The following is a 134,230-nucleotide window of genomic DNA, read 5'->3' on the forward strand; positions in this document are numbered from 1 at the left end:
TGGACGTCCATTCGTGTTCTATATTTTGACAATATACTACAGTCCTTCAATTAAAAAAGTTATTTTCAATTAAAAATCTCACAGTGAAAATCAGCCTTAGATGGACACTCTGATGAGGGAGAGGCAAGGATTTAAACCAAGGTCCTTATGACATTGAATCTCAGATCTATTCTCCTCTTCCATTCTCTGTGAATTGACGTGTTCCACATATGACTAGTTTGCCACTGCAAGTACTTAGTGCTTGTGTTGTGTTATCTCAGTAGACCTTTGTGATGTTTGACAGTTTTTCTTTTATTCCCTGGCGCTGGGGAGCAAGAAAGTTCTGTTGTTCTGTTACACGTCTGTTCTGTATCCCATATTTCTTGACGAGTCTGTACCTGGGCCATGGACTTTTCACATATGGCCTCCTTTTCCATTTGGGGGTTAGATCTGACCTTCTGGGCGTGTTCTCAGAAACAACTCTCTGTCACGGTCCTGCATCCACAAAGGGCTTTCAGTGCCCAGGGAAGTGTTCTTCCAGAGGAGTTCATCGGGGAGGGAATAAGAATGCTCAGTGGCATTAGGTGTGGGTGGTATGTTTCAGTACAGGCTACATGGGTAACTGCACGGAAAACAGAGGGCTTCAGGAGGTTGAGAGAAAGGAATCCATGGGTTCATGATTAGGAAATAGACATGGATAAGGAAATAAGAGCATGCCAGTATATCCCAGACACACTAGAGTAGCACTGGTGTATGAAATCTCTTACCTAGTCCCTGGCCCACTCTGTTGGTCACTAAATCTCAATTCTCCTAGCAAAGAGAGAAAGGGCTGGTATGGTGACATGTCCTCAAGCCCCGCAGTGAATCTGAGAGGTGCTGAGAGGAGGAACAAGAAGTTCTGATCTCAGAGATTCATGGCACCAGTAGCAAAGTTGATTAAAATATGAGAACTGCTATGGTGGCCTCCTAGGGTCATTTCACATTCCAGCTAGTATAACCTCCAGCCATCTGCTACATCCAGAGAAATTCACCTCCTCTGGATATACCATTTTCTACTCTTTAATTTGACCATCTTTGAGATCTAGGTCATTCCCACTTCACTGAGAAAACCTCCCTTATACCCATCCCCCTGTTTGTGCTAAGGTCTCTGGTATAAACAACTTGATGCTGTTGCAGTGGTCCCCAACCTTTTTGGCACCAGGGACCAGTTTCATGGAAGAAAATTTTTCCATGGACGGCAGGGAGGGGTTGGGGGGGTGGGGAATGGTTTCGGGGTGATTCAAGTGCATTACATTTATTGTGCACTTTATTTCTATTATTATTACACCAGCTCCACGTCAGATCATCAGGCATTAGATCCCAGGGGTTGGGGACCCCTGCTGTAGTGAACTCACCTTGTTTTGTCTATAATCTTTTTTTCCTTCTGGCTAAGTGGAGGGTTGCTTAGAAAAGGGAGTATTTGTTACATTTAAAAATATATTTATTTATTTAGGCTGCGCCAGGTCTTAGTTGCAGCACGTGGGATCTTTTAGTTGTGGCATGCGGGCTTCTTAGTTGCAACATGCATGCAGAATCTAGTTTCAGGAGCGCAAAGTCTTACCCACTGGACCACCAGGGAAGTCCCTTCTTAAATTTTTTTTTTTTTTTCGGTACGTGGGCCTCTCACTGCCGTGGCCTCTCCCGTTGCGGAGCACAGGCTCCGGACGCACAGGCTCAGCGGCCATGGCTCACGGGCCCAGCCACTCCGCGGCATGTGGGATCTTCCTGGACCGGGGCACGAACCCGTGTCCCCTGCATCGGCAGGCAGACTCTCCACCACTGCGCCACCAGGGAAGCCCCCTTCTTACATTTTTAAATAGAACTCTAGGCCAACCTTGTCCTAGTAAGCTAGGCAATTAGTGTGCTGTCCATAAAACTTGTTAAATTTGAGAATACCCTCTGGGTCACCTGTAGTTGGAACAGCCTAGAGCAATGTCCTAGGGCAGGCAGGGGAAAGGAATGGGTGGTGGAAGAGGGATTTGGAATGTTGCAGTAGGTGGAAAGTTTCAGATCTGTTCCTCTCCCTTCCGTTCCTGTCCCTATTATACACTTGCCTGAGTGCATAATAAAGTGGCTGGTAGGCTGACCTTAGCAGACAATGCCCCAGTCGCAGGGAGCTCAAGTGTTACCTAATCTCTAACAGAATTTGCTTCAAGAATCAGTGGAGGTAAAACGGAAAAGCTACTTGAGCTGGGTCTCCTGCTTTACACAGAAATTGGTAAATCCTTGGGAGGTGGTTTGAGGATGTTTACCTGTTGACTTAGACTTAACCTTGAAAAATACTTAAGCAGGGCAGTCTTTTCCCCATTCGTCTGGGTCCTGCAAGCTCCAACTGATCCTCCGAGGAATAAGGTCCAGTTTCACATAAGAAGCTTCTTCCATCTTCTTACTCTCCTTGAGACCTTCTTGAATCCTTGGCCTCTGTTGGGGACTTGATCTGATATGTAAGCTTTCCACACCCCCTACACTATGGTTTATATGTGGGGTGAAGATGCAGGGACTCGTGGTCAGCCTGAGAACTACCCACCCTGATCACACCCCTGGGGCTTCAGCCCAGGCTCTGATACCCATGGAAATGACCTGACTCTCCATCTTATATGTAATGCTTGTAGCTGGCAAGAGAATGCAGGTTGAAAATGCAGGTAGTATGGTTCTGTGGAGAATAGTCAGTCTCCCTTTCCAATGGTTTGTTGTTCCTCTGTCTAATGTAAGAGAGAATTAGATCATGTCCATAGTTCTTCCTGTTCTGTCTATCATTCTAAGATATATTGGTGCCTAGAACCAAGATGCAAGGGCAGAACATCTTCAGGGCTCCCAGGTGACTTCTGCTCTATTTGGGAAGTGACAGTGAGGCTTCCCTTCTTCCCTAAGCATCATCTTTCTTCCTGCAGCTTTAGCTCTCCAGTCTAAGGAATGTGAATTCTACAAAGATGGGAATTGTTGGAGTGAGATGACTTGCAAAATTGCCAATGGTATCTGTGTGTCTGTTAAAACCTTTTCTTGGCCAGTTCATGGTAAATGTGTTCGGTGATCAGGGGGATTCTGGTGTAGAGCTGTGGAGAATTCCCCTTTTCCTTCAGGGCTCAACACCTTTCTTTAAGACATGATATTTGGATACAGGGAGTCCACTGAGGTCAGGGGTTAAGGATCTGAGCCTTAGGATAGGGTCATCCTTTTGGGGACCCTAAAATTACATCAAGGGGAGCAGGGACCAAGTGGACCTGGGGCTATTCTCATCATTGTACCCATCCCTTCATGGGTCTCCCCAGCCACCATGATTTTCTGGGTCCAAAAACTCTTAGACCTTCGGGTACTTATGTGTGCTGTTTCCACACACTTCTTCCCAGTGGCCTCTGCTCTGTGTGTCTCGTGCCACTCAAACTTTCACCTTGAATTACAGTCATCAGCCCTGGAAATCTTCTCTGACCCTTTGTTCTATCCCAATGCCTCTCCTCTGTGTTCGCGTTGGCTCCCTGCCATGTCCACCTCACGATATTTCTCACCATGTATTCTACTTTCCTGTCACTTCCCCAGTCCTTGGTCCTAGCGCAGAGAGTGGGTGTTGCTCACCACTCTACCTCTAGTACTCTTCATAGATACTGGAACTCAGCAGGTTTTCAGCAAGTGCTTTGTGCCTCTCCGGCTTAGAGGGAGAAGCTGCTGTGTGCTCTCAACAACTAGAACCACAGCTCCCCCTGGTGGTGGCTATTCCCTAGTGTTAGCGAATCCTGGGAGAAGAGCCTCGGATAGGACTTTTGAGAGGGGGGTGGCAGGGCTGCCGTTATGGAGCCTGTAGGTTCTATAAATCTCTTTTTCCTTGAGATAGTCATGGCTCGCCACAGACCTGCCTTTTGGGAACAATTTGTTCTGCTTTTTTCTTTCTCAGGGAATGTTCTGATGAGAACAGAGACGCTGTGTTCAACTAATTGCCATAAGGAGGAGGTTTTTTTAGAGTACTGCTATTGACAACCTGCTGTGGATTAAGGGATTTCTGCAATTCCCTCCCAAAGCAATTTGCAATATAATAGTGTGCGGGGTGGGGGGGGGCAAATTGTCTTAGCCTTTCCCTCCTTTCCCCTCAGGCTTATCTCTGTGCTCTTCAGGATTCATATTTAACCCCCGTTAGATGTTCCTCATGTATCACTCTCTCTGGTACATTGACCTTGGGGAAGTCTCTTCTCCTGTCTTTGTCTAGTCTCATTGCCCACACAACTCATGCCTGTCTCCACAACTCCCACCCCCAATAAGCATGCACAGAGCTGCTTCTATTTTAGTAAATCCCTTTGTGATGCAGAAGGAAGATGATGGCACAGACAAGTGAATGAAGATGTTATAGACTTTGGGAGAGAAAAAGAACATTCAACCAAGGTGAAACCCATTTTGCTTTTTGGTTTTATTGAGATATAACTTGCATACCGTACAATTCACTCGTTTAAAAACTTACAATTCAGGACTTCGCTGGTGGTGCAGTGGTTAAGAATCCGCCTGCCAGTGCAGGGGATACAGGTTCGAGCCCTGGTCTGGGAAGATCCCACATGCCGCGGAGCAACTAAGCCCATGTGCCACAACTACTGAGCCTGCGCTCTAGAGCCCGCGAGCCACAACTACTGAGCCCGCGTGCCACAACTACTGAGCCCACGTGCCACAACTACTGAAGCCCGTGTGCCACAACTACTGAAGCCCGCGTGCCTAGAGCATGTGCTCCGCAACAAGAGGAGCCACTGCAATGAGAAGCCCGCGCACTGAAACGAAGAGTAGCCCCCGCTCTCTGCAACTGGGGAAAACCTGCACACAGCAACGGAGACCCAACACAGACAAAAATAAATAAATTTATGAAAAAAAATTTACAATTCAGTGGTTTTTGGTATATTCACAGAGTTATGCAACCATCATCATGTACCTGTTACCTCATATCCCACATCAACATACTCCAAATTGTCTTGACTACAGACCCCATGGAGGTAATATAATATGCGTTAAATAGATGTTTATCAGCACACTCCTTTCCTGTATAACTCTCTTCTAAGATTTCCAGCACAATCAATCCACCCGATTTCCAATTGTGCAATGTTGTTGTGGATTCTAAATTAAAATAAATATTCAAAACTTAAAAACAAAGAGCAATGGTGATGGAGAGGTTGAAGAAGAGAGAATGGAAGAGCTAAAAAAGAAGGAAGGTGAAAAGAAAGGAAGAGAGGAAAGAAATGTCTATCAGTTAAAAAAATGGGACTCTTCTCATGGTCAGTTGCCCCCCTCCCCTTCTTCAGCTTGTGATATATTTGCCCACCCCATCTGTGACACAATCTCCCTTCTGATTAATAAGACATGGACTAAAAGCCAGAATCAGTTCTGTTCATATTTAATAGAAAGAAACACCAGCAATAAAGACATAGACTGAATAAGCAGTGAGCATATCTTAAGGGAAACTCCTCATGCAGGGGAAATGATCATTCTGAAGGGAGTGAACAGAGATGAGATTCAATGAGGACGCAGTTTGTTTGGACACCTCATCCTCATCCTAAGGCATCCTCATCCTGAATGACTCAGAGGGGTCATTGCAGAAATCAAAGTGGTTCAGTGTATGCCCAGCGTGCTGAAAAAAACAGAACTTATTTCATAATTGGAGCAGTTTTTCTCACAGCTGGTCATCTCATCCACCGTGCAAGAGAAAATCAGACCCAAAGTGTCACAATGAGAGCCAGGCCATCAGCCATAGAAAACTATTGTAAGGTGGGCAACATCCAATCTCCCCTAGGATTGGACTTAAAGAAGGAATATTCTACAAAGGTTACATGCCCCATAAAAGGAGTCCGGCTTTAGGTCCTTAGGAAGTCACATCATTTGAAAGACCCAGTATCCAAGATACTGTCCTGTAAGAGAGACCCATCCTTGCTGGTGGAATAGATTGGCCTCTCCCTCAAAACCATTTGTATAACAAGCACTTTCTGGAAAGTGGGTTGACCACTGGATGAAGAGTGGTGAGCAACAAAGAATTTCTTTGTCTTTAGGATATTTCAGTATATTGGGGGAATTTTAGACTGTTAGGATACTGTGTATTTAATAACAGGGAAATTAGAAGAACTGAAGGTGAGCTTGGGCTCTTGGGAGACCCACGGTGAGACTGAACCCAGGATGGGGGAACAAATTCCCACTGAGGCAAAACTTCAACATTAGGTGCCAGATCAGGGTCACCCCATACCCAGGACTTAGTGCCTCACTTCCTCTTCTTTAAAAAGTTCCCAGTATATTCAGACACCATGCCATTATAAGAAACTGATTTGAGTACTGGGGAGAAAGTTGGATTCTCCCATCTCTAAAAATTAAGACCCCATACTCCATTTATGACACTCTCAAGACTAAACCATGGAAATAACCTAAGTGTGAACACACACACACACACACACACACACACACAATGGGATATTATTCAGACATAAACAACGAGGACATCCTGCCAATCTGTTGTGACAACATGGATGGATCTCCAGCGCATTATCCTAAGTGAAATAAGACAAAGACAAATGCTGTATGATCTCACTTATTTTGAAATCAAAATAAACAAACAAACTCATAGAAAAAGAGATCAGATTTGTGGTTACCAGAGGTGGGGGTGGGGGAGGGGATGGGATGAAGGTGGTCCAAGGTACAAACTTCCACTTATAAGTTAAATAATACTAGGGATGTAATGTACAACACGACAATTACAGTTAATGCTGTATGATATATAGGAAAGTTTTTGTTTAATGTTTTAATTAAGACTATTTTTTAAAAGCAGTTTTAGATTCACAGCAAAACTGAGGGAGGTTTAGAGGTTTCCTTTATACCTCCTACCACCAAAATGCACAGCCTCCCCCATCATCAATGTTCCCCACTAGAATGGTACATTTGTTACAGCTGGTGAACCTACACTGACACATCATAATCACCCAAAGACCAGAGTTTACAATATAGTTCACTCTTGGTGTTGCGTATTTTATGGGTTTAGACAAATGTATAATTATGTGTGTCTATCTTGTGAGAGATTTTTCACAGCAGTGTTGATCAAAGACATTCTCAGAATGTTCTCATGGATGGGCTGACAGTCTTTTTTTTTTTTTTTCAGCTCTTCTGATGCATTCTGTGCAGATAACTAGATAACTCACATAACAGAAATCAGACAGCCTACACTGGAACACACCACCCACACCTCATGTCCTGAAAGCACTCATTTTCCTTCACCAGATAAACAATTCTGAAAAATTAACCCCTTCCTGGGCTCTAAGAGTCCTCAACAGATGCCGAATAGCGAGTGAAGTGAGGCTATGAGGAGGTCCCAGATGGCTGCTTCTGAGAGCATTTACATCAGCTCAGAGGTTTAAAAGGCTAACAGGCATAGAGAAAGTAAAAATTAAAAGAGTCTTTTTGATCCCCAATTTTTTAGGGACAGGAAGCAGACTGAGACAGCTGGGAACATGGGCCTTTTGTTTTGGAGAAGGAAGGGTGATTCAGAGAACTGAGAGGGCAGAGCTAAGATCCACAGAGAATCACTCCCAGTTGCAGGACTGACTACACATGAGAGGCTGGACTTCAGAATTGTCATGGACCAGTGACTGCTACGTACCTCACATTATCTCCTTTTGAATGGAAGTGTTTATTACAGTTATTCTCTCTCTATCCTACACTTTTATGTTAAGTGTGTGGAGAGCAGATACTTGTCTCGTTAGTTTGCAAGACCCAAAGAAACACACCCGAGAAGCCTCGTCCACCCCAGGACCTGACTTAGATCACAAGATTCTGGATTTTAATTTGATATTGCAATGGAATGGGATTGAGGACCTAAGTAGACATTTCTCCAAAGAAGACATACAGATGGCCAACAGTACATGAAAATGTGCTTAATATCACTAATCATCAGGGAAATGCAAATCAAAACCACTGAGATATTACCTTATACCTGTTAGTATAGCTATTGTGAACAAAAGCGAAAGATAACAAGTGTTGGCGAGGATGTGAAGAAAAGGAACTCTGGTACATGTTGATGGGAATGTAAATTGGCACATCCACTATGGAAAGCAATATGGAGGTTCCGCAAAAGAATTAAAAATAGAACTATCACATGAGCCAGGAATCCCACTTCTTCAATGACATTTTAGGACAATAACTATAGCAGTAAGGTAATACCTTACCCTATCTCCTTATCTTCCTTTAAGCAAGTCTCTATACATCTCTTCCAGAAACAGGGTCAAAGTACTTCCCTCTTTGTTCAGTGGCTTCCTCAAATATCAGACATTCAGAACCATGGGAGCGAGGAATTAACTCTTTCTTGGCTTTATAAATTAGTCTTACTCTCTGATCTGGTGATGTCCTCAAATCTGGTGCTCGGTTTATTTGTTTGTTTGTTTAGAATAATAAAAGTAAAAAGAGCAGACTCAGAGTTTCTGACCATGCACTTGAGAGTCAGAAGGGTGAATCAGATGGGTGGCTAAAAGTGGCATAGGTTGGGCTTCCCTGGTGGCGCAGTGGTTGAGAGTCCGCCTGCCGATGCAGGGGACATGGGTTCATGCCCCGGTCCAGGAAGATTCCACATGCTGCGGAGCAGTTAGGCCCATGAGCCATGGCCGCTGAGCCTGTGCGTCTGGAGCCTGTGCTCAGCAACGGGAGAGGCCACAACAGTGAGAGGCCCGTGTACCGCAAAAAAAAAAAAGTGGCATAGGTTGAGGGGCAAAGCACCTTACCAACAGGACAACCAGACTTTCCCCTCAGTGTCATTTATTTATTTAATTCCCTTTCTCTGTTCTTCATTCTCTCTCCTTTATTTTTTTAATCTTCATTTGTCTCCCTGGCTCTCCCTCCCCAACTCTCTTATCTATTCTAAATAATTGTCTAAATGTGGAAATCCAGCACATCTGGAAGGGGAGGGGAGCTGGAAGCATATCTGATAAATCCTGCTAATGAACCTAGGAGAATTCTACATAGCACTGAAATAACTGATTAGCACACCCATTTAAAATCTATTATGCTTTTCTCCATCCACACTGTAAATGCAGTAAATATTTGGTAAAGGATGATGAGTCAGGGAATAGAATTGGAATCCTTATAGTATAGCAATTAATAATGCAGACTCTGTCTTCAAACATCAGAATTTAAATCCCAGTTATAGCACATATTAGCTCTATGAGCTTAGACAAAGTACTTTAAGTCTAGGCTTCCATTTTCTCATTTGTAAAATGGAATAATGACAGTATTTATCTCATTGAGCTGTGATGATTTTTTAAATGATGCAATACATGTAGAGTGTTTAGAAGAGTGTTTGACAATTAGCAATTGCTTAAAGAACATTTGTTATTCTTATTTGGGAAGGCAAATTACTTTTTATTTTCTACATGATTTAAAACACAATAAAAATTAATTATAAATCTATGTTATTGGACACACAATATATAAAGATGTAATTTGTGACTTTAGTAACATAAAGGGGTAAAACTGTATATGAGTACAGTTTTTGTATGCTAATGAAGTTAAGTTCATATCAATTCAAATTAAATAATTATAACTGTAGGATGTTAAATATAATTTCTATGGTAATCAAAGAAAATATCTGTAGAATATACAGAAAAGGAAATTTAAAAGAGAAAAGTGTTCACTACAAAAAAATCAAAGTAATGGAGGAAATGAGAGATAAAAAAAGCTATAAGACATACAAAAAACCAATATCAAAATGGCAGAGGTAGGCCCTTCCTTGTCAGTAATTACTTTAGATATAAATGGATTAAACCCTCTAATCAAAAGGCAGAGATTGGCAGAATGAATTTTAAAAAACCGTTATCCATCCATATGCTGTGTACAAGAGACTCACTTTATATTTAAAGACACAAACTCAAAGGATGAAAAAAGATATTCCATGCAAATTGTTGCCAAAGGAGACCTAGGGTGCCTATACCAATAACAAAATGACCTAAGTTACAAGAAATAAAGAATGACATTATATGTTGATAAAAGGGCCAATTCATTAAGAAGCTATAACAATTATAAACATATATGCACCAAACAACAGAAACCAAAATATATATAGCAAACTTTGACAGAATTGAAAGAAGAAATAGACATTCCACCTCAACACTTTACCTTCAATAATGGTAGAAAAACCATATAGAAGATCAATAAGGAATTAGAGGATTTAAGCAACACTATAAACCAATTAGATATAAATATAATTTATATTTATAATATAAATATAAATTACAAAATTATAAATATAAATTACAAAATTACAAAATTACAAAATTACAAAATTACAAAATTACAAAATTACAAAATATAAATATACAAAATGTATATGCCAACAGCAGGATATACATTCCTCTCAAGTGACATGGAATATTTTCCAAGATAGATCGTATGTTAGGCCCCCTTGGAAAGCCTACCTGTTTTGAGGACTTTCCAGGCCTAGAGTGTCAGGGGCCTGATGGGATTTAGGATCCTGGACATTTGAGAAGTAAAATGACTTGGAGACTTTTGCCAGGTCATGCTTTGCCCAGTATCCCTTCCTTCTTATCTAGTCCACTGTGGAAACAGCCCATGAGTTCCCCCGAATATAGTCTTGTCATTCATTAGAGTTTTTATTGTAATGCATTCAGTGCCCCCAGATGTCCCAGTGCAGCCTCCCCCACTTTCCCACTCCCTAGACTTGGAGTTTGGCCCCCAGCCAGAAAAGCAGAACCAGAAAACCAGGCCTGGTTGTGTAACTTGGGCCCAGACAGCATTTCAAAATTACACTGTATTTCTTTTTCATCCATAGTTTATTTCTCTTGGGCCTTTTGGCTCTCAGGAGGCAATGTGGGTGGTGGTTGAGAGTGAAAGTATTTCTGGATCTTGATTTTTTTTTAAAGAATGATGAGCAGAATGCAGTCAAGAGGAAGTCCCTGAAAATTAGCTGAATATCTCAGGTAAATCCTCTGATGCGATGGAATTGAATGGAACCTCATCCTTTACTGATAAGCTATTGCAGTAGCTTGTATTACAACAGAAGAACACGTTTTTCTCCCACTCGGTGATGTGTATATACTCCACACATCTTCTTGGGCAGCCCAGGATAGAATATCTGTAGATATATTCTGAAGAGGGTAGGAGAATAACCAAGGTCCAAGTTAGACTTGGGATGTGACAGGGAATGTTTTCAAGTGCGCAGTCTTTCCCTTCCCTCCTGTCCCCTTAGGCAAAGCCTGGACTTGAAGACCCTTCCACAAAAGGGGCAGTCTCTTTCCAGGGAAACTTGATTCTGCTCTCAACACCCACATACATTTACAACAAAGGAGCTGTAACAGACATGCTCTACTAGGGATTCAGTCACTGAATATCAGAAATGGAAAGGAATTTGGAGATCATCCGTTAAAACCCAATCATTGTACAGGTGAGAAACTGTAACTCAGTCAATTTCCCCTGCCTCCCCATTCTCCTGCCCTCATCTCACCTCCGGTGAAATGTTGAGAATATACTTCTTTGGTCTGGCATGCAAAATCAGGATATCTGGAGTGACAGGAACCTAAATTCTTTCTGCAGTTCTTGCCAACAAATTCGTCGCAGGAGGTGCAAGAAATAAATTTCATTGTAGAATCTGGACAATATGGGAGAACCATGGAATGAGAGCAAGGGATGCCAGGTAGTTAAGGGGAAGAGAGAAGGGCTGCTGCTGCTGGTGTTGGGACTGAGGCCAGAACCCTCGACTTTCCAGGCCTTCCTCCTCAGCCTCTGAGGATCCTCCATGCAGAGCCCGCGTCTACCAAGGAATCCATTTTAGGAGTCACGTGGTTACCAGGAAGCCCTCTCCCTTCTTTCTTTTCAGGCTCAGCCTGCAGCTGTGGTTTCCAAAGGGGCACTGAATGGGCATTTCATTGCCAGTAGGGCTGGGCAAGTTTAGCTGAGAGAGCAGACCCAGCATCTAATGGGGTAAAAGAAGGAGAAGGATCTCCATTCAGACACCTCTTACTAAGACCTGGGTCTTAGTTGATCGGTCTACCTTGCCCAGCTACAGATGCCCCAGTGATTCTTTATCATCCCTTCCCCTCACACCTTTCCTGGAGTTAGAGTTTGGAGAGCTACTGGACAGCAGCAACAGCAGGGTCTTCAGGAAGAGTTTTCATTATGGGGAAGGGAATTTACAGCAGCCAAGGGCTCAGGGGCCTGGCTCCAGCAAACACTGTCTCTGTAGCTCCTGTTCCTCCTGACAGTACTCCCTGACCCCATCACCCTGCCCCCTTTGCCTTACTGCCATTGTACTCACCCTCTGTGGAAGACCAGCACAGAACCACGAGGGCTCCAGGGAGCAGGAGGAACAGGAGCCAGTCCATATAAATTGAGGAAAGGACAACAAAGCAGCCAATCAAGCTCCAGGAAGGGCTCAGTAATGGTGCGCCAGACAGGGTGTGGAATGGAGATGAAGCTGTGGTTCCCTCTCTAGTCGCCTGTTCTGTGAGTTATGTCCTGGGCTGTAAAGGGTACAGTTCATGTCTGTACCGGGAGGCCCTGGCTGTAAGATTGTGGGTGTTCTGCTTCCTCTCCCCATTCCACAGCCAACGCAGGGCCTGACCAAGGAATTTACATAGGAAAGAGGTGACCTTACTCAAGATAGTAAAAACCTCATCCCAGAGAAGACAGAGGATCTAAGTAAAACAGAGATGGAAGCCACCTTCAGATTCCACATTTTCTCTGTTCAGCTTACTGTGTGTAATGCCACAAACTATCCCACTGAGCTCTGGTATTAGGCTTTGCTTCGCAGGCATAAAAGCGCATGGAACACTCACACGTTGTGTTGGATTCCTTGATTTAGCCAAACCACATAACACTGGGCTGGTAAAAGGAGCGACCATTCAGGTGAAGGTAAGGAACTGACTCACCTCAGAGTTTTGGAATGTCTTATAAGAATGGAGTTGGAGCCTACAAATTCAGTTATCACTAAAAAAACATGTCCAGCACAAGGAACCTAGGAAAGCCAATTTGATCAAAATCCTCTCTATGTCCCATTGTCTTTGAATGACCCAGCAAACATTTGTTTCCCAAACATTAACTCTTTTTATCCTCCTGTGAATTATCTTACTTCCCCTTGAAGCCTCAGACCCCCTACCTCCTTCTCCTTATTCCGGAATAGATGACAGATATACAGTTAGGTAGACAGATGGATAGATAGATAGAAAGATAGATAGAGAGATAGAAAGATAGATCAACTTGCCTTATTGTCTTTGGAAGTTTTCATACTTATGTGGATTCCCCATGTACACAGAATAAATTTTATTTTCTTCTGTTAGTCTGCCTTATGTAATTTTAATTGCCCACCAAAAGAACTAAGAGGAGAAAGACGGGAAATTTCCTCTCACCTACAAGACTAAAATCTATTCGGAAGAAGAATCGGTCACCATTAACTAGATTGAGAGAACAACGATTTTTGGAGGGGGGTACAGTGTGAGTAATTGTAGGACTTGGCTAAGCAGAATCAAGAAAAATCACGTTCTTTATTGAGGGGAAGGCACATGCAGAGTTCTAGAGATTGGAAGCTATGTCACAGATTGGTTCCTTTTCTTGTGATGTCTTTACCTGGTTTTGGTAGCAGAGTAATACTGGCTGCACAAAAGAGTTAGGAAAATTAACTTCTCTTCAATTTTCTGGAAGACTCTTCCTAGAATTGGTATTATTCCTTCCTGAAGTGTTTGATAGAGTTCACCCTGAAGCCATCTGGGTTTTCCTTATGAGAAGGTTTTTAACTACAAAGTCAATATTGTTAATAGATAAAAGTGTATTTCTTTTTTTGGCTATGCCCTGCAGCATGTGGGATCTTAGTTCCCCAACCAGGGATGGAGCCTGCGCCCCCTGCAGTCGAAGTGTGAAGTCGTAACCACTGGACTGCCAGGGAAGTCCCCAAAGTGTATTTATTTCTTCTTAAGTGTCCTTTGGTAGCTGGAGTCCTTAGGAAGTGCCCATGGTCTGACATAATAAGCACCATATGAGTGTGCTTACGTGAAGACTTAAGATAAAATTGTGGACAAAAAATGTTGCCTGCCATTCCAGTAAACAAAAAATGTTTGCCTGACATCAAGCCATCAGCCACTACAGCCACAGTGTACCCTGAAAGGAATTCAGGATGGGGAAAAACAGGGTACTGGCCCTAGATAGTTAAGATGCATATCTAAGGAATAATTTCAATGATCAGACTCTTCATCTTCCTATATATAGAAAAGCACTTAAATCATTCATCTGAGATGTCTGTTTTGTGTGATTATCAGTAATCTTTTGACGTTCAACTACATGTTCGTTTGTTTGTTTGTTTTTTCAGCAAAAACTCCCATATATCTTGGCTCCTCCCTTACCTCTTTGGAACAGTTCTTCAGAGCTAACTGAGAGGCTGTCTCCTGGGCTATACTCCTCAATAAGTTCTCCAAATAAAACATAACTTGCAACTTTTAGGTTGTGCGTTTTTCTTCAGTTGACAAAATGTTTGCAGTGTTTACAACAGATCAGGTGCTTAGAAAATTACAGTCATAATTGCTATCTTCTTAAGAGAAAAAGAACAGTCTTAGACTAAGACAAAAAAATTCTCTAGAATGGGGATCAAGATGGCAGAGTAGGAGGACACGGAGCTGACCTCCTTCCACAAACACATCAAAAATACATGTGGAACAATTCTCATGGAAATCAAACTGGAAACTGGCAGAACATCTCCTATACAACCAAAGCTGCAAGGAAGATCTCCACATAACTGGGTAGGATGGGGGTGGGGAGGGCGGGGAGGCATCAGGACAGGACCTCTGCCCCTGGGAGGAATCTATAAAGGAGAGAAGGTCCACACAGGCAGATCCTCGCCCTGTGGGGCCCCCTTGTCTGCTGGGAAATCCTCTGGGACAGATAGAGGGGCTCAAGGGACTGGATTCTGCTCGTGAGAATTGAGTGCATGCTGGCTTACTAGCCGTCAGGGCAGAGAGATGCAACCTAGCAGGACCCTATGGGGCCTTCCTGGGACAGGCCTTCCCCCATACCCTCTGCTTCAGTTCCTCTCTGAAGTACCTAGGTATTTGATGCACATTTCCTGGCTTGTTTTACAGATGTGAAACACCGCCCCTCCAAATGGAAGATGTTAACTATTGATGTTAACATGATACTTGATGACCATAAGCACATAGCCCCAGGCCTCCTGGAGCCTAAAGACTGATAATCTTAACCCCTGTGACACCACCCTGTTCCCTCATCATCAGCCAATCAGAGATTTGTTCACGAGCTGATCACCTGCCCTGTGACCACCACTCCCTCACCTGGCCTTTAAAAATGCTTTGCCAAAACCCTTCAGGGAGCTTGGGCTTTTTTTAGGGCATGAGCCACCTGTCTCCTTGCATGGCTTTGCAATAAACCTTTCTCTGCTCCATACTCAGTTTGTTTGGCCTCACTCTGCACCAGGAACAGGAACTTGCACTAACAGAGAGAAAGGCAGTGGCAGCCACCAGCTCCTTGCACTCCCAATCTAGAGCTCACACTGGGCATTCTGGGTGGTGCCACAAATTCATGCAACAGCTAAGTGCTGAGTCTCTGCAGACCGGCCCCAGGAGAGGACGGGATCTAGCTGCATGGAGACAGCCTGGAGGGCCTGGGATGTGGTCCCAGCCAAATCTTGGAGCCCACTGTCAGTGCGCACAATGGGGGCGGATCCCACCAAGCAGGACTTTGTTGGCAAGTGCATCAGGTGGCACCCCAGAAATGTACAGCAGCTGGTTGCTGAGTCTCGAGCGGACAGGCTCTGGACAGGAGGACACAAGGGTTCGTTTCCTGTGTTGATTAAAAAATAATGCACAACCTAAAAGTTGAGAGTTATGTTTTATTCGGAGGACACACTGAGGACGTCAAGCCCAGGAGGCAGCATTTCAAGTAAGCCTGAGAAAACTGATCCGAGGAGGCAAAGGGGGAGCAGGATATATAGGAGTTTGGCAACAAAGGGCAGGTAGTAGGAAAAAAAGATTATTGTTAGTAAAAGAAAACTAGATATCTCAGGTTAAGGAATTTAGTACTTTTCTATGGATGGGAAGATGCAGGAGTCTGGGCTCACTGAAATCATTCCTTTGATGTGTACCTCAGCTATCTGGGGCCAGTATCCTGTGCTTTCATATCCTGAGTTTCCTCAGGGCTCATCGTAGGGAGTGGCTGCAGTCTGATGGCAGGTATTCTTTCCTTCCTGAGTTCCCACCTGCAATCGCTGATGACTGTGACAACCTTTGTTTACTGATATGGAGAAATATTCCATTTCTCACCTGACAGGAGAACTCTGGCTCCGACCACACCACGCCACAGCTTGGAGCTGGATCTGGGGCGCACAGGTCCTGGGAGAGCCCTGGTACAGAGGCAGCCGAGGTCCCAGGCGGCAGCACAACCACCTTGATTGCTGCAGCCACCACGCCCTGGCTCCCAGCCCAGCCCACTCCACACCACAGTCTGGCACTAGGTCTGGGACTAACACAATGGAGAAAGGGATGAGACTGGGCTGCTTCTGGGCAGAACCACAGATGCATGCACAGGTGACACGTAGGTTTGCTGTAACCACACAGGCCTCACTTGCTTCAGTGGTCACCTCCTCTGGGTCAGGGCACATACTCCAGGGCAGCAGAACCTGACTGAACCCGATGCTCCTGGCTTTTACTCCAACAACTGGGGAGCAGACCCCATCCCTGTCTGGGCTGTGACAGCCATGAAGCAAGGAGGAGTCCCCACCCAACATCCAGTGCAGGCTCTGGACACCAATCACACCCCCTATCAAAGGGATAACAGCCAGCACACTCTGAGGAAAGACATGGCTGGCAACGATACCAAAACTAGCCTGCACAACAAAAATATTGGGCTCACACAGTCTACACGGGATGCTCCCACCTAAAACACTCTGTCAAGACCACATTAGATAACTGTTTCTCCTAAATTCATAGAGACAGAGATAGTTAAGTAAAATGAAATAACAGAGGAACTACTCCCAACTAAAGAACAAGAAAAATCCCCGATTTCTTACCAGTCTACTGGACCCTGAGTTCAAAAAGGAGGTAAGAAAAACTCCAAGATATTGATGCTAGACTGTTTTCTCCTTGAGGCTTCATTATACTCATTCTACAAGTTTGGAAATGGGGGCTAGAAAAGGTTAAGTAATTTGTCACAGTCAAAATGTTAGGGAGCAGGAGTGAGATTTCAACTTGGATCTGTCACCAAAGCCCATACAGCTTTTTTTGTTTTTTTAAATTTCAGCTTTATAAAGGTATAAGTGACAAATAGAGGGCTCAAATAAATAAAACCTGATGAAAGGGGAGAAATTGCAACAGATACCACAGAAAAACAAAGAATCATAAGAGACTGCTATGAACAATTATACACCAACAAATTGAACAACCTGGAAAAATATGGATAAATTCCTAAAAATAGACAATCTTTCAAGACTGAATCAAGAAGAAATAGAAAATCTGAAAAGACTGATTACTAATCATGAAATTGAATCAGTAATAAAACAAACATTTAATATACAAATGTCCAAGAACAGATGGCTTCACAGGTAAACTCTACCAAATATTTAAAAAAAATAATACTTATCCATCTCAAACTATTTCAAAAATTGAAGAGGAAATAATGTTTCCAAACTCACTCTATGAGACCAGCATTACTCTGATACCAAATCAGAGAAAGACACTACAAAAAAAGAAAATTACAGTCAAATATCTCTGATGAACACAGATACAAAGATCCTCAACAAAATATTAGCAAACCTCATTAAACAATACATGAAAAGAATCAAACGCCATGATTCAGTGGGGTTTATTCCAGGGTTGTGAGGATGGTTCAATATTTGCAAATCAATCAACATGATACACCACTTTAACAAAATGAAGGATAAAAATTGTATGATCATTCTCACTGGCAGGGCAGGAATAAAGAAGTAGACATAGAAAACAGACTTGAGGACATGGGGTGGGAGGGTGAAGCTGGGGCAAAGTGAGAGTAGCATTGACATATATACACTACTGAATGTAAAATAGTTGGCTGGTGGGAAGCAGCAGCATAGCACAGGGAGATCGACTCGGTGATTTGCGATGACCTAGAGGGGTGGGATAGGGAGGAGGGGAGGGAGGCTCAAGAGGGAGGGGATATGGGAACATGTATATGCGTGTGGCTGATTCGCTTTTTTGTGCAACAGAGATTTACACAGTATTGTGAAGCAATTATACTCCAATAAAGATCTACAAAAAAAATTGTGTGATCATCTCAATAGATGCAGAAAAAGCATTTGACAAAATTCAACATTGACTTCTGATAAAAATTCTCAACAAAGTGGGTATAGAGGGAACACAGTTTAACATAATACAGACCATATATGACAAACCTTCAGCATCATGTTCAATGTTGAAAAGCTGAAAGCTTTTTCTCCAAGAACAGGAATAAGAAAACGATGTCCACTCTCACCACTTTTAGTCAACATAGTATTGGAAGTCCTAGCCATAGCAATTAGGCAAGAAAAGAAATAAAAGGCATTCAAATTGGAAAAGGAGAAGTGAAAGTGTCTCTCTTCACAGAAGTTATGATACTATACATAGAAAACCCTAAAGACACCACAAAAAAACTATTAGAACTAACAAATGAATTCAGCAAAGTTGCAGGTACAAAATTAATATACAGAAATCTTTTGCATTTCTGTACACTAATAACAATCTATCAGAAAGAGAAATTAAGAAAACAATCCTATTTCCAACTGTATTAAAAAGAATACCTACGAACAAAATTAACCAAGGAGGCTAAAGACCTGTATACTGAAAACTATGAGACATTGATGAAAGAAACTAAAGAAGACATAAATGAATGAAAAGACATTTTGTGCTTATGGACTGGAAGAATTAATATTGTTAAAATGTAAATACTACTCAAAGCAGCCCACACATTCAATACAATCTGTATCAATATTCCAATGGTATATTTCATAGAACTAGAACAAATAATTCTAAAATTTGTATGAAACACAAAAGATCCCAAATAGTCAAAACTATGTTAAGGAAGAAGAACAAAGCTGAAGGTATCATGCTCCTGGATTTCAAATTATACTACAAAGCTGTAGTAATCAAAACATTATGGTACAGGCATGAAAACAGACACACAGATCAATGGAACAGAATTGAGATCCTAGAAGTAAATCCATGCACATATAAACAATTAATTTATAGCAAAGGAGCCAAGAACATAATGATGGAGAGAAGACAGTCTCTTCAATAAATAATGATGGGAAAACTAGAGAGACATATGCAAAAAGTTGAAACTAGATCACTATTTTATACCATACACAAGAACAAACTCAAAATGGATTAAAGCCTTAAATGTAATGCCTGAAAGCATAAAATTTCTAGGAAAAAACATTGGTAACCTCACTGACATCAGCCTTAGTGATGTTTTTGTGAACATGACTTTAAAAGCAGGGGAAACAAAAAGCAAAAATCAACAAATGGGCCTTCATCAACTACAAAGTTTCTGAACAGCAAAGGAAACCATCATCAAAATGAAAGGCAACTTAGTAAATGAAAAAAGATATTTGCAAATTATATATCTGATAAGGAGTTAACATAAAAAATATATAAAGAACTCATACAACTTAAAACAAACAACCCAATTTAAAAATGGGCAGAGGATTTTTTAAACTATTCTATTTATTTATTTGGTTGTGGCTCACAGGCGCCTTAGTTGTGGCTCACCACTCCTTAGTTGTGGTATAAGAACTCTTAGTTGTGGCATGCATGTGGGATCTAGTTCCCTCACCAGGGATTGAACCCGGGCCCCCTGCATTGGGAGTGCGGAGTCTTAACCACTGTGCCATGAGGGAAGTCCCAGGTAGAGGATTTGAATAGCATTTTTACAAAGAAGACATACAGATGGTCACCAGCACATGAAAAGATGCTCAATCATCAAGGAAATGCAAATCAAAACCACAATGAGATACCACCTCACACCTGTTAGAATGGCTATTATCAAAAAGACAAGAAATAAGTTTTGGAGAGGATGTGGAGAAAAGGGAACTCTCATACACTGTTGATGGGAATGTAAATTGTAGCCACTATGGAAAACAGCATGGAAATTCCTCAAGAAATTAATAAGTGAACTACCATATAATTCAGCTATTCCACTTCTGTTTTTATCCAGAGAATAAAAAAAAATTAAAAAGATATTTCACTCCTATGTTCATTGTAGCATTATTTTTCAATAGCCAAGATATGGAAACAAAGTGTCCATCGATGGATGAATGAATAAAGAAGATGTGGTTTATATGTATACAATGGAATGCTATTCAGCCATAAAAAATAATGGAATCTTGCCATTTGTGACAACATGGTTGGACCTTGAGGGTATTCTACTAAGTGAAATAAACCAGAAGGAAAAAGACAAATACCATATGATTTCACTCATATGTCAAATCCAAAAACAAAACAAACAAAACAAAACTCATAAGATACAGAGAACAGATCAGTGGTTACCAGAGGGAAGGGGGCTAGGGGTAGGTGAAAAATGCTAAAGGGGTCAATTGTATGGTGATGAATGGTAACTAGACCTTTGGGAGAATCACTACGTAGTATATAGAGATGTTGAATTATAACCTGAAACTTATATAATAAAAAAAAAGAAAGAAAATGGAACTCAGAAAAAATTAAACTGTGAGAGAAAAGAGACTGTTAACTTAGAGAACAAGTGGTAAGAAATGATGGGTCTTGGGAAACACTTTGAAGAGACAGCCAACAGGACTTGCTAATGGATTGAATGTGTGGTGCGGTGGGGGGGTAAGGAAAGAAAAAAGAGAAATCTATGATGGCCCTTAGTTTTTAGCTCGAGCAATTGGGTGAATGGTGCAGTGATTGGGTGACATGGGACAGAATGTGAGAAAAGTGAGGTGAGGCTAGAGTGGGGAGACAGGTGTCTGGAGGGTATTGTGTTGGAGTGAGTTGGGATAGGAAATCAGTTGTTTGTTTTGGGGCATGTTAAGTTTGAAAAACTCACCAAATGCAGATTTTTAAAAGGCAGTGGAGAGTTTAGGGAGGAAGGTAGAGATTTGCCAGTCATCAGTGTATAGAGGGTATTTAGAACTATGACATGTGATCAGTAGAGGAGTTAAATAATAGGGTAAGAAGACCAAGGACTGAGAAAGTCATATCACTCCATAGCCTCAGATTTTTGGCACTGAACTGAAAAGAAAAAATAAAAATCTGAAACTCAAGCCACTAGTTGTTATTATTATTTATTGCTGGTGGTGCTGTTGTTATTGTTGTTTCATACAGCTCTTGTGCACCTGCTTGCATAGTGGCATGCCCAATAAGCACAGTGTTTTCAGTATGGCTTTCACACTGTGGCCTCTGCTGCTTGCTAAGAATCCTCCTGAATGAATAGTCAGATTTGTGTCTACTGATTGTCTTCTAAGGATCAGTCAAATGGTGGCATCGGAATAATGCAAGTAGCAAAAATAGGTCCCCCCACCCAATACCCCATAAAGCCAATTGGTGGTACTGAATGGTAGGAGATGGGACAGAAGACAGAATGGTAAACTACTGATGCATGTTGAGAAACAAAAGATAACCTTATAATTAAATATATATATATTATGATTCAAATTATGCCCCACTATACCTGTGATACTAAACTTGTGGCTAGTTCATCAGTTTTGAATTACTGGGTACCTCTGTTGACCTGAGCAGAAAGTCCTCATCACAATGTCTTTGGAGCTGCATTCCAGACTTCTACTGGGGGGAGGGACTTTTCTGGGACAAGGAGGGGAGTATGGAGCTGTTACAGGAATCTCACTTTCTTATACTGCATGTGAGCACACACTCTCAGGAAACATCTAAGACATGGAAAGGAGGCTGTGTCCTCTTTCTAACCTTGCATTGTCAACATTTTGGCACATGTTTAAGTCTTTGAAATGATAAGCACTGTTTTTTTTCACTTGAGTATATTGATGTCTTATACATGTACTAATGCCCTCTTACTCCTTCTCCACCCACCTCTGGATGGTGCCAAGAGTTCCAGTGTTGCCTTGTTCCTCTTCTCACATGACTAAGCTTTTCACCTCTCATCTGATGCCCATTTGGACTTTAATGATCAAAAACTATCTCAGCTCATGGCCTCAAGAAGAAGATGTTCTGTTCTCCTAACCCCACAGGCTGCACCCAAGGCTTATGTTCCCAGGCTTATCAGGATTATATTCTGATGAACTACTAGGTCCACAACCCTCCTCCTACCCTGTCTGGAGCTACATGAAGCTCTCAAGAAGACCCCTTGCATTATTGCCCCTCTTTGAGAGCAGGATCCAGTCTTTGCCTGGCGCTGTGAGTCATGATCAGGGGATGCACTTCTCTCAGGGCCTCATCTCCTTGACTTTGGTTATGCAACACCTCCTTCTTCAGTTTCATCATTTTCTTGCTTCCTCTGAGGCTTCTCCCAGGTTGAAGTGCTTAAAATAATCTCTCTCTCCTTTCTTCATTCCTCCAAGCAGCTTCAGCATCCCAACTCTGTAAGGACAGACTTCCTGTGCTCCAAGGATCAGAAGCAAAGCTTGCTTCTCTAACCAATGCTTGTTAAGACTCTATTTCAATGGATTTAATTCAACAAATTCTTACATACTGAGAAAAGAATAAGCTCCAGGTGGGCAACATGAAAGTCATAACAAGAGCAGCAATAGTGGGAATGGAGAAGGAAATGACAGTCCTGATCTTATGAAGACAGCACAGACTGGACTCTGTCAGTGGTTTAATGTGAAATGAGAGAGGAAGAGGAGTCAAAGATAAGGCTGACTATTTTCATATCATGGGTCTCAGCTGTGCTGTGGGAACACACAGGAGGAACAGGGAGGCAGAGGAGGAGTCCTGGAAGGAAGACCCATGGTTGAGGCATTTTCCTAGCATGTGCAAGAGAGAATGGGGCTTCTGCAGGGAGATGAGGAAGCTCTCCATTGTGGAAGCTTAGGGTGCATGCTGAGTGGGGCTGTCTGCATAGCAAGCAACTGGGAGAGAGCATCACCCCACCCTGGGAGATTTCCAGGACCCTCCAGCCTTCCTCACAATGACCCAGAGACTCAACTCTCTTTCTTTCCTTCCCACACTATCACTATCCACTTCATGTTTCAGATTTCCTCCATCTATGCGTGGCCACGCAATAGGCCGCTAGGCTCCATGACCCTACATACACTTTTCAGTTTTGGGATTTTACTGCTGATCACTTCAAACACAAGAACATTACAAGAGTTTTAAAAATTTTACCAAGTTAGAGACTTCCCTGGTGGTCCAGTGGTAAAGAATCCGCCTTCCAATGCAGGGAATGCGGGTTTGATCCCTGGTCAGGGAACTAAGATCCCACATGCTGCAGGGCGACTAAGCCCACATGCCGCAACTACTGAGCTTGCAAGCCTCAAGTAGAGAGCCTGCACACCGCAAACTACAGAGCCCACATGCTCTGGAATCCATGCGCCACAACTAGAGAAGAGAAAACCCGCATGCCACAACTAGAGAGAAGCCCACACGCCGAAAGATCCCCCATGCCTCAATGAAGATCCCATGTGCCGCAACTAAGACCTGATGCAGCCAAAAATAAATAAATACATAAATAAAATAAAAATATATATAAAAAAATCTTACCAAGTTATTATAATCTCTGGTCTATGAAAACCAGCTACCTTCTTTCCATGGGTGATCTTTATAGCATCATGCTCAGTGTTGGATGAAACTCTGTTTAAATCTGGATTCTCCACTTGCTGGTTGTGTGACCCTGTGTGTGTCCTTTAACCTCTCTATCCTCAGGGGTTTTTTACCTAGAAAAAAAATAAACAATGGTATCTATCAAGAATAATTGTGAGGACTAAATTAGAACTTATGAGCTATTTAATTATTTTAAAATATACATTTTGAGGAGCCCTGGAGGCATCATCAGTGGAAATGACAGACGAGGGAGCTCGAAAGGACTGTCCCTCCACAGAAACACTGACCAAAAGAGCAAAATTCATTGAAATACACGTCTAAGGTTTACAGCAACCAAGAAATGATGAATCAGAATAAGGCAGCTTAAACATGGTAGGAAAGTTCTATGGCATTTTTAAAATAACAGATTTCTCCCAGCTTGCTTCACACACACACACACACACACACACACACACACACATAGAGCGAGAGAGAGAGAGAGACAGAGGACAGAGACAGAGACAGAGAAAGAGAGAGAGATAGAGGAAATACGAAGGGGGAATGTGCTTCAGTAAACTGGTCAGGGATAGCCTCAATGTAAACTCAGCAAAACAGAAGGTTATATGCTACCATGGGACTGCTGGTCTCTGAGCATGACTTTCATGACTGGTGAATTTACCTTGGAAAGTAGAAGAGGAATCCCTTATTTCTCCTTAGCTGAGGTCACCCTTAGAAAAAATTATCACATTCACAGAAAGATAGGCAAGATGAAAAGGCAGAGGTCTAGGTACCAGATGAAAGAACAAGATAAAACCCCAGAAAAACAACTAAATGAAGTGAAGATAGGCAACCTTTCAGAAAAAGAATTCAGAAAAATGTTAGTGAAGATGATCCAGGACCTCAGAAAAAGAATGGAGGCAAAGATTGAGAAGATGCAAGAAATGTTTAACAGAGACCTAGAAGAATTAAAGAACAGAGATGAACAATACAATAACCGAATGGAAAAATACACTATAACGAATCAATAGCAGAATAACTGAGGTAGAAGAACGGATAAGTGACCTGGAAGACAGAATGGTGGAATTCACGGCTGCAGAACAGAATAAAGAAAAAAGAATGAAAAGAAATGAAGACAGCCTAAGAGACCTCTGGGACAACATTAAATGCAACAACATTTGCATTATAGGGGTCCCAGAAGAAGAGAGAGAGAAAGGACCCAAGAAAATATTTGAAGAGACTATAGTCGCAAACTTCCCTATCACGGGAAAGGAAATAGCCACCAAAGGCCAGGAAGTGCAGAGAGTCCCATACAGGATAAACCCAAGGAGAAACACGCCAAGACACATAGTAATCAAATTGGCAAAAATTAAAGACAAAGAAAAATTATTGAAAGCAGCAAGGGAAAAACGACAAATAACATTCAAGGGAACTTCCATAAGGTTAACAGCTGATTTCTCGGCAGAAACTCTACAAGTCAGAAGGGACTGGCATGATATATTTAAAGTGATGAAAGGGAAAAACATACAACCAAGATTACTCTGCCCAGCAAGGATCTCATTCACATTCGACAGAGAAATCAAAAGCTTTACACACAAGCAAAAGCTAAGAGAATTGAGCACCACCAAACCAGCTCTACAACAAATGCTAAAGGAACTTCTCTAAGTGCAAAACACAAGAGAAGAAAAGGACCTACAAAAACAAACCCAAAACAATTAAGAAAATGGTCATGGGAACATACATATCAACAATTACCTTAAATGTGAATGGATTAAATGCTCCAACCAAAAGACACATGCTTGCTGAATGGATACAAAAACAAGATCCATATATATGCTGTCTACAAGAGACCCACTTCAGACCTAGGGACACATACAGACTGAAAGCGAGGGGATGGAAAAAGATATTCCATGCAAATGGAAATCAAAAGAAAGCTGGAGTAGCAATACTCATAGCAGATAAAATAGACGTTAAAATAAAGAATGTTACAAGAAACAAGGAGTGACACTACATAACAATCAAGGGATCAATCCAAGAAGAAGATATAATAATTATAAATATATATGCACCCAACATAGGAGCACCTCAATACATAAGGCAACTGCTAACAGCTATAAAAGAGGAAATTGATAGTAATGCAATAATAGTGGGGGACTTTAGCACCTCACTTACACCAATGGACACATCATCCAAACAGAAAATTAATAAAGAAACTCAAGCTTTAAATGACACAATAGACCAGATAGGTTTGACTGATATGGATAAGACATTCCATCCAAAAACAGCAGATTACCCTTTCTTCTCAAGTGTGCACAGAACATTCTCCAGGACAGATCACATCTTGGGTCACAAATCAAGCCTCAGTAAATTTAAGAAAATTGAAATCATATCAAGCATCTTTTCTGACCACAATGCTATGAGATTAGAAATCAATTACAGGGAAAAAACACAAATTACGTAAAAAACACAAACACATGGAGGCTAAACAATACGTTACTAAATAACCAAGAGATCACTGAAGAAATCAAAGAGGACATCAAAAAATACCTAGAGACAAATGACAATGAGAACACGACAATCCAAAACCTATGGGTTGCAGCAAAAGCAGTTCTAAGAGGGAAGTTTATAGCTATACAAGCCTACCTCAAGAAACAAGAAAATCTCAAATAAACAATCTAACCTTACACCTAAAGGAACTAGAGAAAAAAGAACAAACAGAACCCAAAGTTAGCAGAAGGAAAGAAATCATAAAGGTCAGAGCAGAAATAAATGAAATAGAAACAAAGAAACAATAACAAAGATCAATAAAACTAAAAGCTGGTTCTTGAGAAGATAAACAAAATTGATAAACCATTAAGGAGACTCATCAAGAAAAAGTGGGAGAGGACTTAAATCAATAAAATTAGAAATGAAAAAGGAGAATTTACAACGGACACCACAGAAATACAAAGCATCTTAAGAGACTACTACAAGCAACTCTATGCCAATCAAATGGACAACCTGGAAGAAATGGATACTTTCTCAGAAAGGTATAACCTTCCAAGACTGAACCAGGAAGAAATCGAAAATATGAACAGGCCAATCTCAAGTAATGAAATTGAAACTGTGATTAAAAATCTTCCAACAAACAAAAGTCCAGGACAAGACGGCTTCACAGGTGGATTCTATCAAACGTTTAGAGAAGAGATAACACCCATCCTTTTCAAACTCTTCCAAAAAATTGCAGAGGAAGGAACACTCCCAAACTCATTCTATGAGGTCACCATCACCCTGATACCAATACCAGACAAAGATACTACAAAAAAAGAAAATTACAGACCACTATCACTGATTAATGTAGATGCAAAAATCCTCAACAAAATACTAGCAAACAGAATCCAACAACACATTAAAAGGATCATACACCATGATCAAGTGAGATTTATCCCAGGGATGCAAGGATTCTTCAATATATGCAAATCAATCAATGTGATACACCATATTAACAAATTGAGAAGAAAACCCATATGATCATCTCAATAGATGCAGAAAAAGCTTTTGAGAAAATTCAACACCATTTATGATAAAAACTCTCCGGAGAGTGGGCATGGAGGGAACCTACTTCAACATAATAAAGGCCATATATGACAAACCCACAGCAAACATCATTCTCAATGGTGAAAAACTGAAAGCATTTCCTCTAAGATCAGGAACAAGACAAGGATGTCCACTCTCACCACTATTATTCAGCATAGTTGTGGAAGTCCTAGCCATGGCAATCAGAGAAGAAAAAGAAATAAAAAGAATACAAATTAGAAAAGAAGAAGTAACACTGTCACTGTTTGCAGATGACATGATACTATATATAGAGAATCCTAAAGATGCCACCAGAAAACTACTAGAGCTAATCAATGAATTTGGTAAAGTTGCAGGATACAAAATTAATACACAGTAATCTCTTGCATTCTTATACACTAATGGTGAAAAATCTGAAAGAGAAATTAAGGAAACACTCTCATTTATCATTGCAACAAAAAGAATAAAATACCTAGGATTAAATCTACCTAGGGAGACAAAAGACCTGTATGCAGAAAACTATGACACTGTTGAAAGAAATTAAATATGATACCAACAGATGGAGAGAAATACCATGTTATTGGATTGGAAGAATCAACATTGTGAAAAATGACTATACTAGCCAAAGCAATCTACAGATTCAATGCAATCCCTATCAAAGTACCAATGCATTTTTTACAGAACTAGAACAAAAAGTCTTAAAATTTGTATGGAGACACAAAAGACCCCGAATAGCCAAAGCAGTCTTGAGGGAAAAAAACAGAGCTGGAGGAATCAGACTCCCTGACTTCAGACTATACTACAAAGTTACAGTAATCAAGACAATATGGTACTGGTACAAAAACAGAAATATAGATCAATGGAACAGGATAGAAAGCCCAGGGATAAACCCATGCACCTATGGTCAACTAATCTATGATAACGGAGGAAAGGACATACAATGGAGAAAAGACAGTCTCTTCAATAATTGGTGCTGGGAAAACTGGACAGCTACATGTAAAAGAACGAAATTAGAACACTCCCTAACACCATACACAAAAATAAACTCAAAATGGATTAGAGACCTAAATTAAGACCGGACACTATAAAACTCTTAGAGGAAATCATAGGAAGAACACTCTTTGACGTAAGCCACAGCAAGATCTTTTTTGATCTACCTCCTAGAGTAATGGAAATAAAAACAAAAATAAACAAATGGGACCTAATGAAACTTAAAAGCTTTTGCAAAGCAAAGGAAACAAGCTGAAAAGACAACCCTCAGAATGGGAGAAAATATTTGCACACGAATCAACAGACAAAGGATTAATCTCCAAAATATATAAACAGCTCATGCAGCTCAATATTAGAAAAACAAACAACCCAATCAAAAAATGGGCAGAAGAACTAAATAGACATTTCTTCAAAGAAGACATACAGATGGCCAAGAAGTCCATGAAAAGCTGCTCAACATCACTAATTATTAGAGAAATGCAAATCAAAATTACAATGAGGTATCACCTCACACCAGTTAGAATGGGCATCATCAGAAAATCTACAAACAATAAATGTTGGAGAGGGTGTGGAGAAAAGGGAACCCTCTTGCACTGGTGGTGGGAATGTAAATGGATACAGCCACTCTGAAGAACAGTATGGAAGTTCCTTCAAAAACTAAAAATAGAATTACCATATGACCCAGGAATCCCACTACTGGGCATATACCCAGAGAAAGCCATAATTCAAAAAGATACATGCACTCCAATGTTCATTGCAGCACTATTTACAATAGCCAGGTCATGGAAGCAACCTAAATGCCCATCGACAGACGAATGGATAAAGAAGATGTGGTACATATATACAATGGAATATTACTCAGCCATAAAAAGGAACAAAATTGGGTCATTTGTAGAGACGTGGATGGATCTAGAGACTGTCATACAGAGTGAAGTAAGTCAGAAAGAGAAAAACAAATATCGTATATTAACGCATATATGTGGAAACTAGAAAAATGGTCCAGATAAACCAGTGTGCAGGGCAGAAATTGAGACACAGATGTAGAGAACAAACGTATGGACACCAAGCGGGGAAAGCAGCAGGGGTGGTGGTGGTGTGATGAATTGGGAGATTGGGACTGACATATATACACTAATATGTATAAAATGGATAACTAATAAGAACCTGCTGTATAAAAAAATAAAATAAAATTCAATAAATAAATAAATAGAGTTCTCCTGGTGATAGTAGAGTCGTTGAAACAGCACACTGAAAATACAGAACATTTTATTTGAGCTGTAAGCTATACAGGAACAATGGGTAGATTATTCTTCATTGTTGACTGCCTCCCTAGTTACTTTAACATCCACGTTACCTTCTCCAGCCCCCAGCACTCTAGAATGAACTATCTAGGGAACTGTGGACGTATTGAACAATTCTGAGACTCCCAGCCAATCCTCGGGGATGCTGGGTCTCATGGTAGAAAAGAATACGCACAGAAGGTCTCCTCAGAGACACTTCTTTCATGTTCTTTCTTGGATCTGCACATATTGTCTGAAATTTCCATTTTCACATCCCTCAAGAGCGTAGAACTTCTCTGGTTTCATGTAGTCTCAGTCCCCCAGAACGGAGCTGCTCCCTTGCTTGAGGAAAAGAGACAAAATTTTCTGATCTGACTGTTCCTTCAAACCGTGATCTAGAAGAAATTGTTCTTTTCCTGCCAGATCACTGGTATAAATCCTATGGGTACTGGGAAAACCCCAGGAGCTTAAGGTCATTGGGCTGCCTTGGAACAGTAACTGTGGTTCTTCATCTTGTTGACCTTCCTCATCACATGTGACATCTGCCTAAGGTGAGATCTCTTTCCTCAAATCAAATCTTGGCACTCACCACCAGCTCCATTAACCTATCCAAAAATGTCACTGTGTGAAAATACCTCTATGACCAATGAATTTCAGGATATTTTTACTGTATTCACCATGGAGAGTAGATCTATGTCTTTTGAAAATAATGGTAACCGATTGGAAAGTGGATTTCCATTCAAGAAATATCACTTTATTGTTTTGCATGGTAACATTGGAGATGCAAACCAAAAATCCTAGTGCATAATCTAAACATCTTCTAATCATATGCATAAAGATGTAATTGAGTACTCACCTAGTCACTCGCAGAGCTGAGGAAAATCCAGGGCTACTCTTCTGGACTAACTGGACCTCCAGAACTCTGTGATGGAGAGAAGGGTAGCATGAGTAAAGGGGTCATACAGACTCCACATGAGGTTTGGGGCAATAGACAAAAGGAATTCATTCCTGAACACTTTTATGTCATGGGTCTGTAATTTATGACATAAGAATAATTATTTTGGGGTATCCTAAGAGGATAGGAAAAAAGGATTAGGAGCACTGAGAAAAGGTATTGAATGTGGCCCAGTAAGAAAATCAGGTATTATGGGATACTAAGACTGGGAGTGTGAATTGGAGGAGATTTTAGGAGAAAAGTAAGTCAATAAAATAGGGTTCAAATATAAGCAACTAATTCAGGCGGATCAGTAAAGCTGAGAGGGGGAAATTTCTGCTTTAGCAGAAGTGGTAAAATAATATCATCGGAGTGTAATTAAGTGAGGAGACAGTTTCTTGTGGGGCAGAGGAAGAAAACCTTTCCTTCTTTCGTGTGTGCCACCATTAGTCAAAGAATTAACTACAGAATTCCTAGAAGGCAAGGAGGGGAGATCTCAAAAAGTCGAAGAAAGAAATGTAAAGGTGTAAGAGAAGATGCTAAATTTCAGGGCATTGAGAGGAGGGAAAGGGACAGATCTTCTAGTGAATATGCAGAACACAAAAACCAGCGATGTAGAGTGTGTGTGTGTGTGTGTGTGTGTGTGTGTGTGTGTGTGTGTGTGTGTGTTAGAAAGTAATACATGATTACTTCATGGTGTTATTTCAAAGCTTCATCAGAGTCCTAGGTGCCACAGGTAAGCAGTTAACTAGTTATATCCCCTTCCTCCTTCCTCCCTGTATGGAAATGTCCATTTGCTCTTTGGGCATGTAGTAACAACCCCCAGTATATTCTGGAGAGCATCTCTTCCATACGTCACTCTTGCTGTCCCTGCCTCTTCAGCCAACATCTGTCTTAGACTACTACCCCACTTTGCTGTAGACCTATAGTGTGCTCTATTGCAGTCTGCTTCCTTCAGGTTGCTGTTTCTTTCCCCTGTATTTCTTTGCCCTAAGCATGGGCACAGACCCTTCCTTCAAGTCCTTGCAATGACAGCACAGACTAAGCTGCAACTCGCATCACAATTTTTGGAAGGTATAGGAATAACTGAAGGAAACTAACAGAAAACTTAGAATGAGATACTAAATATGGCTGTTCTTAGAATCCACAGGCTCAATCCCCTCTACAGGAATTTTACATTCAATCACCACCCTAATTGATTACCTAGTCACACTCAGAGTTGAGGTAACACCCCCCCACACACAATTCCTGGCTCAACATCAAGTGGAAAGGACCAGCTTACCTCCCTCCAGGTGAAGTAATCTCAAACCTCTCTTTTAGTAAAAGTCTAAGTCTCAACCACCGGGAACTCCAAGTACGGGAAGCAGTTTCCTCCTCAGCTCTCATTTTCTACCCCAGGGTTTAATTTGTTCCAGGATGATTGACAGTGGGAAACTATTTCCTTCATGAGTATCCTCTGTCAATGCGTCTGAATCTAACCTCTCCACCTCTCTTCTCCATTCCCTATAGTACTGAGTTTTAAAGGCTCTGTGCTTAGCCCTCTTTTGGACTTCCTGCATTCCAATTATTTACACTCATATATTCTCTCAGCTTGAATGAGCATCTCAGTGTAAATGGCTCTGAATCCAACCCACCTAGCCTGGATTTATCCTTGTATTCTCCCACAGTGTGGTATAATGAAAAGACCACAGAACATGGCATCAAAAATCCTGAATGCTAGGACTGAAATAAATTGGGTCCAGGACTTAACCAGGCAGTCCCTCTTCCCCACAATTTGCCAAAAAGAAAAAATTTTAGAGTCCCTGGTTTCCCTAGGAGCAGGAAATGCCTTTGAAGGACTTCCACAATGTCCCCACCCCTAGCCCTTCCTGGGGAAGCCCAACCTGGTAGATATATAAACAGGTACCTTGCAGCTTCCTGCTCTAACCTGCTGTTTTCTCCCTCCAAAATGGACAACTCCCTCCTGCTAGGACTCCCCATCCTCCTCTGCTGCTTTAGAGGTGAGTCCCTATGGTTGACAGTTGGAGAGACGTGTCCAGGATCCTGGAATGGGTCGGGGGTCACATGACAGAAGTTCTCTTATGAGAGCCATATGGTAACAGAAGCTGTCATTCTGATGCCATGACTTTTGTCCATAACGCATCATGTCCCTGGGACCTTCACCAAAGTCTTAGTCTGCCCTTGCAGAAGGAAACAGGTGGATTAGAAAGGAATTGAAAAGATTTTCACAGAAGCTGTGAGGTGAGGTTTTTAAAATGAGGTCTTCAGAGAGTGTATCTTTTTTTTTTTTTTTCCCAACAGTACTGTACGGGTCATTTGCAGACAAAGAACATGGAAGTGAGTAGAAATGGATCAGTGGTGTGGGATGGGGAATTTGGGGGGAGGGAGGAGATGAAAGGGGCAGGCTGAGCACTGAGGGTTGAAAGGAATCCAGAGATAGACCTTGAATTTCAACACTCAACAACTTCTTCCAGCAGGATCGGGCTGGGATGGGAGCTGATTTTAAGTTTGATGAAAAAACATGAGCAGCAGTTGACAAGGCTAAGGATGAGTGTATTAAAAAGCAAGAAAAAGGGAAAGGGGGAAGTGGAATGTTGATTTTTAAGGCACTAGCTGGCTAAATCCAAAGTGTAGCAATTTCATGGATTTCAGATGCTTTCCCCCTTGTCAGCTTCCAGGCGCATGTAGGTAAGAAAGTCACATAGGTCAATTAAAAAGAAGGGAATGAGGCACACACACAAAAAATGTGCATTTATCTTTTTCCTTTGAGTCTGTGCTGTATCCTAAGAGATGGGCAGGGGAGGCTGAGAGGCCCTCTAGAGGTGAAGAGAATTGAAAAGAGGGAGAGGTGCAGATATGCCACGAGACAGGGGACTAGGCTTTGGAGGGACATAAGAGCCTAGAGTGGCTCCAGGTTAAGAGAGCAAGATGGGCCTCATGTGTTACAAGGCTTACAGTGACCCTAGGCAAGGGTAAATCTTAGAGAAAATTGCAGATATGTTTTATTTCTCTTTGCCAGCACAGTCCATGAACTATTTGTTGGTGAATACCGTATTCCTGGTGAGTATGAAGAGGACCTGACCTGATTATCTCAGTTTTGATTTTGTTCCCCTTTTCCTTAACCCTCCACCTGTTTTACAGGCTAAAACTTCTGAGACCATAAACTTTAGCCCCTCTTTTGTCTTAGCCTATTTTAATAGAGGTAGATGCCCATGTTTAATGAGTCTCTGACAAAGCCCTCGGGGCTCCCAGCAGACTTCAAATTTGACAGGGGAGGTGGGTCCTTTCATAGCAGTGTGAGACCCTCTCTCACTTCGACTTCCCTACTCTCTGGCCCAAATTATAGAAATTATTCAGTGTAGGATGTGCCACCTCCAGTTTCCAGGTGAGAAGTGTTCCAGAGGCAGAGGAATATGTACTGCAACAATGGAAGAGGCTTGCACAACTGGGAGGATTTTCAGAAGTAAGTTGTGGGTTTGGGGAAGGAGGAAGGGGCAGAGGAAGCAGACAGGGATACATTAGTCATAGTAAAAAGGTGGGACCTTACTTTAGCTCAGGCAGTCTCAACTCTGGGATGACTGACTATCTCTACCCCATCGCATGCCATAATGAAAAACAGATAGAGGTAGGCTCTAAGGGGTGGGGGTCTGTAGCTATGGAATCAATATTTTGAGAAGCCTGAAGAAAACAGAGGAGACTTAACTGAGGGGAAAGGAGAGGCACAATACGGCCAGTGGAGAACAGCTGGATGTTGGAGTGAGGAGGGCAGTTCTCTGTCTTTGTCCCTGCCTGGACCTCCTTGTGGGTGGTTTTAAACGGTGAAAATAGAGGGGCCAGCGTTAGCAATAAATATTGACTAAATGGCTCTTCATGGGTAAGACTAAACATCATGATTTCTCAGTTTTCCTAGCCTTTGTGCTGAGTGATTCCTTAGTATTTCTAACCCTTACTTAAGCCAGTGTTAACATTCCCAGTGGAAACATCCAGCTTGCGCAATCCTTGAATTGCTGCTGTCATTACATCCCCACATCCAGGAATTTTTTTTTTTAACTACTCTGCTATTGCTTTTCTTTTGGGAAACCCCCAAATTCCAACATCTTCCGATTTTCACATTTGAATAACCGAGCCTTGAACTACACAAGGTTGTTTTTGTATGCTGGTGCAGGCTGGAAAGAAGGTGTTTTTTTGTTTGTTTTTCCAGAAACCTCTTTGCTGATCTGTTTCTCCTCCTTCTGCAGATGATGGTACACCCTGGTTAACCTTTAGGGGCTGCCTAAAGAACTGTGCTAATGTGAACAATATAAAATGGAGTGTCTATCTGGTGAACTTCAGGTGCTGCAGGAGCTGTGACTTGTGCAATGAAGACCTCTAGAAATGACTGGTCCTTTTCTGGCTCCAGTCTCTGGGTGGGTGACATTGTTGGTGCCACCTCTTCACAATGATTTTCTAAAAAAGCACATTTCAGATTGCAAACATATGGCTCTGCCTTCTGCATATGTAAGAAAAAGCCCTCTCTTTTTCTATCAATAGATTCTCTGCCTTGGCCCCTGGCAGGGTAAGGGGTAGGGAACACCTTGAATACAAGATCAACACATCCTACAGGTTGTTACAGAACCTAGTGTTTTCACTGAATACCCAAGTTGCTTCAGAAAAGGAAGAAGATAGGTCAGTTCTTTTCCCTGCTCCTTCCCTTCCTTCTGTGACAGAATATTTTCATTTTTTTCTCTTGGTATTGTTCTTCTTATCTCACTCCAATTAAAGCGTATAACTCTGACCTCATGGGGAGGGAGGGGGCAACGTGAAAAGAGATGACTTAAGTCTTCATAAATTTTGTTCATGAATGCTATTCCCCGAGAGAGGAGCAGGGCAGAATATAGAAAGAAATTTGTACCAGAGCCATGAAGAGAAAAAGATTTTCTGCCTTGTAGAATGAGACTCTCTAAGGAGTTGGGGGTTGGAGAAGAAAAGGAGAAGGCATGCCTGGAATTCTAGAGATAGTATTTGCACTCTGCTTCCCTGGCAAACTCATAGGAAGGCATCAACCCCTAGACAGGGAAGAGCTGTAGTATGCTTCCAAGGAGATGAGACCAGAAGTAGTCACATAAATATTCCCATGCCTGCAGCATGGCATGGAGGAAGCCGAGATCTGTGGGGTCTGAAGAAGCCATGTGGGTCTGTCCACTAGACGTCTCAGCAGCAACCTCTGTGGAGAGCTGTCCCCATGACCAGATGTCTTTCCTCACCCTCCACCTCCGCCTCACACACGCTCGGGTCTTCCGCTTGTACAGTTCTAGCACATACATCCTGCAGGTTGTTACAGAACCTAGTGCTTTCACTGAATACCCAAGTTGCTTCAGAAAAGAAAGAGGATAGGTCAATTCTTTTCCCTGCTCCTTCCCTTCCTTTCCTCTTTTTCCCTTTCTGGGAAAAAATAGGGGTTGGAAAATGTATGCTCATAAGGATTGATTACTGATTCCTAACAAACTGGTAGGATGAGGACTGAAAAGGGTGATTAATTAATATTATAAAAATATCATAAAGAAAGTTACATTTCTTCCATACCCATATTGTGTTTTCTTCTTTCTCTCGTCTCCAAACCCTTCTTTAATTTCGCCAACAAATATTTATTTTAAAAGTCCTGTATTTAAGGCACTGCTGGACCTTAGGATACTGTAGCCATGACCGCTGTCCTCATGGTGTCTAAAGCAAGAATGAAAATATAAAGAGATAATTAAACATGCAAGTTGAAACAAAATAATAAAAAATAAACAGGTGGGAATATTTGGTATAAAATATAACAAATAAAAAAAGCCCACAATAGATGAAATATTATACGTATTTCTTGAAAAAGATGTGCAAAGAATTAGGCACTTGGAAGACCAGAATGAGGAACTCTCCCAGAATACAGTAAGAAAGAAGATTAGAAAAGATGACCATAGAATAGAAAGGCTTACAGAGTACAGACCTAAGAAATAAGGAAAAACATAAGCTAAATATAGTAAAACATAAGTTATATATAGTAAAACATAAGTTAAAGACTATGAAAGATGACAGATCTTTAAGCACTTCCAGTAAGAAAGAGCATGAAAAGCATAAAGGGAGAAAGAATAAATGCCAAAGTCTTAACAAAGAAACTTAGAACAATGTATAAATTTAGAAAAAGTCATGTCTAAGTTTTATTTCTGGCATAGCAGATTGTTAATTAAGATAGCCGGTTTCATGGATGAGTGCAAAAATCTTTGAAGTCAAGGTTCTTAAAAGAATCTTTTGGTAAGGGAAAAAACATAATAAAAAAAATTTTTTATAACTTTCTCCCCATGGATAAAAGAATAAGAATGATACTTTGTGGATGTTCTCAATGTATTTATTTATCAGAACTTGCTTTATGACAAAAAATATTTTGAATTTTATGCAACTATAGAATATTTTCTCATTCTTATCTTTCTTGGACCCTTTAAGATTAACCTAGTATTGGTCATTTTATCTTCTCTATTACCTTTTTAATTATACATTCTTTAATAATTCTTTTAATAGTTATGCATACTTAACTCTTTACAGTCTACCTTAAATTAGTACATTTACCACCTTATTAGCAACCCAAGAACACTGTAAGAATTTGATTCCATTTACTCACTTCTGCTTCTTGTGCTACTATTGTCACTGTGTTGTTGTTTATTGTGGTAAAACATACATAAAACAAAATTTACCATTTTAATCATTTTTAAATATACAGTTCAGTGGCATTAAGTACTGTCATGTTGCTATACAACCATCACCACCATCCATCTCCACATGGATCCTACATCCATCTTTTTCATCCTACAAAACCGAAACTCTGTATCCATCAAACAATACTCCCCATCCCCTGGCAGCACATTCTACTTTCTGTTTCTGAGTTTGACTATATTGGACACCTCACAGAAGTGCAATCATCCAGTGTTTGTCCTTTTGTGACTGACTTATCTCACTAGCATAATGTCCTCAAAGTTCACCTATGCTGTAGAATGTGCCAGAATTTCCCTCCTTTTTTTTTTTTTTTTGCGGTACATGGGCCTCTCACTGTTGTGGCCTCTCCCGTTGCGGAGCACAGGATCCGGGGCACGAACCCGGGTTCCCTGCATCAGCAGGCGGACTCTCAACCACTGCGCCACCAGGGAAGCCCATCCCTCCTTTTTTAATGCCAGATAATATTCTATTGTAGGTATATACCACATTTTGTTTATCCATTCATCGTCCATTGATGGACATTTAGGTTACTTCCACCTTTTAGCTATTGCAAATAATACTACAATGAACACAGGTGTACAAGTATCTGTTCAAGTCCCTGCTTTCAATTCTTTAGGGTATATATCCAGAAGTGAAATTGTTAGATCATGTAGTAATTCTATGTTTAAATTTTTGAGGAACTGCCATACTGTTTTCCACAGTGGCTACGTAATTTCACACTCCCACTCAGAGTGTACTAGAGCTCCAATTTCTCCACATTCTTACCTACACTTGTCATTTTCTGTTTTTCTGTTAGTAGCCATCCTAATGGGTGTGAAGGGTTATTTCATTGTGGGTTTTTTTTAATATAAATTTATTTATTTATTTTTATTTTTGGCTGCGTTGGGTCTTCGTTGCTGCATGTGGGCTTTTCTCTAGTTGTAGCGAGCGGGGGCTACTCCTTGTTGCGGTGCGCAGACTTCTCATTGCGGTGGCTTCTCTTGTTGCAGAGCACAGGCTCTAGGCGTGCGGGCTTCAATAGTTGTGGCACTCAGGCTCAGTAGTTGTGGGCTTAGCTTAATCGCGGGCTTAGTTGCTCTGTGGAATGTGGGATCTTCCCAGAGCAGGGCTCAAACCCATGTCCCCTGCATTGGCAGGTGGATTCTTAACAACTGTGCCACTAGGGAAGCCCTCATTGTGGCTTTTATTTGTGTTTCCCTAATGATTAGTGATGTTGAGCACCTTTCCATGTGCTTATTGGCCATTTGTGTATCTTCTTTGGAGGAATTCATGTCCTTTTGTCCACAATTTAATCAGCTGGCTGTCTTTTTTGTTGCTGTGTTATAGGAGTTTTTTTTTTAATACATTCTGAATATGATCTCTTATCAGGTATACAATTTGCCATTCCATGAGTTGCCTTTTCACTTTGTTGATTCTGTCCTTTGATGCACAGAATTTTTAATTTTGACATATTCCAATTTATCTTTTTCTTTTGCCTCATATCTTTATAAAAATTGAGATATAGTTGATGTACAGTATTATATGTTACAGGTGTACAATATAGTGGTTCACAATTTTTAAAGGTTATACTCCATTTATACGTATTATAAAGTATTGGCTATAGTCCCTGTGTTGTATAATATATCCTTGTAGCATATTTTATACATAATAGTTTGTACATCTTAATCCCCTACCCTTATATTGCCCTTCCAACCTTCCCCCCTCCCACTGGTAACCACTAGATTGTCCTCTATATCTGTGAGTCTGCATCATTTTTGTTATATTTACCAGTTTGCTGTAGTTTTTAGATTCTTCATAAAAGTGATATCATACAGTATTTGCCTTTCTCTGTCTGACTTAATTCACTTAGCATAATACCCTCCAAGTCCATCCATGTTACTGCAAATGGCAAAATTTCATTCTTTTTTATGGCTAAGTAACCTTCTTTACCCATTCATCTGCTGATGGACCCTTAGGTTGCTTCCATATCTTGACTACTGTAAATAATATTGCTATGAATACTGGGGTGCATGTATCTTTACAAATTAGTGTTTTTGTTTTTTCCAGATATATACACAGGAGCGGAATTGCTGGGTCATATGGTAGTTCTATTTTTAGTTTTTTGAGACACCTCCATAATATTTTCCACAGTGGCTGCACCGATTTACACTCCCAGAAGCAGCAGGTCCCCTTTTCTCTACAACCTCACCAGCATTTGTTATTTGTGTTCTTTTTGACAATAGCCATTCTGACATGTGTGGGGTGATAACTCATTGTGGTTTTAATTTGCATTCTCTGAAGATTAATAATGTTGAGAATCTTTTCATGTGTCTGTTGGCCATTTGTATGTCTTCTTTGGAAAAATGACTATTTAGGTCTTCTGCCCATTTTTTAATCAGATTGTTTTTTGATATTGAGTTGTACGAGCTGTTTGTATATGTTGAACACTAACCCATTGTCAGTCACATCTTTTGCAAATATTTTCCCCCAATCCATAGATTGTCTTTTCGCTTTGTCAGTGGTTTACTTTGCCATGAAAAAGCTTTTAGGTTAAATTGGTCCCATTTGTTTATTTTTGCTTTTATTTCTTGCTTTAGGAGACTGTTCCAAAATTATTGCTACAATTTCTACTAAGAAGTGTTCTGCCTATGTTCTCTTCTAGGAGCTTTATGGTTTCATGTCCTACATTTAGGTCTTTAAACCATTTTATTTTTGTATATGGCATGAGAGAATGTTCTAATCTCATTGTTTTACATGTGGCTGTCTGGTTTTCCCAGCACCATTGTTGAAGAGACTGCCTTTTCTCCATTGTATATTCTTACCTCCTTTGTTGTAGATAATTGACCATAGGGGGCTAAGTTTATTTCTGGGCTCTCTATTCTGTTCCATTTATCTATGTGTCTGTTTCTGTGCCAATATCAATTGTTTTGAATATTATAGCTTTGTAGTATAGTCTGAAGTCTGGGAGGATTATACCTCCAACTTTATTCTTTTTATTCACAATGACATTGGCAATTCAAGGTCTCTTGTTGTTCTATATAAATTTTTGATTATTTGTTCTAGTTCTGTAAAAAATGTCCTGGGTATTTTGATAGGGATTGCATTAAATCTGTAGATTGCTTTGGGCAGTATGGTCATTTTAATAATATTGATTCTTCTAATCCAAGAGCATGGGATATCTTTGCATTTATTTGTATGATCTTCAATTTCCTTCATGAATGATTTGTAGTTTTCAGGGTATAGGTCTTTTACCTCCTTGGTTAAGTTTATTCCTGGGTATTTTATTATTTTTGGTGCGATTTTAAATGGAATTGTCTTTTTACTTTCTCTTTCTGATGCTTCATTGTTAGTGTATAGAAATGAAACAGATTTCTGTTTATTAATCTTGTATCCTGCAGCTTTGCTGAATTCATTTATTAGTTCTATTCATTTATTAGTACTATTTTTGGGTGGAGACTTTAGGGCTCTCTATATGAAGTTACCATGTCATCTGCAAATAATGACACTTTTAACACTTCCCTTCCAATTTGGGTATTTTTCTTTTTTTTGTCTGATTGCTCAGGCTAGGACTTCCAATACTCTGTTAAATGGAAGTGGCGAGAGTGGGCAACCTTGTCTTGTTCCTGAATTTAGTGGGAAGTCCCAGATTTCACTTGAATGTGATGTTGGCTGTGGGTTTGTCATAAATGGCCTTTATTATGTTGAGATATGGTCTCTCTATACCAACTTTGATGAGAGTTTTTATCATGAATGGATGCTGAATTTTGTCAAATCTTTTTCTGCATCTATTGAGATATTGTGTGATTTTTATCCATCCTTTCGTTAATGTGGTGTATCACATTGATTGATTTGTGAAAGCTGAATCATCCTTGTGACCCTGGAATAAATCCAACTTGGTCACAGTGTATGATCCTTTTTATATATTGTTGGATTAGGTTTGCCAATATTTTGTTGAGAATTTTTGCATCTATATTCCCCAAATATATTGGGCTGACATTTTCCTTTTCGTAGTGTCTTTGCCTGGTTTTGCTATCAGGATGTTGGTGGTATCATAAAGTGAATTTGGCAGTGTTCCCTCCTCTTCATTTTTTTTTTTTTTTTTTTTGGGAATAGTTTGAGAAGGATAAGTATGTCTTTATATGTTTGGTAGACTTCCCCTGGTCCTGGACTTTTATTTCCTGGGAGGTTTTTAATCATTATTATTATAAATTCAATTTCACTTCTTGTGATCTGCCTCTTCAAATTGCCTGCTTCTTCTTGATTCACTAATGGCAGCTTGTATGTTTCTAGAAATTTGTCCATTTTTTTCTAGGTTGGCCAATTTGTTGGCATATAACTGTTCATAGTATTCTCTCATGATTTTTTGTATCTTTATGGTATTGATTATTATTTCACCTCTTTAATTTCTTATTTTGTTCATTTGAGCCCTCTCTCTTTTATTCTTGGTGAGCCTGGATAAAGGTTTGTCAATTCTTTTTATCTTTTCAAAAAACCAGCACTTGGTTTCATTGATTTTTTTTTCTATTGTTTCTTTTTTTGGGGGGGGTTCCTATTGGTTTTTCTTTTTGGTCTCTATTTTATTCATTTCCTCTCTGATCTTATTATTTCCTTCTGCTCAATTTGGGCTTTGTTTATTCTTCTTTTTCTTTTAGGTGGTAGTTTAGGTTGCTTATTTTCATTTTTTCTTGTTTATTTGGGATGGCCTGTATCACTATAAATTTCCCTCTAAAAAGTGTTGTTTTTTTTTTTTTTTTGTATCCCATGGATCTTGGAAAATTGTGTTTCCATTTTCATTTGTCTCAGGGTATTTTCTGATTTCCTCTTTGATTTCATCATTGACCCATTGGTTTTTTTAGTTGGATGTTGTTTAGTATACATGTGTTTGTGGTTTTCCCCTTTTTCTTTCTGTAACTGATTTCTAGTTTCATACCATTGTGGTTGGAAAAAATGCTTGGTATGATTTTTATCCTCTTAAATTTGTTGAGGCTTGTTTTCATCCAATCAGCCATTCTATATCTTTAGATTGGAGCGTTTAGTCCATTGACATTTAAAGAAGGCTCTGAACCTATCTTTATTTTGATTTATGCTGCTTTTTCATAGTTTCTATTATTTCCCTCATTTCTTTTCTTTTGGTTAACTTTGAAATGTCACATTGAGTTTCTATTTTAGAGACACGTTCTTCCGGTATTGTTTTGTTTTCCCTAATATGGTAGTCAACTTACTTTTCTTACATATTATTATATGAGGTTCATTTGCAGTCTTTTTATGTCATACATATTTAAATTAAAGGTATTTTTCCAGTACAGAAGCATTCTTATGTTGGGGATGGAACTGGACCAGGGGAGATTTCCTAGCTTGAGCTCTTGAATGCACTGAAAGCAAAGTAGTTAATTGGTTTTTATCTTTGTAAAGAAACCTCCATAATAATTTCCAGGACTTGCTACCTCTTGTTTCCTCTCCTACCAATAACTGAACTTTTGCCTATTCCTTAGTCTTCTTACCCTGCTCAATTTCATTTCTACCTACAGCTCCTTTCTTGCACAGAATGTAGCTCAATTTTTGCAGAAGGAATGTTAATGGCGTACTTCTATATTTCTGAGATCTTTGAGGGCTTAGGCTATTCTAGTAGACCCTGATTTTTTATATGGCATTTTCTTTTTACTATCCTACTTGTTCTGCCTTTTTTATAATGGAAATTGTGGAGATTCATAAACTATACTGCTAGCCTCCAACTTGTCCCAACTGAGAGACCATAGTCCTACCTAGACAGTCCTAAGCAAAGCTTTAAAATCAACCCAAGAACTCCACAGCAAACACCTCCAGCCTCCTGACTCACAGCCTCTTCCCAGTTGCAGCTCATAACATCCTTCCTCGTGGCTTGTACCTCTGCCTGAGGGCCCACGGGCAGGTTTCCCTGCCCCAGTGAATCCACAATAGAACTACAAATAAATATATTATCCAAATGGCTGAAAGAGTAAAAATAATTTTTCATTTTTCCAGTTTCTCTTTGTCACCATTAGCAGCACCTTACCAGCATAAATCAAGAAATCCATATACATGTGTTGAATACTCACAAGGCATGTTTTGAAACATTCACCAATTGTTTTAGAGCCCAGTCCATTAAAACATAAAGTCAAATTGGAAGAGCCTACTGAGGTTTCAGAGCCAGGTTCCTGGATTCCAATACAAGTGCAACTTGTATAAAATTTGCAATCCAAAGTTTTGAGATGTGATTTCCTGACAATTTTTCAATAATGAACACATTTCTATTGGAAATCTATGATTTTTACACAAATTTATACAAAAGAAACCCTGTTTTTCCTGATATTAATAACCCTCCAGATTGAAAGTTCCGTACAGTTGGTTTGTCTCCTTTGATCAGTTTTGCCAGCTTAGGTCCACCACCAACCAAGGGATCTTTGGCTGGAAGAGAATTCTGGACCTGAGTCTAGAACTACTGCACTTGCTCAGAGTCTGGCCTCCCTCACTGTTCCCTCTACTTCCCAGTTGTTTGTTGTTTGTTCTGTAAAATATAAAGAATGGAGTTGAAAATTAGGGGGTGATGGGGTGTTGTAACATGGGGCAAAGGGGAGTCAGAATCTCATGAAAATCCAAGATGGGAAACATACAGGACAGGCTCAGGAAGACCAGACCTGGAGTCTTCTGGATATGATGAAACTCTAGGGGCTTTGCCACAGTGCTTTAGGAATCTTCACTTCAAGCTTAGCTATAAATGTGTGACAGTCGGTCTCCATCTGTATCACTCAGTGTGTACCTGCTACTCTTCCTGCTACCAGTTACCTTCCTCACGCTGTATCTCTTTATTAATGTGACGCTTCCTCTTAGTTTCTAGTTTTGACATTTGAGACCATTCTAGACACTAACCACACATCACAGTAAGTCCCCCATGAATCATTTCACATGTGCAACCTGCTGCTAGTATCTCCACTCTATTCATATAAACTAATTAAACAACCCTGAATGGAAGAATCTACCATATTTTCTACTTTGAAAGATGTTAAAGTATAATATTCATCCTAACCCGATACAATTTGGGGGAAATTCCAGCATACATAAATGGAAAATATTTTAAAATTAATTTGTGTATTAAAATATTTTCTTCTTTATAGAAATAGAATATGGTAGAAACTAATAACCATCATAAGCCTGCATATCAGGAGGAATACTACAAACCCCAGAATAATATATATGTGTATATAAATATATAGCTAAGATTCATATAAGATACAGGTAGTCCTTTGCAACATTTCAACATGCACGAATATTAGTTTTCACAGTGTAGTTAAACAACACCTGTCCCCCAACAATGAGGCTGAACTTTTAGTTGTAACAATATTAACTGTGAACTATTACATAAACTTTGCTACTAGCTCTTTATTCCAAAATCATTATGCAAATCAAAGATGTGCATCATGAACAGTAACAGTTACGTCACTTCTTTCAAAGTCTTGGTGATTGGTCACTGAACATCTATTAGTTACACACAGATAGTAAAGCATGTAGTTGTGTCGCCTCCTTGTCTCCCAGTGATAATTTTACAAAATTTTACAAATGTGACATTTTACAAAAATGGATAATCAAAAGAGGGAATTAGTCAACAAATATGACAGAACAAAAAAATGAAAAGTGATAACACTGGAAATGAAATTAGATGTGGTTAGAAGATTTGAAAATAGCCACAGCAAAGCAAAGATAGGAAGAGACCTAGGCCTACATGAAGCTACAAGACAAAACATATTTTAAAAGACTGAATGAATATAAAAACAAGATAAAGTTGCTTCAACATCTCTTAGTTTAAATTGCAGTAGGAACAGAAAGCCGCTCACGGTTGAACTGGAGCATTTACTTCTACTCTGGATTGAGGACTGCAATCAAAAACAAATCCCAATCAGTTTGGCATTGAAGTTAGTTGCTACACTGAAGGAAAATGGTAGTTACAAGAACATCTGTTTACTGCCAGTAAAGGCTGGTTTCATTGTTTCAGAAGTCAGCATGAATTGATTAATGTTAAGATACCTGGTACAGCTACAAGTGCAGATAAGGATGCAACTGTGAAATTTGTACCCATATTCAAAGAATTACAGGCAGTCCTTGTTTTGCACAGTAGTAAGAGACTGTCCTGTGCAAAAACTGCAGGATTTGGATAGAATGTAAATGGAGTTAAAAGATAAAGATGACCATGGGAGTGCTGACACTGCTGCCATTCAAGAAACGGTTCTAGATATGCAGGAGGCAGAACTTAGTGAAGGTGAATATAAAGTTTTAAGTGAGGAAAATAGTTGTAAAGGATGAATGTGTCTCTAAGGAAGTGATGCTGTTGAAAAACTTCACATTGAAGGAATTCTCAGAGATGTTTCATGACATTTGACAGCACAAAGAATAAAATTTTGGAAGCTGATTTAAACTTAGAAAGGAGTATGACAATTTGCTAAACATAGATAAGATGCTCAATCCATATTTTGTTATATAATGAGAAGAAAGCAAGCACTTTTCAAACTACTCTTGATACATTTTTAAATAAAGAAACAAAACATTATTAACAAAAAGAAAATGTAAGATGATGTTCCCATTGGGTAAGGGAAGGGCAAAAATTACTGAGAGAGATGGTTTCAAAATGTTAATCATTTTATTTGTAGCTAACCTGTTCAGTATCATATATACTTTCCTTTCCTTCTAGTCCAAATATCTTTGACTTTTCTGGGAGACAGCTTCCATCATTACACCTGTTGTCATGATTACAGCAATATGTTTCTCTCACTAAGTCATGAAATACTTGGAACACTCCCTCTTCACAAGGCCTGCAAGATAGTGCTGAGTAACTGTAGAGATGTCTCCCGAAAGAGAAAAGCATATGTGACCACCTTGCTTACTCTCACCATCTTCTAAGCGATGACTTCTCCCCAGAACCTCAAAGTTTTCTATACACAGGAATGAGCCCCAAGGCTGTGCCTGCATCTCATCTGTGTCTCTCTAAATAGGACCAGGCAAAAGACATCTGCTCCCCATGCAGCCTCCATCCCAGGTCTGTGTATGGAGAATCCCACTTTCCTCACCCTCCCCTGGTCCCAGTCTCCCTCCACATCTTGAGTCCAGGGACTGTGGGCACCACTGGTAATATTTTCTGTCTCTTTCTACCCCTGCTTACCTGTAACACGATCACTAAAGTAAAAGTGGTCTGTGGTACAACTCCTGTTATACAGCAATAAATTAAACTTCCAACACTGCTTCATACGTGTGCGACACTGCATTCCATTAAAATCTTTACAATAATTGCAAAAATCGAAAAACTAAAGAAAGAGAGGAAAACTTTGATGCAGAGTTCTAGGGAGAGGGATTCTGCTCCAGAAGGCTGCCCCCACCTGTAAACATTTATACACGGGTGGTGTCACACTCACAAGAAGGATGCTGACACCCCTCCCAGCTTCTGTCAGGGGGTCATTACTCCCTTCAAAAAGTTAAGGAGCGCCCGCCACCCAAGGCTGGGGGCTGAAAGAAGACACTAGAACAGTGAGTGAGGAGAGTGGTGGGTAGTCAGGGAGGGTAGAGAGATGATGTGTAAAGAACTAAAACTTGTCCCCTCTCACTGTGGCATTATTTACCCAGGAACTGAAAAGGAACTACACCGTATATTTCGATGTCAGGACTCTGTCTCCTGTACAGAGAAGAAAAATTCTCCTTGAACCACTTCACACCAGTCCCAAGAGTCAAGTCACCAAATCCCTCTCTTCCTCCCCATACATTCTCTGCCCACCCATTTGCCCACCCAAGTGACACCCTCACCAGGCCTTACTCTCATTCAAGAAGAGCACTGTGAATATGCCCAGCAGAAGCAACTGGAACATCCTGGGGCCCATTCCTGAGAAGGTCCCAGTGGGAGGCTCCAGCTTTTTTTATCCCCATCACCTGCCCTCAGGCATCCCACCAGAATCACAAAATCATAAATTTTAGGTCAAATCACCTGAATCCTCTCTACAGCATTCCCAAGAGACAGTACATCCTGTCTTCGTTTCCACCTACTTAGAACTCAGGCCAGGCAGATGTCCCATGTCATTTTTGTTAGCTCTATCATGAGATACTAATTAATGTTGGTGTCGAATCTCTCTCCCTAGTACCTTTTCACAGGGTTGTATTTCTGTTTGTTGGTCTACACAAAACATGTGTAAGTCCACATCCACATGATGTCCACTCAGCTGTAACAAAGCTGGGGTCACTGAGCATCTGTGAGTGAGTTTCTCAGGCCCTTTAAGGTACCACAACCCTCCCAGACATTCACCTCAGCATGACCTCCAGAGGCACTACATCCTCACAAAGTGAGTCACTGGGATCAGAGCCGATTCCCCAGATACGGTCTGACTGCCTGGTATAGCATCTCTCTCTGAGAGATGGATGGGACAGCCCAGGAAGGAAAGTGACCTCAGCTTCCCTCCAGCTTTATCCGTTAAACTTTTCAAGGCGGACAAAGATCATAAGTGATTACAGTGGAGGGACGTACACTGGGGGTGATGGGGAGAAAGAGGAAGAAATATTTGGATTACTCACTAGAAAGGGAATGTGGCAGTACTATAAAATATAGATATGGATACAGATATATATATGCACACACAAAACTCCCTTACCACACTTCCCATGCCCCATTCCTATTTGATTTTTTCTCCAGAGTACTTAAACCAGTTTGTCATTCTATAGCTTTTCCTTATTTATGGTTATTTTATCTCTCTCCCCTCACAAGAACGAAAGCTCCACAAACGCAAGAGTTTCCTGTGTTGCGCTGCTTTCTTCTCAGCACCTAGAATGGTGCCTTGAACATATCAGAGAATCAAAAATATCTGATGACAAACTGGATGGCACGATTGGTATGGTTCACCTGAGAGGCACAAGGGAAGGGTGCCTCTGTTCTGACAGCCTCTAATTCCAAGTTTGCAGGATGAAGTTCCCGGCCTTCACCTTGCAGTTAGTAGTCACGACAGAGAAGACAGGCAGTGGTGATGGCAGACTCCCCTGTCTTGGGGAGGGAGGGAGTGTGGGGCCTCTTTACCTGAGTGGGCTCATTCCCAGAGCCAGACACGCGCTCTACCCAAGTAGGATCCCTCACGTAATCTTCATTCTGACAATACTCCCTGAACACCTGGGATGGAAGCCCAAGTGTGCTACCTCCCTGCTGTGTGACCTCAAATCAGTTACTGAACTTCTCTGTGCCTCTGTGACTGCATAGGTGAAAACAGGAACTCTCAGAGGTATAGCTGATATAGTTGTTAGGGCTTAATAAACTCACACGTGGGTAATGGTAAAGGGGAAGGAACAAATATTAAGACCTACGGGGTGTCCAACATTCTTTGGGCATGTGATACACTTCACCTTTTGAATTTTCTGAACAGCTTCGTAGGTTGGAAATAATTGACTTCATCTTACAGTTGATGACCAGGAGCGCTTAGAGTTGGAATATCTTTCCCCAGGTAACAAGGCGCACATCTGTCTGACTCAGTTATCTTTCCACTCCACTGTGCTGTCTCCTTCTCTCTACAATCTGGAGAAGGGTTCCCAGGGATGGAGCTCTAGAGTGACATGTACCCTGAATCATCAGATGACAGTGGGAGACAGGGAGAAGGGGTAAAAAAAATACTGTCTCCGTATAAAAAAAAGAATCTCTCTCTTGCTAGCAGAGAAATTATTATTCATGGTCAAACTCCCACTGAAACTAGAGGTCCCACAAGCCTGACTGGGATTTAAAACTTACAGGCCATTGTCAGGGAAGTAATTCACATAGGGACCACCTTTGTAAGTCTTGCATTTGGAACTTGTGAGACACAGGCAGCAATATATGGATGGAAGTCCCAGGGGGTCTGAGCTAAGAGCATTAAGCTTACAGCTCCAAGCAAAGAGCCTTTTATTCTCCCTGAGAAGATGCTCCTGCATCATAATTAAAATCTGGGCCTCAACCCCAAACTTCATGCCACCCAAGTCTTTCCCCTGTGTTTGTTCAGGCAACTTTGAACAACATTATTCTCAGAATAAAAGTCACAGAAAATTTGGAATTATACCAAACTTATTAGGAAGTAATTAAAATTCTCTTTGTGCCCCTGAATCTGAGAATAACAATGTGAATATTTTGCCATATCCCCATATAATATTATTTCTGTACATATATCTCATATTCATGTTATTAAAGACTATCACAGTTGACATGATATATGTGATATTCTGAGTTTTTGTTGTGGAATTTGCATCCTTATTGCTCTACCTTACTACCCCTCCTAGAACGTGAGGCCCAGAAGTAGAGATTCAGGAGATTCAGGAGCTGATCCCCCGGTAAGCCCCTTTCAAAAGGCTAATACCTGAGCCTGCCTTTGACTCAGCCAGAAGCTTTGCCGGATGCTTGGCCTTTCAACACCTCTCACCCCAGGACCTTACTGTGGGCCACAGACAGACCTGAGATACCTGGGGAACCTCTCCCTGCCCCAGAGGGAGGAGGACTTGCTTTCCAATCTTCTCTTTCCTCCCCGCCTCTAAATGAGCCCCAAGAACTTGGTTCCCAGCAACCCCCCTCTCCTGGGGCCAGGGCCTGCACTGGCTCCCCCCACCCCTGGCTCCCATTCAAGGTTGTTCCGCTCCTTGCTGCTCTTTCCTAGACCAGGGGTGCTGTGGGACTTGCTGTCCTGTCCTGTCCTGCTCCTGTCCTATCCAGGGCACAAGCCGTTCCCATCCCCTATCTCTACAGAAGGAAGGAAGAGTAATGCCTTTGAGGCCAAATTAGGCTCCTCTGTAGTCAGCCCAAAGTTGGGTTTACTTTGCCTCTGTAGGAGGACAGTGAAAGGGCATGGGATGCAAGAGAAAATAAAATAAAAACAAAAATTCTCCCCAAATGTTTCCTGCATTTAGCAATATCCTCTTCAAGCATTTCAGCCAACCTCAAACAAGTGCTGCCTCTGGGCTTGCTCAGCAGGGAGGAGACCTGACAGTGGAATCACCTTGTCCCTGGTCGGTCCGTGAGGAGACAGAGACTTACTTTACTACGGGTTTCCATTAGAGCCCTCATCCAGGCAGGAGAAAGGACGTGTGTGGTGGGGAAACAGTCACGTCTCTTCTCCAGGACCTCTAACCTGCCTCACTCCCAGGCCAGCAGATCGCCTGACACTAAGACCTGCTTCCAACGCCTGCTCCCTCTAGCAGCCTTGATCAAGAATGTTGCCCTGCATGTCTGGATCTCACCCCAGAAACCACTGACCCACCCTCTCCTCCTCTATATTCAGCCCCAATCTGCCTCCTGACCTGGCCCCACTTACCCTCCTTTAACCGTCTTCTCAACTTTCTAGCCTTGGATAGCCTTGAAGGTATGCTTCAAGGGTAAAATAGAGGAGTTGGGCATAGAAGCAATATAGCCCAATGCCTTGATTTTACACCTACGAAACAGGACTGAATTAAAATTTCACCACAGTGTAAAGGCAGAGGGAGATCCTGATCCATGTCCTCTCAGTTATCAGGTCGGGAGTCATGTCTGACAGGTAAGAGAAACAAGGAATATGAATTTGGAGTCAGATCTGGATTCTGAGTCACCACTTTTCATCAGTTCAGCTCCTACTACATGTTGGGCTTAGGAGACGTAGCTGAAAAGGGGATCAGTTGTGGGAAGGCCAGGAATAACCACTAACTGTTTCATAAGGACTTCTCCGAAAGATTTCTCCATGACCCCATCTCCTGAGACTCTTCCTAGAATGAGCCACCAGGATCTCCGTCTCTAAGGCAGACAGGGCTTTGCCTTGAGACCATTCTCTCAAGCCCCATCCCATCACCCCAGCTATTGCCTTCCAGTCCGGAGCTCTGATAGTAGCCCACCAAGTTTAGGAGTGATGAGTTCAGATGGGAGGCTCCTGCAAGCCACCCCAAGCAACAGTCCCCAACTTATTTTCTAGGACTGCAGTCACAATGGATGCTCATCATGTGTCCTTCCTACTACAGGCTTCTGGGACTTTGACGTGTCAGGCTGGAGAAGAGGGAGTAGAGGTTATACTGCCCCCTAGCTGTGCATTCTGTCTGTTCTTGCTTACCCCAAAAAACCCAAGTACAATGCCCACCAGAATGATAACACTGACTCTAACTTCATACAGTTTTCTTCAGAAGTTCATTTGGAAGTGGCTGACACTTGCAAACATGACACTGTGGGATCCATTATCTCTATTTCCCCAGGCCAAGAGTGAAGCAGGTGTGCTTCTTCTAGTTTTCCATAGTAGCTTTGACCTCCTAGCCAGAAGAGATGTCAGAATCCTCAGCCAGCAGGAGCCACTCTCTGAAAGGGTCATCTGCCCAGAGACGACAGTGGGCTATAGGGCCTGCAGCTAAAGCTCTGGTTTGGGATGAGGAAGAACCTAGTGGGGGTGGTGGCTGAAAGAGTGGCCTGTTAAACCTTACCTGCCACCAAGGCTTAGATTGGGCTTGTGTGTTCCTGTTCCCAAGATCAGGAACAGTTTCTTCTAGAATGACCTTTGAAGATGGAGGCTCAGGTTCAGAGCAGACTGTCCGGTTTTCCTTGGTACATGAACATCAAGGATGTTCACTGAGCTCTGTAATTGTTCCTGGGTGAGACTGGACCCCAGTCTACAATTCTGGATGGTCACAGTCTACGAAACAGTCAGAGAATGCATAGAGCCCAAAAAGCTGGCATTTAATGGCTAGGGAGGCTCTCTTTGTGTCTCCTCTTCATTTATAGAGTTCCCAACTCTTGGAGAATGTTGGCAACCCACCAGAGCCCTTCTAGATGTTCCAAACTTCTGGGAATTGGCAGTGTTCTCTAGGTGGCTTGGGAGGGGAAGAGGAAGTAGTTGGCTAAAAGGAAGGAGAGAGCCTGCAGGGAGTGTCAGGATTCTGGGGAGACAACCTATTTCCCAGCCAAGCCTAGGTCAGGCAAAATTTCCCAAGCTTTAGCACACTGTAACAGGAACTTGGTCCATTACTCAATGATCTTCTGAAGGCTCCAGATCATGTGAACTCATATATTACCCTCCAGTAGAGGGGAGAATCAAAATCTCCCTCACTCATACTACAGTTGGTGATGGGAGCCAGGAACTCAGCAAGAGAGTAGTAGAGAGCTTCTGCCTCAGAAGGAGGGAAGAGAAGGCACTGCCCTCTAATCAGGAAGTCCCCGATACTGTTCAAAAACTGCCATCAAGATTTCCACTGCTTGCCTCCCCAGGTTCTCCCATGTACCTGCCTTTGCTGTCACTGGCAATCTCTCTGCCTCCCCTTCCTTACTCTCTTTTCTTCACAGTGCCTTTGCTTTCTCATTCAAAGAGGTCACTCTTCCCATCCAATCTTGATTGGGAGATAGATAGTACCGGGTAAGAAGAATCTCTTTATCTCTACATGGTAGCCAATTGTGAAGGCTCCTATTACTGTGAACAACATGTTCATCCTGGATTAGCTGGCTTCTCTCTCCATTTCCACAGAGGCCATTTAGATCACAAGCATCTTACAATTTAGATAATATTTGTTATATGAATTTAGAGTAAAGACTTCCTGGGAGGTTTTGAATGTATCAGATAAAGAAATGAAATAGAAACTATTACACTGTGTTTCAGAAAATTTATGTATCTAGATGAGCAACCTATTCTGCTACCCCATCACCCTGCACATATGGTAACACCAACACAGTCACCTCTCTGACTCCTGATTCATTTGGGGATATAATATTATTTAATCGTCTTGCTATCTCTCTTCACACATAGAGAGCAATATAGAAATCCCCTGCCTACAATGGTGGTCTTCGCAAAGCAATGTAGTAGATTCAAAACTTCAGCTCATACTTTTGCAGCCAATCATGGGCTTTCAAATTACAGAATATTTATTTAAAAAATAATGGTATTGACATCAGTATCATGGCGAATTGAGATGCATCCTTTGTCTCTCCCCTTCAATCAGTTAAACATCCACAACTCAACAGAGCAGCTCATCCCAACACACTCAGGATGCCAGAAAACCCATACATATTTATATCTAAAAGATGGAATACAAAGAGGAGGCAGAACCAGGGCAACAGCACAAGTGTTGCTTACAATCCTGGGTCCCTGGCCACTTTGGCTGAGCCTGCAGCCCCAGAGAACCTGGTAGCATCAGGAGAGGTAGACACATGCCTCTGGCCCCACAGCTGCGGCGGTGCTCACAGACACAGGTAACTGAACAGCAGGGACAGAGGAGCCTGTGAGCTCATCCCTCCAGCCACAGAGGCATCCACAATTCCGGTCCCTAGGCCACCACCTACAGCAGTGGCTCCCACCAACCCAACAATACCCAAAATGGCAGAGGTATGCTGATCCCAGCTCCCTTCTTCCCCCACAGCAGTGGAGAGTGCAACTCAGGAGATCCAAGGTGCAGTGGAAGTGCCTGCCGTCCCTGTGCCCTAGGAGGTGAGGCCAGTGACACTGGCAATAGTAAGACACCAATAACTCCAGAGGCACAAGCAGCATTAAGGCGGGCACTGGGCTACAGCCGTGACAGAGTGCAGACTCTCAAACATAACCAGAGGCAGTTCAGGTGCAAGAAACCCCAAAAACTTGTACTATAGTGCCACTTATTGCAAAACAAAAGAGAGACCTCTAATTTCTAACCTGTTGAATCATTAGAATCAAGTTAAAAAAAATAAAAGCTTAATCTAAAGAAGAAAGGTGATTGCTTCTTCAAATGTACTGGCAGAGAAACAACTTATCAAGCACCATGAAGAACCACAGTAATACACAAAAAGAAAATGAAAATTTTCCAGAAATCAAACTTAAAGTCACAGAATATTACAGTCTAACTGATAGAGAATTCAAAATAGCTGTCATGAAATTCAATGAGCTACAAGCAAGGCAATTCAATGAGCTCAGGAATAAAATTAATGAACAGAAGTAATACTTTACCAGAGATTGAAACTCTAAGAAAGAAGCAAGCAGAAATTATTCTGGAGCTGAAGAACTCAATAAACAAGATGGACAATGCATTAGAAAGCATTGGAAATAGAGCAGATCATATGGAAGACAGAATTAGCAAGCTAGAAGATAGAAATCTAGAAATGATAAAGGTAGAAGAGGAAAGAAAATTAAGATCTAAAAAAAAAAAAATGAGGAAAGTCTACAAGAGCTATCCAACTCTTTTAGGAAGGGCAACATTAGGGTAATGGCTACCCCAAAAGGAGAAGAGAGGGGGAAGGGAGGAGAGAGTTTATTTAAAGAAATAATACCTGAAACTTCCTAAACCTGGCAAGGAACCAGATATACAAGTCCGTGAAGCTAAGAGAACACCTTATTACTTCAATGCAAAAAGACCATCTCCAAGACAAAACTGTCAAAAGTCAAAGACAAAGAAAGAATTTGAAAGTCAGCCAAGGAAAAAAAGGATGATAACCTACGAAGAGACAGCCCCTGCCACCCCCACCACATTAGGCCATCAGCAAATTTCTCAGCCGAAATTCTATAGGCCAGGAGGGAGTAGAATGACATTCTCAAAATACTGAAAGATAAAAACTGTTGGCCAAGAATTCTCTATCCAGCAAAGTTATCCTTTAGATATGAAGGAGAAATAAAGGCATTCCCAGACAAACAAAAGCTGAGGGAGTTCATCAATATTACTAGACCTGCCCCACAAGAAATGTTGAAAAGAGCTCTTCTACCAGAAATAAAAAGGCAAAAGTGCACAAAACTTTGAGGAAGGTGATAACTAGAGAGACAGAATCAGAAAATTGCAACTCTTATATCACAAAACATTGTAAACACTTTATTATAGCATAAAGGTTAAAAGGGGGGAAAAACATAACTATAGCTACTCCAATTTGGTAATGAATAACATAAAAAGGGATAATTTGAGACAACAAAAACATAAAAGGGGAAGAGGAAAAGAATGAAACCCATGTAGGCAAATGAAGATGCTATCAGCAGAAAAGGACTATTTTACTTATGAGATGTTTTTTACAAACATCAGGGTAAACACAAAATATAAATCTAGAGCAGAGACACAAAATATTTTTTTAAAAAAGATGAAACTGAGAAAAACATTATAGAAACCACCAAACTAAAATAGCAGAGAGAAACAGGAGGAAAAAGAAAAAATAGAGATACACAGCAACCAGAAAACAAAAGACAAATGATCACCCAAAATGTAAATGGATTGAATGTACCAATCAAAATACAGAGAGCTGTTGGATGGATGAAAAAACAGACGCAACTATGTGCTACCTCCAGAAGACCCATCTCAGCTCTAAAGGAAAACATAGTCTCAAAGTGAAGGGATGGAAGATGATATTCCAAGCAAATGGCAGTCAAAAAAAAAAAAAAAAAGTGGGTGTAGCCATACTCATATAAGACAAAAATAGACTTCAAATCAAAAAATATAACCAGAGGCAAACACAGACATTATAGAATGATAAAGGGAACAATCCATCAAGAAGACATAACATTTATTAATATATATGCACCTAACATAGGAGCACCAAAATACATAAAGAAAATATTAACAGATACAAAGGGAGAAGTTAAGAGCAACACAACCATAGTAGGGGACTTTTACATCCTATTTAAATCGATGGATAGATCATCCAGACAGAAAGTGAATAAGGTAAGAGCAGCCTTAAATGAAACATCTGATCCAATGGATTTGATAGATTTGTATAGAACATACCATTCAAATGCAGCAGAATACACATTCCTCTCAAGTGCACATGAACTTTCTCAAAGAAAGACTGTATGTTGGAACACAAAACAAGTCTTAATAAATTTAAGAAGATTGAAATCATACCAAGCATCTTTTCCAATCAAAGTCATATGAAACTAGAAATCAATTACATGAAGAAAGCTAGAAAAATAACAAATATGTGGAGACTGAACAACATGTTTTTGAACAACTATTGGGTCAATGAAGATATCAAAGAAGAAATCAAAAAAATACCTAAAGGCAAATAAAAATGAAAACCTAAAATCTATGGGAGGCAGCAAATGTAGTACTAGAGGGACGTTTATACCCATACAGGTCTATGAAAGAAAGAAGAAAAATCTCAAATAGACAAGCTAATCTTACACCTAAGGGGACTAGAAAAGAAGAAAGCAAAGCCCAAAGTCAGTATAAGGGAGGAAATAAAGATCAGAGCACAAATAAATGAAACAGAGACTAAAAAGACAACAGAAAATATTGATCAAATAGCTGGTTCTTTGAAAAGATAAACAAATTGACAAGACTTTAGCTAGACTCACTAAGAAAAAATAGAGGAGGCCTGATAAATGAAATAAGAAATGAAAGAGGAGAAATAGCAATGGATACCACAGAAATACAAAGAATAATAAGAGAATATTATAAAGAGCTATATGCCAATAAAAGATAAAACTAGAAGAAATCGACAAATTCTTAGAATTGTACAGCTTTTCAAGACTGAATCATGAAGAAATAGAAAAACAAAATAGCACCCAAGAAACAAAAATGTCCAGGACCAGACTGCTTCACAGGTGAATTTTAATAAACATTCAAAGAAGATTTAATATGTATTCTTCTCAAACCCTTCCAAAAAATTGAAGAGGCAGGAACACTCCCTAATTTTATGAGACCAACATTACCTTGATACCAAAACTAGAGAAGGACAACACAAAAAGGAAAAATATAAGCCAATATCTTTGATGGACATAGATACAAAAATCCTAAAACAAAATATTAGCCAACCAAATACTGTAATGTATTACTGTATACATTAAAAGGGTCATATACCATGATCAAGTGATTTATTCCAGGGATGCAAGGATGGTTCAACATCTGCAAATCAATCAATATGATACACTACATTAACAAAATCAAGGATAAAAATCACATGATCATATCAATAGATCCAAAAAAAGCATTTGACAAGATTCAAAAAAATCTTATGATAAAAAAAAAACCTCTCAATAAAATGGGTATAGAAGGAACAAACCTCAACATAATAAAGGCCATATATGACAAGCCCACAGCTAACCTAATACTCAATGGTGAAAAACTGAAAACTACCTCTCTAGAATCAGGAACAAGACAAGAATTTTCACTCTTACCACTCTTATTCAACACAGTATTGGAAGTCCTAGCCAGAGCAATTAGGCAAGAAAAAGAAACAAAATGCATTCAAATTGGAAAGGAAGAAGTAAAATTGTCAATATTTGCAGATGACATGATTTCATGTATAGAAAATCCTGAAGACTCCACCAAAAAACTATTAGAAACAATAAATGAATACAGTGAAGTTGCAGGGTACAAAATCAACCTACAAAAAAATCTTGCATTTCTATATGCTAACAATGAGATATCAGAAAAGAAATTAAGAAAACAATCCCATTTACAATTACAGAAAAAGAATAAAACACCACAAAATAACTTTAACCAAGGAGGTGAAAGACCTGTATACTGAAAACTAAAGACATTGTTGAAATTGAAGAAGACACAAAAAATGGAAAGGTGTTTCATACTCATTGATTGGAAGCATTAACATTGTTAAAATGTCCATATAACCTAAAACAATCTACAGATTCAATGCAATCCCTATCAAAATTCCAAGGACATTTTTCACAGAAATATAACAAAAAATTCTAAAATTTATATGGAACCACAAGAGTCCAAATAACAAGCAATCCTGAGAAAAAAAGAACAAAGCTGGAGGTATTACACTCCCTGATTTCAAACTATATTACAAAGCTACAGTAATCAAAACATCATGGTATTGGCAGAAAAACAGATACTTCGATCAATGAAGCAGAATTGAGAGCCCAGAAATAAAGCCAGACATATATGAACAATTAATTACAATGAAGGAGCAAAGAGCATACAATGGAGAAAGGTGTTGGGAAAATTGGACAGCCACATGCACACACACAAAAAAACAACCCCCCAAACAAAACAAAAACTGGACCACTATCTTACACCCTACACAAAAATCAACCCAAAATGGATTGAAGACTTGAATGTAAGACCTGAAACCATAAAACTTTTAGAAGAAAACAATATGCTCTTTGACATTGGTCTCAGCAATATTTCTGGCTATGACTCCTCAGGCAAGGGAAACAAAAGCAAAAATAAACAAATGAGACTACTAAATATTCTGCACAGCAAAGGAAAACATCAGCAAAACAAAAAGACAACCTAATGAATGGGAAAAGATATTTGCAAATCATATATCCAACACAGTGTTAACATCCAAAATATAAAGAACTCAACAACAACAACTCGATTGAAAAATGGGCAAAGGAACTGAACAGATATTTTTCCAAGGACATACAGATGGCCAACAGACACATGAAAAGATGTTCAACATCATTAATTATTAGGGAAATGCAAATCAAACCCACAATGAGATATCATCTCACACCCATGAATGTGCTATTATCAAAATAGAATGATTATTATCAAAAAAGCAAGAAATAGCAAGTGTTGGAGAGTATGTGGAGAAAAGGGAACCCTTATACAATGTTGCTAGGAATGTAATCAGTGTAGCCACACTGGAAAACAGTATGGATAGTCCTCAAAAAAATTAAGAATAGAATTACCATTACCATATGATTCACCTATTCCACTTCTGGGTATTTATCCAAAAAATACAAAAACAGTAATTTGAAAAGGTATATGCACCCAATGTTCATCTAGGTATTATTTACATTAGCCAAGTTATGGAAACAGCCTAAGTGCCCATCAGTGGAAGAACGGATAAAGAAAATGTGGTGTGTGTGTATACACACACACACACACACACACACTAGAATACTACTCAGCCTTTAAAAAAGATGAAATCTTGCCATTTTTTGTAACAACACAGATGGGTCTTAAGGGTATTATGCTAAGAGAAATGTCAGATGGAAAAAGACAAATACTATATGATTTCACTCATAGATGGAATAGTAAAAACAAATAAAAACCAAAATCACTACAAACCCAACCAAACAAAACAAACATGGAGATACAGAGAACAGAGTACAGTTGACCCTTGAACAACAAGGGTTTGAATCGTGTGGGTCCACTTATTCTCAGATTCTTTTCACTAAATACTTACTACAGTACCACACAATCCACTGTTGGCTGAATCCCCGAATGTGGAATTTCCTATAAGGAAGCCTGACTGTAAAGTTATATGTGGATTTTTGACTGGTGGAGGGTTGCTGTCCCAACGCTCACATTGTTCAAGGGTCACCTGTAGTAGTTACCAGAGAGGAAGGGGCAGCCGGAGGGCGAAATGGGTATAGGGAGCTAACTGTATGATGAAGAGAAACTAAATTTTTGGTGGTGAGCACACTGTAGTATGCACAGAAGTAGAAATATACTGTTGTACACATGAAAGTAATATAATGTTGTAAACCAAGGTTGCCTCAATAAAAAAAAAAATCAAAAAATAAAATTAAAAAGAAGAAAATAAAAAGAGAGCATTCACAGCCTTTTTATGCACCTGAGCTTCTAGGCAGGGTTTGAAACAGGAGGAGGAATACGGAAGCCCTTGTAACACTGAGCATATTCATGAAAAATGTGTCCTCATAGTTGATGGAACTCCATGAGGTTACAATTCATTTAGTAGGATGTTTATCTTTGAAAATCGATGTTTACATTTGGGATAAGATCGTTTACAACTAAACTCCCCATGATTGAGGGGGCTTTGCCTCATCTTGTATTGCTGGGAAGATTTCAAAGGTAATAGGTTTTGAGGAGCTGAAACCACTCGCTGAACTTTGGGCTGGCTTTAGAGAGCTAAAGGTCATCCCAGACTGTCCTCCTGAAACACATCCTCAAGCCCGTAGCAATGTGGGCCAATGCATTGCTTCAGAAACAAAATTCTATGGGTTGCCAAGTACTGCCATCAGACTGCTGGGGAGGGAGCAGGCCTAACAGAGTATTAATTAACACTCAATTACACAACCATCAACAAATATATTGGATGCTTCCCATCTGATAGATATTGGGGAATTGTTTGAGGTGCTGGGGTTGCTACTAAGAACAATAGAAGGAGGGGGTAAATAGTGCTTTGAAGAAGGATTCAGAGGAACAGAGGAAGGGATTTAGATTCCCATCTAAAATGGAACTGGAGGATATGTAACGAAGAATCTCACGCATGCTCCCTGAGAAGAACAGAACTTACTGAGACTGATTTCCCATAAGTGCCTGATTTACAGAAGGTTGAGACTTACCTCTTGACCAATGAACATCCAGCAGGAATCTCTCCCCATGCTCAAGCCAATGAACTTACTGCTTGGACTCTGGCTGGACTTACCCCTCTTTGCACTCATTGCCCATAAATACAGCTCACCCCAAACCCTCAACAAACATGCCTGTATCTTGCTACAGTATACATTTTCCGAATTGCAATTCCTCTGCTCTTCCTGAATAAACTCAATTTCTGGTCATTCAAACTTGCTTCGGTTTACCTCTTAATTTAGGTTGACAGAACAAAGCTAGGATCTGGGTCATATGCGTGAGAGGGCCACCTGGGATAGATTTCACTTTCCTTCTCTTTCCATTGGACTATGGAGCTAGCCATATTTAGCATGTATTGCAAAAATTTCGTTTGGGTTTTTCCATAAGATGGTACAGAAAACCCGAATGAACTTTTTTGGCCAACCCAATGGTTTGCATTTTTGCTCCACCTATGCCAGACACTCCATAGAGTCTGATATATTCATTCAGCCCTGAAAGGTGGTATTGTTAGGAATAAAGGAACTGGGCCTTCGTACATTAACTTCTTTATTGAGGCCCATTTTATGGTAGCAGTATCATATCAGTTTAAAATAATGCTCCTATGAATTCTGGGTTCAAATGACAGCTCTACTGTAATATGCGACTTTACCAAAGTATATTAACTTTCTGTACTTCATAAGGTTGCAGTAAGAATAAAATGAGTTAATGTGTGTCAATGGCTTAGATCAGCACTTGGCACAAGAAAATGCTCATTACCTATTTAATGTAAAAATTATAATTATAGTAAATTTTATTACATCAAGAAGGACAGTGGCTGAGGAGTCCCAGAGGGTGACCAGCATCCAATGAACCAGAGCCTATTGTGGAAACAAGACTGCACTGAGAAGCAGTTATAGGATTAAACTGAATTAGGAGTGAATATAAGACTAAACCTCCTTTACTCTCAAATATAGTTACAAGAGGAGCCCTTTGAATAGGAAGTTTTCAGGAAGCGCAGAAACAAACCTTAGAGAGGAGTACTTTGAACTGCTGCTGGATCAAACTGCTAAAATGTGGCAACGTGTGCTCTCTTGAGCCAGAGGGTGGCCAAGTGTGAGAAAGCCTCCGGGCCTGTGCTACACTCTGCCTGTGGTTTCAAAGCAGCCAATGCCTCAGGGTAGATGGCCAGTCTTCAACAGCCCTAGAATAGAAACTTGGTTTCATGGATAATATTAGAGAAAGTACACTTAACTTCTGGCCGCCTGCTGGAAGAAAACCCAAAATATCTTTTCTTATATGCTGAGGTTAGATAAATTATTGCAGAGACCATGCAAATAGGAAACATAGGAACATAGTTGGGAAATTCAGGACTCATGGGAGAAGATTTCTGAGGCTTTTAACAGCAAAATATTACTGTAGAAGCTTAGATTTCATAAGATACAAGGGGAGCTCCTAGAAAATTCTCACTGTTAATACAGTGAATTTAAGAGGAGGAAGATAGAAGAAACGCTATGTTGGTTGACAGGAGAAATCTGAAGTCTCTCAAGTTGACATTCTGAACCCAAAGCTCAGCCTAGCTGAGAGGCACTGAAGTACGTGTGGCCCAGCAGCCCAAGTCCTGCACGCAGTTGCAGAGGCTTCTAAGACTGGGAAAAGTGGTACCAGGAAAAGCTCTGTTTTATCTTTCATGTGATTTTTCTCTTTTGTCTCCTTCAGGAACCAACCCGACCCCATTCCAGCCTGGGTAACCCTCTGTCCAGGAATAAAATGAGATTTGGTATAAAACAAAAGAAAATTAAAATAATGTAGTAATAGGCAGGGTTTTACATTTTAAAACAGAGTATGCAACATGACAATAAGCCAGGGAATTATTCTGAGAAAGAGTTTTCCAAATTCCTTTACCTTTCATTTATGATGGAACCTGGGAACCACCTATTGGACAGTTCTCCTATGGTATAAAGGGAATGCCTCACCCCACCCCCGTCAACCTACAATGCCTGTGATAAGAGAGGGTGGGGGCCGGGGAGAGGGAGCAGAACATCACAGTGTCTCAAATGCCTGTTGCTAAGAGGCGGAGAAAAATTCACTGCACTGACTGTGGTGATTTGTTTGGATTACAAGGGAACTTAGGTTGCTGCTACTCAATGAAGAGAAGAAGAACTTTTTTTGAAAACCACAGGATATGCTGGAACATCCTTAGTACTCTCTTGTCCAACAGACTTGTTCAATAGAAACCTGCAACAATGCAATAAGGACAAAACCACCAAGGGTTCAGATCTTACAGGAATGAAGGCTGGACTATGCCATCAGGTCAAGAACCCTGTCCAGCTGAGACACTGGCAGAAGTGAGAGAAGGTGGAGCAGACACTGTGAATGCATCTGTGAGCATTATGCTCAGCCTCACGTGAGTTACAGGAGTGGGGCCTTCAGTGAAGATTTTACATTGCTTGCTCATTTCAAGGCTCTCTCTTGACTCCCACCAGAAACAGCCCTGGGGGTAGCTATTCCTAGTTTGGGGTGATAATATGACTGAATCTCTATCATCTTCCAAGGTTGTAATGGAAAGTTTCTCATTCCCCGTGCTGGGAATGCAGTTTCCACCTAAATGAAGGAGAATGGATGCTGAGAGGTAAAGGTGGTGGAGTGTACAGGTTTTCTTCCATTTACCCCTTTCAGATCAATTCTCTACCCTTCTCCATCCTGCTCTCTGACCCACTGGAGATTCTTCTTTTTTTTTCTTATTTCCACAATCCTTTCTTTGACAACAATAGACAATCATGGTAACAGGTCTTTAGGGAGCTTTATTCTCTTTAGGTATTCAACTAAAGATACAACAGCTAAGGGAAAATTACAATCTTTATATTATGTGGGGGTTTTTCTTGATGGTTTTGATTTACCATACAAAAACATTTACTTCTGTATGTGGTCAAATGTATCAATCTTTTCTTTGGCCTCACCATGCAGCTTGTGGGATCTTAGTTCCCCGACCAGGGATCAAACCCTGGCAGTGAAAGCACCAAGTCCTAACCACTGGACTGACAGGGAATTTCCAAATCTATCAATTTTGTCCTGTTTTGTGACTGATGCCATGATTAGAAAAGCTCCCTCTATCACTAGATTATATAAATATTTCTAAATATCTTTAATATAATAGTGAGCTTAGAATGAGAGAGAGCTTTGGGATTGTATAAATACTGGATTCAATTCCAGCTCTGCCATTAACTAGTTGTAACAGACTGTATTTTCCAAAGATGGCTACAACAGTATCTCCCATATCACAAGCTCTTCTACAACTTACCTACTCTCCAATCAAAAGTGGAACCTGGGCTTCCCTGGTGGCGCAGTGGTTGAGAGTCCGCCTGCCGATGCAGGGGACACGGGTTCATGCCCGGGTCCAGGAAGATCCCACATGCCGCGGAGCGGCTGGGCCCGTGAGCCATGGCCGCTAAGCCTGCGCGTCCGGAGCCTGTGCTCCGCAACGGGAGAGGCCACGGCAGTGAGAGGCCCGCGTACCGAAAAAAAAAAAAAAAAAAAGTGGAACCTGGCGAGGCTTGTGATTCACTTATAACCAACAGAATGTAGCAGAAGTGATGATGCACGACTTCCAAATGTGATGCAACTTCCACCTTGTTAGAATATACACTTGCCTTTAGAGCCCCTAAGCTTCTGTGTAAGGAGCCTGGGCCTCCATGCAGTACAGGGGTCCAAGTCATATGGAGTCCATATGTAGGTGTTCTGACCAACAGCCCCAGGTGACATCACAACTTATATGAGTATCAACTGCAAAAATGTAGACGTGAAGACACCTCTGAATAATTCCAGTCTCCCACTCTCGAGTCACCTCCAGCCTTCAAGTCTCTCCAGCTGCGGTCGTAGACATCATGCAGCAGAGACAAGCCATCCCTACTACCTACTTTCTGAATTGCTGACCCACAGTACTAGTGAACACAATCATTTTTTATGCATCAATAATAACTGGAAAATTGTGTGATACTTGTTGAGTTAACCCAATTAGCTTCTGGGCAACCTCTTCTTCAGGTTTTTCATCTATTACATTGTTTTACAATACTAGCTACTTCATAGGAAGTTGTGAAGATTAAATGAGACCATTTATGAAAAGTACAAAACATGTGTCTATTGCACACTAAGAGGTCAAACAGTAATAGTCACAACAATTAAGAAGTAAGGATTTTATTACATTTAAATCTTTAATATATGTGAAAATTATTTTGATTTAATGCATAAGGTTGCATGTATTATGTACCAGTCAACTCCAAATTAACCTTTAGATTAGTAGGCAAATTACTGTCTTTAAAATGATATGTGAATAAAAAATTTGCATATATGAAAAAAGAGCTTATGCTTATTTCAGGATTGATACTTGGTGTGCTATCATGGGGGTAAAGAAATTTTCACCTAGGTCTTATTCTGTTCATTTGTTCAAGTTGGAAAATGGAAACAGGAAGAATATCCCAAGATGGGGTAAACCAAGAGAAAATTCTCTCCAAGATTACAGCAATTTTATCTAGGCTGTAAGGAAGCCTAATAAAAAAGATTCTCACCATTCGTGAGGAGCTAATTCACACACTACGTGCACTGTCACTCAGAGGCACCAAAATGTAACTGCATTTTCTAACCCAACCTCATCTTGTTTTATTTTATATTTAAAAAAAATTTTTTAATTAAAAAAAAATTTTTTGAAATTTTTGCCCACACCACGCGGCTTGTGGGATCTTAGTTCCCCGACCAGGGATCGAACCTGTGCACTCGGCAGTGAAAGCTCAGCATCCTAACCACTGGACTGCTGGGGAATTCCCTCATCTTATTTTAGAGCTCCATGCCCTATGATGGCAGAAAACACTTGGTCTTCTCAGCTTAAAATTTAGAGGGGGAGTAAAGAAAGCAGGGAGGTCAGGGGAAATGTTAACAGTAACATGGTCTCAACTGGAGACTGGCTTTAGTCAGAGCCCATGAAAAAGCTCTGGCACAAAAATTGCACTGCAGGCTTTTTCCAACCTGCCTGCCTCTGGCACAAGCTGCACATGCAGCTTGATGGAAGGAGTCGGCCATTTGTTGGCTGAGGTCTTTGCTCTAGTTGGGAGTTCAGCATCCAGGCGAGGCAGCTCCCATCTGGCAGAGGGCAAATCTCCAGAGAAGTAAATAGCTGTGAATTGTCATAAGCCAACACTCAATGCAGCTGGGTCGCAGATGCACTGATTAGCAAAAAGGATTTGGGCAGGGCACCAAAATCAAATCAAAATCATCCACTACATAATGTAATATTCAATGCTCTATTGCTGAGAATGCCAATGCTTGTTCTTGAAAGATCAAGGAAAGATTTTATAATTAGAAACTTCTTGTTCAACAAAGCCAAGTTTTGTCTAAACAATGATTCACAAATATTTTTAAAGTCTATTTTGAAACCCAGTGAAAAACAATGATCTCTCTCTCTATTTTTTTTCTAAATGATGTTTCCCAACCCCATGATTCAATGGGTGAGAGAGCCCACATACAGCCAGAAATAAAAATATGTTGTTTCCCCTAAATGTCCATCGACAGATGATGGATAAAGAAGATGTGGTACTATACACAATGGAATATTACTCAGCCATTAAAAAAATGAAATAATGCCATTTTCAGGAACATGGATGCACCTAGAGATTATCATACTAAGAGAAGTCAGAAAAAGAAAGACAAATAACATATGATATCACTTGTATGTGGAATCTAAAATATGACACAAATGAACATATCTATGAAACAGAAACAGACTCACAGATACAGAAAACAGACTTGTGGTTGCCAAGGGGGAGTGGGTTGGGAGTTTGGGATTAGCAGATGCAAACTATTATATATAGGATGGATAAACAACAAGGTCTTACTGTATAGCACAGGGAACTATATTCAATATCCTGTGATAAACCATAATGGAAAAGAATATGAAAAAGAACATATATATGTATAACTGAATCACTTTGCTGTACAGCAGAAATTAAAACAACATTGTAAATCGACTATACTTCAATAAAATTTTAAAAAATATATGTTGCTTCCCTAACTCAAAATATCCATGTTACATTGGCTTTTCCAACCTGCCTGCCTATTTTGAAAAAGTTATCTACATGTCTTTCTTCATCCCAGCTAAAATCCCAGATGAGAATTCCTCAGGAAGGATTATATTTTCAGGCGCAGACAAAGGCAGAGAGTACACCAAACTCTTCAAGTAGAGGGGTAATTGTTTTACTGTAAGAATTTCATGTGGCATAGTAAGGGAGAGAAATGATCGTGGAAATCCAGGACCAAGAACTGTAGTAAGCTTCATTCACAAGAAGAGAAATGTCAGGGTTATTCTATACCCAGGGAAGCTTCACCACCTTGGCCACAGGTGGGTTGTTTCACCACCAACGCTACACAGTTTCTCTCTGTCTATTTGTTCCATTCCGTGTCACCTGCATCTCTTCCCACCCCTACTAGCTTCTGCTATATCATCCCTTCTGTTTACTCATAACTGCATCATACATAGGACACCCTGTAACTGGAACACTACCACATGGCATCTCTATACATACTATTATCTTAACTTGCTTTATTATCAACATTTTTTTCACATTCTTATGAGAGGAGACTGACCAGCCACTCTGGCACAAGGTTTCCATTTCCAATTCAATAACCTAGTTCAACCATGTGCTACCTGGCTACCTGTCCAGGAAGGGCCATGATAACTCCACCCACACCAAACTGTTTCTCATATCTTAGTTTCCACAAACTGAAATGCCCCTAAAATTTTCCTTGATGCCTCATCCCTTTGCCTGTCCAGTTTTTTCCTGGACTGAGATTCCTCCTAAGAGCTCTACCAGAGAAAGATGTGGCTCACGTTGCCAGAAAATTGGGAAACTGGAGTTAGTCTTCTTTTATCTCCAAAACCCATGGGCAAAAGGAGAGTGCCAGGTGTCAGAGCTAATCAAGAGAGAATCCCAGCCCAGAGGAGTGGGTATGGACAAGGATAAAGTATGATCACAGAATTCCCAGGACGAGCTTGGGATTATTTTGACCCCAGTCTTTGCATTTCCATATAGGAGATAATAAATAACCAATTTAAAACCCAACATTATTCATGGCAGCACCATCGTAAGAAAACCAAAACGCTGTGCGCGGGGATTTGCAAAGCTTCCGTCTAGTGCTCCATCATTAATGAGAATCAGTTATCTCCTAGTAGCCTCCTTATGATGGCTACTCTTCACTACCAGCTGGCTTTCTCACTCTCTACCATTGGTTAGAAGTGGAGAGCAAAATACAGGTTTGGGGGAAAAGATAAGGGGGATGGTGAGTTGAAGAATAATCAAAAATCCAGGAGACATGCAGAACTAGACTCCCTCAGGGAGGTTGCAATCGTTTTTATGTTTGCAACAGATGAGCTCTGTCCTCTTTTCAAAACTTAAGAAGTTGATGTCCTCACAGTTGGTCATACACGACAGTTTTGAATAAAAATACATACTCCACCCTGAGGAGGTGAAAGAAAGGGAATATAACTGTAATGACTCTGTTTTCTCCTACCATATTCCTAGGAATAACCTCTTTTCAGAGACTCACTGATCTTTCTCTAGACCCAAATGAGCTAAAAGACAGAGTCTATCAATTACTGACCCAGAGAGTGGATTTTATTTCCTAACTTATAAGGAACACTCACCTTTCCTTTCCTCAATGCTGTCTTAAGGAAAAGTCCATCTTTGCCCTACCCTCTGCAGGACCACCCCATCCTCACCCATCCTACTCACCCATGTATTCCATGGACAAAAGCAGGTAACTGTCTCTAAGGGGAAAAGGTGGTTGTTTCTCAGTCACTTTATACCCAACACTACCTTTTCTGGTAAGTAAGTAAATGTTTTCAACAGCACAGGTCTGGTGGTACTTCAGGGTGCAGGACCTCATGCCTTCATAGCATATCCCAAGATGATATTTTTTACATTTATAACACATCGTCGAAGGCTCTGCCAGACACAGAAAGAGGTGCTTAAAGGATGCAGTATGGAGAAGGTTCTCCAGGCCTGGGGGCTTCCCAACAGGAACTTACTATTGACTAGTGGTTCCCAACTTTTCTAGGGACCCTGATCCCTTTGAAAATCTTGTGAAAGCTAACTTATACAGACATAAATCAAATATTGTATATAATCTCAAAAGGTTGGAGTTCCTGTAAAATTTATCTATGGTCCCCAAGTAATGAACCCCTTATCTAGCCTAATGATTTTGTCCAGTAATGGGGAAGAGGAAGCAAAGACGGGGACTTTAGCTTCCTTACTCCATGAAATGGACTAAATTGGTCTGGGAGAAGATCAAACTCCTAGGATTCTATAGTAGGAATGGATAACAGCTTTCTTAAAAGATGGAGGGGAAGGTTTACTACAAAAATGTCATCAATAACCTTTTTACCAAGGACTTTAGACTAGCTGTGGTCATACCTATCAGATGTTCAAGAAATTCACCTGTGGAAAGAAGAAGTTTCCCTGACATAATCACACATGCATCGGCCAAAGCCCCAAGAGCCAATTCTGGAAATTTCTCCTCCCCCCGCATCTTCCCATCTCTTAATCAACAACCAACCCTTCCTCTGTCTCCAGGACTTACCCTTACTCATGCAGACCAGAAAGACTATGCACAGCAGAAAGAGAACAAACATCCTGGGACTTTGGTCCTGTGCAGTTGCCTGTGGAAGGTACTGGTTGATCTCCCCCAGTGTTCTGCCCTTGGGCTCTTCAGCTAAATCATAAAATTTCAGTGACGAACAGTACCTCGATGTTCCCAGAACCAACCAAACCACCAACTGGAGTCTCAATGCCCCTAAGGCATCTATTTAAAAATTCTCCTCAATGATGAATATATATATATATACACACACACACACACAGACACATATACACACACACATATATATATATATATATATATATATACATTCTTTATTCATTATTGTATAGCTAAGCTTTGTGCTCTGTAAGTCAAATTTTTTCCCCACATTTTAACCTTTCAGATATTTCAAGACAGGATTTGGACACCTTAGTTCCTTTTAGCTCTCTTCACTAATCTCAGAATAATATCAGATTTGTCTTTGTCTCACTTAGACTGAAGCACCAGGAATTAAGTTCAGGATTCCAGGTATAGTCTGAATGTGGGGGAAACACTGAGTGTCCCTTCTGTGGTGTAGGAAAGGGACGTTTCAGCAGAAAGGTGAGATGTGCCTAGTTTGCCTTCAGGTGTTATTAACTAATTCATGGATTTTTTAAAGCAAATATTTTCTACACACATACCAAATGCCAACATCACAAAAAGAGACGTCACCAAGTGAACCAGGCCACTAATCTGTGGCCTCACAAAGACTTGAGTCTAGTTAAGGAGACCACAAGTACATCAAGCACAGTTAGCTATGGGGGCCTAAATGAGAGACATTCAAAGTTGACTGCCTGACCAGGGAAGGCTTCCCTGAAGAAGGGATAGTTGAGCCGGACTTTGAAGGCTAGTGATGTGTTAGTTAGAAGAAGTGAATAGGGACAGGCGCCCAAAGGAACAGCAAATGTCAAAATACAGAGATGTCAGGCAACCTGACACACTGGGATGACAGCTGGTCATGTGGTTCTAGAGACATGGGTGAGCAAGAAACTCAGAGAGATGCACCTTGTTGGAGGTGATGGCATATGGGTAAAGAGAGGGGCTCAAGGGGACAGTGCACTGCACTTGTTGCTGAGATTACTTTGTCCCAAGCACATAAAATGGGATCTCTTGCTCACTATTGTGCAATTGCAAGACACCAATGAAAAGAGTCATTTTTCCCAGGGCTGGAAAAGACATTAAAGTACCCACTCCTCTGTACCAATACTGAATTCTAGAAAGGACATCTCCCTTTATCCCGAACTTAAGCTTGGTACACACATGGGTTCAGATCCTGGCTCTGCTGCTTGCCAACGTTGTGACTCTGGGTGAGTTACTGACGTTCAGAATCATTTTCATCATAGGATTGGTATTAGTAGTATTTTAAAGTCTGTGAAGAGAGAAAGCTCATATTTGTTAAGGTCCTGGAAACTATCAAGCACTAACTCCCTGCGCAGTGCTTAAAATTTCAGGAGAAGCCTGGGCCCTTTTGCTAGGGTAGGTGTCAGAAACTGAAGTCAAAAGGAGCCACACGCAGGAAAGGGCACCTGTGCGAGAGGCAATGAGGTGGAGGCTGTAACTGTGGTTTTGGCATCCAAGGGCCAAGAGCCTGGCTGTGAGGATGATGTTGGGAGCATCCTGTCAGGTGTTAAGTTGCAGCAAGGCTTACATTTGGCTTTGGGTATTGGAAAAGATGGAAAGATTAATTACATTGTCTTCTAGAATAAACTTTGAAGACATAGTCAGCTTTAGAACAAACTGTTTCATTTGCTTTGGGTGGGTTAGCAGCTGGGAACTAGCTGAGCTCTGATTCACTGAGACTGGGTGAGAACTGGGTCCCATTCTCATAGCTCAAGCGTGAGGTCATCCATGAGCTGATGATGCTCAGTTTTATATCTCTACCTCAGACCTCTACTTTGAGTTCCAGATTCACATCCACAAATACACATTCTACTTTAGAAGGTTCACACATGCCACGAGACATTGTTTACAAGAGAAAATCTGATGGATGAGATACTGTGGTAGAATGAGAAGTAGATCAGAGAACCTCTTGCTTGGGTGGAGTTGCAAAATTCTACAATCCTAACTGAAAATAATCCCGTAGAAAAGAGATTCAGAACTCAATGGGCCTTCCAGAAAATACCTGCCAAGGGGCACCTTGCAGGAAGAAGAATAGAAACTGGGCAAACCCTCTGTGGTTTAACCTAGAATTTTTTCTTCCTTTGCTATGATTCTAGACTCACTCGCCTTAAAGAAAGAGAAGAGAAAACAGGTGACAAATAAAGGCTCAGAAGTATGCCTTCTTGATAAGCCTTTGGAAAGTCCTGAAAAATGCTATCTAGTTCCCAACATCTTCTCCTGAAAGATGGAAGAATAGAAAATGAGATTCAAAGACTTCACAATCTTGATTGCCATTCTAGAATCAATTCTTTTCAAAGGAACAAATTCCCTCATGTTTAAGGCCTCTCTTCTTAGGCAGAGATGGGCTCCACACTCTGGTCATAGAAAAGGAACACTATAAATTTTGTGGCATTTGAGCTAAGACTTTATTTCACCCGATCTTTATCTGATATCTAAAAATGTCATACTTGAGATATTTTGATGAACATATTGTTCCTACAACTAAAGAACATGTCGTTAAAATGAATTCATGAGAGAAGATTCCTATTGCCTCTAGCCAAAGTACCATAAGCTCACTGATGGGTTTCAGAGACTGACAGTGCCAGAACTGGTCATAATTTTCCAGTGGTTTACCCATGGTGAACCTTACCTGAGTTAACTTTTGTAGAGACAGATACCTAAAGCATGGGCAAAACTGGCCAGATTCACAATATAAATTTCCTAAAGATCGAGCCATGTGATAATTCTAGAGATGATTTCACAGCCCTACAAAGTAAACAGTCCCTGGCCTTGGAGAACAGATTTCTAGTAAAGTGAAAGAGTTCTGGGCTGAGAATCAGAAATTCTAGGTGGAAGGCCCAGCTTGGTCATAGATTATACACCTTTGCATCTCTTTCACTCTTCGTTTTCTCATCCATGAAGTGTGGAGCTAGGTGAGCTTTTTTTTGACTTATTCGTTGCTCTGCTCTTACACATGAAACTGTGCCTGGTCCATAAAAGCTCTCAATAAATATTAGTTGAATGTATGAATAAATCTCCAAGAGGCATTCAATCAAGATGGCTTCTGGAACTAGAAAGTCTTGCTCTGAGTACTGGTGCTATAAGTCACTAGATATGTGATCTTGGGTAAGATGCTGGATCTCACCAAGCCTGTTTCCTCCTCTGTGAAACTGGGATAAGAATGATAATATCAAAGAAGAAAAACAAAAGAAAAAAAAGAATGATAATATCATAACTGCATTAATAATAATTACTATGATGAACACTATATAAAAAACAAAGTTAACTTCATGTAAGCTCCAACATTTATTAATTATCATTCTCTGCTATGGGGTGGAGAGAGCATGAACTTGAGCTCCCAGAGGAAACCTTGTGTGATTGGTTCCCCTTAGGCATGAATAATCCCTGCCCTATGATGAAGAGGAAGGTTTCTTCTTGTGGCCTAAAGACTTGTGCTTGCAGACCCTGGCTTCTTTTCTTCCTGTATAACAGACTTCTCTGTCAGGATGGACAAACACTTCTTGTTGCTCTCATCCGTCTTCTGCTGCATTGCGGGTGAGTCACAGACTTGAGTGGGCTCCAGAGACAGGATCTAGGAAGCCCCATGGAACTCCATATGTGTAGCTGGCGTCCAGGCGGGGCTGAGTCTTGACCACGTTTATACGGGAGGGGAAGCCAGCCTTCAGAATGCTCCCTGGGCCTCCATGCCAACTTGTCTGCCCTTTTCAACATTCTGCCATTCCCCGCCAAGGGCTCAAGCCGCTGTGGCTGCCCCATCATAGTGCTCCCCACTCTGTCCCTACCATTCCCCATAATCAAAACTCCTAGTGAGATTTTCCTCAGGACATCCTTTCCATTTATAAATCTGTATCCCATCTGCTGAGCCTACAATGAATAATTTTGTAGCTGGTTTTAGTGCTATCAAGGGTTTTTGATGCCCTTATCAGGGATTTTTATATTACAACAAGTGATTGCAGGAAAGAAAATACTGGATGCACTGGAATCAGACAGATTAAAAAATGTTTCAGTCACTGTCTTAAATTCTCTGTATCTCTGGTTGCTCACTAGAGAAATGGGGAAATCCCTACTTACAAGGCTTTTGTGAGGATTAAATCAGATACAAAGTAAGAGAACATGGCCCATATGAGATGCTCGATAAATGTTACTTTCTCACTTAGGTGCACCCAGGAGAGGTGTTTTTTGTTTTTTTTTTTAATTAAACCTGTATTTTGACCAGTTCACCCCACAGTACCACAAAAAATGGCACTGACTATGATATAATTCATGAGGCCTTCACGTAGATTCAGTTCCAAGTTAAAAACAGAGTATATCACCTAACAATATGTAAGCCGCCAATCTCAGAAATCCCATCGTAGTAATGCTAGCACAGGTAAAAGTTTAAAGCTCTCAGCCTCATTATCACACTCCTACCTACAGTGCTGCCAGGTAAGCCAGGCCAGCATTAACAGAACCATTTTTAAGCCGGAAAGCCATTTAGCCAGAGGCTAAATCTTTGCTCAAAGTCACCACGTTAAAAGGGCTGAAGTCGGGACCAGAAACCTTTAACTCTCACAGAGGCATTTCTCCAGGATGTGGAGTTGGTGAGAGATCCAGCTGCTTACTCCCGGATCCCAGCCACCAGCTCTTCACCTACCCGCGCACCACACCCCGCACCCCAGGCCTGGATAGGTCTAGCTTCTTCTAAGTCCCTGCCTCCCCTGGCCTCACACCAGCTCTGTGCTCTCCAGCAATGACACCCCTGAGATGCATAACATGCCCCTTCGCACACAGACAGATCGCTGTAGAAGGGGCTTCGGTGTCTGTGCTGCTGAGAAGCATGAGACATGCGTGATCTTAAAGACCTTCCAGGGTAAGTTAGAGGAGGTGCTGTGAGATTCCCAGAAAATTCTTAGGCGAGTACTCCACCAATTTCCTATCTCAGACTAAGGCCAACTCAAGAGAGGAACCAAAGTGCCGTATACCCCTGGGCATGGGTCCCTGTGCATGCAGACAGAAGAGGACCTGGGGAAATGAGACACGAGGAAGAAGCATCTGTACAAAGAGTTGAGGGTTTCCAGGGAACTTAGGCAAATAACCCCTGCAGGGGACCTGTGATTTCTTCATCTCCCTGCCTGAGTCCCCTTGGGAAGTACAAGATGGGAAGCCAACCCCAAACCTACCTCGGATGCCTAAATAAATTTTTACTGACAGGACTAGTGCCAGGTTTGACTTGTCTTTAAAGAACTTAGATCACTGGCTTATTTTCTATGATTTCTTCTTATTACAGATAACATCCTCCAGTTATCATATATGGTGTGTCAGAGATTCTGCAGAGAATTGACATACGATCTCAACGATGAACTTATGTTCATACATGCTGCAACTACAATTATTGTAACTTCAAAAATCTAAAATATTTTTTCTCCAAAGTTGTCCCTTTAAAATGTTATTGATGTTTCTCTGCCTTCACAGTCTGCCTGCCCTTGCTTTTCTGCCCTGTCTGTCCTGGAAGGACCCCAGCTCTCTCTGTAATTCAGTGTTATCCTTCCTGGTGCCTCAAGCTTGGTTCCTACCTCAGTCGGAGGATAATGATTCTGAACAACAGATTTCTCCCATTACAGGGTCTGGCATTTCTGTACTTCAGGAGGCCTCCCCCAAGAGGCCCAGTAGAAAACTTTAAAACAAGACCATTCTAGATCCTTGTGATTATCTTAGAGAGTGGAGGTGGACTAGAAATTCTTATTATGGCTATAATTAAGCAGAAATAGCAACAAAACAGATGGTGGACACTCAAGATTTTCCTCTATTGGCAAAAAGTTATTTTCCCCCGTGGACAGTGTCCATCTCACACTCAGTCATGATTTTCTTAGCATTTACATGGTGTCTCCATATACAATGTAAGAAACAGCAAATAAAGAATTTCCTGCCTCTGTGACATTCACAGTTCACACATAGCCACTTCTAGGCCTGTCAAGATGTACATTCAAGATATATTACAACTCTCATTTCTTCCTATTCCTCTTCTAGTCTTCTCAATTCCTTTCCTCTTTTGCCACCCACCTCTACTCTGACCTCCCCGGCAAGGAACACAATGACTATACAAATTCTCCCTCTTCTGAATACCCAAGTCACTTTATGGGTACTTTTTTTTTTGGACACTTTCACAAAAATGAATCATTTCTCTGTTTGTCTAATTTGCCCTAGTATGTTATAAATCACAGCTAGAACATGTGCCTTGTTTTATTCATCTCTATTGCCTTTAGCTGGCCAATTAAACTTTATTGTGTTTAATTGAACAGCCAGTAAAGTTGATGGAATTTTTCTTGTCCATCTGTTTAGCGTGACTTTTCTGGTTTTTTACCTATTTTGTTGAGTGTACTGGGAATGGTAACCTCTACTCCCTACCAGACATAGAACTTTCACTCCAGTGCCAACATACCATGTGTTTTTCTCAAAGAGATTATGAAAAGGACATTTCTTATTATGGGACCCTCCACTATTCAAATATATTAACTAAAAAAAATTTTTTTTTGATGGGATTCTTCTAAAACTGAATAGCTAATCTTACTTCAAAATTCAAAATCAATACTTTATTATATCAAGTATGAAATAGGCCTGGAAGTTTAGAAAGGGTAATCTGGCCCAACCCTTGGAAATATCTGAAAGCACATGTTTTCCTAGTTTTAATGATGTCAGGATTGATCACATAAATTTGCCTGTTCTCAGACTTATCTATACCATCTAAAGTTTCCCTTCAATCTTTCATCTAACAGATTTTAGCCCTATTGATTATTGTTAACAAGATCTGTTATTCATTATGAGTTGAATAATAATCTTAGTTGAAGTATAATTCATATATAATAAAATGCACATATTTTAAATATACAGTTTGATGTGATTTGAAAAATGTATAAACCTATATAACCACCATCTCATTTAAAACATAGAATATTTTTATCACCTTAGTAAGTTTCTTCAGGTAACAATCCACTCCCAAAAGTATTATTCTAACTTCTATCACCATAGAACTAATTTTATTTTACCTGTTCTTTTTTTTTGGCTGCGTTGGGTCTTCATTGCTGCGCGTGGGCTTTTCTCTAGTTGCAGCGAGCGGGGGCTACTCTTTGGTGCGGTGCGTGGGCTTCTCATTGCGGTGGCTTCTCTTGTTGCAGAGCATGGGCTCTAGCCACCTGCCTCTGTGACAGGAGCACGGCTTCAGTAGTTGTGGCTCACAGACTCTAGAGCGCAGGCTCAGTAGTTGTGGCACACGAGCTTAGTTGCCCCACGGCATGTGGGATCTTCCTGGACCAGGGTTAGAACCCATGTCCCCTGCATTGGCAGGCGGATTCTTAACCACTGTGCCACCAGGGAAGTCCCAGCCTGTTCTTGAACTTATTATAAAATAAATTATACAGAAAGTACTATCTTGAGTCTGGTTTCTATCACTCACCATAATATTGTTAAGATTCATGCATGTTTCACCTATATCAAAAGTTTATTCTTTTTTTCCCCATTGTATACATACACTACAATTTATTAGATCAATTCTCTTATTGATGGACATTGAGTTGTTTCCAGCTTTGGGCTATTGTGAATAAAGCTGCTATGAACATTTTCATATAAGAGTTTTGATGGACATACACACTCATTTCTCTTTGGTAGGTAATTAAAAGTAACATGTATGAGTCATAGGGTAGGCATATACATAACTTTAAAAGAAATTGCCAAAGGGTTTACCAAAGTGGTGGTACCAATATATAGTCCTACCAGTACTGTATGAGAATTCCAGTTACTCTACATAATTCCCATCACCAATTATTATCAGTCATTTATTGTTTTGTTCTTTTTACTTTTTGGCTGCACCTTGCAGCATGTGGGATCTTAGTTCCCTGACCAGGGATCGAACCCTCACCCCCTGAAGTGGAAGCTCAGAGTCCTAACTGCTGGACCGCCAGGGAAGTCCTATCAGTCATTTAAATTTTAACTAGTGTACTCATCGTAAAATTTATCTTACACTTTACTGATAACTAATGGAATTCAGCCACTTTTTATGCTCCAGGTTAGATAATAATTCATCCATGTTTCCTTCTAATACTTTCATGGATTTAAATTAACATTTTGATTCTCCATTTGGAATTTACCCTTGTAAGAAAGTGATCCAATTTAATCTATTTCCACATGACTAGCCAATTAGTTCAACAACATTTATCTTTAATTTATTTTTTAATATATCTTTACTGGAGTAAAATTGCTTTACAATGTTCTGTTAGTTTCTGCTGAACAACATGAATCAGCTATATGCATACATATGTCCCCATATCCTCTTTCTCTTGAGCCTCCCCCTCACCCAGGTCATCACAAAGCACCAAGCTGATCTCCCTGTGCTATGCAGCAGCTTCCCACTAGCTATCTATTTTACATTTGGTAGTGTATATATGTCAATGCTACTATCTCACTACATCCCAGCCTCCCCTTCCCCCACTGTGTCCTCAAGTCCATTCTCTACATCTACATCTTTATTCCTGCCCTACCACTAGGTTCATCAGTACCATTTTCCTAGATTTTATATATATATATATATATATATATATATATATATATATATATGCGTTAGCATATGGTATTTGTTTTTCTCTTTCTGACTTACTTCACTCTTTATCACTGACTCTAGGTCCATCCACCTTACTACAAATAACTCAATTTCATTCCTTTTTATGGCTGAGTAATATTCCATTCTATATATGTGCCACATCTTCTTTATCCATTCGTCTGTCAATGGACATTTAGGTTGTTTCCATATCCTGGCTATTGTAAATAGTGCTGCAATGAACATTGTGGTACATGTATCTTTTTGAATTATGGTTATCTCAGGGTACCAGAAATATTTATTTTAAAGTTAACATTTTTCTCAACTAATTTGAGATGCCTCTTTCATAATATGCCGAATTTCCATTAGCACTTAACACTAATTCTGGGTTCTCTACTTAGTTAAATTTTTCTACACATTACCTCTACCTCACAACATACACAAAAAACAAATTCAAACTGGATTGTAGGTTTAAAGTGAAAAGTATAACAATAAAACTTCTAGAAGAAAGCACAGCATGTAGTTGTAACTTTGGAATAGGCAAAAGGTTACTTAAACATCACCTGAACAGCAAAACCATTTTTAAACATTGATAAGTTAGACTTCATTGAAATTAACAATGGCGGTTCATCAAAATGTATCAGTAAGAGAGTGAAAAGACAAGTTAACGACTTGGAGAAGATATTTGCAATACTGATATCCTAAGTAGAACTTGTATACAGAACATAAAAATCTTATAGCTTTCCTAGACAAACAAAAGCTGAGACAAACAAACACTAGACCTGCCTTGCAAGAAATGCTGAAAGGAGTTATACAAGGTGAAATAAAAAGATGTTAATTAATGACATGAAGACATATGAAAATATATAACACACTGGTACAGGTAAATATACAAACTTAGAAAACTCTAATAGCATGGTTTGTTAACCACTTAACTATACTACAAAGGTCAAAGGAAAAAGCATTAAATATAATTTAGCTACTATAAGCTGCTAATAAATACACAATATAAAAAGAGTTAAATAATGATCTCAAGATATAAAAAAGATGAAGTAAAAGAGTGAAGTTTTGTAGACAATCAAAATTAAGTTGCTATCAGGTTGAACTAGATTGTTTTACCTATGAGATGTCTTATATAACACTCATGGTGGAGGGGAAATTGGAAAAAGATAGTCAAAATGTACAAACTTCCAGTTATAAGAAAGTTGCTAAGAGCTCTCATCACAAGGAGACCTTTTTTTCTTTTTATTGTATCTCTATGAGATAAAGGATGTTAACTAAACCTATTATGATGATCATTTCACAATATATGTAAACCAAACCATCATGATGTACACCTTAAACTTATATAGTGATGTATGTTAATTATTTCTCAATAAAACTGGGGGGCAGGGGGAAGACTCATGGTAACCACAAAACAAAACCCTTGAGTAGAGGCACAAAAGATAAAGAAAGGGGAAACAGCAAACCACCATGGAAAACACCAATTTACAAAGGTAGGCAGAAACAACAGGAAAAAGAAACAATATAAATACAAAAAAACCAGAAAACAATTAATAAGATGGCATTAGTAAGTCCTTACATATCAATAATAACTCTAAATGTAATGGATTGAATTCACCAATCAAAAGGCACAGAGTGGCTGGAAGGATAAAACAACAAGACCAAACCATGTGCTGCCTACAAGAGACTGACTTCAGTTTTAACATATTATTGACTGGGAGATTTTTGCAGAAACGAATGCTTGTGGCTATAATATGTCTCCAGTCAAAAATGTGTTAAGGACACGTATAGGCTCAAAGTGAAGAGATGAAAAAAGGTAATCCATGCAAGAGGAAACCAAAAGAAAGCAGGGGTAGCTATACTTATATCACAAAAATTAGGCTTTAAGCCAAAAAACAGTAACAAGAGACAAAGAAGGTCAATATATAATGATAAAGGGGCCAATTCACCAAGAAGATACGATGATGATAAATATATACAAACCCAACTTCATGAAGTACATAAATGTATTAAGACAATACTAGCAGAGTAAAAGAGAAATAGACTATGATACAATAGTAGTAGGGAACTTCAGTACCCTACTTTCAGCAATAGATAGATCATACAGATAGATGATCCAGATAGATCATCTGGACACAAAACAAGTCTTAGGAAATTTTTAAAGATTGAAATGATACCAAGTATTTTTTTCTGACCACAATGGTATGAACCTAGAAATAAAGAGTAAAAGAGGAAACTGGGAAATCTACAAACATGTGGAAATTAAACACCACACTCCAGAACAAGCAATGACTCAAAAAAGAAATCAAATGAGAAATCAAATAGTATCTTGAAGCAAATAAAAATGGAATCACAACATACTAAAATTTATGGGGTACTGCAAAAGCAGTTCTAAGAGGCAAACTTATAGTGATAAATGCATATATTAAGAAAATAGAAAGATCTCAAATAAACAACCTAACTTTACACTTCAAGGAACTAGAAAAAGAAGAACTAACTAAGCCCAAAGTTAGCAGAAGCAAAGAAATCACAAAAATTGGAGTGAAAATAAATGCAATAGAGACCAAAAAGTTTTTTAAATAAACAAAACTAAGATCTGTTTTTTTTGAAAAGATAAACAAAATTGACAAACCATTAGCTGGACTAAGAAAAAAAAAGAGATTCAAATAATAAAATCAGAAATGAAAGAGGAGACACTACAAATGATAACACAGAAATAATAAGGATCATATGAGACTACTAAGAACAATTACAGGCCAATCAGTTGGTTAACCTAGAAGAAATGGATCAATTCCTAGAAACATAAAACCTATGAAGACTGAATCAGGAAGAAATAGATAATCTGAACAGACCAATAATAAGTAAGGAGACTGATTCAACAATCAAAAACCTCCCAACACAGAAAACTGAAGGACCAGATGGCTTCACCGGCAAATTCTACCATACATTTAAAGAAGAATTAATGCCAATCCTTCTCAAAGGCCTCCCAAAAATTAAGGAGGAAGGAACATTTCCAAATTCATTTTACAAGACCAGCACTACCCTGATACCAAAGCCAGATAAGGACACTACAAGGAAGGAAAACTAGAGACCAATATCTCTGATAAATATAGAGGCAGAAATTCTCAACAAAATATTAGCAAACTGAACTCAACAACATATTGAAAGGATTATACATTGTGACCAAATAGGATTTATCGCTGGGATGCAAGTATGGTTCAACCAATGCACATCAATAAATGTGATACACCACATTAATAGAATGAAAGATAAAAATTATATGATCATCTCAATAGATGCAGAAAAAGCATTTGACAAAATATAACATCCTTTTGTGATAAAAATCCTCAAAAAATTGGTGATAGTAGGAACATAAAACCTACAACCAAGAATATGCTTGTTCAGATTCAATGGAGAAATCACAAGCTTTACAGGCAAGCAAAAGCTAAGACAATTCAGCACCACCAGACCAGCTTTACAACAAACACTAAAGGAACTTCTCTAGGCAGAAAAGAAAAGCCCACAACTAGAAACAAGAAAATTACAGATGGGAAAGCTTAACAGTAAAGGAAAACATATAGTAAAGGCAGGAAATCAAGAGGAGAGCACAAATGCAGGACATTGGAAATGCATGTGAAATTGAGACTATCAACTTAAAGCAGTCTTGTATACATATAGACTGCTATATCAAAACCTCCGGATAACTGCGACATTAAGGCATCAAAGGGTCTCTTTCCTCCCCAGGGTTCCCCTGTTTCTTTCTTTCAATCCTACTCTAGGTCAACCCTTGGGCCAATTATTCTCCTAGGTATCTTACTTTCTTTTTTCATTCCAAAATTAAAATTCCTTCTCACCACCTCCTAAGACTCTGAGAATTCAGGGTCCTTTTCTCTCTGAGCCTCAGGTTGAAACTACTTTCTATGAAGCCACCTAAATGCTGGCTTAACTCTGCTACTTCTCCTTGGACTGTGGGCACAGAAATTTTCCGATGTCTTCCCTTCTGCACACAAAAATCTCTACTCGGTTCTTATTCTTTTATTTCTAAAAATGTAAACATCTGTAAGAAGTACAGCAGGTACAAAGAAACATGGTGTAAAGAAAACCTCGTTCACCATCTGGCATGTCCTGTCTAAGACTTTCATTTGTAAGAGGTGGTTCTCAGTTGGGGATGGTCTTGCCCCCACGGTTGGCATTTGGTGATATCTGGACACATTTGTGATTGTCATTATTGGGATGCTACTGCATCTGAAGTGTAGAGGCCAGGGATACTGCTCCACATCCTACAATGTTCAGAACAGTCCTCCCAAACAAAAAATTATCTAGCCCAGAATATCAACAGTGCTGAAGTTGAGAAACTCTGATTTACAACATCACCATATTTCATTCCACCTCAACTCATATAGCATCTGCCCCTCCCAGCTGGGGCATCTCACTGATTATTAGGAATTTCAGGACAGGAGTTTTGCTCCTGAGTGAAAGGAAGTAATTAAATGTTCTGACTTAATGGCAGGACATTTAATTTACAATTTAATCCAACCACACTGAATCCCATTACACACAGAGCTTTGATAGTGGTGGCAAGTAACAGCAAATATGAGACATATACCTGCCCTCAAAGAGCTTGATCTTCTTGGGAGGAAAAGAAATACACACTTGGAGAAGTAATAAGAATAAAAAGCAAGATATGAGTATCAGTGCTTAAGACATAAATAAGAACGACTGGGAGTAACATACTTGAGTTGGCCCTTAAATAGATTTAAAATGAAAGCATTTTAGAAATGAAAGCAATTAACATAATATCTAATGTAACTCCATTTAACAGGTGAGAAGAAAAACACAGAGAAACTAACCTGTCCAAATTATGCTGGCAAATTACTGGGAAGAGAACTCTGGTCTCCTGATTCCTGACCCTCGCTGTTTCGTTTACAACCGTTGCCTTTGTGACTGCTAAAAAAGAAGAGAGAGAGATGAGCAGAGAAGGCCCTGTATGAACAATGGCAGAAGTGTACATCATCATCATAGTTATAATAATAATCACTGCTGATATATGAATGCTTAGTAAGTAGACTGGTGAAGGGCTCACATTATGAAGTATCAGAAAGTAAGACTGGAAAGGAAATGAGCAGCTTGGGATGAAGAGATAAGATTAAACTAAAGAGAATATCAACAGTCTCAGTCTAGGTATTTTAGAAGTTAAATGAGAAATAAAGGTAAGTGCTATAAGAATTTCAAAAAGGGTCAAATTCCAATGGCTGAGGGTAATCAGGCATGGCTTGGTGGGAGGGGTAAACTGGAGATGAGCTTTCAAGAGGCACAGGATTTGAAAGGAGGTAAGAGGAGAACCTAGATAAGGAAGGGATCCAAAGTTAAATAAACCAAGTGGCTTTGAGGACAGTGAAGAAACAAGACTGACTACAATGGGAAGCTTGAGTAGAGGGGACCTGGGAAATGAGGCTGAAAAGGCAGGATGGGTCCAGATCATGCAGGGCCCCAAGAAGAATGAATTTACTCTGGCAAAGAGAGGCCACTGCAGGTGCTTTAGCATAATAACTTGATTAATGTTTTAGGACAACTCCTCTGGCAATGATGTATAGGATGGACAGAGCCAAGAGAGATAAAAGGGAAGGCAGAGAGATATTCTTCTCGTAAGAACAGAATAAAGAATATTATAAAGACTAAAGAATATACAATATTTATAATGCAGTGAGTTATTATTTCATAGACACTATGCTAACATACTTTTTCTCTGTTAATTCTCACAGAAAACATACAAAGGAAGTCGAATTATCATCTCCATTTTTAAAATGAGAAAATAGAATCAAAGAGAGGCTACATAACTTGCCCAGGTCACATATCTAGGCATTGGAGGAGTCAGAATTTGAGCCCAGATAATATGACCCAGAGCCTACAGTCTTAGCTACTATGCCATATCCTTCAATATTATTAAATGTGTCTGAAAGAATCCAAGAACAAAATAATAGGGCTGAACTAATGATTAGTGGTAAAAAAGGAACTGGAAGGAAGAGAGATGAGACTTTACAAGGGAACAAATGACAGAACTTAATGAGATATATGGAGATGAGAAAGAGTAAAAAATGATCATCTCTTGGGCTTCCCTGGTGGCGCAGTGGTTGAGAGTCCGCCTGCCGATGCAGGGGACACGGGTTCGTGCTCCGGTTAGGGAAGATCCCACATGCCGCGGAGCGGCTGGGCCCGTGAGCCATGGCCGCTAAGCCTGCGCGTCCGGAGGCTGTGCTCTGCAATGTGAGAGGCCACGGCAGTGAGAGTCCCGTGTACCGCAAAAAAAAAAAAAAGATCATCTCTTAAGGGGTGAGAGCACAGGGAAATGATAATACCATTCACCCTTGGAAATCACAAGGGTGAAACCAGAGGGGAAAGATGAGTAATATTTCAGATATGCTGCATTTGCAAAGATGAAAAGAAATTCACGTAGAAATTCTAATATGCAGATAAGATAGATTTCAGAAACTCAGGAGAGAGTAAGGATTGAAATTACAGATTTTGAAACTATCTCACATAAAATGAATAGTGGAAACAAAAAAACTATTAAGCTCTCCAAGGGAGGGAAAAAAAAAAAGGACCAATCCTTGGGGACCAGCAACAATTGAAAGGCAGAGGAGAGAGGCAGGAGCAGAAGCAGGACAGGGTAGTCTCCCAGAGTTCAACAAATGAGAGTTTCCAGAAGAGAGCAGGCTGCCTTCTCTTTTCACTCTGTACTCTCCCGGAAGATCTCATTCTCACCTATTCCTTAAACTACCATCCACACACATGCAAATAAAAGATGAGAGGTCTACACTTGAAGGAGTTTGAAAATGTCAACAAAGGGGTGAGGTAAGCAAATATATCATAAAGGAGTGATTAACTTAAACATGAGCATATAACCAGTTGAAAGCAATGTTCGAATGCATAAAGATGCTGATGCGTTAATTAAACTAGCTAGGCCGAATCAGGGAAAGCATCTGGAAAAGGATGCATTACTACCGAAAGGTAAGGAAACCATGTTAAACTACGTCACTTAGACACAATCAGCAAAATTCAGATTATGGGAAACTTCACAGAACAACCTGGTTCCTTCAACAGGTTGTTGAACAACTGGTTCCTTCAACAAGCAAATTGCAAGGGAAAAATATGGAGGTGGAACTTGTAGAAGAAGAGAAGCTTGAAAGACGTGTCAACCAATCACAACGTGTGAAGTGGACTGGGTCCTGGGTTAAACAAGCACAGTAGAGAAAAAAAAAAATTATGAGGCAAGCAGAAAATTAAACTGGATATTTGATGATATTAAGGAAATACATTAAATATTTTAGCTGTAATAATAATATTGTGGTTATGCTTTTTAAAAGTCCTTTATGTTTTTAGAAATCATACTGATATATTTATAGCTTTCAGATGCCTGCTATTTGCTTCAAAGAAACACAAGAGGAGTTATGTAGATAGTGATATGGGAGCAGCGAGATTGGCTAGGAGTTAATAATTGTTGGGGCTGGCATTGAGTTCACGGAGCTTCATTTTTTCCATATGTTTGAAATTTTCCTTCATATTTTTTTTTAAAAGATGCAGTTTGGTTTGCAGGAATAGGATTTCCTTCCATATACTGTAGTTTAAATGGCCCTGGTTAAGTTTTCTTGACCTGAGTTCAGTGGATTTCAAGGAACCACGAGGATTATCAAATCAGATCTAGACAAAGCTGGAGGATGAAGTGGTCCACCAAAAAACAGGGATTGAGTTGAACACAAGATACCACTTGAAAGATGACGGAAGATAGATCCTTCAAGTTATTGATTAAAGGGTTTCAAAGATAAAATTTTAACATAAAGGAGAACAAGAAACTAATGGGGGTGTGTGTGTAAGGAGTTTGCTGAATGAGCAAAGCAGTAGGTAAGAAAAATGACTCTGTCTGCTCTTGTTTCTAAGACAAATTCAATGCCACTGAAAAAGACATGCAGCTATGAGATGACGAAACCTAAACGTGGGATATTTGTTCATGAGAAAAGAATGTGTGCACTAAAGTCGTGTTAAGACACTGGAGATCTAGGGGTCGGGTCATTCAAACCTTCACAAACTACTTCTGTCTTCTTCTCCTTTGTTTATTCCTTCTTCTTTCCCCCAACAAATCCAAAGTGCCTTAGAGGTAGTGCAAAGGCCCTAGGACAAAGGGGTAAGAGTAAGAGGTAATATGAAGTTTGGAGGAAAAGATTACGGATTATTTTCTCCCTCTCACTGAATCCTGAATTTAATAGTGTAAATTAAATTTGTCACCTTCCTATTTGTTGTGAGGTGGGGTACAGAACGCTCAGGACGAGGGGGACAAGTTGCTTTAGTTAGGTTGCAGGGCAGTGATGAGGACACTGCGCTGTTAAGACCTCCACCCTTTTTCTTTTCTAGGTCTCACTGCCAGCAACTCCCAAAGCACTAGACTTTTCCCCCAGGTACGTAAACAAAACAAAACAAAACAAATTTAAGGGTAAGATTATGCGAAGGGAGCAGACGGGAGCATTCCAGAGGAAAACCACAAGCGAGGCCTCGTTCACCCAAGGAAGTTGGAGCGGTGGGAGCAGTTTGACAGTCACTTTGGCAAGGGTTGGAGACACAGCAACGGGTCAAATCAGAGAGCCTCGGAAACCACGGGAAGGACTCTGCGGATGCGCGTCCGGTCTTTATACGGAACCTGCGCGTATCAGACTCCAGGGCAACCGTCAGGAGGCAAGAGGCGGGACCGGGGGAAGTGGCTCCAACCCGGCTCTGAGAGCCGCCCTCCCCGATGTCTCCCAGCCCCACAGCCGCCGGAGCAGGGAAGGGAAGATTCCCCTGAGGTGAACGGAACGTTTAGAACACCTCTCCCCAAATCCAGCTACCTCGCTGTTAACCGAGGCTTGAGAGTCCTCTCCTCCCCTTCGGGGACACCTAAAAGCGACGCCGCCGCGGTTCCGGGTTACGCGCTGGAGCTCGGCGCGTGGCGGCCCTGGCGAATCCAAGCCCGGAGTCCCGGGCCTCCTCCCGCCCATGGGGGAGGGCCAAAAGAAAATAGGCACCAATCGGGATGTACACTTGGAAGACGTTTACCCTCTGGGCCAATAGTAAGGAGGAGGGCGGGGCCGAGGGGGCCGTACGCTCTTCGGGTTTAAATCTGGGCGGCCGGGCGGTTAACGCCAGCTTGGGCGCGTTTGCGGGTCGTGCGCCTGCGCGAGCTGTGGGACGCTAACGGAAACCTGCGGTACTAAGCTAGCGGGGCGGCGGGACTCGGTGCGGCCGATGGACGTCCGCTGGACCGGTAAGCGGGCAAAAGCTGAGAGAGATGGTGCACTGGCTCCCTAGGGCCGCCCGCCCGCCCACAGCTGTGGAGAGGTCAGGTTCTGAGTAGCGCGGCATTGGAGTTTCCCTCCCCTGGGTGCCGGTTTCCCCAGGGCGCCGTACGGAGCCTTGACGCTCCCGCCGAGCCCAGGTGTGCGGCCTGCGGAGGCACGTGTGAGCGGCGCCGTGCGTGCCCCCAGCGCGTTCGACCCCTCAAGGTCATGATGTGCACCAGCTGCCGGTCTACTGCCAGCCCGGCGCCCGCAGCGGCGAGCACCCTCGTGGTCGCCGCTCTGCGAGGTGGACGGGGCCGAGGGGCCTGTGGGCGGCGGGACCGGTGCCCGCGGGCAGCCGGCTTCCCCGGAGGCCGTGAGCGTCTGAGACGATAACCACGCCCCGGGCCAGCTGGTGCAGTCTCTGGTCTTTGTTGTCGTCGTGAAGGGAGAAAAGTCTTCTCCCCCTCTAGTTTCACCTTTTGTGAACTTCCGGATGTCACAGTGCGAGAAGCGCTTTCCCTAATGAGTTAGGATAGCGTGTAAAATTGAAGAATCCTATAGTCCTGCCCCAGAATGAAGAAAGAAAAACAACTTTTTTTTTCTGGTTATAAAAAGTATACAATCTCAGTATTTGTAGAAATAAATCCAAGCACTGTTAAGTACATATTTAAAAAGGAAGAAAATACTCGAGATTCCATCAGCCACAGATCAAAAAAAAAAAAAATCAGTGTTGATATTTGGGTTTACTTAAGATGTATTCATTATGAGTATATATTTACATGATTGGTAAATGTATTTGTTTTATATAATTGTGTATTTTGAATATAACAAAGTATATTCATTTAAAAAGCAGATTATGCCTTATTTAGTCCCTAATAGTTTAGGAATAAGTGATTTGATCCATGCCAAATGTAGATATGCATTATCATTAAAAAAAAAATCTTTATTTGGCTGCACCTGGTCTTAGTTGTGGCACGCGGGATCTTCATTGTGGCATGCGAACTCTTAGTAGCGTCCTCTGGGATCTAGTTACCCGACCAGGGCTGGAACCCAGGCCCCCTGCATTGGGTGCGCAGTCTTAGCCACTGAACCACCAGGGAAGTCCCTGCATTATCATTTTTAATGGGTGCATGGTATTTCTTGCTATGGCTCTACTATACCACGTATTATTTAACCTATCCCCTAATGATGGACATTTGTTTTTCCAATTTCTTCATCAACAGAAAATAGCATGGTAGTGGTTACTTGTACATGTACATGTTTGCATTCTTGTCCAGTTTATCTCCTTAGAATAATTTCTTGGAAACGTTTTGTGGCTTAGAAATTATGGTACATTTTAAATTCTGATTCATAATGCCAAAGTGCCCTCTAGAAAAACTGTCATCTCCCCTCCACACCCTCCTCCAACACATAGAACACAGTGTAAGAGTACTTATTTCTCCACACTCCAGCCAGCACTGGGTACTGAAAAGTCTTACCAATCTAGAAGCATAGCTTAATGTTTTTATTTGCATTATTAATGAGGTGAAACATCTTTTTCTATGTTTATTAGTCATTATTTCTTCAGTAAATCACCTGTCTTTTTCCTATTCTGCTGGTGTTTGTACCTTTTAATAGCTTTCTAATAGGAATTTGAATTAGTGATTTTGAACCTGTTACAGTATTTCCACTAGTTTGCTGTCTCTTTGGATTATGGTTGTCTTTTTTAGGGTGTTTTGTTTTCTTTTGTTCTAATACTTTTGTTCTTGAAGCTGCATGCTTTCCTTCCGAGAGGTAGAGAAATTTGTTCTAAATCTGCAATAGCCTCCCAGGAAAGTTTAGAATCTAACTAGTGATCCAGCCCTGCTATTCCAATTTAAAATCCTTCCCCTCCACCCTCAAGATCCTTTCACTTGCAACTAGGTAAACATGGGACACTGAATTGCTTAAGATTTTGACCAGAAGGTACTGTTGGGTATTTTGGTCAATATCATCTGTATTTATCTACAAAATACAAGCTGTGCTAGCTTCTATGTGAAAGTTTCCCCCTAAGTAAGGAGAAAGGATTATCAGGTCTTTATATTAAAAAGAGAAAAAACTGACAGCTACTTGTGGACCTTATTAAATTTTATATTTTATTATTTGCAAGCACCTATCTTCTTCATACATTCGAGAAAGAAAAAGTGTGCAATAATTTAACTGCAAAGAAAACATGTTAATCATAGTATAGTATACTACACATGCCATAAAAAAAAAAATCTCTTTGGCCCTTAGTATTGGAATTCTTCCAGCCCATTCCAGCCCAGAGTCCTGTTACATTTCTGTCCCTACTTTCCTCTGTTCTGTATTTATCTTTTTAGTAGGTAGTTTTGTATTGCATGAACATTGAAATGAATGGTGTAATACTTCTCACAAAGCACCATTTAATTTATATATATAATATATATACTTATATATTACATATATAATATATATAAAAGCATATATATATAAAATCTCATTTAAACTTCACAACCTGTTGAAATAATTCCTTCCATTTTTCCAGTGAAGAAAGAAAAAGCTAAGCCCTACTTTACTCCTCATATTCATTTAGTCCCTACCATCGGTCTGACTCTGGAATTTATACAACGTATTATACAATACAGATAAATGAAGTCATTCTTCAAAGTTACATTTTGGGACTTCTGATTTGCTTCATCTATGATGATTGTTCTGAGTTTTTCTGTGGTAACTACCAAAAGTAATGTCATTAGATCCTTATTCTTCTAGATTTGATAATATAACCTAGTTAACCTTGAAAGGATTTCATTTAAGATCAAAGACCCTGGACTTCCCTGGTGGCGCAGTGGTTAAGGACATGGGTTCGATCCCTGGTCTAGGAAGATCCCGCATGCCGCGGAGCAGCTAAGCCCGTGTGCCACAACTACTGAGCCCGCAAGCCACAGCTACTGGGCCCGCGCACCTAGGGCCCGTGCTCCACAACAAGAGAAGCCACCACAGTAAGAAGCACACGCACTGCAACGAAGAGTAGCCCCCGCTCGCCGCAACTAGAGAAAGCCTGCATGCAGCAACGAAGACCCGATGCAGCCAAAAATAAATAAAATTAAAAAAAAAAGATCAAAGACCCTGATCCTCTCTTTTGCTTCTATAGAATCTGCTAAGCATGGATGTGTTTTTTTGGGGGTTTTTTTTGTTGTTGTTGCGGTACGCGGGCCTCTCACTGTTGTGGCCTCTCCCGTTGCGGAGCACAGGCTCCGGACGCGCAGGCTCAGCGGCCATGGCTCACGGGCCCAGCCGCTCCGCGGCATGTGGGATCTTCCCGGACCGGGGCACGAACCCGTGTCCCCTGCATCGGCAGGCGGACTCTCAACCACTGCACCACCAGGGAAGCCCTAAGCATGGCATTTTAGTTAGTGCTTTTTGTCCCATGTATCATTTCTTTATAGTTGACTTTTTTTTTTGAGTGATTCCCTAAACTCTGTTCTTTTCTAGGTTTTCCTTTGACTTGAAAACTAATGCCAGTGAAAGTACATTGAAATAAGGTAGGAACCTGAAAAAAATAAAATGCTTTGGTTTGTCTTTACATGTTTAAGTGGGGATATTTTGCTATGCTCAGTGATTACGCTATCTTTACATCAAAATTAAAGGAGAAAGCAGTCATATTTTAAGGACATTTAGGGTATTATGAAATGTTGGCAGATCAATCCCAAAAACCGATGACGTGATTCAAACTCCAGAAGACCTGGATCGTACAATTGGCAATTTAGAAGAATCTTACTTTGTCCAGCTATTTCCCCATCTCTAAAATGGGGCTCTTTTCTGGTTCCTACTCTGCTAGAATGTAAAAGCTATTGTGTCTTCTTGCTCTTCAAAACTACAGGGTCACTTCACTTCCTTATACTACTTTATTTCCTAAACTTGGAACTCTTTCAGTGAAGTCTTCTTTCTGCGGCCCATCCACTACTGAGCATCACTGTACTATTTCTGTTAGTATTGTTTCTAATTGTCCCATCTATTATTATATTTTACCTAGCAGCTTGAGGGTATAAATCATATTTGTATACCTGGAATTTTGAATATAGGTAGGAACAAACTAATTATTTGTTGGCAGGTAAATAAAACTTTGGATCTCATATAGTATATAGTATTATATCATAAATGTGGACTAGCAATACACTCTGCTGTGATGAAAATTGTTACTATTGTGCAGAAGGTCTGAGTTCATTTACTTTGATGTTTATTGTTTTAATTGCTATAAAGGATAATGTATTATTTAAGAGAACTTTAAACTCTTCTGAATGAATATTGGTGTTTATAAGTCACATTTTGAGGGTTACTTATCAACTTTGAGAACAAGCAAAGCCCCACCTCATTTTCCTGTCCTAGTGTGTGTCTCCAGAATGTGCTTCAATCTGTAATGTAGGAGTTATCCTGAAAGGTCCCTGCTTTGAGCCTCACACTCACTCAACCACGAAGTCCTGTTGCTTCTCCTTTCTTACTCTCAAATTCACCTACTTGTCTCCGTTCCCCTTTCTGCAAATCTAGTCTAGGCCGTCATCATCTATTTCCTTGATTGCTCCAACAGCCTCTTAATTGGTCCCACTGTCTTGCCCTCTTGCAATGCACAGTAAACCCAGAGCAATATTTTTCCTACACAATTCTGGCTCTTAATTTTTTTTTCCAGTGGCCTCTCAAGATAAAATTTAAACTTTTTTAGGAAGGCCTACAAGGCTCTAAAACATGACCCTTGCTTACCTTTCCTAACTGTGCTATTGTTACTCTGAAGTTACTGTATTTACAGTTATCTGAATGCAAATGCTGTAACCTTTAACCTTTCATACAGCTGCATCTTCTGCCTTAAACACAATTAAAGCTCTGCTACTTTATCCCCACTTTAATTGACTCCCACTTGTTCTGCAAGATTTAGCTTGTATGTCTCCTCTTTATAAGAGCTTTCCTTAAACCACTAGGCCAGGGATTGGTAAACTGCATGGCCTGTTTTTATATGGCCCGTGGGCTAAGAGTTTTCTCTGCATGTGTAAAATGTTAAAAAGGACTCTGCAACAGAGACAATTTGTGGCTCACACGGCACTAGACTGATAAGCTTCATAAGAGATGCTGTGCCTTACCCACGTGGGTCATTTTCAGGTATCTTGCCTGGCACTAAACCAGTTAATCAAATATATAACTTACTAAGATTTGTATTTTTAATTTTTGACACTTGGGCAAGCTCTTTATGAGAATTGAGATGAGTAGTAAATATCTCATTTGTTTTCAAGAAGGACAGCACAACAAATCAGACACTTGCAGGATCTGGCTTTAATGAATTGGAACAAAAGGCACAGGTTTCCAGGTGTATGTAAATATACGTCCATTTTAAAATTGCTTTTTGCTTCTTCCATCTCTAATTCTCTTGGACAGGAATGAAAGAATGTTTAAATTCTTTCTTATTCAAGCAAGAACTTCTTTAGCCTAATGGTGTTTTGTTGCCTCCTAGATCTTGGTGAGTTCTCTATGGTTAAATGATGCTTTTAATTTCTGTATCAACACAAACTCTCTTTGTTGGTTTCTCCAAAAGAGTATTTTCTTCTAGTGTGTCATTACAGTCCCTTTTGGCTTTTGTTTCTTCGTCATGGAATAAATGTGGGTGCTCAATGCGTCCCCTACGTACAAAATGCTGGATCCGGGATTCTAATCCTTGGCATTTCGGACGATCCATTAGGGGCTTATAAGTGCGCATTTTCACCCCTTCTACAAAGGCACTGGTCTGCTTTATGATAGAGGGCTGAACATTTCTCCATTCTGTCACTCCATCCATCTTTGGTCCTATAATGTATACAATCAAGCATTACACGGATACTTTACCACAAGAGAATCACCTCCAAACTTTATGTGAATCTCCCTCCCCCATAACCCTGTATAACTTTGGTTCCCTGTCATACCTGTCCTACAGGGTACCGCAACAGAGTCCAGTCCTTGTAGCATACTATACAACATCTGAGTTTTAACAGCATGATTAGCCCATAGCTGCTGAAGGTGGGTAACATTGAACTCCTGAACTTCCCGGTCATAGATCCACTCAATATTTTCAAACTTACAGTCATACAAGACTAAAGGAAATTCTACAGCCATACTAGAGAGAAAGAGAGAAGAAACAGAGTATGAGAATACACAGCAGCCATCCAACAATTCTTAAAAAACAGGATTAGTTGGGTTAAAAGGAGGGGGAAAACTTTGTCAATATTGAGTATCTAATAGTTAAGAAAATAAAACACCATCCCTAACCTTGAACAACTTTATAATTAAAAAAAGAAAAAGGCAGCAAACCATGGATCAACTAGTTAGGCCTGGTCTACATTAAATTTCAGTGGTAACAAGTCACCTAGAAGTGAGCTGACTCGGCCCCACCATAATGCTATAAAATTATTTAAGGGGCCTGGTCCAAACACCAGTTTCTTACTAAAGGGATAGAACAGTAACAGAAGAAAATTAAACGATACCACTCCCTGCTACATGTTCATAACGTTCTACAAGTTAAGAGTAAATGCTTCATGAAGGCAGAATCAGAGACTTAGTTATTTAGACAATGGTGGGGAGAGGAAGCATATTTTAAAATATATTCTTACATATCTCAGGGCAATAGCTGTTTTATTTTGGGGGTCTGGGTGTTTCCTTGTTTCATTTTTTTAAACTTACCTGTATTGAGGCTTCTGGGGATTTTTCTCTATGTTCAGCAGCTCATCAATAACCTCTGGCTTCTCCATTCCTTGGCCAATCAGAAAAAGGATAGCCATCATACAGCGGACTTGATGGTAAAGGAATGCCTGGCCAATCACTTCAAACTGACATAACTGAAAGGGTTCTTGCCATCTCTCCTCAGCCAGGCTCTGGCCTACTAGCTGCACTTGAGCAGACAGAATAGTCCTCTGAAAATTAATCACCCCGTTGGCTACATCCATTTTACATAAGTTCCTAAAATCATGTGTGCCAACGTACTTCTGAGCTGCATTGTTCATGGTTACAATGTCTAAGTCAGCACAAGGGAAGAAATAGCGGTAGGTCCTCTCAAGACAGCTGAACCTAGCACTGAAGCTAGGTTCTACGGGAGCCCAGGCCAGTACACGGATGTCTGGAGGGAGCACCCGATTGAGAATGTGGGTATAACGGATCTCTATAGCCGCATCGTTGACTTCATCTTTTAAATTAAAATCCTCTGAATCCTTGCCCTTTGGAAAGTGAGAACGTAGGTCAAGAGAAATCACCTGTGGAATTAGAGAAAGATATTGTTTTACAGATACAAATAATCTGAATCCTCAGTATGTACACCTAGAATATATTGGTATTGCTCGCTTTGTGGAACAGTACAATGGCCCTTACCTGTCCAAAGGCGCTAACTCCTTTGTCTGTTCGCCCACACCGGTGATAGTTGGATGTCTGTCTGTTTTCTACTAGTCGAGTCTTGGTTAGAGCCTCAAACAGTTTCTCTTCTATTGTATTGTTTGTGTTTTCCTGACTGGCAAAGCCCTGATATCCCCAGCCCAGATAGGCTATCTTTAGGGCTACGTGTCTTCGACCGTGAGCGCTGAAATCAAATGCACGCTTAGCTTTTACAGCTCCTGAAGAATTTTCTCTAACGCTTGAGTCCTTGTTGTTGGCCTGTTCTTTTTTAAGTCTCTGTACCTCCTGCTCCAGTTCTTGCACTCTTTTTAGGAGTTTCTCAGTCTGGATTCTTTCTATGTCATTTTCAGCCATGTTAAGACAACCTCAGGAATAAACAAATCATAGAGATCCACCCTATCTGAAAAGAGAGTAAAGAGGTACAATTTTAGTGCTGATTGCTTTGGTGATGTCACTATCATTCCATTATGTTCAAATAGTATCTAAGATTTAATTTGATGCCTAAAGGATATGGACTTTTGATTCTGCCCAGGGATATAAGCATTAGCTTTATTATGGGTTGATCATCCAGCTATCATTCTTTTCCATCCTGTCTGGCCAATTCACAGTGGGATCGGGAAGGCAGCATCAAAAAAATATTCAGCTAGCATTGTTAAGAGTAGTCAGAATTTACGGAATACGTAGATTTCATTTCTCTCTTCTTCATGAGCTGAGATGACTGAGGACGGATGTTATTGATATTTTTTTTCCCTAAAACATTTCCTTTTGACTTCTCATTATATTTGTCCCATCTTTCCAATCATAAGATCTGTTTATATGCAATATTTATGTCTACTCCAAGTTTCTATTGCTTTCCAATATTTCAGGTAAAATTAGTGGCTTGTATGTTCTATCTAATACTCAGTTCCGTCTTAAAGGTGGTACAATAAGAGCTGGCTTGATGGAAGAAACTTGTCAGTGATTGTACTTCATATTGGAAGTAGAATCTGGAGTCAAGATTTTCCTACTTTAAGCAGTTTTGATGGCAGAAAGAAGGTAATTAAGCATCAAGATCTTTAAGTCAAATTTAATGCATGTCCTGATAAAAGATTTCTGTACCTCTAGCAGTTAAGTCACTCTAGATAATATAATTTAGATATCAGTGTTGAAATTCCTGGCATATAGCAATAATCTGAGGACAACTGTACTATATCTATAATACTGGGACAGTACTAGACAATCTTTGACTGATGGTTACTTTAGTTAAAGAATATCATCTCCACATCTGTTCTAAGGCTGACTAGGTTATCTAAGTCTAGGTAGCTCATTTAGGTTTTTGCTCTTTGAGTTTCTGTATCTATGATGGATGAAAAGTTTAAATGTAAAAAATGAAACTATAAAAGTACTAGAAGAAAACATGAGATAACTTTCTTATAATCTTGTTGAAGTAGGAAAGGGATTTATAAGTAAGGCACTGTAGAAACCCAGAAACTGTAGAAAACCAAAAAAATGTGACTACCTAAAAATATGTTTCTACCAGCAAAAAGTCAGAAGGTAAATAACAAACTGGCAAGAAAAATGTAAAGGTGGTATGTATTCCATGAATATATAAATCAGTTTTAATATAAAGATCAACAAGAAAAAAATCCAACAACCTGAGAGGTAAATGAAAACAAGCATTTCATACAAAAGGGAGAAAAAGCTTGTAAATGTATGAAAAGATGCTGAAATTTACTCAATTTAAATAAATGCCAATTTATATGAGAAGTATTTTCTTTACCAAACTGACTGCAAAGAGGAGAGGGTTTGATAATATACCACCTTGGAGAGAGGAAGGAGAAGCAAGATCTGGAATCACACTCAGTACAACTTCTTCAGAGGGCACCTAGCAACAGCTATCAAAATTGAGCACACACATACCTTTTGACCCACCTATTCCATTTCTAGAAATTTAATGTACACATATGCTTGCACAAGTATGTAAAAACTTACAAGATATTTGTTGTAACATTCGTTTTTAAGAACAAAAGACTAAGTCTAAAATCAGTCAGGGACAGGATGAATAAATTATGGTACATCCATACACTGGAATTCCATGTACCTTTAAACAAAATGAAGTATGTCTACATGTACTGAAACAGCTGGATCACCAAGACTATCTTTAAGGTTTAGAAGAGTTGTATAATATGTTCCTTTATGGTATAAAAGTGCATATGAATACGGAAAATTACTGGAGAAATTATAAGAAGCTGCCTTTGAGAGTGAAACTTGGTTTGGGTGGTGTGAGGTGGGGAGTCCTTGCTTTAAACTACATGTATATGTATTAGTTTTTCAGCTTAAGAAGAAAAATAGTAGAGACACAGGAAATACTGGGCAGTAGATACCTATTCTAGATCCAGTCAGGAAACTGGCATTGGGTATTTGACTGGTTGGTTTGGGTACTAAAAGTTAATTCAGTGACAGGCTGTTGGGATGAACATAGTTAGCTTGGCAGCTGAAGCCGTGTTATTTCTTAAGCATAAGGAGTGTATGCATTTATATTACTGCTTTTGTGATGGTTTTTTGAATTAAATCACTCTCATGGTTAAAAGCAAGGACTCTGAATCCAGACTGCCTGAGTTAAAATTCCAGCTCCACCACTTACTAGCTGTGTAACCTTGGGCCGTTTGATCTCTCAATGCCTCATGTTACTCATCTGTGAAAAGGGGATACTAAGAGTACCTATCCCACAGTTGTGAGGATTACACGAATTTAATAAATTTAATAATTTAATAAATTATTAATAAATAAATTAATAAATTAATTTATTTAATTAATTTATTTAATAAATTTAATTTATTAAATTTATTTAATAAATTTAATAAATTTAATAATTTAATAAATTTAATAAATGTGAAGCACGAAAAACAGTGCTGGGTACATAAAGTGTCCCTCTAAGTACAAGTTACATGATGTACGTTAAGTACGTATCATTAGTCTCTTGAGCTTTTCTCATGCCTGAACTCACCTATCCTAGGAGCTACTAAAGATGGCAAGACTACCAGGCAGTAAAAGTGGGAGTGAATAAGAAGAGAGTGGAAACGAAAGCGGTCAATAAACTCTCGAGTTGGGTTAATGCCCCTCCAAAGTGCTCCCATACTGCCCGTACTAATCTGTATTTTACTATATACTTAACTGTTCTACTTATGACTGCCTTAGCCATTCTTTCTCCATTTCACTGCTATAAAATAGTACACAAGAAGGGAATGAACGATTTTTGGGCTGGAAATTTATTACTGGAAAACTGATTGGTGTTTTCTCTTGCAGAAGGTCCTACAGTGTAGGGGAAGCAGTGGAGGAACTTGTGGGACCTGATGGACAAAAATGGGCCAATATGGATCCAGAAGAACGAATGTTAGCAGCTGCTACAGCTTTTACCCATATCTGTGCAGGGCAGGGTGAGGGAGATGTCAGGAGAGCAGCCCAGTCCATCCCATATGATCCCTACAGTAAAGCCTCAGTAACCCCAGGAAAGCGACATGCTCTTCCCGTGCAATTGCATTACCCACATACAGAAAGCAATGCCTCTTCAGAAGCAGTCTCAGAGGCCTCCCAAAGACTCCGAAAGCCCGTGATGAAGAGAAAGGTGCTGCGTCGAAAGCCAGGTGGGGAAGTAATAGTGACGGATGAGTCGATCATCAGTGAATCGGAGTCTGGTACAGAAAGTGACATGGATGTCTGGGACTTAAGACAAAGGCTGATGAATCTGCAGTTCCAGGATGACAGGGAATCTCCAGTTGATATTTCACAAAAATTTAGTCTACCACGTGAATACCAAGGAATTTCTCAAGATCAGCTCATCTGCTGTCTACGAAGAGAAGAAATGGGCCCTCCAGCCTTTGAACAAGACCTGATCGTTGCCAGCCGACCCAAGTCCTTTATTCTCCCAAGGCTGGACCTGTTGAGCCGAAACCGGGGCAAGGTAGACCGGGTAGCCCGCTACTTTGAGTATAAACGAGACTGGGACTCGATGCGGTTACCTGGTGAAGATCACAGGAAGGAATTACGCTGGGGTGTCCGAGAACAGATGCTTTGTCGTGCAGAACACCAATCCAAGCCTCAGCACATATATGTTCCAAACAATTACCTAGTACCAACTGAGAAGAAACGATCTGCCCTTCGTTGGGGTGTTCGTTGTGACCTTGCAAATGGTGTGATGCCCAAGAAGCCTCCCTTCCCTCTTTCTCCTTCTTAAGTCCTTTTTTTTTTTTTTTAACCTGTCTCTCCTTTCACAGCATTGTTTGGGATAACCTGGTTCTTAACCTCTCTCCTTTTACTTAAATAGAAACAACTCAAAAGACCATGGAACACAGAGTAAGGACTTCACCCATCACTGGTCTTTCCTAGGTGTATGTCACGTTCATATCGGATACCACTTAACTTCCAAATTACCACTCATATCTAGCAATTGAAAGAGGAATCATGCCAGAAAAAGAAAAACAGACCTGGTCTTTCTGTTTTGTCAGAGTAGTAAGCAAAGCCAGCACTATTTCTGGTATAAACTTGTTACCTTTGGCTAGTGTGAGTTGCTGTTTTTATGAGTGTGTTTTTAAAGTTGCTGGGCAGTAAGCAACTGCCCAAAATTAAAGAATTTTGGAAATTTGTGAATTTGACCTTATTTTAACTTAAATACTTCCCAAAGATGATCTCAAACCTAGGTTATGATTTTGCTTCCAAGCATACTCCCCATCGTACTCTCACCACCTAAATAATGAGAGCCAGAGGGAATGAACAAAAACCTGCCCTTTACACACAATCCTAAAGGAGGAAAGGTAACAGCGTAGATAACCTTAGTTACTAAAGGAATATAGTAAATCCAGCTGTTTTAATAATTTTTAACAGATGCTCAATAACAGCACTGTGACATGCAAGATTCTAATCCAAGTTTTGTTTCAGAATTATTTCAGCAATATATTGCCCTCCATTTGTTACTTACAGAATGCCATAGTTTTTATAATTTGCCACTAAGATTTTCTTAGAAATTATGCCTGTCACTTGAAGGCTATTCCCACTCTGCAACAGAACTTCAAACTCCTAGCAGCTGGAACCAGATAGAGAGATAATAACCAAAATTAATCTGGTCTATTAGGGTACAGACCAAATCACTAATTTAGCTCACCTGAACTTGGATCTATTTGTTCCTGATACTTCTGGTCCAAAAACACCTAAAATCTGGAGGTTGTCAGTTTTAGCATTTAAGCCAGAAGAGTGACAGCAGAAATAGCTTGCTTGTTCTAGGAAAACACAGCTGTGTAACAAAAATGAATGACCTTGACCATTACTATCTGCTAAAATACATTTTCTCCGTAATATTTAAGCGACATCATTCACTCACCCAGTTCCACTGTTAGGCATTCATCAGGCAAAGTAAGAATCAGTGACTCAAAGATATATGTAGGATACATTCACTGCAAATACGTAAAAACTGCAAACTACCCAACAACAGTGAATAATTAAACGTTATACTATTAGTTACTGGAAATCTATGGTAAGCTAATATAAAAATGCAAATTAGGTCAAACAAGTTGCAAACTGTACCGTACAATCTCAGTCATACTGCACACGCAAGGCACAAAGAAAGATCAACACACCTAACTCTAGGTGGTGGGATTAAAGGTAGTTTTTATTTAAACCTCTCTTTTTTTAAAAGTTAAAAGCCACATGGCACTTTTTACATACAAATTACAGCAAAACAATGGTTTACATCTTCATATCTCAAAGCCCAATATTACCGGATCAAAAAATTTCCGAAGTGATTATCTAGTTCAACCCCTTATATAACCGAAAAACTAGTCCAAAGGAGTTAAGCGAGTAATAAGACATTTTGGGTAAAAGAGGACTCCTGACGGGTGAAGCACAGTGGTTCCCAAACAGTCATGTAATACCTGGAGGCGGGCCACCAAATTACCACAAAGGAATTTCGTGCGTGCGCTAAGCATTGACTGTAAACATTAAAACAGCCGTCGCTAGACTTTCAATGTATTTTTTGAGGTTAAAAAGGTTTAGTCTCGAAAATATTTGTAACCAGTGGAAGTAGTAGAAAGAGCATTCCCCATGATAAACTTTTAAACCAAAGAAGGAAGCAGGGGTAATAGCCAAAGGATTAGGAAACACGCACTATGATCACTAATACTGGAAAGTAATCCCCCGATTTGAAAATCGTTGCCACGCCTGCCCACCCCACATACTACTGGGATCCCGACCTCTACTAATATTTCGTTTTATGAGCAAACAAAATTCTAACTGAGGAAGAAGAGATTACACTCCGCAGTCCCAGGGCCCTCAAGGAATCGAATTAAATAAGCTCCTACTGCTGCACGTTTCTGACAAGTGCTCCAAGAAGCACCAGACACAAAAACACGGTCTTTAGCGAGTTCCCATTTCCATGCTCTAAAGAGCGCTTTCCTGAAAAGATCAAGGTATGGGAACAGGGGCTTAGAGGGAAAGAGAGAAACGTCCATCTGATGGTCCATCTGTCCGTTCCCCTTGGAAGAACCCAGAAAATAACCCACCCCAAAGCCCCCACATTTACCTTCCGGTCGTCGGCCACGCAGCTTTTCTCGAGACAGGAAGCTGTCCCTTTGCGTTTTCTACGCGCGCGTCCGGGGCCTCATGGGAAATGTAGTACATCTTCATGGGAAATGTAGTTCTAAGAGCCGGGAGTGCAGGCTTGACGCTGAAATCTGCCTAATGTTTTCTAATCTAGTCACCAATTGTCCACCTCCAACAAAACAGAATCTGGGTCCTGCGGTAGGAGAAGAATAAAAGGATAATTTCTAGTGCGCTAAAATAATAGAAAACTAAAATTAAAGAACTTGGTCTGATTTTATTCGTACTTAAATTAGTAGAAAGTTATCATTGAGAGTCAAAAACATTTACAATTAGAATCCACATGGAAAGGCTGAAAAGGAATGTGATAATCTCAAAACAGACGACTGAGGTGTCCGAGAGTGACCGAACAGGGATGGGGAGTCTTGCTTCAGCACCACGGAGAGATCATAACTAGGTTTTGTTTGCGCGTTTTTCTAGAGATGCTGATCGAAACCGCAAGATTCCAGTTAGAAAACTGACGGGGGTGGGGGGTGGGGTGGGGATCTGGTTCTTTTGTCCAAATTTAGCAGTCATTAGTGCACAGAATCTATCCCGGACTATGCAGGTGAAGGTAGCAGGTGAAGGTTGTACCGAAAGGGAAACCGTTTTCTCCGGATTGCTTTACCAAGAGGCGCGTATCAGAATTAAAATGAAAATAAATCAGTATGTGGAAACATCACAGGTATCTAGTAACAGGGACGATAGAGCTTGAACAACTTTACTTCCTCGCTGCATCTTTCGCATTCGAATTCATTTGTCAGATGAAACTCACCAATTCTGACTCTCCACTTTCCTATGCCATTCACTAGCCTTTCTAACATCCTGCAACGCAGAAGCGGAAATTTCGGGGGGACGCGGGCACAAGAGCTTGAAGCGGGGTGGAGGGGTCCTGCTTCACCACCAGGAGAATAGTCTGGGGAGAGGGTGGTGGGGTAGGAGAGGTAGGACTCTCGAATCAGTACGGAGATTGCTGCCGCTTAGAGTCCCACGCTGCTGTTGCTCAGCAGAGGTCAGCCGCGGGCGAACGTTCACCACAATAGCGCCCCGGCTGCCTTTCCAACGCCTGGCGCTAACTGGGGCACTGGCAGACCACTACAGCCAGCTCCCTCCTGCGCGGACCCCGCCCTCCTCCCCCGACTCCTCCCACCACCTCGGAGTTCGGGCGCCTGCGCACGGCGGCTGGTCGGCCCCCCGAGAAAGCCCATTGGCCGCTGGGTGAGGCCGGGCACTACCTCGCGCCTGTGGCGGCCGCACGTGCTGGGAGCGGAAGCGGCGATCGCAGCTATGGCGTCGTTACTTTGGGGAGGCGACGCAGGGGCTACGGAGAGCGAGCGGCTGAACGGCCACGTAACTGCCACCGAACCGGGGAGGGCAAGGGGGCAGGGGCTAGAACAGCACTCCTGGAGGGAAATGTGCTGGGGAGGGGAAGGGACAGCTCTGCTACGGTTTGGAGCCGAGTGTCAGATGGTGGTGGGGAGGTGTGACAAGGATTTGGAAGAGGGACACGGGAAAGGAGACCCCGAGAGAAACAAGACCTTTGGTTTGAAAAGGCAAAATGAAGACATCTGCGGGAGGGAAGGCAGCTGGGAGCCCCAAGTAGACCCCGAGTTTTCTACTGTCCCAATTTGACCGTTAAGCCTCAGCTAGCTTCTATCTCATCTACCAACGCGCTTTCCTATCTGCTATCGCTTGCTCGTGCTGTGACCCGCCGAGGACTGTCACATTTAGACTAGAGGCTTATAAAGAGGAACGTCATATACAGGGGCAGTAGAAAGTCTCCTCCGATTTTAGGATAATTCATACAGGAGACCTGCTTCTCAAAGGAATCCGTTAATACATAATATCGCAAAGGAAACAGTATTGGCATGGCCTTCCCTGCCTCCCTTCCAGCCCGTGTTAGGGGGTGGCACTGGGCTGCTTGATGCCTTGCTTCACAATATTGATTGAAATTTGTATCTTTCAATAGTTTTCAAACGTCATCCATCCCCGGAAGAACCTTCAGGGTATTAAGAGTACTACCGTTACAAACGTAGGTGAGTGTTGTTAAAGAAGATTGGGCTCAGTTCATTTAAAAAGCATTGCTTTCCTCATGTCCCTGGCAACTTTGGCTCCCTTAATTTAACATTCAAGACCCTCCACTACCTTTCCAATCTTTTTACCCACTCCTCCACTGCTTGACCCTTCCTTTGTACACACTGTAGAGTCGGCAGGAGAAACTGGGATGATACGCTGGACGTTCCTGCTTGGCATTTATCTTTACAGTTGTTTCTCTTCCATCCTTTTAGACGGTTCTGTTAATAACACCGAAGAAGATGGTGAAGAAGATGGAGGTAGGAAATAAATTCATTTGCGTGTATTTACTGGCATTGTTTCCTTTAATCATGACTTTCACAACGTGGGTGAGTAATACCATCTTAATTGGAAAAGAACCATCTTTGCTTCTGTTTTCTTTATAAATAGTGAATGTCAGAAGAAATACTAACTTAGGAGTCAGGATTACTTCATTAGAGGAAATTGAAATAGAATATGCAGGAATGGGTTACGAATTTTCAGCTGGCAAGGAAAAATTAGGTCTGCTGGCAATAGATGTAGGCTTGGTTGAGGTTAGAGGTTGGTGTAGCAACAGAGCATAAGAAACTGGATCCTCGTGGAAACGAAAAGGAATTCTCAGTGCTGTGTCATTCTTTTTAGAACCTTCTTTTGGAAGAAAAATGAGAGTAGGAACAGTTGCTTGATATACAACCCGTGAATGGAAGGAAGCAACTTGTTAGATGTCATTCAGGAGGCTTGACTTTCCCCCTGCAATATCCCCTGTTTTATCCTTGTTTTTCTAGTGGAATTGGCAGCTAATTCACTCTTGAACAAGTTAATCCGGCAGTCCTTAGTAGAATCCAGTCACCGAGTTGAAGTCTTACAAAAGGATCCCAGCTCTCCACTCTACTCAGTGAAAACATTTGAAGAGCTGCGGCTGTGAGTATTTTTACTTTAAGTGTAGGAAAATTCCAGAGAGCATAGCACAGAACAAACTAATCTGCTAATAATAATCATCAGGATCTACTTCGTGTTCTAATGGTCAATATTCAAATGAGATGTGGACATTTTGCATGCAATTAAAATATAGCTCAAAGAGGAACACTAGGATATCTGAATTGTCCAACGACTTGAGAACATTTTTGATGGTAAAATATTTTAAGCTTGCTGTGCTAAGGGGGATAGCTAAGCCAGACACAGCCATATTGCTACTCTCCATACCAGAGTACAGATAACAGGAATTTTGATGACCCAAATACCCCTTTAGATAAGTTACAAGCTTTTACCTTTTTAATTATTTTTTTTTGTCTCAGATGGTATTTAAATGAATAACTTTCCCAAATAGGTTTGCATTTCCTAGGGAGTTATCAACTGGCATTAAGGAAATGTATTTAAATAGGTCGAGTTACTGATACGGACTTAATGTAAGTGGGAAAATCCAAAATCCCAATGCCTGCTTTCTAGTTGGGGAGAAGCTTACTTATAATTAAAGGTTGACTGCCAGTAATCTACCAATTAATCTACCAATTAAGCATGTCCAAAATGTGCATGTCATTGTAGTGGAAGTATTCCAGCCTACTTCACTTTATCCTCTTTCTAACATCTATCCTGAGAGCTCAGGAAAGACGCATTTAAAAATGCTGGCTCAGAAGAATGAGCTAATATTGCGTCTTCTGCTCCTAGAGAGAATTGATATAAGAATCACCTAAATGAAATTTTGTTTTCTCTGAAAATTGCCATTGAAACGTTAAAGTTTGTCATTGACTAAAAAGAAATAAACAATAAATCTCACTTAGTTTTCTGCTTGTGTGGAAAATAAAACTCTACTGGAAAATTGATGCACTTCTATCAGATGAGTTTTTCCTTTTTTTTTTCTTGGTTCAAGAGAAAGTTCAACGTTAGGCCCTTACTACTATCCTTGGCCTGGGCTTATGACATAACTTACTACTTTAGTGCTCCAGCTGTGCAGACATGATTGTATATATGTTTGAGAGTTGAGGTTTAACTTGTATATTTCCAAATATTACTTTTTATATTCACTTGCAAAGTGGCCTAATTTAGAAATGCACCTTTCAAGTTTGTATTTCTGAGTCTACTGACGCATCACAGACTTTAAGTATTTGATTTTTTGTTTTTTTGACAGAAAAGAAGAGTTACTAAAAGGGATCTATGCAATGGGATTTAATAGACCATCCAAAATTCAAGAGATGGCTCTCCCTATGATGCTGGCGCACCCGTGAGTTTCTGCGGTAGTGGTATTGCAACTGGCTATTTTTAGTCACTTATATTCAGTTTATGCCCGGGAGCTTGTATTCAGTTTATGTCTAGCACATCCTCTTTTCTACAGACCTCAGAACCTCATAGCCCAGAGTCAGTCTGGAACAGGAAAGACAGCTGCTTTTGTCTTGGCAATGCTAAGCAGAGTTAATGCCTTGGAATTGTTTCCACAGGTAAGGAAAGGCTGGGAGAGAGATGGGAATGCTTGCGGTGCCAAAGATATTTTAGTAATAGGCAATATTGCTGCAATGATGTGATGATGTTTAGAATAGACGTTCTTTCATGAAATCAGAGTATTGGGCAGCAGTATGGGGCAGTGATTGAGAGCACAGGCTTTATAGTTTGACTGGTTCCAATCCCAGCCTCTCTACTTACCAGCTGAAAGTCTTAGGCGAGGTAGTAAATCTTTTGGAGTATGTTTTCTTGTCAGTAAAGATAACACTTATAAAGGTATGGGTCACAGTTGTTCTGTTCACCCTTGAACCCTAACTTCAATCACAGTGCTTGACTTGTAGAAACCACTCCTTAAACATTGAATGAATGAATGAATACCTGCCTCATAGGATTGTCATGCAGATTGAGTGAATTAATGTACATTTTTAGCACCGTGCTCAACATAAAGTGAGCATTCAGTAGTGATAGTTATATAGCTGTAGATCACCCAGTCCCTCGTACTCATTAGTGGAGAAGGAAACAGAGGCTTGGAGAGGGAAAGGTCACACGTGAGGTCACAGTTGTCAGAGAGCGACTGAGCAGGGACTAGAACTGCGCTTGCCCTTCTCCCAACCTAGTGTCAGTACATGGAAAGTATCTGGTGATCTCCCTCTTTCTCCAGCCTGTGTTCATCGAATTGATTGACAAACTGGGAGCCCAAGTGTTGGGAGCGCTCAAAGCTATGGGGCAGCAAGGATCCCCTCAGGAAGTTTACAACCTGCGCAGCAAGATAACCTGTGGACATGGATGCGGGTGACTAGTGACAGGCATAGGAAATCCTGTGCTTTCTTTAGACAAGTTCAGGGAAATTTATATCTAGGGTTTGATATCATGAGTAAAAATCCTTTAGGAGAAGCTATGCTTGAACACATGTTGAGAAATGTGTGTGGAAACTGTTTTTATCACTTTAGCTGTGTTTCCCTCTATCTCAGATCCTTAATTGAAGTTCAAAAATGCGTTAAATATCACCAGTTTCTTCAATCGACATCTTCATTCATCAACAGCCACCATTTATAGGGGGGATGGAAGTAACAAATGAAAGAGTTTCAGGGAACCTTCTGCCAGAGATGTGTAAGATGGATTGGACCAAGCAGGGAGTGCTCTGGAAATGGGCAGACTTTTAATATCAGGGAAGAGGTAATGGGGACCACACTCAAGCTGTAATTAGTCTTGCATCCCTTCTCTTTTTGATTCCCAGCCCCCCTACATCCCATTTTTCCTCTACCAAAACAACGTGACCCATAACCTTTGTTTCTTCATGACCTTTCAGAGAGGAACATATAAAAGGAAGCTGCTTCTTCATCCTTCAGCCCCTTCTCCCCTTCCATACTCAACATTCACCCTAGATCTATCAGCTGCTAAGTCGTATTCAAGTAAAAATATTCTGTTCAACCAGAATCTCCAGTTTCACTTCTGTGCCTCTCCCTCCACAGATTTTAATTGTATTTCAGAATTGCGTGATGGCTGTCATGAACCTTTCTCCTTCCCCCCTTCTCTCCCTCTCCCTCTCTCCCTCTCTCAGTGCCTCTGCTTGGCTCCTACTTACGAACTGGCTCTGCAAACTGGCCGTGTGGTCGAACGGATGGGGAAATTCTGTGTGGATGTTCAAGTGATGTACGCCATTCGAGGGAATCGAAGTATGTACCAGCAAGCCAGCCCTGACTGATACTTTAAATCCCGACTGCACCACTGACACAGTCGTGGTATATACCTTCTCTGCTTTCTTGCCTCTAAAATGGTGGATATAATGGCACCTATATCATAGAGTTGTTACTGGAATTAAATAAAATGATACAGATAAAGCACTGTGCACACCCCTGGCACATAATAAGGACCCAGTAAATGTTAGCTGCATCATTCCCACAGCCCAGAAGAGGATGCTTTTGCTTGTTCTTTTCTGTGAGGCTCAGTTGTTTTGTGCAGAACAGCTTTTATTGTTTCACTTTTTCATTAAAGTATTACATGCATAAAGTGAAAAAAAAAAACTTTAAAACAGAAAATTCAAAGGTAAAAGTGAAAGTTGTTCTTTCTTTCAAAAACCTATTTCCGAAGACAGCTGTGGTTTTGTTAACAAATCTTTGTGTGTTTTTTTGTTTTGTTTTTGAGTGCTTACAAAAATGGGAGCATTTTTTTTGTACTGTTCAAAAACTTACGCGTTTTAAACATCTTTTCATGTCAGTATGTGTAGCCCCGCCTCATTCTTTTGACGAGCTGTATAATGTTCTGTCATTTATTTCATGTAACCTGTTGATAGACATTTTGGTTGTTTTCCATTTCGGGAAGATTTGTAGGCCTTTCACTGCTGTGCCAGTGTTTCTGTAGGACAATAGGACAATGGGAGTGCTGCAGAGTGGCTTTTTTTTTCTTTTCTTTAAGTAACCTGTGCCTCCCAAGTCTCAGTTAGAGACGTGTAACCCAGGGTGGCTTTTAAAATGACCGTGGGGCAGAATCAAATATGCGTGACTATTATCATTACTGTAAAGCTAGAAACTTGGGAATTTATCCTAAAACTCTGTAAAATCAAAACCCACAAAGACCCTCAGGGTTGGCACTTGGAAAACCATTATGAAATGTGTTTCATTACCGGGAATTGTAAATGGTTAGAGTCGTTTGCATCTGAAGGAAACCTTTAAACCCTTTTCCTTTGCTCCCTAGTTCCCAGAGGCACTCATGTCACCAAACAGATTATAATTGGCACTCCTGGGACTGTCCTAGATTGGTGTTTCAAGCAAAAATTAATTGATTTGAGTAAGATTCGTGTGTTTGTCCTGGATGAAGCAGATGTGATGATCGACACGCAAGGATTCTCAGACCAAAGCATTCGTATTCAAAGGTAACCTTCACATCCAGCCTTTTCTTCCTGGATCTTCTGTCCAGGGAAGGAATTTCATTTGTCTGCTGCTCCTAATTGTCTTTACTGCTTATTCCCCACTTCTTTCACCTTTAAAACAAGTTGGGTTTTCATTATTTTCACCAGCTCAATGGGCCTTCAGCCTGCTGTAATTTCCCAACTTCTTCATCTTGTAATCTTGCCTGATTGCTTCACTCTTGTGCTGCAGACTTACAGATGGAATCCATATACAGTGGGTCTGCACCAAATTTTGCCAGTAATCTTATATTTGAGCAAAATTCTAAAGAGAATTCATTAAAACCTGATAGCGCTATTGTGAGGACACAGCAGCCTGGGATCAGTAGCCTAGTATCTAGTCCTGACTTTGCCTGTAAGTCGTTAAATAAATCCTGTCAATTTCCTAGGCCTCTCTCCCAGGATCACCAGGGGGCTTAAAATTTCAGATTATCAGCCTAACCTGAACCTTACTGAGTCAGAATTTCTGGGAGTGGGCTTTAAGAGTCTGCATCGCTCATTTTTAAATAAAGTATTTATACACTGTGTTAAATTCAAGTATAATATTGAAAGACTTGTAATGATAACCAGTAATCCCCTGCCCCAACCCCTAGAGAATACTGTCCATTACGACATTAACTTTCATACCTTTAAATAACCTGCTCACCTTGGTATTTCTCGTTGTATATTCGTTATATACAACGTTGTTGGTTACATTCACGGCTGGTATTGATATCATTATCACAACACAAATAACGTTCACTGCTGACTATTGAATTATTATAATTATGTTTTTCTTGTGCTTCTCCCCCTAGAGTTGCCTATTTTCCTTCATTTGGTTACTATCACTGTGTAGCAGTCTTTAATTTTTCTCTGTTTCATCATACGTGTCATATGTCAATGATATCTCCAGATAGTCAAATACATTTTAAAATTCCATCAGTTTCTTTTTGTCTGGAAGATCTCCCACACTCACTGTCTCCAGTTTCAGCCTGGACTGGTTGCACTCCAGTCCTGGGGTCACAGCTGCATTACAGGTTTCCCCTGTCCTCATTAACAGTTTCGAATCTCCTGTCTTGTGGGTCCTTCTTCTTGGCGTACTGTTGGTTTACTGAATATGCTGGAATGTATCTGCTAATGGCTTCCTGCAAAAGGATGTGTAGGAAGTTCATTTTCTAGCCCCTGCTTGTCTGAAACTGTTTTTACTGTACCTGTAAATTTGATCTTTGGGTTGAGTTTCCCTGGATGTGGAATCCTATCTTGAAAAGCTTTCTTCCTGTAAATTCGGAGACAGTGTTAAAAACAGAAAAGTGGTTGTTTTTTTACTATAATTAATGCTCTGTTTCCAGTGTTGCTGCTGGAAAGTTTAATGTCTTCCTGAGGCTCAGACTTTTGTCTGTGATCTGTTTTTTCCTCACTAGAAGGTTTTGGAATCTTTTTCTCCATGATGTACTGGAACTTCTCAATGATGTGCTTTGGTTCAGATCTTTTTTTTCTTCATTGTACTAGACACATGGTACACTCTTCTCATTCCCAAAACTTGTACATGCCAGATCTGGGGAAATTTCTTATGTTACTTCTTTCCCTGCGGTGACCAACTTTTTAGGAAGACAACCCGGGATACAGTCACAGCAGGCAAATATGTATGTACATACGTACACACACATATATTTCATATATATATAAATATAATACAGAAGAAATAATCGTACATGTTATTACTGTAACATAAAAATATGGAAAATATGTTTATTTGAAATCATGTATTATCCTGTACTTTCCTGTTACATTAGTGCTACTATTTAAACACAACAACTGTAGAGCTAAACTGGCAATTGTAGTAACTCATAGGAGAACTAATTAAACAATATGTATGAGAAAAATACAGCAATAATGTTTCGTCTCTGATACAGCAATTTAATCTTTTTAAACATGATAGGCTGCTTAAATTTTGGCCACACCACACAGCTTGCAGGATCTTAGTTCCCCAACCAGGGATCAAACCCGGGCCCTCAGCAGTGAGAGCGCTGAGTCCTGACCACTGGACCTCCCTGGAATTCCCTATTGTATATACTTAAGATACATAATTATAGAACTATTTACGAGGAGAACGTAAATACGATAGAACTAATTAAACATATTACAGTAAGTCCCCACATACAAATGAGTTCCATTCCGAGGGCATGTTCATTAAGTCCAGTTTGTTCATAAGTCCAACAAAGTTAGCCTAGGTACCCAACTAGCACAATTGGCTATATAGTACTGTACTGTAATAGGTTTATAATGCTCTTCACACAAATAATACATAAAAAACAAACACAAAAAATAAAATATTTTTAATCTTACTTTTCAAGTACCTTGAAAAGTACAGTAGTACAGTACAACAGCTGGCATTACAGGGGCTGGCATCAAGTGAACAGGCAAGAAGGGTTACTGACTGGAGGAGGGAGAGGAGGTGGGAGACGGTAGAGCTGAAGGATCGTAAGCAATAGGAGATGGAGGACAAGCTGCCACTTCACTCACGCCTGACGTTGCTGGCACAGGTTCTGGTTCCTTGCTGGATTCAATTCTATCTACCCTCTTGTAAAACGATCCAGTGACGTCTGGGTAGTAGCTCTTTTTTTCTCATCATAGATGACACGGTAGCAATGGATTGCATTCTGAACGGCTGCTGCAACCTTCAGGTACCATTCTGCATTCGGGTCCTGTGCGTCAAAAACTAACAGTGCCTCCTCAAATAAAGAAAATCCTCTTGCCATTTCCTGAGTCATGAATCTCTTCAGTTCTTCAGTTACTTCTTCCTCTTTTCTCTCTTCATCCTTTCTCTGGGCCTCCAATTCCATCAGGTCTTCATTAGTAAGCTCCTTGTGTTGCACAGCAAGGAGTTCAGTGAAGTCGTTCTCTTGCTTCAAATAAAGATACTGTACTACCGTACTCTATACAGTATGGCACAGTAAAGTACACAAAAGTACAACCACTTGTAGAGGATGCATGCACGTGACAATATACGCCAGACACGTGAACTAACTTAACGTGATTGGACATGTGAACACACATCCACATCTTTGAAGGTTCACAACTTGAAGGTTCATATGTAGGGGGCTTACTGTACCTGTGTTTAATGACAGAGACGATAATGACACTTTTTTTTCTGTCTCACGGTGTGGTAAGATGTTTTGACTCTCTCTTTTCTAGTATCCTCTGAACTCCCTGCAGCCCTCTTTTCTTGTATGTGGCAGTAAAACAGAATACAGTCAAATCTAAAATTCATTTTGACTTGCAGCTCTGCCCTTATTAAGCCCACACTGATTCTTTTTTTTTTTTTTTTTTTGGGAGTATAGTTGATTTACAGTGTTGTGTTAGTTTTCTGCTGTACAGCAAAGTGAATCTGTTATAGGTATACATATATCCAGTCTTCTTTAGATTCTTTTTTGATATATGTCATTACAGAGTATTGATTTGAGTTCCCTGTGCTATACAGTAGGTCCTTATTAGTTATCTATTTTATATATAGTAGAAGCCCACACTGATTCTTGGTATCAGTCCAGTGTGATATCCTCTGAACAAAAGTGTTCAAGCATAGAATACTTAGGAGTTTACCTACTAGCAACAGTGGTTTTTAGACTTGCAAGAATCAATTTCTGGCTCCTTCAAAATGTTCTTCCACTGTATCCGCAGGCTTGGTTCGGTGCACCAGCTGCTTGTCATTCAGATCCTGTGCAGTTATACATCCATCGTTTAGCTTATCCATGTCTAAAATGTCCATCATTTTCAGACACTCTGAAGTCTGTTAGATGTCATCATAAGTGAAACCCCTTCTCCTCAGGGAAAATGATTATAAAGCACAGAGGTGACTTAAACTTGTCCAACTGAAAGATGGATTCTTTACAAATTTAGTAAAGAAATTAGAAAGTCCTCAACTTGGCTGTCCTTTTCTGCTGACATTTTTCGACTTCTGCAGCAGTTTTATTCCTAAAAAAAGGAAAAATGAGTCATTATTTGCTACAAGTTTTTGTTGCAGCCTTTGCAGAACACCAGACAGCTCAGGTGCAGCCAGTACAAGGCCTCTTCACAAGTCATCAGACAGTTACGGAGACACAGTGTGTTATTTCTATTTTACTATAATCTTTTCTCCATTCTCATCCTTGACGTATTTCCAGGTTGGAGTTGGACATTCTTTTTGTCTCAAACTTTGAAAATAGGCCAACATTTGAAATCTTTTCACTGGCCAACTGCAATGGCAGGCATCTTGTAGGCACACGTCTGAGGTAGCTCTGCATCCATTTCTGCACAGTTAGAAATCTTAGTAAGGCTTCTGCAAGTTTGAAATAACAAAATGACCCAAAACTTCGGTAATGAAGAGCTCAGTATCACAGGTAAGCATATTGTATGTGTTTTTAAAAGTATTGTGTACAAAGGATGCAGGACATTTAGCTGGTAAGATCTTTTCATGTTCTTTGATAAGGAATTTATAGACTGAATGGAATATGCCAGCATGTACATTTGCACTGTCTGCTGCTCATGCAGAGAGTTGAACAAAGGCTAATTTGTATTTGGATACAAGGTCAACAGTCCTTTGTTGTATATTTTCTGTGTTGTGTAAAAACTTCATAGAAGCCAAAAAGATGTTTTGAGACTCCATTTTTTCAAAACCAAGTACCTAAGAGATTGGAGGGGTGGGGCGTGTATTTTGCGTTGCCGTGATTTGAAATCTCACTGTATATACTGTAGAAGCATGGTCTCTGGTAAGATCTGAGACACTCCACTCTACACTGAGAGAGGAAAGACGTCTGTTATGAAAAGTTCCCGCTTTGTTCACCCGCAGGACACTTTACTTGCAGCCTCTGAACCAGGAAATGTAACTTGACTCAGTTTCATAGGGATGGCAAGGGAAAGATAGAGTCACATGTGTCCCTTTGCATGGTGTGGGCAAACTAATTCAGCTGAGCGCTGGTGTGTTTGGAGGAGGCAAAAAACTTAATTTAGAAGTATTGCCTGTCTCATCCTGTACTTGTGCGATTCAGTTTCCATATTTGCTTTCCACATCCCTTCTCCACCAGGCCTAGTCCCGAATTCATCCCTTCATTTGATGCAGTCTGCTCTGTTTCCATTATTTACCTCTTTAACCCAGTTGTATGTGTCATTCCATCCGTCGCTAAAAATGACACAGTCGGTTAGCCTTTTTCTTCCTGTCTGGATCATACTGGCATTGTCCTCTGTTTCTTTTCCATAGCTTCCTTTTCTTGTCTTATGGATGCAAAACATCCGTAACACAAGAAAGATATGTGATATCTACAGTTATCTCTTTGAGGATATTAATTATAGCATTAAAATTGTTTTCTGTTCTCAACCCTGTCTCTGAGTGATTTAAGTTTCCTTTTATGTTTGTTGGCTACAGTCTGTCTTTGTGACGTATCTTTCCTCCTCACATCTGGTGATCCTGCACTAGCCTTTCATGACCCAAGTTGAGGAACTAGAAAGCTTATTTATCGACAGCTCTTATTTATCGGCGGTTGGGGCGTGTGACTTGGAAGCTTCACTTTAGGATGCTTGTCACCTGGAGGTCTTTAGGAGTATGTAATGTCTCTAATCTCCTTCCTGGGACACTCGGTTGCCGGCATCCTGGGAGCAGAGCAGGATGCTCTGGTGGATGGGCTGGGAGGGGTCTACCGTTCAGTATACGTATTTTCACTTGATCCCCTGTTCAGCTGTCTGCTTTACCCTCACCTTCTGCTGAGGCTCTTCTGCTTGTACAAGCTTAGCTGCCAAAGAAGGGTGGGGTCCAGCTGCTCCTTGTATATATTTTCATCCAGCCTTCCTATTTAAAAAAATGTGGGCCCAAGATCAAGCAAGACTCCCTTCTTGCCATCCCCTACCAATAAGTTGGTATGTTTAAATGTAACTGAATAAAAGATGCGGAAGTCCAGGGAAGATTCAATAGTCAAAACAGGCTTTCTACTAAAAAGAATATTAAGTAAAATTAGAGTATTCATGTTGGTTGTTCATCCCTCCATTGTTCAGTTTTCCTTTCTTTTGCTTAAAATACATTAAATCACAGCACTGTCCAATAGAAATATAATGTAAGCCACATGTGTAATTTAAAATTTTTCTAATAGCCACATTAAAAAAGAAACAGGTGAAATTCATGTTATAGAATATTTTATTTAACGTGACATATCAAAAATAGCATCTTAACAAGTAATGTTATCAATCTAAAAATCGTTAATGAAATATTTTGCATTCTTTCTTTTCATACTAAGTCTTCAAAATCCAGTGTGTTCTGCAGAACAGCCCATGTTTCCTTCCCTTGGGCAATTTGTGTAAGTTTTCTTTCTGGAATGAAATGGCCGCAGCCTGGGGCTACCAGTCCTAGTGCCCTCTTTTTCCAGGTGAAGGGTGTGGGAGAGCAGATGGCAGAGCGATGCAGCCTGCTGATACAGATTCTCCTCATGTCTTCTCACAGCCCTCATCACCCCCCACCAGGCCTCTGGTCTTGCACGTCCCAGGCCTCCCAGTGGTTCTGAGGGAACGCTTGTCTTTGCATCAGCACTTCCCTCTGTAGCGCTCGTATTGTAGCTTCATCCACTTTCTTGGTTATCACACTTTTCCGTCTTGCAAAAATATATTGAAGTATCCACCCGTTTCTCTTATCTTCTTCTGCACGTTTTGTGAGTTCATATCTTAATCACTTTATAGTCACATTAGTGGGATGCCGGACACTGAGAAGGTAACAAACGTAGTCTCCCGTGGCCAACCAGAAATTGGTCCGATTGGTGTTTGAAAAGCTCCCAGATGATTCAGGTCCCAGGCTTGAAATAATGTTTGGGAATCGCTGGACTGTATGAGCTCACCTGCTCCCTTTTAGCCCTAACAACTTATTCTCTAAGTGCTCTGTTGTCTTCTCAAAGGCAGTGATTCCTCTCTGGTCTCTCTTCTATTTTATTGTTTAAAGAATTTTTAATTGATGACAGAGAAATATACAAATCCTAAGTGTACTGCTGGGTGAACTACCACAGAGAGGCTATGCTCGTGGGACAGTGGCCCAGGTCAAGACATAGAACTTTACTGGCACCCCGGAAATCCCCTGCAGCCCCTTTCCTGTCACCCGCCCCTCTCTCCTCCACAGGCTTAGCTGTATCCTGACTGCTGACTCCGTACATTCATTTTGCCTTTTTTTTTGAATTAGCCTCTGTTAATTGTGGGTTCAGTTTACATTCCACGTGCAGTAGCATCTTCCCCTTCTGCTCCCCTTTTACTTATATCCAGGTTCTTCCCATTCCAAATAGACTTAATGTGGCTGTTCTTTCCCGCCCCAGAGAGAGAACACCTGCCATCAAATGATGAGCCTCTGTGCCCTTCATCCGCATGGAACTTGTGCGGGATGATTGCCGTAAACAGCACCTAGACTGACACCCTAGGCTTCACGAGCCCATCTCTCCTAAGGAGAAGACTGGCGTGAAAGCCCAGATCACTTACCTACACTTCACTCTGGAGCTCCACATTCAGTGTATCCATTTTCCCAAATTCTTGGTGGGCAGGAGGGCCTGACATGTGGCGCTCTGCAGCAGGTATAGTTGTCATGGCCGCAGCACGTTTCACGGTGACCCCAGAGCAGGAGCAGGGGCGTGGGGGGCAGCTGATGGCCGTGGGCGTCAAGTGCTGGAAGTGGCCCCCCAGGAGAGGGACAGGCCTGGCCATCGGGTGACGGCCTTCTTTCCTCCTCTCTCGTAGAGCTTTACCCTCCGAGTGCCAGATGCTCCTCTTTTCAGCGACCTTTGAAGACTCCGTGTGGCAGTTTGCGGAGCGAATCATTCCTGACCCCAACATTATCAAGTTACGGAAAGAGGAGCTGACCCTGAACAACATCCGACAGTATTATGTGCTGTGCAGGGATAGGAAAGACAAGTACCAGGCTCTGTGCAACATTTATGGTGGCATCACCATTGGCCAGGCCATCATATTCTGCCAGGTAAGTCTGCCGGGACTTGTCTTACTCGTGCCCAGGTTTCTGTGCAGGTGGAGCCGGGCACCGTGTTTGGTGCTTTTTGTACATTATGTTGTTTAATCTTCAGAGCACCTCTGAATAGAGGTTATCTGTGTTTTGTGGGTGAACTGAAGTAATGGAATAGGACTTCAATATGGTGTGAAACAGAGGGCATCCTTCTCGTATTTCTTCTTTTCTTTCTTTCTTTTTCGGTCGCGCCACGCCGCTTGTGGGATCTCAGTTGCCCGACAAGGGATTTAACCTGGGCCACGGCAGTGAAAGCCTGGAATCCTAACTACTAGGCCACCAGGGAACTCCCTGGGCATCCTTCTTTTAGAGGGACTGCTTCTAACACTTCCCCATTCAGGTTGATGTTTATTGTACTGTTTCCATAGATACCCTTTATCAGGTTAAGAATGTTCTCTTCTACTCCTAACTTACTATGAGCAAAGTAGCCACTCAGTCACTCACTATTAACAGCCCCTTGTTTTTATTTTCATATTTACTTTTCCAATCTGATGTTTTTCGTGTTCGTGTCTTGGTTGTATTTTTTCACCACCATGGGCACACTGTCAGCTCCATGAGAGCAAGCTCTCACCTGTTCCACTCACCTTCATGCCCCCACCCAGCACATGGATGGCCCTGGAAACATACTTGTAGAGTAAAGGAAAGCTCAGCTCTGCCATGTGACCATGTGACCACTAGCCATGTGACCTTGGGCAAATCACTTAACGGTTTTAAGCTTTGGGTTTATTTTTCAGTTTTTTAAAATGAACTTAGGCAGCTGCTTCATCAGATCATTATGAAAGCAGATGAACGGGATGCACATACAGGTTTTAGCAGAGTGCCTGGCGTGCACAGGATGTCGTCATTGTTAGGTACCTCATTTTGTCATCAGACCACCCTGAGAGGTGGGCGGAGCATTTTATTCTCTGTTTCAGGGCTGAGTAGCCAAAGCTCTTACAGGTTGAGAGGATGTGCCCCTTAAAAGCACAGGGGAGGGCGAATCCCCTGCCACATTCTCAGATCCCTCTAGGCCCCAAAGGGAAGGTGAAGCAAAACCCCTCTGCAGCACCCCCAGCTCCCATGCCCTGCAGACATGAGCGCTGCACACGTAGCCAGGCTGCTTCAACTTGGGCGCCAGGCTGGGTTTTGATTTTCATGCAGACTCGTCAGAATGCCAAATGGTTGACTGTGGAGATGATGCAGGATGGCCACCAGGTGTCTCTGTTAAGTGGAGAGCTGACTGTGGATCAGCGAGCTTCCGTCATTCAGAGGTTTCGAGATGGGAAGGAGAAAGTTCTTGTGACAACCAACGTCTGTGCTCGAGGTGTGTATGTGTATGCACTTAAAGTCAAGTTTATTGAAGTATCATTTACATATGATAAAATTCACTCTTTTTAAGGATACGTTTCAGAGAGTTTTGCCAAACATATATAGTCACGTACCCATCACTGTAATCAAAATATGGAACATTTCCATCTCCCCTCAAAATTTCTCAGTGCTCATTTTCAATCAGTCTCTGTAACTAATGACCCCTGCCAACTACTGACCAGATTTCTGTCTCTGTATTTTTGTCTTTTGCAGAATGACATGTAAGTTAAATCATACAGTTGGTAGCCTTTGTGTCTGATTTATTCTACTTGACACCATACTTTGGAATTCATCAATGTTGTTACATGTATCAGTAGGTCATTCCTTGTTATTGCCGAGCAGTATTCCATTGACTGGGTCGTACCACAATTAGGTCTTCCATTCACCAGCTGATGGACATTTGGATTGGTTACAGCTTGGAGCTGTTTGGACTAAAGCTGTAATAAACTTTCATGTATAAGGCTTAGGTGGACATACGCTTTCATTTCTCTTGGGTAAATGCCTAGGAGGAGGATTTCTGGGTCATGTGGTAAGTGTATGTTTAGCTTCATAGGAAACTGCAAAACTGTTCTCCAGAGTGGCTGTACCCTCTTGCATCTCTACCAGCAATATAGGAGAGTTCCAGTTGTTCTCCATCCTTGTCAGTAATTGGTATTGACACTCTTTTTTCATCTTAAGCTTTCTAGTAGATGTGTGTGGTATCTCGTGTTTTCAACTTGTGTTCCCTAACGACTAATGATGTTGGTCATCTCTGAGGTGTTTTTAATTTTAAAACTGTTGACTACTGGAAGAAAAATCTTTGTTTTTTCAAGAGGAGGGCCTTCGTACTTTCCTCATTCCTCCTGTATCCTTGCCTACACCGCATACTCAAACCATGTTTCCTAATCTATTACTGGTTCACCAGATAGAACCGAGGACCTGCCCTGAGTGCTGAGCTTGGCATTTGGAGGAGTAGCCTAAAAAAGGATGAGGTTCCTTCCCCTCGGGAGCACGCTGCCTAGACTCCTGACTCTCTAGACCAGCACTAGCCAATAGAGATTTTTGCATTGATACAAATCTCCTATTCTCTGCTGTCCAAGCCATATATGGTGGCTGCTGAGCACTTGATGTGTGACTAGTGTGGCTGAGGAACTGGATTTTTAATTTGAATGAATTTAAATAGCCATAAGGCCAATGGTTGCCATACTGGACAGCACAACTCCAGACCCCAGAGAAAAGAGGGCACAAATTGCTCCAGAGTCAAAGCACAGTACAGGGAGGACAAGGATTATGACCCAGACAGCTTCTTAGTGTTGAGGAATGGAGGCAGTAGGTGAGCACACACGTTAGGAGTGAAAGGTGTGAAAGGAAGGGGAGAACTCCTGGAAGTCTCGAGTCGTTTGTACTTTATCCTGTACTGTTTGGGCAGCTGGATTCTAAACACAAGTGCTCTGGACGTTGCTGTGGTGACCACGGTGACGATTAGAGGAGTGGGAGATGAGGGATTGGGGAGACCAGTCCGGAAATTGTTGTAACAGTTGAGGCAATGGATAAAATGGCCTGATGAGAACAATGGCCGTGGAATGGGGTGGAGCTGGGGCCCTGTGATGGGTAAGGGGATGTGAGACTAAGGGGCTTGCTGGGCACTTAGCACAGTGGGGGTGGAGAATATGGAAGGGCTCTGTGACCTGCTGAGAGCCCCTCCCCAACACACAAGCACACGCGCACGTGCACACACACGCACACATGCATGCACACGCGCTTTGTACATGTTTAGACTTATGTATAATTCGCTTCTACTGACACTCTTATCCAGCATCATAGACATACATGCTTGCAAGCAAACTGCCTGACCGAAGGACCTATTTCATTGACGTAAAAGCAGGTGTGATTTACAGGTTGTGTCCATTAAATGAGAATTCCCTTGGCAAATGTGGTTCTTGAATAGCTATGTCCTGAGGAAAAAGTTGCAGGACCCTGCAGTGTCGTTCCTCTTCCAGGGATTGATGTGAAGCAGGTCACGATTGTTGTGAACTTTGACCTGCCTGTGAACCCGGCAGAGGAGCCAGACTATGAGACCTACCTCCACCGTATTGGGCGGACAGGCCGCTTTGGGAAGAAAGGCCTTGCCTTCAACATGATCGAGGTGGATAAGCTGCCCCTGCTGATGAAGATCCAGGACCACTTCAGTGAGTAGTACCCTTCATGCCCAGGACCTGCCCACGTTGACAGTGACGATGTGTGTCATGGACCTCGAACCCAGAGGCTTGTGATGGGGTGGGGGCAGGAGCCAGGGAGTAGGCTTCTACTTCTTAGTGGCAGAGTTCCTAACAGAAGGCGGGAGTAATTAAAGGAAGCTGTGAAAACCAAGTGGAATTGATAGGAGCTCATATTTCTGTCTTATTGCTCATTCCGGGATCTGGGGCAGATATTACGTCCATGAAGAACCACCCTAGGCAAAGTAATAAGCTCCTTTAAGATGATATTGTGTCCCCAGCTTCCTTTTTTATGTACATTTTTCCCTTCCTGTTGCCCCAGCGACCAACTAGGACAGTCCTAAATCCTGAGGCCTGCTGCCTTCCTCCCCCCACCCCCCACCCCGCCATCTAAACAAGGCAGGCTCTGCTAACCCTCTGGGGCTCTTGGACAGGCGTGTTGCAGTCTGGTGGAAACTTGAAGGGTAACAGAAGCTGAGATGTCCCCCTGCCCCAGGGCCCTGGATAGATACGGCTGCGGAGCAGGCGAGGAAGAACCCTCGCAGGACTCCAGATGTATCTTTCACCTTTAGGACAATGGTACTTAACCTCTGTGGGAAGCAGAGGACACTATCCCCGGGGAAATGCACACAAGCACATATGTGCAATTTAGAATATAATGTTAAAAGGTTTGCAGACTGGCTGTGGACCCTTCAGGGAAGTTGATTAAGCACCCCTGCGTTAGGATAACGGAGGAGGGATGGGGGCGGAGAAAGAACCATTAAGATCACTGTTGCTATGGTAATCAACACTCCCTGTTGCCATTCAGCAAACCTGCCCCCTCAATGCACACGCCCACTTCACCCTCCTGAGCTCAACCAGGCACCTTCCCAGGTCCCCCTCTCTGCACTCTGGCGATTTTTTTCTGCCCCGCAGTATTTAGACATGTATGTTGTCTTGTCTGGTGCATTTGATGCCATTGTAGTTAGTATGGATTGGTTATTTGGATACCATCCCTTCCTTACCTAATCTAGAGAATGTCCCAGTATCTCGAGGCTTTCCATACAAGGTGTCACTATCTTCAGAAATGTAATTGGATGGAATGAAATTTCGTTTAGGCCCTGGGATAAGACTGTTCCATTCTCTTTTGTTCTTTTAGACAGCAGTATTAAGCAACTCAACCCTGAAGACTTGGATGAAATTGAAAATATTGAATATTGAAGAAAGAACTTTATCGTTTACAAGTGTTCTGGTTTATGTGACAATGTAGGTTTTGAAAGTGATTTTTTACGTTGAGCCTTTTTCAACATGAAACTGTTAATATATGGCAAAATAAATGTTGTGGTAGCCTTAGTTTTAAGACCTGAGGTCTTTCTGAACCAAATTGATGTGAAGCACTTGATCCTTTTGAATAAATAAAAGGAGATTATTTCTTACTCCAATCTTTTCACAGATAAACATCTTTGCGTGGGCTACTGGGTTGTTGTGGGATTTAGTTTATAGAATCTGAGCAGGTCATGCCGCCTGTGAATATCTCACGGTGCCGCGAGATGGCAGTAGAACGTCACTGTTTCTGGAATTTGAGTTGGTCAAGTGAAAAAACCACACGTCTTCAGATTTGCTCACTGCTGCCCCTCCCACCCCTAATGTCTTCCCTACCTCCCCCTTGCCCCCTCCCCACACATGCACGCACCCCTGCACCCCCCGCACAGACACACACTCTCACGTGTGAGTGCGGGGTGAAAGCTTCACAAAGTAAAACGATTTGAAAGAGTATTTTGCTTCTTTTTTAGTGTTTCAACCAACACAGAATTTCAAGATATTGTTCTATTTTACTTCTTAATGTCTTCAAATTAGAGAAGATTTAATCGATCATCGTTTATGTCATAGTCTCTGGAAACGTGGCTTTATTATAGACATTTCTTAAAAACAGGCAGTAGAGGTGGGGGGAACCCACTTGCCTTAGTAAAGAGGTGACACTTCAGGGAGCCAAAGGGTTTCACTTTTAAGAACTTAAAGGTGTATCTGAGAATCCTGGATGTTTTCCTGCAAGTCCCATTGAGATGCTTCTCATTTCTCACATTTGCTCCTAAAAAGTGAAACAGTGGGCTTGAGAAAAAGGGGGGGAAATTGATACTCTCCCAGAAAGCCCACAGCCAGAGCTGGGCCCCAGCTCTGTCACAGCAGACTGCCACCAGCAGCCTCAGTGAATGCGCCTGTCATCCCGGTGTGGAGGGGTGTTTCTGGCCTATGTCTTCTGATATCCCATGTGCATGTCACCTGCCCATGTTGTATCCTGTGGGCAGGGCTCAGAAATACATGAAAATCGTTCAGCCTCCTCACCCCACAGCATATATTTATCGTGCACCCTTTTTGCTAAGCACCAAGGAAGAGAGATGAATAAGATGTACCAGTGATTTCAGAATTCACAGTCTCACAGCAGAGACTCAGAATAAGCCAACATTATTTTAATAATGGTCTTTGCTTAAGGAAGGGGTTCAGAGGAGGCACCCCAAACGCCGTCGGGGCCAGTTTCCCAGAGGAGAAGACATTGTGTCTCCTCTCATAGGAGAGAACGTGAGTTGCACGGTGCCTCTCCTCAGGTACTTAGCACCCCCTTGCAGTCCCCTCAGTAGATCCACTGAGTCGGTGTTCCAGATCCAGCTGATCGCCAGAATTACCTGGAGAACTTGGGGAAAAATACAGATTTCTTCCCCATACTGTGCACCAAAAAGCAAACTCTCTTAGGGTAGAGCTCAGAAACACAGTTACCTAAGGGAGCTGAAAACAGGTAAAGCAACAGGTCTTACAGACCACTGTCTTAGGGAGGATATGCCGAGGCAAAGAGAAGTCCTGGGGAAAGAATCTATAAATAGTAGAGCTTCCGCCTCTGAAGGTCCACTCGTGTTCTCCTCATGGTATGTCTGCCTTCCTCTCTGGGCCGGATCAGCGTATCCACTCGATACCCAGCCCCCAACACAGCGCCCAGCACGTAATAGGCAGTCAGTGAATACTTGTTCTGTTGAGTGCATATTCCCTTGCCATCTCTTCCTTCACTAATGTTCTTCCTTAATGTTCGCCACCTTGGTTTTGAACCGCAGTCATATGGCGCAAGATGAATAAACATAGGAAGTGTTTCGAGAGAGTTTGCTCTCTCTCACTATTCGAGAATTGAGCTGGACTTTGCATCATAGTCAGCTGAGCACTGGGGCCTCTTAAGTAAGATTTTGCCACCTCCCTTTCCTGTCCAGATCTGACGGGGTCTCTGTCAGTTACCCTCACAGGCGTCTTGAGCGATTTCCATTTGACAGCCGTTCCCGAAGAGTCTGCAAATAGTGGGCACTCTTCCTGCCCCTTTGCCCCTCACTTCCATTTGTCTCTCCACCTAGGAGGCAGAAATCCGTCCCTGTTCTGTGTGCATCACAGCCTGTCCAGTTGGGCAAGTCGACACTCCCAAGGCGGTCTTGCGGGGCACAGCTCCTCGCTCAGAACTGCCAGCAGCCTTCGCGTCTCCGTGCCTGGCCGGGCCAGGGTTGTCTTTCTCCGTGGATGCCGGCCCGAGGAAGAGTACGTGGAGAAACCGGGAATAGCCGGATGAGTCAGTGCGTCCATGAGCCGGGCTAATCAGCTGTGTGTTACTTGGCAGCAAACAGTAAACCAAATCCATTCGGTTTATGTTGGCCAGCTTCGGACTGTGAGCATATTGAAATTCCCGATGGCGTAGAGCGGGGCTGTAATTTCCAGCGGGAGCCGTGAGTGAACACCTCGCCGCCGCCGGGGGCACAGATTCCTTGGATGCTAGGTGCTGGATCTGAGGCAACCATGAATAACAGGAAAGGCAAACGTGTGGGTCCTAGTCTGGTAGGACGTCTGACAGCCCTTCTCGGGAGACATGATTGCTTTTGCTCTTGAGAAAGTGTTGACGTTCCCGGCAGACATCGGGCCCCAGGAGAGCTCTGGCAGACTCTGCACGTGTGGTCAACAGTGGAAAGTCTTAGAGGGTCGCTGGGGGTTAAGCGGTACCTTTCCAGAGAAGACCCTGGGAGAGGAGCCGGTTGTGTCCAGCCTTGGTTCGGCTCCTGGTCCCCTGAGAGGTTCAGCCTCCTTCCCGTTGACTCAAGTAGGGGCCCAGGTCAGAGAGAGGACCGAGGCGGAGACAGCGCAGTTGCAGGGGTGGACGCTGCAGTGGGGCCCAGAGCGAGGGGCTCCCCGTGGGCCTGCTGTTCTTTGCCCTCCGAGCCCAGGGGCCTTCCTGCTGCGGTACGGACAGCCCTGCAGGCTGGTCCGGAGGGCACATTCATTTTCTCAAGGGACAGCAGAAGAGTCGGGTCCTGTTAAATCCTAAACCCCACTCTACCCCTCTACCACTTTCAGGGAATCGGCATGTGTTGAGGACTGTTATCATGTTGCAACCCACAGACTGTGAAACGTCACAGCCTTGCCCTGTGCTGCAGGGAGCGTCAGCTTTCTGCTCTGTGAGGAGCCCAGAAGGAGCTCATCCCCGCGTCTTCCGTACTATTTTTACCCACGGCTGAGAAGAGTTGGGACTCTCCCTCCTCCCTTCCGCCTGCTCACTACCCCTCTCTCGGGGGCACTGTCTTCCGGCTCTGAGCCCTCCTGTGGTCCCCGCATCGCTACGGAGGGATGGGTCAGCCCGGCCGGCCGTAAGAGCCCCTGTATCTGGATGCTGCCGTCTTCCTCCATCTCCCTTACTGCTTCGTGTCTCGGTCGGCTCGGGCTGCTGTAACAAAATACCACATAGACCGGGGGGCTTAAGCAACAGAAATGTAACTCCTCAGATTTCTGGGGGCAGTAAAGTCCAAGATCAAGGTCTGGCAGGGTCGGCTTCTGGTGAGGTGAGGACTGGTCTGCTTCCTCACGGTGTCCTCATGTGGCAGACAGAGAGGGACGTGCATTCTTTCTGGTATCCCTAATCCCACAATCCCACTGTGAGGGCCTCCCCTCATGACCTAATCACCTCCCCAGAGCCTCACCTCCAAATACCATCACATGGTGATGGTGGGGTGGGGGTTGGTTTAGGGCTTCAGCATATGAATTTGGGGTGGAGGACAGACATTATGCCCCACCCACCAAATAATACTTTTCTATCCATCGTTTGAAAATCTGGGTGGGGTTGAAGCACCATTATCTATGTTTAATGTGGTTGGTCTTCCACCCCACCTGTAAACATGAAACTTTTAGACTCTTCTCATGAAATACAGGAAACACACCTGAAATGGGATGATTCTTGGTTAAGAGAAACACTGATGTGTCCTGTAAACCCAGGGCAGAGTCCCACTGCCCACGCTGGGCTGCCAGCCCTGCCTCACCGCTCATCAGCCTTGCACTTCTGCTGCTGAGGTTAGAGACAACCAGAAGCGCTGGGATAATGAGAAGAGGATCACGGAAAAGATGGGTCTCCCGCTCTGGTGTTCAGACAACTGAAAGAATTTTCTAAATGAGAATCTTTACACATCTCAAGTCTTTAGTCTTTAGGGAGAAGCATAGGCAACTCTCTGTTGCACTCTTCTTCGGGAATTCATCTTTTCCCGTAATTTATTTTTTTCTATTCAGTAGAATATCCGTGGGTTTCTACATTCCCAATTCTAGAATACATTTGTCGTGAATGGGAGTAGTCTCTTATTTTGTGTTTAATGTTTTCCTTTTGTCAGGAAGGTAATGCAGTCTCACTCAGTCCCTTAGTTTGTGATGTGTGGCTTGAAATCCCAGTTGGAAGGAAGTGACTGACAAGGGAGCCCTGCTTTGTGGGAGGGTTAGAGCTGTGGTCCTGTACAGCCGCCTCAGGCATGGGTGAGAAGGCGGAGCCTGAACAGGCTACTCTGCGAGGTGGTGAGCTCCCTGCTTGTGGGAATATTCAATCATTCGGAAGCATCCATTACAGTTACTTGGAATGGATGCTGTAGTCCTGGTTCTTGAATTAGCTGGGATTTGGGAATAAAATGACGTCTGAGACTCCACCCATTCTAAGATACCACGTTTCCCTGACGCCACACGGCAGAGCTATGCACACGGAAAAGCATGAGCCACAGGAGCTCTGTACAGAGGAAGACCGTTTCCCGCAAGCAAAAAGAAAATGGAATGATTAACTCCTACCTGTACCCTGTCTTAACTTTCAGATTCACTGGCTTCCCCGTGTGACCATCTCATTATACCTATTTTCATCAGCTTATGCAGAATGTGGATCATTTTTAATTTAATATTTACCTTATAAAAGCAATAAAACAGCAAAAAAGTGGTAAGGGAAAATTATCAAAAAGCTCATTACTTCATCATAACACTTATTGTCTTGAAATGGTCCTTTTCATCTTAATATGACTTAGTTAATCATAGTGCATAGATGGTATTGTGTCCTTTTATTTGAAACATTCAAGTGGTTTTTTATTTCATGTTGCTACATAGTCTTTGGAATTATTATAATAATAATTGATCATATTATCCTATGAGGTGAATATAACATAATGCATATTATCATCCTGGTTGAACATTTATGTGGTTGTCGGTTTTTCAACGTTGTAAATAATGCTGCAGCATATCTTCTTGCCCATTATTTTGAATTATTTCTTAGAATTAGAGATGTTATGTTTGAGAACTAGGTCAAAAAACAGGAGCATTTTTATGGCTTTTGATAGGTAGTGTCTAATTGCTTCCAAAGACCAAGACTATTTCAGTTTATGTTACCCCACTGATTTCACCTCACCTAACCAGCAAGGGATATTTTCATTTCAAAATTGCTTGGTAACTTTTTCTGGTTTACATTTCTTTTAATACAAAGTTGCATATTTTTATTTTTGGGCATGAGGTTCATTGTTTGAAAAACCTCTGTGGTGTCCTTTGCCCATTTATCGTATGAGATCTTAATATTGTCCTTACCAAGTTTTGTGAAATACATGTGTGACTTGATTTTTCCAAATAACGATATTAACTTTTTACTGAACATATATTTTCCTAGTTTGCCTTTTTAATTTATACTATGGCTTTTACACACAAACTATCTCATTTTTGTAATGAAATAATTGAATAATTTTGTGGTTTCTGTCTGCTGGTTCTAGAATGTCAGCCCTGCTCTAGGAAATATTCAGTTTTATTCCTGATTATTATTGTGATTTTTATCTTTAAAAAAGATATTTGAGTAATCCATCTGAAATTTATTCTGGTGTGAGGTATAGCAAATTGGTCACATGTTCCCTTTTTTAAAAAAATTGCAGCCCGCTCTCGCCGCAACTAGAGAAAACCCGCGCGCAGCAATGAAGGCCCAACGCAGCCAAAAATAAATAAATGAACAAATTTATTTTAAAAAAAGAATTGTACGTGTGTAGACAAGGGACTTCGAAACAAAACCGTTGGATACATTATAGGAATGGTGGGGTTGTGGGTGACTTCTACATGTTTGTTGCTTTCAAGTGTTTGCAAAGAATACAAACTCTAAAGAACTCTCAGTGAAGGGAAAACAAAAGCAGTTCTTGGTCCCATGGCCACAGGGGCTGGCTAGGCCACACCCCTCATCGTCCCTTCCCTGAGGGACTGCGCTTCCTAGGTAAGGTTGCTCTCTGGCTGGGGGTTTTCAAAATGTTTTCCAACAGCCTGCGTGAGTTTGCTCTCGTTTAGAAGCATTTGAGGCTGTACCCACGGCGCAGAGTGTGAAGTGTGACAAGCTGCCCACCTCTGGTGCAGATACTGCCTTTATGGGCTGCAAGAAAATCCCTCGTGCCCCATCAGGGTTAACCCACAGCCTGGCCAGATGACCAGCGATGCCCTCCACCCACACTCCCCTCCCCCGAAAGCACGCTCAGGAAAATCTTGGAGTTAAAAGTTTGCCTTTCTTACTGGAAGAATTTTTATTAGGCCAAAGCGTTGACAAGTTTGTCATTCCCAGAATCTAACACCCTCCCCGAACTCCCTTCGATTTTTAGTACTTTTTCCCTCCTCATTTCTAAAGGGGGTGAAAAACTGTCTCGAGCAGGCAGTAAGTTTTATCCAAGGTGTTTGGCAGTGACTCCACGTGCTGGGAGAGATTTATGTCTCCGTTCTCTGGCACTGCCTCGTGTGAGCTCACTTAAAACAACCGAATAAATGAGTTCACTTTATCCCGTCAAAATGGAAACGAGGGCGGCATGGTACCCAGCTGGGGTCCTCGGGGACCCTGAGGCAATGTTCCTGTCTCAGTCGCTTGTGCTGAGCTCAGCTGTTTTTATGTCTGTCTGAGATCATTAAAACAGGGGAGGGCAGGGAGCAGAAAGACCCGTGGAGTTGGTGGTAGGATGGAAACACCACTTGGAGTCTGGAGGCCTCAGCCGAAAGCATGAACCCAGGGGGTTCGTTTAAATGTCTGCCTCTCACCATCTGGTTTGGCCTGAGTTCCCTGAAGGGTGTCCCCCCAGGGAGGTTTCTTCGTGCCGATGGTCAGAAGAATATTGGTTTTCCTGTCTCATTAAGTCATATTTTTTTCTTTCCTGCGGCCCTACTACTGCTAAGACCAGGGCCTTGTTACTCTAGAAGATCCAGGATTTTCTGGGCCAGGCCCAGGTCCTTCCCTCTCACGTGGGTTGGGGCTCAGGATTCGCCAAGCAGCTGTGTTATTAACCTGAGGCGACGTGATCAGAAACATAACAGCTTCCCCAAAGGGAAGGACTGTGGAGCAGAGGGAAGCTGCGTCTGCCCATCCAGGAGAGGATGCCTGACCCTCCAGTATCCCCTAGGCTAGGACTTATTCCTCCTTCCAGAGTCCTGGGCTGCAGCTGAAGGGAGGGATGACTTCTGTCTTAGGGTGGGGACCAGGACCGTAATAACCCCTACAATTTCTCAGCTTTTGAAGATGACAGCACGTCTCCTAGACTGTAAGCAACCTAAGGGTGGGGATTGTGCCTGCCTCCTTAGGAAGAAGGGAGGGAGGGAGGGAGGGAGGGAGGAAGTAAATCGATCCTCACTAGTCCTGGGAAACTCCCAAGGAAACATGCCATTTGATAAATGCAGAAGGTGAGAGGTCGTGGTTTCCATCCTGCAGCAGAGCTGGGATTGGACTTCAGGCCTGTCTGAATCCTTGTCCTTTGCCCCTCCCCTTCGTCAGTATTGCCCAAACTTCAATCACTCTTTGCCTTCGCCTTCTTTGCCAATCTTCACACTACATAGATGTGTAAATATCTCCTTAAATCAATTTATTTTTACTTAAAAATATAACTACTTTGACATGCTTGTTATATTTTCTAACACGCATTAAAGCACGATGAGATAGCAATTGTCATCCACGTATCACCTTGCAAGCCGCCCAGAGCCGCTCCCCTGACATCAGAGCCGTGGTTCTCAGTGTGGTCCCCAGACTGGCAGCATCAGCACCTCCTGAGAACTTCTTAGAAATCCGAATTCTCAGGCCCTACCACAGACCTCCTGCATCAGAAACTCGGGGGTTGGGGCTCAGCGAGCTCTATTTTTCAAACCCTCCAGGGGATTCTGATGCCTGCTAAAGTTCGGGGACCATTGCACTGGAGTGTTGGACCACTCAGGAGTGTCCTGGTTGAGTCACCTTTGCCCCCCCCATCCTGGATCCTCGCGGTGTCCCCATGACCACAGAGCATATGAAAACAGTGAGTGAAGCGCCACATACATGTTAAATCATTCGTTAGGAAAGACAGGAAGTGTGATGTGAAGGAACATCTGCATCAAGGAAAACACCTTGAAACGTATACGTAAGGATACAAAGAGCCAATGCTGGCTCACTTCTCGGTGACTCCTTGGGTCAGAATTCAGACGTGATGGGGAGGACCTAGCAAAGCAGCTAGCTCCTCGTTGCTCAGAGCAGCTCTGTCAACAGAACTTTCTGCAGCAATGGAAGTGTTCAATATCTGCATTACGCTGGGAGACAGTTCTCCACGGGTCTTGCATATCTGTGCGTTTGGCAAGCAGAGGCACTGAGTGCCCTTTTTCCTGGACACTTTTCAAGAACCTTTGTAGAGCCAGCAGCCTTGGAAGGTAGAGGTAGTGTCTTCCTCCAGAGCAAAGGACAGCATGGTTCCTGCCTGTTATCAAAGATTCAGGTTTTCTAAACTCAGGGTTCTTGTCTAGTTATCGTGACCCACTTCATGCACATATAAGCAGGTATCTCTGACCCTCTTCCTGTTGCCCTGTAGGAATTGGAGCTCAGAAAACTAGAGCAAGAAAATGTTGATACTCTGACTACTGATACTGCTATAAATAATAAAGCCCCTTGTCTCAGACCCTGGAGTCATGTCTTCTGCAGCGTTCATGAAACTGGCAGATTAACTTGTTACCTTGCAACTAGGGCAACATGTGAGATCCCTTGAATTTCTTGACACGTTGTCCAACACGTGGCTATTGAGCCCTGGAAAGGTGGCTAGTGTGACTAAGAAACCGAATTTTTAGTTTTAAATTTCTCCCAGTTTCATTAGGTATAATTGACAAGTACAATTGTATATATTTAAAGTGTTGAACATGATGATTTGATCCATGTATACATTGTGAAATGATTGCCACAATCAAGTTAATTAACATATTTAATTAACTCACAGTTACCTTTTTTCTTTCTTTCTTTTTTGTGATAATTCTCAGGAATGACTCTAGGCAAATGTCAAGTATACAATACAGTATTATTAACTCTAGTCACCATGCTGTACATTAGATCCTCAGAACTTGTTCATCTTATAACTAAAAGTTTGTACACTTTGACCAATGTCTCCTCATTTCTCTCACCCCCGCCCCCTGGCAACCACCATTCTACTCTCTGTTTCTATGAGTTTGACTTTTTTTTTTCTTGTTTAAAAATCCCACATATGCCATACAGAATTTATCTTTCTCTTTCTGTCTTATTTCACTTAGCATAATGCCCTTCAGTTTCATCCATGTGATCACAAATGGTGGGATTTGTGATCCTTTTTATGGCTGAATAATATTCCGTTGTATATTTATACCACATCTTCTTTATCTTTTTTTTGATCCATTGGTGGACACATAGGTTGCTTCCATATCTTGGCTATTGTGAGTGATACTGCAATGAAGATGGGAGTGCAGATACATCTTTGAGATACTGATGTCATTTCCTTTGGAGATATACCCAGATGTGGGATTTTTTTAATACATTTATTTATTTATTTTTGGCTGCATTGGGTCTTCGTTGCTGTGCGCAGGCTTTCTCTAGCTGCAGCAAGCGGGGCTGCTCTTTGTTGCGGTGTGCGGGCTCAGTAGTTGTGGCTCAGAGGCTCAGTAGTTGTGGCGCACGGGCTTTGTTGCTCCGCAGCACGTGGGATCTTCCTGGACCAGGGATCGAACCTATGTTCCCTTCATTGGCAGGTGGATTCTGAACCACTGTGCTACCAGGGAAGTCTGGGATTTATTTTTAAATAGCCGCATGGGGCTAGGGACTACCATATTGGACCACATAGCTTAGAATGTTCAAGCGTCAACTGTCATGACCAGTGGTCAAGGATGCTGTTGAGGGAGTTTCTATGTTGAGAGTGAGTTGGGACTTAGGTGATCTCTAAGTTATTTTCAGTATTTGAGTTTTGATGATTCTGCAGCTCTAGGAAGAGTGGAATTGTGAAGGGATACCTTTTCTTTTTTATTACATCCAGAGGGGTTTTGTGGTACAGGTGAGAGATGAGAGGAAAGGGAAACTGGGCTGAGTTTGGAGCTTGGGGATGGGGAGATGCTCCTGCTGTAGGATATGTCTTTTGGAAGAGGCTTGGAGGCTAGAGAGAGAAGATATGGCCAGAGAAGATGAGCAGACCAGGGGCCCTTAAAGAATTTATCCAGCCCTGCATCCCTTGCTCCCCTCAGCTTGAGAATACCCGCATCTGCCCCAGGCTGGCTGAAGACTCCCTTGGGCCCTTCTCAGCTCCCCAGGCTCCTGCCCCTCTCACCTCCCGGCTCAGAACAATCTCCCCTTTGATTGCTGGCTCAGGCCTTGCTGACAGGTCAGGTCATATGTACCTAATCAGGAGGAGCTGGGGCCTGATGGATGAGAAATGGGGCTTCCCATTTCAATAAAGTTTGTGCAGAATATTGGAAACAGCTGTGGGCCTTGGCGGGCAGTACCAGAGCCTGTGGGGACCTGGTGTTTGGAGGAGGAGGGCTGAGATGGGGGAGCACCAGGGCAAAAGTCTAAAGGGTGCTTTGCCACCCAAAGGCTGACAGAGCTAGTGAGCTTAGTTCAACGCCAGCCTGGAATCCTGGACTTTGAGGAGGGTGAGAGCGCTCTGGAACCAGGGGACACAGATCACGGCCAAGCAGACCTGGACTAACCCAACAGATGTTTATGTGCATCCACTGCCATTTATTTCACAAATACCACACTGATTTCTCTGAAAGTTGCTTTTCTCACATAACCTCATGAAAATCCTTCTAATTTATTTGTTCTTAAATTGTGGTAAAATACACATAACATAAAATTTACCATCTTAACCATTTCTAAGTGTACCTTTCAACAGTGTGAAGTATTCACATTGCTGTGCATCCGACCTCCAGAACTTTTTCATCTTGCAAAACTGAAACTCTGTACCCCTTAAACAATTGCCCATCCCCGCTTCTACCCCAGCCATGGACAGCCACCATCCTTTCTGTTTCTATGAGTGTGACTACTTTGGAGGTATCTAAAGTGGAATCATACAGCATTTGTCTTTGTGTAAATTATTCTTTTGTATAGCTGCATAACATTACAGTATATGGATGTATGTGTATCACTCAACAATTACTATTATGGTGGGAAAACCCGCCACAAAAAATGCTATAAGGAATTTTTTGTATGCATAACCTTGCATACTGGAGTTTGCCGGGGTTTTTTTTTCCCCATAGGATAAATTGCCAGACATGACATGACTGGGTCAAAGAGATGCATATTTTTAGTTTTTATATATGTGACCAGATCCCTTTCTCAAAAATCCGTGGTAATTCACATACCTGCCAGCTGTGATTAAGAGTGTTTTCTCTCCCACATCTTCCCCAGCCCTTCCCCTTCCCCTTCCTCATTCTTTTTGTTATTCCAATAAATGAGAAGTGATGTCACACTTTAAAATTTTGCATCTTTTTGACTATTAATGACGTTGAGCATCTTTCCATAAATGTACTGACATTTGTTTTGTTCATTTTCGACTAGGTCATTTCTCTTTCTTATTGTGTGTAGGAACTCTTTGTATATTATAGATGTTAACTCTTTATTGGTGGTAATTGAAATATTTTCTCCAGTCTATAATTTGTCTTTTGACTTTGTATATGTTATCTTTTATCCTTCTAAAATTTAAACATTTAAAATTTTCCTCTATAGCTTCTGGACTTTCTGCTTTGTTTAGAAAAATCTCCTCAAACCCTAGATTGTATAAATATTCTCCTAATTTTTTCCTCATTAAATTGTTTTAAATATTTAAATTGTTTTAAATATGTTTAAGATTGTTTTAAATATTTCCTCATGAAATTGTTTAAATATAAAACCAATATTTAAATTGTTTTAAATGTTTAAATTGAAATACATTTAAATCTTTCATCTATTTGAAACTTGGTTTTCATAACTCATGAGGTAGAGAGCTTAACCTTGTTTTGTTTTTTCAGACAGACAGCCAGTTGTGTCTATACAATTTATTAAATAAACTATCCTTTTCCCCTCTGGTTTGAAATACCACCTTTATCATATACTCTAATCCATATGTACTGGGATATATTTCTTGACTGGTTTCTATTTCTGTCCCCTGGATCTATTTATCTTGTCCTTTACCTTTAATGCATTATTTGATCACAGAGATTTATAGTTAGTTTTGTTAAGGCCACTTTTACCTAAATATTTCTTCACTGATGTTGTTTTCATCTTTAACATTATACAAATTCCTTCCAGCTGTCAGAGCCTGTGAATGTCAGTAACTCTTCCAGACAAGCCAGAGTAAGTCCAGGGAAGCCCACGTGCCTTTTCAGGAACCAAACAAGGCAGAGGCCAGATAGTGATATTAGATGAGCACCTACTATGTGCTCAGCACCACTCTCTCCGCTAAAGCTGGGGCTGGAAGACCAGAACTTCCTGCCCCCTAGTGGCTAATACTTTAATAAGAGTCTTGCTTCTCAGCTCCACACCCATCCTCTGTCCATTGCTTTGCGACGCTGACCTTGGGCCCTGTGAGCCCCATTTCTGCTTTGCCAACTGTTTCCTCGCAGATTCCCCAGTAGGAGTTGCTAAAGGGAGGTTGCAGGACGGAGGAAGAAGGGTGGGCATCTCCTTGTGTCTGTGTGTTCTCCGTTAAGCATCATCTCAACGGCACTTCTTCACCCCAGGCCCACCCTGAAGCTGCAGCTGAATCCAGTTTGCAGTTTTTCCAACACTCGCAGCTTCATCATCCACCACCCATCCCCTCGTCCCTGCCCCAGAGACCCCACCCCC

At 41.3% G+C, this 134,230-nt stretch overlaps 5 protein-coding genes, 2 long non-coding RNA genes and 1 pseudogene across 12 annotated transcripts; 4 read left to right on the forward strand and 4 right to left on the reverse strand.

Annotated features, from left to right (window-relative positions):
* Window positions 1–23,683: 23,683 nt before the first annotated feature.
* On the reverse strand, window positions 23,684–36,138 carry LOC132597642 (uncharacterized). Its single transcript, XR_009564689.2, has 3 exons — window positions 36,015–36,138; window positions 30,375–30,440; window positions 23,684–23,830 (listed from the first exon to the last, which is right to left on the reverse strand). It is a non-coding gene; the product is annotated as an uncharacterized lncRNA (long non-coding RNA).
* Window positions 32,401–34,824, forward strand: PATE1 (prostate and testis expressed 1). Its single transcript, XM_030840645.1, is given in 3 exon segments — window positions 32,401–32,485; window positions 33,745–33,915; window positions 34,691–34,824. Coding segments are annotated over 3 exon segments (390 nt in total).
* Window positions 36,139–67,666: 31,528 nt separating the features above from the next.
* PATE2 (prostate and testis expressed 2) lies at window positions 67,667–68,944 on the reverse strand. Its single transcript, XM_030840657.3, has 3 exons — window positions 68,925–68,944; window positions 68,162–68,290; window positions 67,667–67,803 (listed from the first exon to the last, which is right to left on the reverse strand). The coding sequence occupies exons 1-3, from the start codon at window positions 68,932–68,934 to the stop codon at window positions 67,667–67,669; spliced, it is 276 nt and encodes a 91-aa protein (XP_030696517.2). The 5' UTR covers window positions 68,935–68,944.
* Window positions 68,945–72,568: 3,624 nt separating this feature from the next.
* Window positions 72,569–74,515, forward strand: LOC115844860 (prostate and testis expressed protein 3-like; annotated as a pseudogene).
* A 1,729-nt stretch (window positions 74,516–76,244) lies between these two features.
* LOC138842803 (uncharacterized) lies at window positions 76,245–85,820 on the reverse strand. Its single transcript, XR_011377680.1, has 3 exons — window positions 85,727–85,820; window positions 82,503–82,599; window positions 76,245–76,258 (listed from the first exon to the last, which is right to left on the reverse strand). It is a non-coding gene; the product is annotated as an uncharacterized lncRNA (long non-coding RNA).
* A 991-nt stretch (window positions 85,821–86,811) lies between these two features.
* Window positions 86,812–98,934, forward strand: HYLS1 (HYLS1 centriolar and ciliogenesis associated). 5 transcript variants are annotated; one of them, XM_030840591.2, is made up of 4 exons: window positions 86,812–86,944; window positions 90,432–90,481; window positions 95,255–95,372; window positions 97,623–98,934. In XM_030840591.2, the coding sequence occupies exons 3-4, from the start codon at window positions 95,359–95,361 to the stop codon at window positions 98,548–98,550; spliced, it is 942 nt and encodes a 313-aa protein (XP_030696451.1). In that variant the 5' UTR covers window positions 86,812–86,944; window positions 90,432–90,481; window positions 95,255–95,358; the 3' UTR covers window positions 98,551–98,934. The 5 variants fall into 5 exon arrangements, with proteins under 5 accessions (XP_030696451.1, XP_030696485.1, XP_030696459.1 ...); XM_030840599.3 differs by having other exon boundaries at window positions 86,916–87,018; XM_070046214.1 differs by lacking the exon at window positions 86,812–86,944 and adding an exon at window positions 86,998–87,115.
* On the reverse strand, window positions 92,240–100,929 carry PUS3 (pseudouridine synthase 3). Of its 2 annotated transcripts, none has more exons than XM_030840584.2 (5): window positions 100,888–100,929; window positions 94,317–94,737; window positions 93,636–94,201; window positions 92,882–93,072; window positions 92,240–92,765 (listed from the first exon to the last, which is right to left on the reverse strand). In XM_030840584.2, the coding sequence occupies exons 2-5, from the start codon at window positions 94,689–94,691 to the stop codon at window positions 92,458–92,460; spliced, it is 1,440 nt and encodes a 479-aa protein (XP_030696444.1). In that variant the 5' UTR covers window positions 94,692–94,737; window positions 100,888–100,929; the 3' UTR covers window positions 92,240–92,457. The 2 variants fall into 2 exon arrangements, with proteins under 2 accessions (XP_030696444.1, XP_030696437.1); XM_030840577.3 differs by lacking the exon at window positions 100,888–100,929 and adding an exon at window positions 99,475–99,551.
* Window positions 100,930–102,136: 1,207 nt separating this feature from the next.
* Window positions 102,137–121,280, forward strand: DDX25 (DEAD-box helicase 25). Its single transcript, XM_030840673.2, has 12 exons — window positions 102,137–102,293; window positions 102,913–102,979; window positions 103,232–103,276; window positions 103,781–103,916; window positions 105,121–105,213; window positions 105,325–105,427; window positions 106,990–107,104; window positions 108,123–108,300; window positions 116,044–116,281; window positions 117,464–117,626; window positions 119,650–119,838; window positions 121,004–121,280. Exons 1-12 carry the CDS (start codon window positions 102,231–102,233, stop codon window positions 121,063–121,065), a joined length of 1,452 nt encoding a protein of 483 aa, XP_030696533.1. The 5' UTR covers window positions 102,137–102,230; the 3' UTR covers window positions 121,066–121,280.
* Window positions 121,281–134,230: the final 12,950 nt, after the last annotated feature.

This window comes from Globicephala melas, chromosome 8 (genome assembly GCF_963455315.2).
Source record: "Globicephala melas chromosome 8, mGloMel1.2, whole genome shotgun sequence".
NCBI lineage: Eukaryota > Metazoa > Chordata > Mammalia > Artiodactyla > Delphinidae > Globicephala > Globicephala melas.

Bases quoted from the DNA above. Each gene is read 5' to 3' on its own strand.
- PUS3 (XM_030840584.2), bottom strand. From the start codon at position 94,691: ATGGCTGAAAATGACATAGAAAGAATCCAGACTGAGAAACTCCTAAAA. The intron at 94,202-94,316 runs GTAAGGGCCATT...CTAATTCCACAG, and splicing joins GAGTTAGCGCCTTTGGACAG to GTGATTTCTCTTGACCTACG. The intron at 92,766-92,881 runs GTATGACAGGGA...TATACATTATAG, and splicing joins TGCGGTACCCTGTAGGACAG to GACCAAAGATGGATGGAGTG.
- PATE2 (XM_030840657.3), bottom strand. The intron at 67,804-68,161 runs GTAGTGTTGGGT...TCACCTCCTCAG, and splicing joins TTACTTACTTACCAGAAAAG to GGTGGAGTATGTATTTTTAT.
- DDX25 (XM_030840673.2), top strand. From the start codon at position 102,231: ATGGCGTCGTTACTTTGGGGAGGCGACGCAGGGGCTACGGAGAGCGAG. The intron at 102,294-102,912 runs GTAACTGCCACC...ATCTTTCAATAG, and splicing joins GCGAGCGGCTGAACGGCCAC to TTTTCAAACGTCATCCATCC. The intron at 116,282-117,463 runs GTAAGTCTGCCG...ATTTTCATGCAG, and splicing joins AGGCCATCATATTCTGCCAG to ACTCGTCAGAATGCCAAATG.